Source organism: Cervus canadensis, chromosome 11, assembly GCF_019320065.1.
Source record: "Cervus canadensis isolate Bull #8, Minnesota chromosome 11, ASM1932006v1, whole genome shotgun sequence".
NCBI classification, from domain to species: Eukaryota; Metazoa; Chordata; class Mammalia; order Artiodactyla; family Cervidae; genus Cervus; species Cervus canadensis.
Window position 1 is genome coordinate 26,943,142 of NC_057396.1, and position 142,639 is coordinate 27,085,780.

Consider the following 142,639-nt stretch of genomic DNA (forward strand, 5'->3'; position numbering starts at 1 on the left):
CTCCAACACCACAGTTCAAAAGCATCAAGTCTTTGGTGCTCAGCTTTCTTTATAGTCCAACTATCACATCCATACATGACTACTGGAAAAACCATAGCTTTGACTAGACGGAATTTGTCGGCAAAATGATATCTCCGCTTTTTAACAGAGAGCCTTAGTTGTTTGAAGTCAGAGTGTTGGAAAAGGTCAGCATCATTCCCTGGATTCAGACCTATCTAGGGTCTCAGCAGATAGTTATCCTCCACCTTGGTGAGGACCTTAGATCCAGCTGAACTAAAAGATTGACATCAGATTCTTATATATATCCCATGAGGAAGAACTAGGACTCTTTTTATTAAACTATTGTTTACTATTACTTAACTTAGCAATTGTTTCTTGACTGGTTTTCCTTTATTTCTGCATTCTTTCCCTTCACTTAAGGTCATTGATCACTGAGACCTGTTCAAGAGCTGCCACTGAGGCCAGGCTTAGATGACAAAACAGCTTTGGCCAAAAATGGCTTCTCTTCTGTCAAGAAAGCCATGCCTAGTTCTCTTTCTCCAGGGACCATCTACTCTGTTTACCTTAGGACCCTCATTCCATTGCATTTTACAGATAGCTACTGGACATGCTGGGTAATCTTCCTGGAAGTGGGGATACAGCAGTGAACAAAACAGGCAAAGTCCTTGCCTTTAAGGAGCTTACATTCTAGTAGAAGTAGAAGACAATAAGCAAATAAGGAAATAAGTAAAATGCATAGTATTGGATGGCAGTCAGAGTGATAGAGGCAAATAAAGCAGGGAGGATGATACAGTGTGATATCAGAGTCGGGTGATATCAGAGATGGCCCCAAAGATGAAGTGACTTTGGATAACCCAAAGGAGCTAAGGGAGTGAGCTGTCTGGATGTCTGGGCAGAGAGTATTTGAAACAGAGTGAACAGTATTGCAAATGTCCTGAGATAGGCCACCTTTGAGGAAGAGAATGAAGATCAGTGCGGTTGGAGTGAAAGAGGGCAAGCTAGAGAGTGGAAGATGAAGTCAAAGAGATAAGGGAACACCCTTGTTGGATCCTAAGAGCATTTCAGTGACTTTAACTTTTACTGGAAAGAAGATTTCTAGTAGTCATGTATGGATGTGAGAGTTGAACTACAAAGAAAGCTGAGCACCAAAGAATTGATGCTTTTGAACTGTGGTGTGGGAAAAGACTCTTCAGAGTCCCTTGGACTGCAAGGAGATCCAACCAGTCCATCCTAAAGGAAATCAGTCCTGAATATTCATTGGGAGGACTGATGCTGAAGCTGAAACTCCAATACTTTGGCCACCTCATCGAAGAACTGACTCATTGGAAAAGAGCCTGATGCTGGGCAAGACTGAAGATAGAAGGAGAAGGGGACGACAGAGGATGAGATGGTTGGATGGCATCACCGACTTGATGGATATGAGTTTGAGTAAGCTCCAGGAGTTGGTGATGGACAGGAAGCCTGGTGTGCTGCAGTCCGTAGTGTCCCAAAGAGTTGGACACGAACTGAACTGAACTGAACTTTTACTCTGAGTTAGGAACCATTGAACAGAGGAGGGACATAGATCTGATTTTTGCTTTAACAGAGTCCCTAAAACCACTGTATGTCATGGCAGCCTGAGCCTAGGTTGGATAAGAATTTCCAGACACAGAGTATTTCAGAAGGGAGTGAGTTTAAGGTGCTTAAAGTGCAGCGGGCTGACCTTTTGACAGGTCAGGGAGAGTTGACAGTTTTTGTGGGTTAGTAGCCAATTTTTATAGCCTCAAGACAAAAAATTCCTGCTGGAAAGGTTGCATTAGGTGATTGGTTAGGGTGAGTATTTTTGCCTAATTTGGGGTCAGGAAGCTGCCTGTAAGGATTGGGGGGCTTTTGGCAACAGTTACAGCTGGGTTCAGTTAGTTCCATAGATGGCCTTGGTTCAAGGTCTCGCATCTGTGACCTTGGTATGGGACCCCACAGTGAATGGAGGACAGATCTGAAGAGAGCCAGAGTAGAAGCAGGAGATCAAGTAGGTCACTACTGTCATCCTATGAGAGGTGATGGTGACTCTGGTTAGTGTGGTAACAGGAGAGGAGATGAGAAGCAGTTGGATTCTGGATGTTTTGAATACAGAGCCAGTAGGGTTTCCTGATGGATTGGGTGGCATGAGAAAAAGGGAGGAATTTTTGGCCTGACCATTAACTGAGTATGTATAGGCTGTGGCAGTTTTACTGAGTCCTAGCTCTCTGTGCTCCATGCACAACAGGCCAGTAAATTGGGAGACAAGGTGCTGAGGCGAGGAATAGTGACTTTATTTGGAAAGTTGGCAGAGAAGAAGGCAGAGTAGTGTCTCAAAAAAAAGATCTTGTCAGGGTCTGGGTGTCTTTTATAGAACAGAGAGGGGGAGGAGGTGAGGAAGTAAGGTATTTAAAAAGGCCGTGTGTGTATGCTCAGTCATGTCCAACTCTTTTGTGACCCCATGGACTGTTGCCCACCAAGCTTCTCTGTCCATGGGATTTCCCAGACAAGAATACTGGAGTGGATGCCATTTCCTCCTCCAAGAAGTGAAGTGAAGTGAAGTTGCTCAGTTGTGTCCGCCTCTTTGCGACCCCATGGACTGTAGCCTGCCAGGCTGGGATCTTCCCAATCCAGGGATCAAACCCAAGTCCCCTGCATTGGCAGGCAGATCCTTTACCACTGAGCCACCTAGAAAGCCCAAAAAGGTCATAAATCTTGCAAATATCTCCTGGAATGGCCAGTCTTGGGTAATAGAGGGAAGGAAATGTGTTAATTTCTTCTTTCTAATAGCCATTCACAGGTGGACAAGATCTGGATGTCTCCCTAAACAAAGGCACTTTGGTTTAATCTTCAGGCAGAAGGGAGGGTTCCCTATGGCAGACCATTATGTACAGACATTATCCTGTTAGTGGACAAAAGCAACAGGAAGCAAAGATTAAAGTAAAAGAAAGATCCAACATGTAGTCAGATTTTGTTCTAGGTGGCTCAGTAGTAAAGAATCTACCTGCCAATACAGGAGACACGGGTTTTAATTCCTGGATTGGGAAGATCCTGGAGTATAGCAACCCACTCCAGTAGTCTTGCACGGAAAATTCCATGGACAGAGGAGCCTGGCAGGCTACACAGTCCATGGGGTCGCAGAGAGTCGACAAGACTGAGCAGCTGAGTGTGCACGTGCGTGCGTGCACACACACATCACAGAAGGAGCAGATTTGGGAGTGAGGGGAAGATCAGGAACTTGATTTAACACGTATTAAGTTTGAGATGTCTATTAGGCGTGTCAAGACACCAAGAAAGAGGTTGGATTTACATGTTTGGCAAGATCTGGGTTGGAGATATACAATTGAGAGTCATCAGCATACGGATGTTATTTCAAGCTATGAGATTAAAAGAAATCACCAAGGGAGCAAATATAAACAGGAAAGAAAAGATGTGCAAGGACTGAATCCTGGAGCTCTCTGTCGACTTAAAAAAGATACACAATGTGAGAATTATGATTTATTGGGGGCAAAGTAGTTTTATTTGGGGGCAAAATGAGAACTGCAGCCCGAGATGCTGCACCTCAGATAGCTCTGAGAAACTGCTCCAATGAGGTGAGGTGGTGGGGAGGTCAGTGTATGTGGTTTTGGTGAAGGGGGAATTCATACAATCAAGCACTTTCTTTGCAGAAGTTTTCTGCCAACGATGAGGAGCTGATGTCACCATGACGGGATTTAGTGCTCTTCTAGATAGGAGGAGATGCAAGGACTGGGCTCATAAAATCAGTTCCTGAAAATATCTAGCTATTTAAGGACCTGTTCTGCCAGTTTTCCTGGAACACAAAGTATCCAGTTCCTGTTTTCCACCCTGAACTTCCTTCAGGGCGTGTGGAAGATCAACAGCTGCAACAGCACAGGAGTCAATCCCTGCAGAGGCAGATGGCAAATGCCTATGGCAAGTGCCAGTTTGTCATTGACATCTCCGACATTAAATGGTTTTAGAGAATCATTGTTGTTTAGTCGCTAGGTTGTGTCCGACTCTTTCACGACCCCGTGGACTGTAGCCTGCCAGGCTCTTCTGTCCATGGGATTTCCCAGGCAAGAATATTGGAGTGGGTTGCCATTTCCATCTCCAGGGGATCTTCCCAACCCAGGGACTGAACCTGTGTCTCCTTCTTTGGCAGGTGGATTCTTTACCACTGAGCCACCATGACAAACTGATTAGAAACATCTAGGTCCAAGATGGCAGAAGATTCCAGTGGACCTTGAGCCTCATTCAGTTTAGTTCAGTTCAGTCGCTCAGTCATGTCCGACTCTATGACTCCATGGACTGCAGCATGCCAGGCTTCCCTGTCCATCACCAACTCCCGGAGCTTATTCAAACTCATGTCCATCGAGGTGGTGATGCCATCCAATCATCTCATCCTCTGTCATCCCCTTCTCCTCCTGCCCTCAATCTTTCCCAGCATCAGGCTCTTCTTCATTGAGTCAGTTCTTCACATCAGGTGGCCAAAGTGTTGGAGTTTCAGTTTCAGCATCAGTCCTTCCAATGATATTCAGGACTGATTTCCTTTAGGATTGATTGTTTGGATATCGTTGCAGTCCAGGGGACTCAAGAGTCTTCTCCAACAGCGTAATTCAAAAGCATCAATTCTTTGGCACTCAGCTTTCTTTATAGTCCCAACTCTCACATCCATACATGAACTACTGGAAAAACCATAGTTTTGACTAGACAGACCTTTGTTGGCAAATTAATGTCTCTGCTTTTTAATATGCTGTCTAGGTTGGTCATAGCTTCCAAGGAGCAAGCATCTTTTAATTTCATGGCTGCAGTCACCATCTGAATTGATTTTGGAGCCCAAGAAAATAAAGTCTTTCACTATTTTCATTGTTTCCCTATCTGGTTTGCCTTGAAGTGATGGCAAATGAGCTTCCTTATATGCTCAGTGTAATACATTAGCATCTAAATGACACACCCTCCAGCACCTTGACCCTTCAGAGCTAACCCTAAAGGTCAAAGTGAGTGGTGGCCTAAATTCCTGGAAATTCCCACCTCCTCCCCCAAATAGGTAGAATACTCCTCCCACTCATTAGCATATGAAATTACCCACCCAGGTAAAAACTGACAACCCCATACGCTGGGGCCGCTCTCACCTTCTGAGATGGCCTACACTTAGTCTGTGGAGCGTGTTCTAAGTCCACTTTTTACCTATCACTTTGTCTCTCACTGAATTCTTTTTGCGATGAGACATCAATAACCTGAGTTTTGTTAAGTCCTGAGACCAGGTGTGTGATCTCGGTTAGAAGACGATGGGTTTAAGCCCCAGTCTGAGTTGCATATTTTCAGTTCCAACTGTGTGGGGTCTAAGTGTTTGTGGTCAGCATGTAGTTAACTTCTTGCACATGGTGAGGGTTTCAGCATCTGCTGAATAGCTTAAAGGATATGGCTCAGAATATTATCCATAGCCCTTAAGGAGGAACTTAAAGTGCGTGACTTGGTTTATTTATTTACTTATTTTTGAAAAATGTACTTGGCTGTGCCAGGTCTTAGTTTTGGCATGCGGGAGCCTTTGTTGCCGTGTGTGGGATCTAGTTCCCTAACCAGGGACCGAGCCAGGGCCCCCTGCATTGGGAGCACAGAGTCTTGACCACTGGGCCACCAGGGAAGTCCCCCTTGACTTGGTTTAATAGATAAACTCTTATTGTCTTGCTTGACTGTTTTCCTTTCATTGTGCATTTTCTCACTACTCTGATTAACTTTGTTCTTTGGGAAGGCCTAGGAGGCTAAAGATTTTCTACAAATAAGAGAGGCAGAGGATATAGGTGGCTGTGTGCTGGGAGGGCCCCATGGGGTCCTGTTGAGTTACAAAGACAATTTTTTAAGTGGGAAAAATAGTTGTACGTTTATATATTGATGGGAAAAAGCCAGTAGAGTCAGATGATGCGGGACAGAGATTAGAGGAGCAACTTTGTTGATGAGGTATGAGCGGATGGGATCTTTTACGGAATGAGAGCTTGGCTTTGGTCAGGACGCTAACGTGCATCCAGAATGAGAAACGAGAAGCACAGCATGGGCACCAAGGCAGAGAGATGGATGGATGTGGTGGAACCTGGTGGAGATTCTCTCGGATGGCCTCTTTTCCTCAGTGAATTAGGCAGCAAGGTCAGCTGGATGGAAGAAGGGATAGAAATTTAGAGAAGTTGGGGGGCGTTGATGCACTAGTCATCTCGGGACACTTAACCTTGAGTGTGTATCAGAATCACCTAGAGAGTCTGTTCAAGCCCCATCCAGAGTTTCTGGTTCTGGAGGGCTGGGTGGGCCTGAGAATCTGAGTTTCTAGGAAGTTTCTGGGTGGTGCTGAGGCTGCTGGTCTAGGGATGACCCTTTGAGAACTAGCTAGTATGGCCCAGTGGGTGGGAGAGCGAGTGTATGAACTGTGGACAGACAGTAGGGTTGTTAGGCAGCTTCAAGGACTGGTTTGAGGTTGGAAATCAGGGATTGAAAGTGTTTCCATTCAGTATTCTTCCTCATCACATTCACAGTCACTGTCCCTGGGTGGAGTCCTGTCTTTTTCTTTTTTTAACTTTTTATTTTGTATTGGGGTATAGCCAGTTAACGATGTTGTGGTAGTTTCAGGAGGACAGCAGAGGGTCTCAGCCATACATACACGTGTATCCATTTTACCCCTAAAGTCCCCTCCCATCCAGGTTGCCCCATGACATCGAGCAGAGTTCCATGTGATGTACAGTAGGTCCTTGTTGGTTATCCATTTTATTTATTTTTAAAACTTTTTATTTCGTATTGAGGTATAGCCAATTAATAGTGTTGTGATAGTTTCTGGTGAACAGTGAAGGGACTCAAGCCATACATATAATGTATCCATTCTCCCCCAAACTCCCCTCCCATCCAGTCTGCCCCATAACATTGAGGAGAGGTCCCTGTGCTATATAGTAGGTGCTGTTGGTTATCCATTTTAAATATAGCAGTGTGTACCTGTCCATCCCAAATCTCCCAACTTCCCCTTCCCTTCATTCTGCCCCCGCCATCCAGCAAGTTCATGTCTGTGAGTCTCTTTCTGTTTTGCAAGTAAGTTCATTTCACATATAAGGGATGTTGTACGATATCTGCCGAATTTCCGTTTGACGTATGAGTCTCCCAATTCTTCCCCTTAAAAAACCCATAAATCTCTAAATCTCTTAGCTCTCTTCTCTTCACAGTTCTCTTGGAAGAGTTGTGCACACTGTCTCCCCACCTCCCCATCTATTCTTCAGACAGCTGGGAACCACCTGCACCCACTTGGCATCCTTTTCTGCTTGCTCGCTCCAATGGGCCTTTTCAGTCTTACTCGATTACTAGACCTCTTGCAAAGTTGAGACTGCCTACAGATTGTGTGATAATGCTTTTCTCCTTTACTCCCTGCTACCTCCTTCTCATTCCCCCTTTCCTCTGGTGTTGCTTCATTCTCAGTTTTCAGAGAGCTTATAGCACCGTGGTTGTTATACTTGCAGACTGTGTACTGTAGATTTCCTGAGGTAACTTCTGATTCCTCTGGTTACTAGCGTGAGCCCTGCAATTTTTACATCTGTATCTTCATACTATAACAAAAAATGGGGGACTTCCCTGGTGGCATAGTGGATAAGAATCTGCCTGACAACACAGGGGACAAGGGGTTTGATCCCTGGTCTGGGAAGATCCCATATGCCCCGGAGCAACTAAGCCCGTGGACCATAACTACTGAAGCCCATGTGCCCTCAAGCCAACAAGTCAGGACTGCTGAACACATGTGCTGCAGATGTTGAAGCCCCTGCCCCTGGAGCCTGGACTCTGCAACAAGAGAAGCCACCGCACCACAACTAGGGAGTAGCCCCCGCTCACCACAGCTAGAGAAAGCCTGTGTGTAGCAACAAAGACCCAGTGCAGCCAAAAATAAATAGGTAGATAAGTATAGCAGTGTGTGCGTATCAAAAAAGATATTTAAAAAAATGGGGATAGTAGTATCTGCTTCCTCATGGAGTTGATTTGAGGACTATATGGGTTCATATAGGAAATTCTCGGGCAGTCCAGTGGTCAGGACTCCATGCTTTCACTGCCGAGGGTGCGGGTTCAATCCCTCATCGGGGAACTAAGATCCCGTAAGCCATATGGCATGGTGAAAAAAGAAAAGTTCATATAAACAAAAAGCTTTCAGTGGCACTTGGCATGTAGTGAGTGTCTGAGCTCATCTGATCTCCCGCTCATTCATCAGCTATTACTTGTATGGGCTGATGATGCCCAAATGTGTACTCACTCCTGAGTACCGGTCATAGTCATCCAACTGCCTCCTGACATACCCTTGGACATCACATCAGTACCTCAATCTGAGCGTGTCTGAACCTTTAAACTTGCCATTTTCCATTCCATTTGCTCCCCTTCCTTTAATCCCCACATCTATGAATGGTGGCATCATCTATCTAGTTTACTACCAAAAATTTGCTAGTTTTCAACTTCTCTCCTCCCATAGTTCTCAAACAGAGGTATTCTCTTAGTCTATCAACTCAGATAAACAGGAAACTAATGTTTTTTTTTTGTGTAATATGGCTACATTTCTATGTGGCTGCTGTTTAGTTGCTAGGTTGTGTCTGACTCTGCGACTCCATGGACTGTAGCCTGCCAGGCTGCTCTGTCCATGTGCTTTCCCAGGCAAGAATATACTGGAGTGGGTTGCCATTTCCTTCTCCAGGGGATCTTCCTGACCCAGGGATTGAACCTGAGTCTCCTCCGTGGCGGGCGAATTCTTTCCTACTGACCTACCTGGGAAACCATTCTATGGAGCCAGCCCCTATTTAACTGGAGTGGTGGACAGCTGAGTTTCAGTCCGTTGATGGAGTTGCCCTTCCTTTCTTCAAGGATTGCCTGAACTCTGAGGGGTGTCCCATACATATTTACTAAAGCCCTGGAGGAAGTGGCCCTTGTTATTGGGTTGGCCAAAAAGTTCATTTGGGTTTTTCTGTAAGATGTTATGGAAGAACCCAAATGAACCTTTTGGCCAACCCAATGTTAAATGGCCACCCAAGTGTCCACTGGGATGTATGCTGCCTGGTTCCTGCTTGTGTGACCTTGTTAGGTCTGATGTGTCTCTGCTGCCTCTTGGTCACTCTTGGACACGTGAGAATTATTCTGCCTATTCCAGGCCCCAGAATAGCAGGAGAAAGCATGACGCTCTCCAAGGTTCCAGCTCTCTCCAAAATAGGCTGCTCTCTGCAGTCACTTCCTCTCCCTGTCCTCTATCTTAGGATCTACCCCTGGTTGGGTGGTAGGGCCCCCTTGTGGTCAGATCTCAAAACCTTCTCTGGGTTTTTTTCTGTTTCTGGGCTTCACCTCTGGCTTGTGTATGCAGGTGGTGCTGGTGGTCATGCCAACGGGAGGCCTGGCTTTACCCAAGACATCTTCTCTACACCTTCTCTCCAGGCTGTGAGTTCTTTCTGTCTCGTGAAGAGTCTAGGCTAATGGAGCATAAAGGCCAGAGCTGGCTTCCCATTTTCCCCCCTTTTTTTTAAAAAAATAATTTTATTATGTATTTATTTTTGACTGTGCTGGGTCTTCGTTGTTGTGTGGGCTTTTTTCTAGTTGCAGAGCCCAGTCTTCCCTTTGTGGTGGCTTCTCTCGTTGCGAAGCATGGGCTCTAGGGCACGTGGGCTTCAGTAGTTGTGTTTCCTGGGCTCTAGGGCACAGGCTCAGTAGTTGTAGCGCGTAGACTTAGCTGCTCCGTGGCTTGTGGGATCTTCCGGATTCTCCACCACTTAGCTACGAGGGAAGCCCTGTCCCCTGGTTTTTGCTGTCACGTCCTTTTACTGAGGCATGTGCACAAAACTTTGGCTGGTTAAAGTAAGGCTATAGGGGTAAAGGGAAGCCGACAAAAATAAAATTTAAAAATATCATCGTACTGTATCCACTGCATCTTGTGGGGACCATGTCTTTTTTATTCTCTTTCTTTTGTTCCCCTCAGGTTCCCCTCTTACTGCCTCCGTTGCTTCTTAGTTCCAAGTTTTTTTTTTTTTAAAGATTTTTTTGGTGTTGACCATTTTAAAGTTTTTATTGAATTTGCTACAGTATTGTTTCTGTTTTCTGTTTTAGTTTTCTGGCTATGAGGCATGTGGGATTTTGGCTCCCCCCAACCCTACATTGGAAGGCAAAGTCTTAACCACTAGATTGCCAGGGCAGTTCCCAGAGTTTCATTCTCATATTTCTCCTGGTTTGGCAAAATTTTCTTCCCAATCCTGAGGGTCAGGTTTCAGGAAAACAACATGAGGTTTTTATGGTTGAAGACCTTTAATAAAAAAAATAAGTTTAGAAAGACTGAGTGACATATCCAATGTCTGATAAATATTTTATCTTGACTAAAACCAACGCTAACATTTAGCACTCGCACTAAAGGAAGTGTCAGTAACATTTTACAGATCTGAAGTTAGCAGTAATATGTATATTATAATTTCTATTTGTCATCCCTGGGTGGTTTCACTTCTTTGGGGTTTCCCTGCAGTTTCAAGAGTCTAGTTGGTTTCAATGCAGGTGACATGTTAGGGTTTCTCTTCATGCTCGGTGCCTTCTGCAGGCATGTCTCCTGAGCTTTAGGATTTCCAGATGCTATGGCCCCACTGTCTCATTCCCTCGTGGTCTCCAAGCCGACTTTGCGGAATCCTTTACAAAGGGTGCCGGCCTGAGATCACATCCTATGATTTTTGACACCTTGGTAAGGAGAAGCAGGAAAAACCATTCTTTAAAAGTTGCCAGCACAGGGGCTTTCCTGGCAGTTCAGTGGCTAAGACTCCGTGCTCCTAGTGCAGGGGGCCTGGGTTTGTTCCCTGGTCAGGGAACTAGATTCCATATGCTCCAACTAAAGACCCGGCGAAGTCAAATAGAAATAATAAATATATTTTTGAAAAAGTTGCAAGCACATTTTCAGTTTATAGAGAGGGAGAGACTTCCCACTGGAGCTGACTGATTCTTTGCTTTGGGAAAATCACCACAAAGAGGTTTTAATTTCCTACTCGTGGAGCAAGTATCCATCACTGAACTGAGAGGGTTGTTAGATCTGGCGGGTGGGAATGGTTTTCTGGCCTTCTAGCTTTTTTAGAAGGTGCTGGGGAGAAAGTATGCCTTGGCTATGAGTTTTGAGTGCCCTGGCTGGGTCTCCGCCCAGCGTATGTGTACAGGATCTGAAGTGTGAGACAGGGACCCGGGGAGCGGGGGCAGGAGGTGCTAGAAGGTGAGAGGGAGCTGGTGGGTGGTGGACGTCCTTCAGGCCTACTCAGGGCCCAGACGCCGGCTAACACAGACATTTTCAAATGAACTGAGTTGGCGTGTGTCATGAGTCTGAGTGTGGGTGGCCTCTTAGGGTTAGAGGCGTACCCCAGCCCATGCCTCTGAAGGAAGTGGACTTTCTGCTGTTAGTTGTGCTGAGACAGGAAGTAAAGAATGGGGGGTGATGGGTCTTAGACTCTTGGGGAGGAGAAGCTTTCCTCTTTCTGGGCTTCCTGACACTGTGTTCTGGGCTCTGAGGGGTTGGTGTGCTCAGAGCGTTCCTGGAGCTGACCCTCACCTGAGGGAGCAAGGCTGAGGGGTGTCCCTATTTAAGGCCCTCCTTCTCTTCACAAGTTTGGCTGAGGTGAATAGCTCTGCTTCATAAGGGCAGAGGTTCAGACCACCATGGTTCCTGCCCTTGACCTGGCCCAGCTCCGTCCAATAGAGCTTTCTGTGAGGAGGGAGCATCACCAGCCACATGTGCTGTTGCGCGCTTGAAGTGTGACTGTTGCGGCTGAGGAACTGAAAATTTAATTTACCTAAGTGTTACTTGTTTATGTCTAAATGCACACATGTGGCTAGTGGCTACCATACTGGACAGCTAGGGTCTAGATGGCAGAAAGCCATGAAGCGTTAAAGCCCAAAGCCTGAACCCAGAGCTGTGATGCTGGCTGTCGTTATCAGAGGATACGGAGGTGCCAAGAGGCTGTGTCACCCTGTGTGGGGGGTGGAGTTGTCCCAGAAGGCCCCACAGCAGGAGGCGCCAGTGTCCTAAATGTGCCAAGGCTGCAGCTGACACCCCAAGAGCCCAGGACAGTGGGACCAAGTGTCAGGTCATAATTAAACTGACTGCCCACCATCCCATAGTGAGTGCCTCAGGCCCTGTCCTCCCTGTCCGGCTCAGTTACCAGTGGTCCAGAGAACTCAGCATTTCTCTTCTGTGGCATCTCCTTACTCAACCAGTTCCCGTCTCCACCTCCCCAAAACCCTCTCACCCCCGGACACTTCTCTGGGGTGGACAAGCTCTGCTTTGTTCTCAGCCTCTTCTCCGGAGAGTCTGAGTGCCGGCCTTCAGTGAAACCCATTGTCCCTTGAGGACATTGTTTCCCTTGAGGCCTCCTTCAGTGGAATCTGCCTTTTTTTAAACTGGAAGATAATTGCTTTACCCTGTTGTGTTGGCGTCTGCCACACAGCAATGCGAATCAGCCATAATTATATATATGTGTGTGTGTGTATGTATGTGTGTATATATGTATGTATGTATCTCCCTTCCCTCCTGAGCTTCCCTCCCCTCTTCCAATGGAGTCTGCTTTTACTCCATCCCTCACACATCTCAGGGTCAGGAGGTGGGGTTTGGGTGTCCTAGGGCTGCCGGGACAAATGACCATCTCTTAAAGCAACAGAAATGTTTTTTTTAGACTTACACTTTTGGCCAGAAGTCCAAAATCAAGGTGCTTCCAGGGCCATGCTCCCTCTGAAGCCTCTGGGGGAGGGTCCTTCCTGGCCTCTTCCAGCTTCTGGTGGTCCCCGGTGATCCTTGGCTGGGGGCAGCACCACTCCAGTCTTTCCTCCATCTTCACATGGCTGTCTTCTCTCTGTGTCTCCTGTTTCTCTGTTCAAATTTCCCTTTCTCATAAGGGCACCAATCTTTGGATTAGGGTCCACTCTAATCCTATGGGCTTCCCTGGTGGCCCAGAAAGTAAAGAATCTCTCTGCAATGCAGGATCCCTGGGTTGGGAAGACCCCCTGGGGAAAGGAATGGCAACCCACTCCAGTATTCTTGCCTGGGAAATTCCATGAACAGAGGAACCTGGTGGGCTACAGTCCATGGTATGACTGTAGGATCCTATGACTTCATTTTAGCTTGATTACATCTGCAAAGACCCAGTTTCCAAATAAGGCTTCATTCATGGGTCATGGGGATTAGGACTTGAATGTATCTTTTTGGGGGAGGCTACACTTCAACCCCAAAATCACTGCAGATGGTGATTACAGCAATGAAATTAAAAGACGGTTACTCCTTGGAAGGAAAGTTATGACCAACCTAGATAGCATATTAAAAAGCAGAGACATTACTTTGCCAACAAAGGTCCATCTAGTCAAGGCTATGGTTTTTCCAGTGGTCATGTATGGATCTAATAGTTGGACTGTGAAGAAAGCTGAGCACCGAAGAATTGATGCTTTTGAACTGTGGTGTTGGAGAAGACTCTTGAGAGTCCCTTGGACTGCAAGGAGATTCAACCAGTCCATCCTAAAGGAGATCAGTCCTGGGTGTTCATTGGAAGGACTGATGCTGAAGCTGAAACTCCAATACTTTGGCCACCTCATGCGAAGAACTGACTCATTGGAAAAGACCCTGATGGTGGGAGGGATTGGGGGCAGGAGGAGAAGGGGACGACAGAGGATGGCATCACCGACTCGATGGACATGAGTTTGAGTCAACTCTGGGAGTTTGTGATGGACAGGGAGGCCTGGCGTGCTGCGATTCATGGGGTTGCAAAGAGTCGGACACGACTGAGCTGAACTGAACTGAACACTGCAACCCACAACAGGTGGGGGCCGTGTCCTTGCTGCCTTCCTCCCTGTGGAGGAATCCACTGGCCTCTGGGTGCCCTGTTGCCAGCCTTCCTCACTGCTGCCACCTGCTGGCCCCAGGTCACCGCTGCCTCCTGGCTCAGTGGCTTCCTGCCTATCATTCTCCATGATTTCAACAACCACGTGGATGCTCCTTCCAGCCCGCTGGCCTGTCAGCTTTTGGCCCCCTGTACCTCCTCTTTCTATGTGTAATCTGCCCACTCTCTGACCTTTTTACTTCCTGACACAGTTAAGACTCTAAAATGCATTTTACAAATTAAGTGCTCACATAAACACAGCAGAAAGTTCCCTTGTTTACTTAAAAAAAAAAAAATTCTGTTAAAATACATAAAACAGTTTGGTAGCGTTAAGTACACTCCCATTGTTGTGAAACTGCCATCATCCATCTCCAGAATGCTTTTCATCTTGCAGAACTGAAACTCTGTACCCATTAAATAATGACTCCCATCCCTCCTTCCCCCTCACCTCAACCTCTGGCAACCACCATTTTACTTTCTGTCTCTCTGAATTTGATTTTTGGCTTTTTTTTTTTTTTTTTTTGTGGTAAAAATATATATATATAAAATTTACTATCTTAACCATTTTTAAGCATATAGTTAAGTTGTGTTAAATAGCAACTTCTTTTTAAGGGTACATTTTGGTTCAGTTGTGAGTGAAGAAATTCCAAGTAACAATTGCTCTAACACAGTATTCCATGGCTTCTCCGATCGCTCTACCATCATTAGGAATCCAAGCGTAGCATACAACTTCTATCTTGCAGTCCAAGATGGCTGCTCCAGTTCTAGCCATCAACTCCACATTTCAGCCAGCATGAAGATGAAAAGGGTTGAAAAGTACACGTTCTCCCTTTAAGAGCACTTCTCTGCTTGCAGTGCAGGAGACACGAGTTCGATTCCTGGGTCGAGACGATCCCCTGGAGAAGAATATTGCAGCTCACTCCCGTATTCTTGCCTGGAAAATTCCATGGACAGAGGAGTTTGGCAGGCTACAGTCCATGGGGTCACAGAGTCAGACATGACTGAGTGACTGAACACACATACATAGAAATTATACTCATTATTTTGTGTTAATGTTCCATTGGACAGAACTTAGCCATATGTGCACATCTTGCTACAAGGGAGCTGAGAAATGTAGTCTTTATTCTGATCAAATGTAGTCTTTATTCTAGTTCAAATTTGTGGGTTCTATTGCTGAGAAAGAAGAGGAGAATGCATGTTCGGACACCACTAAGCAATCTGCCACAGCTTTGCTGCCTCCTAGCAACAATCACTGCGTTGAAATCAATTCCTGATTTCTTACTGGGCTGTAGATTCCTTCAGCCAGGGGCTGTGTCTTTGACCTCTTCGCACAGCTAGGTACTTAACATTTGTTGTACAAATAAATGTTCCAGTGCTACCATCTGATTTGATTTTTTTATTTTATTTTTGGCTGCGCTGCAAAGCTTGCAGGATCTTAGTTCCCTGCAGTGGGGGGTGTGGAATCCACTGGACCACCAGGGAGTTTCCTCCATCTTATTTTGGAAATCAGAGAAGTGAGGCATTGAAGGGTGAAGTGACTAGGATCTTCTAGCTCAGGTTTCCACTGAATACCAGAGGCTATTTGATTGACCTCCTCTGACCATGCGCACTGCCGGGCACTCCCACCTCCGCTGCTGGGCCAGGCCGGCCATCAGTGGCCCTTCAGGGTGGAGCCACACTTGGCCTCTGCAGAACTCTCCTGTTGGTTCTACTCTGCCCTCCCCAGCATGTGCCCATTTCTATACTTTCCCTGTCCCCAGGTCTTCCCTCTGCCGGGCAAAGATGCCTCCCAAGAGTCTTTTTTTTTTTTAGTTTTTGGTTGTGCTGGGTTTTTGCTGCTGTGTGCAGTGGGCTTTCTCTAGTTGCGGTGAGCGAGGGCTGCTCTGTAGTTGCTGTGGGTGAACGTCTCATCTCGGTGGCGTCTCTCGTTGCAGAACACGGGCTCGAGGCCGCAGTAGTTGCAGCTCCAGGGTTCTAGAGCACAGGCTCAGTAGTTGTGGCGCACAGGCTTAGTTGCCCCTCATCATGTGGAATCTTCCCAGACCGGGGATTGAATCCCAGTCCCCTGCATTGGCAGGCAGATTCTCTTACCACTGAGCGACCAGGGAAATCCTTCTGGGAGTCTTCACAGGACATGATCCTCCCGAGGGGTGGGCATATTTGGGCCCTGAGAGCTCTGGGCAGGAGGCAGTCCCACCTTTGTCCTAAATCCTTGCTGGATTAGCAGGAGGGAGGACCTTTGTCACACTTTGCCAGAACTCAGGACTCCAGCCCCACAGATTCCTTAATGATAGATGAGAAAGTGGTTGACTCCTAACCTGGGACTTGCTTCCTTCACATGTAGAGAAACCTGCTCATCACAACATGGGAGTTGCAGACATAGGACAGGAACATCGTGCTGGTGGCGGTGGGGCAGGGGGGGTAGGGTGGCTGGAGGATGCATGTCATGGGTCCCCTGGATGCTGGGTACATTTATTGGTTGGCCAGAGAGAGTCCCTGCGTCTCCCCATGGTGATCCCCTTGCCCTTCGTGAGGGAGCACCTGGGTGTTGGGAAGACCCTCACACCAGATGTTCAGATGTTCCTCTGTCTCAGTGACGGAGGTGTGGAGAGGAGCTTCTTTCTGTTTCCATTGAGCAAGCATTCTGTGCCCTAAGGGAGGGACCTAGACGGCCGAGGGGGACGTGGGGGAGGGGTGAGGAGGAGTGGGAAGGGGCTTGGTGGGGTGAGTCCTGGGCATCTGTGCAGGAACCAGGGACGGCTGGGGCTTAGCCCTCCCCCCCCCCAAATTTTAAACTTTTAATTTTGAATTGGGGTATAGCCGATTAACAATGTCGTGGTAGTTTCTGGTGAACAGTGAAGGGACTCGGCATCCATATGCCTGTACCTATTCTCCCCCAAAGCCCCCTCCCATCCAGGCCGCCACATAACACTGAGCAGAGTTCCATACAACAGGTGCTTGTTTGTTATCCATTTAAAATACAGCAGTGTGTACACGACCTTCCCAAAGTCCCTAACTACCCCTCTTTGTTATTAGCCAAGTCACCGTGGACGTGTCGCAGCGCCTTCAGGCTCTCCTGCCTTGACCCGAGAGGAGCTGACTGCCATCATAGCCTGCCTCTGAGAGCCCGCTGCAGCCCCGGCCCACAGTCTTTCGGGTCGGCTTGTGCTGTGAGGCCTGACAGCTCTGACTTTTAAGTCGTTGAGCCCCTTCTCAGGCCCAGGCCTGTTCCTCTCTTCTCCATCTCTGCCTTCTGGAGCCCCTGGCCCTCAGATGGTCTCTGTATCTTCTGAAGCTAACCCCACTCACTGTGGGCCTTGGGCTCTCCTTCTCCCGCTCCGCCCCACGGTGGTGGAGGGACCCTTGTGGGGTGGGGCACTAAATTCTTGAGGGGGACAGTGCCAGGGTGACAAAGACCCCGCAGGGGGCTCACGCAGGTGCCGGGGTCTCATGGCTTCTCACAGTCGAGGCTTGGCTTCCCAGTTCCTTCCAACCTGAACTCTTACTACCCCGAGTGTAGCATTTGAATTCCCTTCCCCTTCTAAAGGCTCTTTTGGCTCAGTGGTAAAGAATCTGCCTGCAATGCAGGAGACCTGGGTTCGATCCCTGGGTCGAGAAGATCCCCTGGAGAAGGAAATGGCAACCCACTCCAATATTCTTGCCGGGTGAATCCCATGGATGGAGGAGGCTGGCGGGCTACAGTCCATGGGGTTGCAAGAGTTGGTCATGACTTAGGGACAAAACCACCACCAAGCAAAGCAAAAGGGACCTGTGCCCAGGCCGGGCGCCCTGTACTGAATGTCTGACAGACCATGTGGGGTTGGGTAGGCCTCCATTTCTTGTTGGCCACAGTTTCTTTTCCTTGGGGGCTTCTCTTGCTCTCTTCTAACCTGGCCACTAGGGGCTTGGGAGTCGGTGGCGTGAATTTAGATCCTAGGCCTTTAAGCAAAAGCTCAGAAAAATCATCCTACCCAGCACTAAATATCAGATGAGTCAGATTCTGGGTAGTCACCACTCTCCTCCTCCAGATGCCCTGGCAGAGCCTGGAAGGATGTCTGGGAGCTGTGTCACTCTGCCAGCCACTGGGACCCCTGATGCCAGGGAGTGCTGTTGCCGTTTTACTCAGTGATTTTAGGGCCTGTGTTGTCTCCCCACCCCAGTGCTCTCTATGGCCATGCTGGACTTATGCTTGTCCTCACACCCTGGTGGATGAGGGCAGCTCCATGTAGCAGATGTAACCTGATGGGGCATTTCTGAGAACAAGCCCATCTGAGAAAGGCAGACTCCGCACCCTGGTGCTTGTTAGCCTATTCTGGACCAGTGCCACATGGCTTGGCCCACAGGTGTTGTGGGCAGGTGAGTCCGCATAGAGGGAAGAAGCCTTTCTTTGGGCAAACGTGTGGTGGTAGAATGGTTGAGAAGCCAGGCGTGCAGTGGTCCACCCCTGGAGGCAGCGGGGAGAGGAAGGGCTGCTGAAGGTGGTGCAGGGGGGGACAAGAGGCAGGGGACTGGACCTCTTGGCTAAGGGAGGGGGGCGGGCAGGCCTGGAGAGAGGAGCAAAGCAGAGACCCACAGGTGGGAAGATTCCAGAGGCTTGGATTTATTATACAGTATTCTTTTTCCTCAACGAGATGCCATAAGCTGTGCTGGCACTACACACGGTCACGAGACATGGCAGAGCCGCTGGGTGGGGAGCTGGGTGCTGGGAAAAGCCATCGCTCGAGATAGGTCCCACTCAAGGGTCTCACCCCGTGGCCTGCCTCAGGCCCCCCCGGGAGGTCCCTGAGAAGGCAGGCCTAAGGGGCAGGGGGCTGTCAGAAGGCTCAGGCACTGCTGGGGGAAAGGGGAAGAGCCTCCCGGAGAAACCCTGGGGCCAAACTCCGTGGGTCTCCTTCAGGGCCTCCAGCAGGCCTGAGTTCTGGAAGCTCATAGGACCTTGGGGTAAGCCCAGGAAGGGGCTTGTCCTCCTCTGCCACCTTCCTAGCTGCTGGTCGGGCCAGTGAGAGACACTGGACTCCCAGCTGTAGCTTCCTCTGTGGTGGGGGAGGGTGATGCACCCTCCACCTGCCTCCAACCCATCAGCACTGCTTCCCACACAATCGGCATCGTCACTGGACCAAACCCCGGGCCCAGGGCCCCTCGGCAGGGTAAGAAGATGGCATTCTTCTGTGGCAGGAAGTGCTCGTGGCGACGCTCGGTGCTCCCCTCATGCGATGGGCCACGCTAGGCGGTGCCCCCACATCTGGGGCCTTCAGGCGCCATCCCGCCTGCTCGGGCCAGACACACCCTCCCCCTCCTCATGCAGGGCTCTCCCAGGCCTCAGGTCCCCGCGGGCAAGGACGACGGCCTCCAGGGACTGATACCCCTACATCCTTCCACCCCTCCCATCCCCTCACTCTCCATCAGGTCTCCAACCCTGGCTTCCCCGTTCACAAACGCCCCAAGAAAAGGAAGGTTAAGCCCTAAATATAAACCAGACGGAAGCAGCTCTGGAACAAACAGTACAAGTAGCCAGTGGCGGGCAGAGGGGGTGTGAGGTGGCACTGGCGGAGGGGAGGGAATGGCATGCAACACTGGAATCCCTTAGGAGGGGAGGGGTCCCCATCGCTCCCCAAGGTGTGTGTGGGGTTGTGGGGAAGGGGGCTAGCCGACCCAGAGAAGAAGCATCTCTGGACTGGGCCTTGTGGCTTCCTGTGTGCTCCGTGGGCCCGAGCCGTCAGAGGGAGATGAAGTCCATGGCCTGCAGGAGAGGCAGGGAGAGCAGCAGCAGCAGCAGCCACGAGGTGTTCTGGATCAGCAGGCTTATGCCCCCACACCTGACCAGTTTATCTGTGGTGAGAGAATGGGGCAGACAGGCAGGGTGGGAATGGAGAGGGGCCGGACCCAGAGCAAGGGTGCTTTCCCCTGGGGAGGCTGGCGCCATAGTGTCTTGGCTGCAACCAGGGCCAGCCTGGTTGAACCAACCATCTTTCCCATTTGCAGGTTCCTGAGCTCTTGAAGGGCTTCCCTGGTGGCTCAGACAGTAAAGAATCTGCCTGCAACGCAGGAGACCCAGGTTGGATCCCTGGGTTGGGAAGAGCCCCTGGAGAAGGGAATGGCAACCCAGTCCAGTATTCTTGCCTGGAGAATTTCACGGACAGAGCCCAGTGGGCTACAGTCCATGAGGTCACAAAGAGTTGGACATGACTGAGTGACTAACACTTTCATCTTTTTTTTTTTTTTCCCTGAGCCCTTGAACACATATCATCACAAGAAAACTGCGGGTGAGGTAGCTAGAGCCATCCCGTTTTCCAGGTGGGGAGAAGGAGTTTTGGGGAGGCCCAGTGATTTGCCCACGCTCATAGGGGAAGCATCCACCACACTACTCCACCTGTCTGACTGTCCCCTTAGCCCTTCCCCCATTCAGGCTGGGGGTAGTGATTCCCCTGGGCACAGGCGGCAATAGGGGACAGGGGAGAGAGGTTACGGTGCTACTCTCCTCTGCGGCCCAGCCAAGAGGCCTGCCTGGTGTCCCAGCCGGCCCGTTCCTCCCCAGCTTGCCTCTGCCTGCCTACCTGATCTTGCTGGGGGCTTGCCTCACCTCTGATCACAGAGACATCCTTGTTGGAGACGGTGGGATTCGGGCCAGAGAGGCGGAGTTCACACGTGTAGACCCCCTCATCCTTGGTGGTGAAGTTGGACAGGTAGAGGACCTTGAGGTTGTACTTGCTGAGGAATTTGGTTCGGGAGCTGTATTCTGGCCTGGTGACCCCATTGGAGCCAGAGAGCACCCACTTCTTTGTATCACGGGTCAGGCTGAACTCATACTGAATGGGCGTGGTGGTGGTATTCTCATGATGGCAGTCTAGACGAAGGCTCTGATTCACCAGGCAGGCTGTCAGGCTGGTCACCTTCTGCCCACGGGCCACCTGTAAGACTGGAACCAGCACTGCCCCCCTCTAAGCTTGGGAAGGACCTATAGAGCAGGGGGCCTCCCACCCACATTCACAGCAGAGGAAGGCCTGACCATGGAGGGCACCAGGGTCTGCTGCCAAGCACCTCTCCCTGCCCAAGGGGTCCCTGAGGGCCAGGGTACCGTCCCTTCTGCAGATTCCAGCCCATCTCCCTCTGTTCTAGTCCTGGGGTCCCGCCAGTGTGTTCCAGGGGCAGGAGATCTTGGGGGAGTTGACACTACATCGTGATCTGCATTTGCAGATTCCAACTCAGTATGGGGCAGGCTTAGTGAACTGTTTCTAGAAATGGTCCCAGGTGGTCAGAAAACCAACTAGATTGCTCAGCTGTCTTAGATTGCCCTCTCTCCCTTAGTCACCTACACCTTCTGAGTTCTTGAGGAAGAAGCTAGCTTTTCTGAAAAGAAAGCAGCCAGGGAGCTTGGAATCCCAGCCCTATCCCTTGCCCGATACCTGTCAGCAGGAGGGCGATGCCGATGGTAGGGTTCATGGTGCCGAGAGCTCAGTCCTGGATCTGGGGTGGAACAAGATGGGAATCAGCCAGGAGGTAGGGCAGGTGTGCCCAGACTTACTGCCAGGGCTGGGGGCCCTCGGGAGACATCCCATAATGGCCATCCAAGCCCCTCTCTACAGCCCTCTCCCCTCCGCACCTCAGTGAATGGGACACTGCCGCGCAGCTCTTCCCTGTCAGGGAAAGCGAGGGGGTAGGAGAACACACCCTTCTGTGGTGTGTGTGTATATGAGCATTTACTAGCTGGGTGGCTTTGAATAAGTGACTTTAACTTGATCATTTCCAAGGCAGGGATCTCCTACTTTTTTTATCGTAAAATTTGCAGAAACACAATTTATCTTAACCATACATATTAAAAAAAAAAAAATTGGCTGCATCAGGCAGCGTGGAGTCTTAACCGCTGGACCACCAGGAAGTCACTGTTAATTGTTTTTAAGTGTACAGTTCAGAAATGTTAAGTTCATCCACACTGTAGTGCAGCCAATCTCCAGAACCCTTTTGTTGAGGAAATTAAAATGGAGGAAGTCTTGTTCAGGCTTCAGAAGCAGGAGAGCAGGCCTCTGACCTGCCTGGACACGGCCCGGATTCTGTGCGTTCCTGCAAGCACAGCTAGTCAGGCGACACTTTAGTTAAGAAAAAAGAGCGGGTCTTGGAATTCCTGAACCCCTGAGGGTCTGGCCAATCCCCCAGGGTCTAGTGAAATCCTATGACTCATAAGGTGAAACAAACAGCATTGTAAGAAGGTTAAATAAGTAAAACCAGAAGAGCATTTCTGCATGCAAACAAATGGTGCTATCACTGTAAGGCCCGGGATTATAAGCAGGAACCCCCAAAACTGCAATTTGAAGTCTCACCAGATAAGTGGACACTCAGCCTGGGACACTTTCCCAACTGGGACTCCAGACTGCTGTTACTTGGGACTTCCCAGTGCTGTTTAAGTCTGGATGTTGGTTGGCCCAATTTGGTGATGTATGTGCTGTTACTTTACTGTTTCTATTTCTCTTTTCTTTTAATGACTATATATTAAAATTAAGTTAAATAAGCCTCTATTAAATATTGAAATTGTTTATGTATTTATTTGTGATTTCTTTTGTTAAGGATCCTTCGATCTGAAATGAAAGTTCAGCAAAACACCTTTTCATCTTGCAAAAACCAGAACTCTCTACCCATGAAACAAAACCTTATTCAGGGCCTTCCTATTTCTTATTCTGAAGAAACTCCCCAGTGCCCAAACAGTTCCTGGCATATAACAGATGCCTGAAAGATACTGAATGAACCTGGCTTTAGATACCCACCGGGTTGTGATGTGGCTTAAGGAAAATGACAAACATCTAGCACTGTTCAAGAGTTAAGTGATCCACAAGCGTTCATCTCTGACCAGCTGTGTGGCTGGAGATGATGGTTGGGTGGTCAGTCATGTGTGTGTGTGGGGGGGGCCCACTTGGCACACAGCTAAACGTGTCTCCGGTTGTGTGTGCGGAAGGTGACAGTGGTCTCCTATTGCATGTGGTCTCTGCATCAGAACCAAGACATTTTCTATTGTTCAGCTCTCTGGGCAGGGTTCCTGGACCTGCAATTTTCCAGTCCGGCTTCTGGTAGCCTCTCTGCCCCCATCTTTTTTTGCAGCCTGGGCTCAATCAGTATCCTGGCGAGGCAACAGAGCGGGTAGACTAGCCTGTCTGCAGCAGCACTCGCCAGGGAGAGGCCACAGGAGGGCCGTGCCCGGGTGCTAGCGCTCCCGTGCGCAGTGCGCGCCGCTAGCCGCGTCCAGGTCCCCGGCGCTCTGCCCAGTGCGGGGAGGGAGGGGCGAGGCTGGGGTCCCCGGGCGCCTGCGCTGCAGTCAGTTCCCTTTCAGACCTCCGCCGAAAGGGACCCGGAGGTGCTGTTGGGGAAGAAAGGGGGAGGGGGGCAACATCTGGTTTTGATTAGCAGACACCGAGTTACAGAGGCGGGTGGCGAGCTTGGGATCTAGAGAAAAAGGGGGAAGGCGGCTAGAACTAGAAAGGAAGAAATGGGGCTGGAGCTGGAAGGGATGCAGAGCGGAAGGGTGGGGTGGACGCTATAGGGGAGGCACCGTCCGTTAGCGTTTCCCTGGCCTTGTGTCCCCGCAGCTCAGAACCCGGAGAAGCTTCGCGCTCCCTCCCGCTCTAGCTCGCATTCGACTAACCCCACCCTTATTCCGTTTCCCTATTCCAAGTCTCTTCTTTCCCAATTGAGGTCCCCCTTCCCCCTCGCTTATCCTTTTCCGGTTCTCGCCTCCCCTGTCTGCCGGCCTTTCTCCCGGTCCCCCGCCGCCCCACCCGGCCCCCCGGCACTGCGGTTTCCCGTTCCTTGGATGCCCCGCACCCAGCCCGCCGCGGGGTCGCAGGGCAGAGATTGCCTTCAGTTTTCGGTCCTCCGTTCCCCTAGTCTCACCCCGCCTCACCACCCCCCGCCTTTACGATCTGGGTTTGGGTACATCTGGGTGGAGAGCAGAACCCAAGCCTGTCCTTGCCGCCCTCTTCCCGGTTCTCCTCCAGCACTTCAGTCCCAGGTAAACGTCTCCCAGCGGGCGAAAGGTGAGCCGCGGCTCCCGCCCCTGCCTTGCAGGCAGGCCCCTCTCCAAGCACTGCGCAGCTCCTTCCCAGGGCGCCCTCGGTCCGTTTTCCGAAGCCTCGGGTCGGAAGGGCTGGCTTGGGCGCCAGTGACCTAGCCATCCCTGCGCCCCGGGTCCCGCCCTGGCTCCAGCTCCCACCTGGCCTCCGGTCCTCCGCCGCTGCAGCCGCCCGCAGACGCGCCGCCGCCTCCAGTTGCTGCACCGTGCCCCGCGCCCGCAGTTTTCACCAGGGGTGGGAGAGGGGGAGCGGGGAGGGCCCGGGGGCTCGGCCAATCAGAGGCTGAGCGGCCTCGAAAAAGGGTGGTGGAGGGGGGAGGAGGCGGTCCGAGATAGACGTGAAAGAGGGGACTTCTGCAGCAAAAGGGGGCCGCCATCCTGTGGCCGTCTGGCCTGGTCTGGGAGGGCAGGGTTCTGGACTGTGGAGATCGGGCTGGGGTCGCTCAGGGAACGCTAGCCGCCTCCGAGAGCCCCGCCACGACCACTCCCCTTTTAAGGCTTTAACCCTTTCTTTTGACCTAGGTTTCCGAAGCCTGCGCGAAAACCGAGGGGGTAAGGAATGGTCGATGGAAGCCAGCTGCTGGGCCCCCTTAGGCAGCGCCCACGCCTCCTCTTTTCCGTTTCAGCTAGAACCTATCTCCGCGGGAGCAGCCAGTGAGAGGTGTTTGGTGTTGGAATATTCCAGGTTTTCTCCAAAGGAAGATAGTGGGGTGTTTTTCCACATGGCAGTAGCCCTCAAGGGCAGCACTTGGTTTTTCCTGGTCCCCAGCCCTGCCCCAACTCCTCACCCAGCCTAGAACACCCATCTCTTAAGAGGCTTTCTGCTCTGGGGCACTGTGTCCCTCAACTCCGGGGCTGGCACTTCCTGGTGCAGGCATCTAGAAGGTTCTTCTCAATTTCATGTTCCCCTCTTACCCCTCACACCCACCCAAGTCCCTGAGTGCTGTGTCCCTGGCCTTCAGACAAGAGGAGGGGTGCTGTCCTTTATAAAACACTCTGCTTGGCCCGTTCCATCCATGGCCACAATCTGCTGGGATCATCTCATCCCATTTCATGGCTAAGAGGTGGAGAGATGGCCAGTCGCCCTCTTGGGCTATGGAGCCCCAAGTCTTGGGAGCCCCAAGTCTTTGGTGCTGAGCTATATTCCACTGCTGCATCTCAGCCCAGGGGAAGGGGAAATTCTGGAACTGTGGGAAGGGAGAGGAGACAGAACCACTAGAAAGAATAGCAGATACCATGCTTTTAATCCTCTGGGGCATCTGTCCTTGCTCCATTTATTTGAAGTCACCAGAAGCCCTTGGACTTTTTTTTTTAAATAGCCAGTGCCGATGACTTGTGTCTCCAATTTTTTTTTTTTTTTTGGAACAAAGGTTTATTTGATTAATTTGCATCCTCGTGGCCTCTTTGTGAATTCTGGTTGGGACATCCTGTGGGCTGACCCTGCCCCCCTCCCCGCCCTCCCCTGCCTAGCCATTCTCCTGTTTCTTCACAGAGATCGGTGTTGGCACCTTCTCGGCCGTTTCCATTACTGTAATGGTACTGTTGGAAGCCATCCCTGGGCTAGCAAGTGGGAGATTCACCTCCTTCTCCCTCCCTTGGAGGTTAGGTGGCCTCCCAGCACTTAGAGTGATGCAACTTTCTAACTGGAACAAGCCTCACAGATGGTCCAGTCCTCAGAGCCTTGGCTCTGGTAAACAGCAGGAGCTCCTGGAGCACTTTATGAGAAAGGTAGGTGCTCCTGCCCACCCAGGATTTCCCTAGCCTAGTAGTAGGGCTGCCCGAGTCTACATTTCCCGGACTTCCAGGACGGGGAACTACAGATCATCCCTTTTCATAGATGAGATGACCTGGCTTCTCATTGTCTGGAGAGTAATTTTTTAAAAAAGTATTTATGGATTTAATTTTGGCTGTTCTGAGTCTTTGGTGCTGCGCACAGACTTTCTCTGGTTGTGGTGTGTGGGCTTCTCCTTGCGGTGACCTCCCTTGTTGTGGAGCACCGGCTCTAGAGACCGAGAGCTTCAGTAGTTCCGGCACGTGGGCTCAGTAGTTGCACCTGTGGGCTTCAGAGCGCAGGCTCCGGAGTTGAGGCGCACAGGCTTAGTTGCTCCGTGGCGTGTGGAACCTGGAATCTTCCCGGACCAGGGGTTGAGCCAGTGTCCTCTGCATCGCAAGGCACATTCTTAACCGTTGGACCACCAGGAGAGCCCTGGAGGGTAATTTTTAAGTCCCTGGATGTCCTACCCCTGGTGGCCGACCTCCACCACCACCTCAGTCTTTCCCATTCTTCTTCCTGCTGCATTCTGGACACTAGCCTCCTCCTTGGCACTCCACTCTGTCTTCTTTCCTGCTCACCAGCTTTCTGGTTCTCAATCCAGGGATCTTTCCTATCAAAACACAGTTGCTTTAGTTGCTTTTGCTTCAGCCTAACCCTGCCTCCTACCCCCATGCGGTTGGAGATGGTTCTTTTTTCCTTTGGGCAAGACATGAGGATACTCACAGGCCCCTTAACAACAGAATATATCTGGGTTCTGTCTGGATAAGACCCTGGGTGCTCTGTTTCCCACTCTATGGCCCAGCCGCTGAGTGTTGCTGGGTGGAAGGCCTAGCTGTGCTATTTTGTTAAGATTTCAAGGACCTGGCCTATTTTCTGGGTCCCCAAGCACTTTACTTCAGGAAGGGGAGGGGAGTGTGGCAACGTGTGTCTGCTAATCCAAGGTGTCTGACTGGATGGAGTTAATGGCTCGAATGATCCATTTAGGGGCTGGGATGGAACACAGGGTCCTGATGGGGAGGAGATTTTAAAACTCCCATTTTCTGTTGGCACAGGATAGGAGTGCTGAAAGTAGGAAGGAGGGGTTTATTCACCCAAGGCAAGATTTCCCGACTTACTGTGGCTGCCCTGCGGGTCCCTTAGGTCTTTCCTCTCCCATCACCTCCAGGTGCCCCATCTGGAGATACATGGAGTAATGCTCCTCTCAAAATGCACCTTCCTTTAGGCTAACAAAGGGTCTACCAGCCATTCACTCTACTTCCTGATTTCATCCGATTGTCTTTATAAAATCACAAAGGTGGCAGAAGCCATCTCGTCATTTTGTAGCTGAAAAATGAGGCCCCCAAAGGATAATGATCTGTCAAAGGTCAGACAAATATTTTGAAACACAGCCAAGACAAGCTAGACTGCAAATCTTCTGACTCCTTGTACAGTACAGACCCACTCCTTCCAGGGTGGGTCTTCAGACTTCTGCTGGACTGACTTCACTGGTCCTGGATGAAGTGGAAAAAACAAGGAGGTTGTGGAGTACTCTGAACATGCCTGTCAAGTTGCTACATTGTTTTGATCACCTCCCCTTCACACTGTTGATAAGGGAGAATTCCCAGATTCCCATCCTAGGATTTCAGAGATGGTCAAACACAAGAAACCTGTTGATTTAACAAAATAGTCACAACCTAAAAGTTAAGAGTTCTGTTTTATTTGGTGGGAATTTTTAGGACTTCAAGCATGGGAGACAGCATCACAAGTGACCCTGAGAGAACTCCTCTGAGGAGGCGAGGGGAGGGGCCAGATTATAGAGAAGTTTGACAGGCAGTCTGAACATCAAAAGATTATTGTTAATTAAAGAAAATCAGAATTCTCAAAGAATTTAGCACTTTTCTGTGTATGGGAAGGCGCAAGAGTCTGGGCTTGCTCTCTAAATTATTGCTTTCAGGTGCATCTCAGCTATCTGGGGCCAGTATCCTGTGTTTTCACATCCTGAGCGTCCTTTCCTCAGGGCTCACCATAGGGAGTGGCTGTAGTCTGATGCTAGGTGGCAGGTGTTATTTTCCTTCCTGAGTGCCCTTAGGGCTCACTAGCTCACCTTGGAGGGCTGTGATTGCTGATGACTGAGGCTAAAGAAGTGGTAGTGGTAAAGAAGCCACCTGCCAATGCAGGAGCTGCAGGAGCTGTAGGAGACGGAGGCTCAGTCCCTGGTTGGGAAGATCCCCTGGAGGAGGAAATGGCAACCCACTCCAGTATTCTTGCCTGGATAATCCCATGGACTGAGAAGCCTGGTGGGCTATATAGTTCATGGGGTGGTAAAGAGTCAGATATGACTGGGCATGCATGAACTTGATATCCTTGTTTACTGATATGGCAAGAAATAGTCCACGTCTGACCCCTGACACTGTACAGATGTGACTGACAGCAGTTTATTAGTCACCTGTACTCACAGCCCAGAGAAAGACACCACATGCCACTCAGGAGCTGCATTCGAATAGTGAACAAACAGGAGCTCTGGAAGGCTTTGTAAAGGGTGGAATGCTCATTTCCCACAGGAAGATATGAAGAATAATTTGAATAATTCTGTGGACTGGCAGGGAAGTGAAGGCTGATTCTCAGGGATAAGAAGGAAAAAAGATGGTTAATTGACTAGAGGAACTTATCAACAGAAGCTAATAACTGGGAAATAGAATTTGTGGTTAGACCACTTGAGCCCCCCACAATTTGATTAGATGTCAAGACAACACATACTGTTGAGTCCTAATTTTGGTCTAATTGAGGCTATACACTGGCCCTTCCGTGGGATGTTCTGTACTCTCATTCTAAGCTTATACCTTTCTACTTTTTTGAACTAATGGTGGTAGATGGTGTGTTTTAAATGTCCCTTCTAGGCACAAAAATAAAAGTGGTAATTTTCTGTTGTTCCTCAAACTTCTTTGGAAATATGACTAGTCTCTGTGAAATTCAAAAGTCTTGGAACTGCTTGACACTCTCCTGCCTCTCCTAATCTCTAGTTGAGGCCAACTCCCCAAGTGAGGTCGCACCCTGAAAAACTGCATGTTTGGTTGGAAAGCATGACAAAAAAGAGAAGTTTCTCTTAGAATGCAGGGCAGAGGTCCAAACACCAATGAAGATCACATCTCAACATTTAAGAACCTTTATTCATGAATGTTTGTTCAAATAATTAATAGCAATGTGTATCTTTTTGCCGGTTTTTCTAAATGTCCTTTGGACATCTAATAACAATGTATAAGATACAAAATTTTAAATATATTTGTATAGGATATAAAATAATATAATATAAATATAAATCTATTATATTTAAATTATTAATGACATCATTCAAGATGCTCCTATTCTTATTTTTTCTGCACTTGATGAAATATTCTCAGAGAAATGTTAATATGTCTCACTATGATTATATATTTTTTCTTTTCCCTTATATTTCTTCTGATTTTTACTTTATATATCTTTGTTTCTTTGTTGTTAGGTATCCAATAGTTTATGATATCTATCTTCTTTGTGAATTGTATCCTTTATCATTAAAAATACTCAAATTTATTTCATTTAAAAATATGTTCAAACAAAAAACTTATTCAAATGTTAATAGCAATATTCATAATCGCCAAAAAGTGGAAACAACAGAAAAGTCCATGAACTGATGAATGAATAAACAATAATAAAATTAATCAAATAATTAAAAGACATTATTGCTCTAGGCACGATGTTTAAAGCACAGGGCTAGACCCTGGGAATACAAAGATCAATAGAAAAAAAAAAACAAAAAACAAAGATCAATAGAGCACAGTCTCTGCCTTGGAAGGGTTGTCCAAGTGGGGATATGGAATTGGTAAATAGATAATTAGAAAGCAGTAGGGGGAAAGCATGGTAGATTCTTATATTACTGACCTTCAATGAATCATCCATCCTGATATCCATGCCTTCTTGTGATCCCTGTCTGCATTGACTCTGGACTTGGCCATGTGTCTTGCTTTGGCCAATGGGCTGTCAGCAAATGTGATGCAAGCAGAAGCTTGATAAGTGTTTGTATGTTGGGATTTGCCTTCTTGGAATTCAGTTGCCACAAGAGAAAGTTTGAGCAAACACATGGAGAACCGAGGTGCCTCAGTTTATATCAACAACCATTTGGGATAAGCTAGCCCCAAGTTGACCTGCCACATGCTCACAAACACATGTGTAATCCTAACTGATGCCACCTAGAACATCGTTAGTAGTAGAGGACAGACTGTGGTACATTACTCCGTTGATGGCTCCCCAGGGAGTCATACCTCGTCCATATTGATTCTGAGCTCAGCCACATGACAGGTTTTTTGCCAATGGGATTTGAACAGATGTGATTCAGGCAGAGACTTCATGAGGGCTTGCCTCTTGGAGTTTAGCTGCCATGTAAAGAAGCCTAGGGTAGTCACATGGGGAGACCTGAACTCAAATGCTCCAGCTAACAGCCCCACTGAATTGCTAGGCACTGAGTGAGTTGTTCTAGGATATCCAACTCCTAGTCCACCTGTAAACTGACTGCAAATGCGTGGGTGAGCCCTGCAAGTCTGGATGGAGCACAGATGAGCTGTCCCTGCTGACCCCTGACCAAACTGCTGATACCAGAATTGTTATTGCCTTTAGTTACTACTCTGAGTGGTTTGTTACACAGTCACATATAACAAATACACCAGGTGAAGAGAAGAAAGGGCATTGAAGATCGAGGAGAAGGGATAACAAAGGCATAGATGTAAAGCAAAGCGGATGTGGGAAGACACAGATAATGTGGGGTTGCCTGTGGCAGGCAACTGGAGGAAAGGTCAAAATCAACATGGATTGCTCTAAAAATGGTTAAACTAAAAAAAAAAGTCACAACCTGAAAGTTGAGAGTTGTGTTTATGCGGTGGGAAGTTTTAGAACTCCAAGCCCAAGAGGCAGCATCATGTAGCCCTGAGAAACTGCTCCAAGGAAGCGAGGAAGGAGTCAGGTTTTACGGAAGTTTACAACAAAGAGGGCAGATAGTCTGAACATCAAAGATTACTGTTAATTAAGGAAAACCAGATATCTCCAGGAATTAGTGCTCTTCTCTCCAGTAGTCATGTGTGGATGTGAGAATTGGACCATAAAGAAGGCTGAGCACCGAAGAACTGATGCTTTCGACTTGTGGTGCTGGAGAAGACTCTCTTGAGAGTCCCTTGGACAGCAAAGAGATCAAACCAGTCAATCCTAAAGGAATCAACCCTGAATATTCATTGGAAGGACTGATACTGAAGCTCTAATATTTTAGCCACCTGATGTGAAGAGCTGACTTGTTGGAAAAGACCCTGATGCTGGGAAAGATTGAGGGGAAGAGGAGAAGAGAGTGACAGAGGGTGAGACGGTCGGATGGCATCACTGACTCAATGGACATGAATTTGAGCAGACTCTGGGAGATAGTGAAGGACAGGGAAGCCTGGCATGCTGCAGTCCATGGAGTCACAAAGTCAGACATGACTTAGCAACTGAACAACAAGGAAAAATCAGTTATCTCTAGGAATTTAGTGCTCTTCTATGTATGGGAAGATGCAAGCGTCTGAGCTCACTGAACCCATTTGTTTCATATGCATCTCAGTTATCTGGGGCTGGCATCCTGCATTTTCATACCCACCCCAATCCTCCCTCCTCCCATTTGTAGGGAATGGTGGCAGCTATATTGCAGGCATTGTTCACTGGGGGGCCCTCTGGGTTCAGAAATTCACATTTGGAGGGCCGGAATCTCAATTGGCTCTGACGTTGTTTATAGATATGGCAGGAGATATTCCATTTCATTAAAAGGTGGTATGGGTGTTTGGAGAAGTAGAGGGGATCTTACTGCTGGTGCAGGTGACAAGGGAAATGGTGTGTAAAAAGGAAGGAATTTCACTGTCTGGGTTGCTTTGGCCAGGTTCAAGTCTTGCATGAAAACATAAAAAGGCAGTGAAGTGGCTATGCTTGTGTGTATCCAACAGCAAGCCTGGGGAAAACCAGCCACTACTGTGGTGCCAGGACTCTTTGGAGACCTGAAATGGCACCAGATGGCTTTAGTGTGATAGACACTTCCTTGAGGGCCCATCTGTGTCTTATTTACTGCTGTATCTCAAGGGCCCCCAGGCCCTAGCACAAAATAGATCTCAGTAAATATTTTTGAGTGACTATGAAAAGAAATAAGAGGGACTTTAAGAACCAGCCCGCCAGCGCAGGGTACATGAGTTCGATCCCTGATCTGGGAAGATCCCACATGCCACGGGGCAACTAAGCCCACTAGTCACAGCTACTGAAGCCCGCGTGCCTAGCACCCCTGCTGTGAAACGAGAAACCACCACGATGAGAAGCCCGCTCACTGCAACCAGAGAATAGCCCTGGCTCTTCGTAACTACAGAAAAGCCTGCATGCAGCAGCAAAGACCCAGCACAGCCAAAAAATAAAATAAATACAGTTAAAAGAAAAAGAAATAAGAGCAATCAGGTATTGCTAGTGCTGTTAATCGGGCAAAAAAGGAGGAAAGTCCCAGGAGGGTTTGGGAGAAAGTAGTGGTTGTTTCTCTGGAAAGAAGAAGGGCGTTTCTGACAGAAATAAAGACATGGAGGCCTTAACAGTGTCTGGGAAATGGCACACTCTGAAGTTCCGAGCAGTCCGAGCGTGGAGTGGGCGGAGCGATGGTGCCTGAGATGTGGCGGGGGAGAGAGAAGAAGCCAGATGACAGGAGACTGGATTTATAAGGCTAAAGGTTTTAGCCTTTATCCTGCTAGCAGTGGGGAGCCATGGCTCTGAGGCCAGGGAGAAGTTTGATGAGACTTGCATTCTGGAGAGAGGAGGGAAACTGAAGTGATGGTGTGGGATTGGAAGGATGCACAAGAATGGATGCAGCTCAGATGGGAGCTTAGGAGTTGGGTTGAGGGGGACGAGGGCCTGAAATGGGACAGGAGCTGTGGGGAGGGAGGGGCAAGGTGGGACAGATGAAGGAGACGCACATGGGAGAATTCATAGTACCTTAGCACTTCATAGATGTGTTTGAGGTCTGACAAGAACTACCAGTGATGTGGTTGCTCTGAAACAAGAGATGAAGCAAGTTTGGGGCAAAAGGTCCTTTAAAAAATTATTTGTTTTTACTTGGAGGATAATTGCTTTACAGTGTTGTGTTGGTTTATGCCATACATCAACATGAATCAGCCATAAGGTATACATATGTCCCCTCCTTCTTAAACCTCTTTCCCATCTCCCACCCCTCTAGGTTTTCACTGAGTACCAGGTTGGGCTGCCTGCATCAAACAGCACATTCCCACTGGCCATTTATTTTACATATGGTAATGTATATGTTTCAATGTTACTCCGTCAATTCATCCTTCCTTCTCCTTCCCCGGTTGTGTCCATAAGTCTGTTCTCTGTCTGCATCTCTGTTGCTGCCCTGCAAATAGTGTCATCAGTACCATTTTTTTAAAAAAATTTTAGCTTCCATATATATCTGTTAATATGTGATACTTGTTTTTCTCCTTTGAGGCAAAATATCTTGAGCTCAGTGTCAGCCCTGTTGGGTCTGAGATCCTGTGGATAAGCAGTGGAGAGGTCCAGGCTAGGGCTGAGGAGCATGGTCTGAGTAGAGGGCAGATATTTGGTAGGTGTTGGCAAATAGAGGGTGATGAGCACCCAGGGGGCATTGCAGGCCTAGAAGAATACAGAACTTAGGACAGGACCTGAAGGAGCACTGGTGTTTAAGCCACAAAGCAATGTGAGAAGGAGTGTCAGAAGGATGGGAGAGAGCCAGGAGAGAGCCAGACCCCAGAAATGGGGAAGTGGTCAGTGGTGCAAGTAAAGACTAAAAGATATTCAAGAGATTTAACAGCAAGAAGGTTACCTGGTGAGGACAGCTCTAAAAGCTGGTGGGAGCTGACATCTGAGGTCATTGTTTAAAAATACAGGTTTTATTGTTAGGTGTGGAAGGCCAGCCTTGAGGGGATGACTACCACTGAAAAGGCAGTTGGTTATAGTCAAAGATTGCGAGAGGCAGGGGTGGTGGAGAGCCCACTGGGAAATAGCACTAGTCAGGAGGCAGAGGAAGAGAGGAAATTGTGGGCAAGAGTTTTTCTTGTGGTTTGTTTGGGAAGGAACAGATGAGGCAAGATTAACAGGTTTAGGATTAACTAGTTTGAATCATCTCAGTGGACACTCTGGGGCACCAAGGGTGTTTCCAGTTGGCTGGTACCTGGCTATGAGATGATGAAGCCAGGTGGCTAGTGATCTGGAGTGTGAGCGCCTGATATAGGAGATGGTTGAGGGTGTGGGCACCCTCAAATCTGATTGGTTAATTGAATTAGCTTGGTTAATTAGATTGGTTGATTGAAGTGGTTGTTTTATATTTGGAAGGTGCACTGCTGCATGAATGGTTTACTATCTCCAGGAATTAGCGGACCGTGGGAGGGGCAGTCACTCCAGATATCTAAGCATCAGAATACAGAAAGTAAAATACATGGTTAATATAGTCATGGGTTGGGCAGTGAGTCAGAAAGACTGAGGATGTAAACCTTGTATGTGAGGGGCTACCGGGGGCGCCCTCTTCTCTCAATGGTGGTTGGGAGTGGTGAGGTGGGTTGCTGGTTTCCAAAGCAGAGGGCTGGAATCTCCCAGGGAAGGTCAGGACCTGCCGACTGGTGGGATCTTGCTTATGCCCATCTCCTGGGCAGCAGCGCCTGGCAGAGATGTTTGAGAGCGTGGGATGTGGGGTTACCTGGACTTTCAGGTGCAACCTCAGGGGTTTTGTCTTGGCTGAGCTCAGTTTGCTCAGAGTTGGGGAGGCCCAGCATGGGCGTCTGAGAGGTGAGAAAAGCCCCCACTGAGTCCTGACTCAGCCTCTCCAGTACAGGGAAATCGAATTAGCAAGTTTTTGGCAGGTACTGCTGTGCCTAGGGATAAACAAGACTCATCCTTGTGGAATGTGAGCAGAGTTAGCATTTTTTTTTTTTTATTGGCTTTTGGGGAAAACAAAACAAAAAAAATACAGTCATAGGTCCCATAGCTCTCTGAGGTCGCCTCCATCTTAACTTTCCACAGCCAGGACACATCTTGGGCAAAGCTGCCTCATAAGCAAACGATTGTCTCCTGCTTTGCTAGCTCACTCCTTCTGAAGAAGCTGACAATTATCCAACATCCCATTGCCAGCTGGCTTCAGCCAATAGAATTGCGGCATGCAAATAGAGCATCTGCAGCTACTCTGGGTCAGGCTATACTGCAAAGTAGGAGGAATTTCCTCTAAGAGGCGGAAATTCAGCTCTTAGATGGGGGGAAAATGAAAAAAAAAATCAGAAATATTTTTTTATGTTGGCGGCATTTCTGCTGCTCCTTGGCATGAAGGAAAGAAGGAGAATGTTGACGGGTATTCTTTCTTCCAAAGTGCACTGCATATAGGAAGGTATGTATTAATGTTTCAGCTTCTCTGATGACAGTATGAGGTGCAGTCCTGGAGTCCATGTAATGGTGAGAATGTGTGTGTGTGGGGGTGGTGGAGGGAGGCAGTGGTGGTGGCTGGAACTCAGTTCACCTAGGCATGCCCTCAGCCTCTCTCTTCAGCTTGCCCAGGAAGATCTCTGTCCATCCGCCCTTCCAGGAGCTATTGGAGGAATAGATAGACCTGAGCGGAGTAACTCTGAGTACAAAATCCTTCTTAGCCCAGATGTTGGGAGTTACTTTCTCTTGTTTTCACCCCCATATCCAGCCTTTCATCCGACTTTGAATTATACCTGTAAAATGCTTCTTGGAGCCAGCTCTTCCTTCCCATCCTCACTGACACAGCTCTAGCCTTGGGACTCATCTTCTCTCACTTGGATTATTCCAGTAGCCAGTTAATGGGTCTCTTGCTTCCAGTGATTGCATATTGTTCCATACTGCTACCCGAGTGATTTTTTTCCCCCAAACCACGTTTTAAAAAATTTACATACTTAAAATGTTTGTAATGCATGTTGTTGTTGTTTAGTTGCTAAGTTGTGTCTGACTCTTTTGTGACTCCATGAACTGTTGTCCCCCAGGCTCCTCTGTCCATGAGATTTCCCAGGCAAGAATACTGACGTGGGTTGCCATTTTCTTCTCCAGGGGATCTTCCTGACCCAGAGATCGAACCACCTCTCCTGCATTGCAGGTGGATTCTTTATCACTGAGACACCAGGGAAGCCCCATTGTAATGCATATATATTGTTGTAAATTCAATTATATGGAAGAATGTTGAGTAGAAAGTAAATCTTTATCAACTTCTGTCCCCTAGTCATTGCTACCAGTTGTTAGCAATTGTGTGATGTATGTGTGCTAAGTCGCTTTAGTTGTGTCTGACTCTTTGTGACCCGATGGACTGCAGCCTGCCAGGCTCCTCTGTCCCTGGGATTCTCCAGGAAAGAATACTGCAATGGGCTGCCATGCTCACCTCCAGCAGATCCTCCTGATCCAGGAATCAAACCTAGGTCTCTTGCAGCTCCTGCATTGCAGGTGGATTCTTTACCGCTGAGCCCGTGGGCAGGCCCCAGCACTTATGTATCTTTCCAGAAATAATCCATGAATATAACATAGCAAATCTGTTTTTTGAAGAAGTATGGAGAACACACAAATGTGGCCTATTATATAGACTTGGCTATGCATCTTACTTTTTCACTGAATATCTCTTGAAGTGCATTCTATATTAGGACATATAAAGTTGACTTATTCTCTTATCAATGATTTTGCAGTTCATTTGTGGTCATATTACAGTCTATTTAACCAGCTCCGTGTGTGTGTGCTTAGTCGTGTCCAGCTCTTTGTGACCTCGTGGACTGTAGCCCACCAGGCTCTCCTGTCCATGGGATTTCCCAGGCAAGAGTACTGGAGTGGGTTGCCATTTCCTCCTCCAGGGGGTCTTCCCGACCCAGGGAAGATGCATCTCTTGCATTTTCAGGTGAATTCTTTACCACTGGTGCCACCTGAGAAGCCAACCAGTCCCATATCAGTGACTATTTAGGTGATTTACAAACAATGCTTCCATGAATGACTTATACAAATGTCATTTTACATGTGTTTGACCAATCAAATTTCTTAGGATTTGAGTGCCTTTAAATATTATTACTAAAGGTCTAATTCAAATTATATTGTTAAATGTTTTCCTTCTTGCAAAAATGAAGAACATGTTTATAACTTCAGTCAAGACTGTTTCCTGAGCTCCGACCCACTGATCAGCTATTACTTTGTGTAGCCACTTGGAGATCTCAAATCTGATATAGGATTACTTCATTTCCCATGCTGCTACACTGGGCCATCCGGGAAGTCCCAGTGCCACTCTGTTTTGATTACTGTTGCTTTGTATATGACTTGAAATTGGGAAATGTGAGTCTCCTAGCCTGACTTTTATTACATGGATTAATTTTCTTTTCAATGTATATAGGTGGAATCATATGAAATGTACTCTTGTGTTTGTCTTCTTCTACTTAATATTATCTTTGGGAGCTACCTTTTAAACTTAACTTAAAAATAGAAAACTTTAGGGCTTCCCTGGTGTCTCAGTGGTAAAGAATCCACCTGCCATTGCAAGGGACACGGGTTCAATCCCTGGTCCGGGAGGATCCCACGTGCCGTGGAAAGACTAAGCCCATGCACCACAACTACTGTGAGCCCTTGTGCTGCAACTCCAGAAGCCTGTGTGCCCTCGAGCCCATGCTCTGCCACAGGAGAAGCCACCGCAATGAGAAGCCCGTGCGTTACAGCTGGAGTGTAGCCCCCCACTCGCTGCAACTAGAGAAAGCCAGCACAGCAACAAAGACCCAGCACAGCCAAAAACGAACAAATAAGATGATCAAACAAAGAAAACTTTAAACAGATGACATACTTAAATGATTTTAAAAACTCAAGTCGGATGAAAAGGTTATAGTGAAAAACCATGCTGTCGCCAAATCCAATTCTCCACCTCCCTCCTTCAGAGATAACCAATGTTACCAGTTTCTTGAGCATTTATGAAGAGAACATTTAGGCATAAACAGGTCTCTAATTGTGTACCTTTCTCTCCCACCCCCACAGAGATCATAGTGAATGCTACATACAGCAGAGAACACTCAGATTTATTTTCTAATTATTTCATGAACTGGCCTACTTTTTCGCCATCCCTACTGCTATTATTCAATTCATTTTTTTAAGAGTACAGGGGCTATTACTTTGTTGCTGTGATTTAATCTGGTGTTTCTTCATAATTAGATCAGTTTATGCACTTCAGGCAGTAACACCACAAAACTGGTGTTTCAGCCCTCTCAGTCCATCACTTCAGGGTGCACCTTATGTCAGGTTGTGCCATTAATGGTGAAGTGAATTTTTTTCACTTGGTTAGGATAGAGGCTGCCAGCTTTCTCCACTGCAAAAATATCGATTTTTCTTTTCAATTTTTATTTATTTTACTGAAGTGTAGTTGATGTACAATGTTGTGTTAATTTTTGCTATATAGCAAAGGGATTCAGTTACACATACACATACCTTCTTTTTCATATTCTTTTCCATTATGGTTTATCATAGGATATTGAATATATGTACTGTACAGTAATTTGTTGTTTATCCATAACTATATATTACAGTTTGCTTCTGCTGATTCCAAACCCAAACTCCTAATCCATCCCCCCACCCTTGGCAAGCTCTGTTCTCTATGTCTGTGAATCTGTTTCTGTTTTGTAGGTAAGTTCATTTGTGTCATATTTTATATTCCACATATAAGTGATATCATATGACATTCGTCTTTCTCCTTCCGACTTACTTCACTTAGTATGATGATCTCTAGGTCCATCCATGTTGCTGAAAATGGCATTATTTTATTCTTTTTTATGGCTGCATATTATTCTGTTGTATCTATGGACCACATCTTCTTTATCCATTCATCTGTTGATGGACATTTAGGTTGTTTCCAAGTCTTGACTATTGTGAATAGTGCTGCTGTGAACACAGGGTTGTATGTATCTTTTTGAATTATAGTTTTGTCTGGATATATGCCCGGGAGTAAGACTCCTGGATTATAGTAACTTGAGTTTTGGTTTTTTGAGGACCCTCCATACTGTTCTCCATAGTGGCAGCACCAATTTACATTCCCACCAACAGTGTAGGAGGGTTCCCTTTTCTCCACACCCTCTTCAGCATTTATTATTTGTAGACTTTTTAAAGATGGCTGTTCTGACCAGGGGGCTTTCCTGGTGGCTCAGTGGTAAAGAACCCACCTTCCAATGCGGGAGACATGGGCTCAATCCCTGGATTGGAAAGATACCCTGCAGAAAGAAATGGCAACCCACTCCAGTAGTCTTGCCTGAAAAATCCCATGGGCAGAGGAGCCTGGAGGTAAGGATAGAACCTCAGAGGTCTGGCTCCTGCATGACTTTCTTCTATTTCATCCAATGCTTCCTTCTAGCCAGGCCCGGACTTCCTTACCTAGCAGTTGGCATGCCCTCAGGTGGGGGTTTAAACCACGGCAACACACATGTCCCACTCAGGCTGGGGACAAATGCTGTCGTTCCTTTTGGGCCATGTTGTCTCCTTCTTTTGTCCTCCAGTAGTTCTCGGCCCTGGGGAATCTTGGGCAGGTCTATCATCTCTCTGGCCTCAGTGTGGTCCTCTGTGAAATGGGCTGATGGCTGACCCTCTTGCCTCTGCCCTAGCATCCTGTGTAGCTCAGGTCTGTATCCAAAGGCTGTGCTCAGGGTCCTCCCATCCACTAGGTCCTCAGAGAGGAAACCAGCTACCTGGGATATTGTCAGTCACAGCTGCAGTTGAACAAGTCATGACCAGGAGGAGGACGGCACTCCTGATGCCGGGCTCCTGAGAGAGCCAGGGGTGCTGCCTGTCTCCTGGGCCTTTGCCATCTCTCCTACCACTCTGCTCCAAACCACATCTTCCTCCTCTCCCTGAAGCCAGCCCAGCGCCCGCCTTCAGGAAGCTTCCTCCAGGTGATTCCTCTCTGAGCAACTGTGTTTCTTGTTTTTGTGTCTTGATCCAGGGCCCATTTCATTCAGTTAGAAAAACACCAAAAATTTATAAAAAGGACAAAAACAAAAAGAAAAAAGTAAACAAAAAGGAAAAAAGAAAGAAAAACGTCAGCAGGGTCCCTGTCTAGGCTGCAGAATGTCGTAGGGATTTTTAAGGCAAGAGCACAAACACACCAAGGAAATCAATGTTCTTGTGAGGGGATGAATGCCCGCTGGAGTTCAGGAGAGGGGAACACATCCAGGTCACATCCAGGTAGGAAGGCTGAGGGGGATAAAGATGGAAGAGGCGCTCGTGTGCGTATGTGCTTTTGTTCCCATTCCAAATGCCCCATGGAATGGGGTATGCTCTTGTGTATGGATTCTTCGTCAGGCCCTGGTACATACAATGCACTGATTTTATTTAATTAATTAGAGATAACAAGAAATAAAATCCATGGGATTTTCCAGGCCAGAATACTGGAGTGGGTTGCCAGGCCCTCTTCCAGGGGATCTTCCCAACCCAGGGATTGAACCCACATCTCTTATGTCTCCTGAATTGCAGGTGAATTCTTTACTATCTGAGCCACCAGGGAAACTCACACACAAGAGATAATGCATTTCTTTATTTTCTCTAAAACAACTTCAGTTAGACTCCGAGTCTGGTTTTTGCCTGGTTGGTGGGAACTGAAACTTTGTCATCTTGGTGTCTTGAGACCCAGGGCAGGACAAAGACTCCAGCTCACATATGGAGTCCAGGCACCAGGAGGCAGGCCTCTCGGCAGCCGCGCTTGCCCTCCACACTGCTGAGGCTCCCTTGAGCCTGCTCTGCTGCTGGCCTCCCCCCGGAGCTCAGGTTTGAGGTACAGGAACCCCGTACCTGGTCATCGGCTGGGGAGCTAGTGGGGAGCAGGACATGTTCCTCACTGCTGGCAGTTCCTCCTCTATACCTCTCTGGCTAAGGGAAATCTCTTTTTAGTCCAGGAGACTCTCTTTCTATGCTTCCCAGTATCTCTCTTCTCCATCAAGGACACCTAGCATATCCGCTTGGGAAAACAGAAGCCAGGAATACAGGAAGAGTACTGTATTCATTGGCATTATGGACTGAATTATGTCCCCGCAAAATTCCTATGTTAAAGTCCTCAGGCCTGGTATCTCACAATGTAACAGGTAAGGACCTCAAAGAGATAATTATGTTAAAAATAAAGTCTTCCCGATGAGTTGTAACCCAATAAGACTGGTGTCCTCATGACAGGAGATTTGAACACAGACACGCACAGGAGGGAGACCATGTGAAAATTCCAGGAGAAGGCGGCCATCTACAAGTCAAAGGAGAGAGACCTTAGAGGAAACCAACCATGCTGACACCTTGACCGCAGACTCCCAGCCTCCAGAACTGTGAGAAAGTAAATTTCTGTTGTCTGAGCCACTTGGTCTCTGGCATTTTGTTATGGCAACCCTAAGAAATTAATATTGTTAAGAATTTGTGTTTGGTTTCTCTAACATATGGGCTTTCCAGGTGGCACTAGTGGTAAAGAATCTACCTGCCAATGCAGGAGATATGAGAGATGAAGTTTCCATCCCTGGGTTGGGAAGATCCCCTGGAGGAGGAAATGTCCACCCACTCCAGTATTCTTACCTGGAGAATCCCCATGGACAGAGGAGCCTGGCGGGCTACAGTCCATGGGGTCACAAAGAGCTGGACACAACTGAAGCGACTGAGCACACTTGCTCGTTGTAACAGTTCAGTCAGTTCAGTCGCTCAGTCGTGTCTGACTTTTGCCACCCCATAGACTGCAGCACATCAGGCCTCCCTGTCCATCACCAACTCCCGGAGTTTACTCACTCATGCCCATTGAGTTGGTAATGCCATCCAACCATCTCATCCTCTGTCGTCTCCTTTTCCTCCCGCCTTCAATCTTTCCTAGCATCAGGGTCTTTTCAAATGGGTCAGCTTTTCGCACCAGGTGGTCAAAGTACTGAAATTTCAACTTCGACATCAGTCCTTCCAATGAATATTTAGGACTGATTTCCCTTAGGATGGACTGGTTGGATCTCCTTGCAGTCCAAGGGATTCTCAAGAGTGGAACCCAAAATACAGTAGCTTAAATATGGTGCAAGTTAATTTTTATCTCATGAATGAACGTGAACATGGGCATCAGGGCTGATGTGGGGCTGGGGATCCACCTTTTGATTTTCTGCTCTGTCACTCCCAGGAATGTTTCTCTTATCTTTACGGTCCCTGAGCGCTCCCAATCATGTCCCTGGGCCCACATAGAGGAAGAAGGGAGAGGAGGGAAATACCCCTTCCTTTGAAGTGCACTTCACTTCTGCTCATACATAATGGACCAAATTTGGTCACATGGCCACATCTAACAATGAGGGAGGCTGGCAAATGTCATGATTCTGGATGTCTATGAGCACAGCCAGAAAGTGGGGGTTGAGATACTACCAGAGTAAGAATAAAATGACATCTAGCAGTCTTTGCCCTCCCAGAAGCAAGGAAGAACAGGAATTACTGATTGGCTGGAGGAAAGGGAGAAGGGAAATGGCAAGGAAGAAATCGTAAATATCTTAAAAATTATCTGCTAAACAAAGAACAGGAAAACCTGTGCAGATCCTGTCCTCTAGCTGCTCCCAAATGCTCGCCATTTCTAGAGAACAATATTTAAAAATGAGCAATTGTAACAAACATGACCATAGACAATGGAGTGAAAATGACTACAATTACAACCTACACTGCAATTGCTATCTGAAAGAAGCTACATCCATTAGAAAGGTTTTTTGATGAGCCACTTGGAGGTGGGATGGGAGAACCTGAGAGCCAGGATCAGCTGGATCCTGAGAAAGGACAGCAATACCAAAACGAATCTGTGTGAAAAATCTACAGGAATTGGGCATCACAGAGGGCAGAAGTGAGGGCCAAGTAAGAGGCAGAGAGGTGAAGGGGACTTCCCTGGTGGTCCAGTGGCTAAGACTCTGTGCTTCTAATTCAAAGGCCAGGGTTGGATCTTTGATCAGGGAACCAGTCAGTCAGTCAGTTCAGTGGCTCAGTCGTGTCTGACTCTTTGCGACCCCATGGACCGCAGCACGCCAGGCCTCCCTGTCATTTACCAACTCCCTGAGCTTACTCAGACTCATGCCCATCGAGTCGGTGATGCCATCCAACCATCTCATCCTCTGCCGTCCCCTTCTCCTCCTGCCCTCAATCTTTCCCAGCATCGGGGTCTTTTCAAATGAGTCAACTCTGCATTAGGTGACCAAAGTATTAGAGTTTCAGCTTCAGCATCAGTCCTTCCAATGAATATTCAGGACTGATTTCCCTTAGGATGGACTGGTTGGATCTCCTGGCAGTCTGAGGGACTTTCAAGAGTCTTCTCCAATACCACAATTCAAAAGCAACAATTCTTCAGCGCTCAGACTTTCTTTATAGTCCAACTCTCACATCCATACATGACCACTGGAGAAACCATAGCTTTGACTAGACGGATATTTGCTGGCAAAGTAATGTCTCTGCTTTTTAATATGCTGTCTAGATTGGTCATAACTTTTCTTCCAATGCGCAAGCATCTTTTAATTTCATGGCTGCAGTCACCATCTACAGTGATTTTGGAGCCCAAAAAATAATGTCTGTCACTCTTTTCATTGTTTCTGCATCTATTTGCCATGAAGTGATGGGACCAGATGCCATGATCTTAGTTTTCTGAATGTTGAGTTTCAAGCAAACATTTTCACTCTCCTCTTTTACTTTCATCAAGAGGCTCTTTACTTCTTCGCTTTCTGCCATGAGGGTGGTGTCATCTGCATATCTGAGGTTATTGATATTTCTCCTGGCAATCTTGATCCCAGCTTGTGTTTCATCCAGTCCAGCATTTCTCATGATGTACTCTGCATATAAGTTAAATAAGCAGAGTGACAATATACAGCCTTGATGTACTCCTTTCCCAATTTGGAACCAGTTGTTGTTCAGTTCTAACTGCTGCTTCTTGATTTGCATACAGATTTCTCAGGAGGCAGGTCAGTGGTCTGGTTTTCCATCTGTTGAAGAATTTTCCACAGTTTGTTGTGATCCACACAGTCAAAGGCTTTGGCATAATCAATAAAGTAGAAATACATGTTTTTCTGGAACTCCCTTGCTTTTTTGATGATCCAACAGATGTTGGCAATTGGATCTCTGGTTCCTCTGTCTTTTCTGAAACCAGCTTGAACATCTGGAAGTTCATGGTTCACATACTGTTGAAGCCTGGCTTGGAGAATTTTGAGCATTACTTTGCTAGCGTGTGAGATGAGTGCAATTGTGTGGTAGTTTGACCATTCTTTGGCATTGCCTTTCTTTGGGATTGGAATGAAAACCAACCTTTTCCAGTCGTGTGGCCACTGCTGAGTTTTCCAAATTTGCTGGCATGTTGAGTGCAGCACTTTCACAGCATCATCTTTTAGGATTTGAAATAGCTCAACTGGAATTCCATCACCTCCACTAGCTTTGTTCGTAGTGATGCTTCCTAAGGCCCAGTTGACTTCACATTCCAGGATGTCTGGCTCTAGGTGAGTGTGAGTGATCACACCATCATGATTATCTGGGTCATGAAGATCTTTTTTGTACAGTTCTTCTGTGTATTCTTGCCACCTCTTCTTAATATCTTCTGCTTTTGTTAGGTCCCTACCATTTCTGTCCTTTATTGAGCCCATCTTTGCATGAAATGTTCTCTTGGTATCTCTAATTTTCTTGAAGAGATCGCTAGTCTTTTCTATTCTATTGTTTTCCTCTATTTCTTTGCATTGATCACTGAAGAAGGCTTTCTTATTTCTCCTTGCTATTCTTTGGAATTCTGCATTCAATGGGTATATCTTTCCTTTTCTCCTTTGCCTTTCATTTCTCTTCTTTTCACAGCTATTTGTAAGGACTCCTCAGATAACCATTTGGCCTTTTTGCATTTCTTTTTCTTGGGGATGGTCTTTTCCACTGCCTCCTGTACAATGTCGTGAATCTCTGTCCATAGTTCTTCAGGCACTCTGTCTATCAGATCTAATCCCTTGAATCTATTTGTCACTTCCACTGTATAATCGTCAGGGATTTGATTTAGGTCATACCTGAATAGTCTAGTGGTTTTCCCTACTTTCTTCAATTTAAGTTTGAATTTGGCAATAAGAAGTTCACAAGCTGGGCCACAGTCAGCTCCCAGTCTTGTTTTTGCTGACTGTATATAGCTTCTCCATCTTTGGCTGCAAAGAATATAATCAATCTGATTTCTGTATTGACCATCTGGTGATGTCCATGTGTAGAGTCTTCTCTTGTGTTTTTGGAAGAGGGTGTTTGCTATGACCAGTGTGTTCTCTTGGCAAAACTCCATTAGCCTTTGCCCTGCTTCATTCTGTACTCCAAGGCCAAATTTGCCTGTTATTCCAGGTATTTCTTGACTTCCTTCTTTTGCATTGCAGTCCCCTATAATGAAAAAGACATCTCTTTTGGGTGTTAGTTCTAGAAGGTCTTGTAGATCTTCACAGAGCCATTCAGCTTCAGCTTCTTCAGCATTACTGGTCAGGGCATAGACTTGGATTACTGTGATATTGAATGGTTTGCCTTGGAAATGAATAGAGATCATTTTGTCGTTTTTGAGATCACATCCAAGTACTACATTTTGAACTCTTTTGTTGACTATTATGGCTACTCCATTTCTTCTAAGGGATTCTTGCCCACAGTAGTAAATATAATGAGTAAATTCACCCATTCCAGTCCATTTTAGTTCCAAATTAATAAGATAAATATTAAAAAAAAATAAGTGGGGAGGTGGAAAGTGACTTGATAGAATCCTTAGAACAGGATGCCTAGTATTTCATTTTAAATCACTTGAGTTCTGTAACGTAACTCTATCCTGCAAACCTTTAGTCAAATCTACTAAATATATAAAGGCCTGTGTATGTGAATGTCACATCTGGGTCATTTAGTGCAGAGCAGGGGCAGCTTTATAAGAGGACAGTGCACCTGTTTATTGAACAAATTAGGCAAAATAGGGCTGAAGCAGTGGTGACTAGAGATTGCATTAGCAGTATACCCCCTTCAGAATTCTAGAGGGACAAGGATTCAATTCCATTGAATCTCAAATATCAAAGCACATCAGCAGTGATTGCATTAAACCATTATGACAGAAACTGGTTAAATATTGTTTCCCAGGCTCATGTCCCTCTGTCCAGGGGAGTCAGAGAAAGTATTGCGAACCCATGGACTGGGGCCTGCCAGGCTCCTCAGTCCATGGAATTCTCCAGGCAAGAATGCTGGAGCGGGTAGCCTATCCCTTTTCCAGGGGATCTTCCCAACCCAGGGATCGAACCAGGGTCTCCTACACTATAGGTGGATTCTTTACCGGCTGTGCCACCAGGGAAGCCCCAGTTAAATATGCTTCCTTGGCTCATGTCCCTCTGCCCAGGGGAGTCACAGAAAGTGCTACAGAGGAGAGGACACAGGATTGCCTTAAAGGAGATGAGGACTAGCTTTCATAGTGGATGGAAGAGGTTTTTTTTTTAATAACACACTGGAAGGGTATAAGCAGGGTTAACGCAATTGAATCTGGGCTTTAAGAATGAGATGGGGTTTGGATCCACGGATGTGAGTGTTACAGCCTCTTTCCCCCTGCTACTCACTAAAGACATGTGTCTGTTTTGGAGGATTTTCTCCTGTATCTGCCTGCCATGGAGATGGCTGTCTTTGCCAACTTGGTTCCTGGGTTTTTGTGAAGTAAAACACTGGTGACAGAGGTAGAAAGAGACAGCAAGAAGCCAAGATGGGGCTGTGCATTGGGAAGGGCTGAAAATCACTTGTGGGAGATGGTGGGTGTGCAAGGAGGCCCTCTAAATAGCACCCCACTTCTTGCCTAAGTCCTGAAACAGTGAAGATGAAGACAGGGTGACAAGGTGTCAGGAAGATGGAGTTGAGCTATCACGATATGAAGTAGCTGTTGTTGGTGAATGTGACTTCTAAAAACATTGAATAAATTGGACATATAACATCTTATAAGTATAAAGTGTACAACTGCGGGCAGGCATTGCCTCAGAGAAAAGAGGAGTTAGGCCTCACCCTGGTCATCCCTGCTTCTCCGTTAAACTGTTCTGTCTCTAACACTTACTGAGAGATGCAGCGGAAAAACCCATGTTGTCAGGATCTTAAGAGGCAGACATATGGGGGATTGTATATCTAATCAAGAGAAGAGGTAAAAAGGGTTCTGTAGGCTGAAAATAACAGGCTCATTAGTTGACACCTTGAGAATTATGGCTCAAGAACTTTATCTGGGTGGCATTTTTGCAGAACTACGCATACAAGGGCATGAAATAAACTAACTGCAGTTGAGCAACTGGCTGTCATTCTGTCTCCACACCATTGCCGAGAGCCTCCTGAAGATTTTCCATCTTTCCTGTCTATGGAGCTGAAACACCGGTGCTGGTTATTATGGTTCATTTTAGCAGTAATAAGGATGTTTGCAGTACTAACAATCCTTTAAATGTATTGAATTATTTCAGCTTTCAAAGAGCCTCCCTCCTTGTCTTTTCACTTAATTCTACAATGACCCTGGGACTAGTCAGCCCAGGTAGGACTATACCTATTGTATTTTAGAGGAAACAGGCTCAGAGAGGGAGTCCGTGCGCACACCACCCCTTCTCTGTTTCCCAACTCTTTCTGACTGTGCTCTTTTGACATTTGAGAGGGGCCAGTAAATAATTCCTCTTTCCATGCCTGAATTCACAGCCAGTTGAGAGACAGAGGCACAGGGTGGAGATAGAAATATCAGCTTAATTGCTGGAGTGGACCAGAATCATGACTACAGGCGGCTCAGAGAACACCATCAAGTGTTCACTGACATTGGAAGGAGAGATGGAGATGCTGATCCTGGATTTCTTTTCTGAGCCAAACTCTCAATTGAGTTAGAGACTGTTTTGTTCCAGAGAGCAGAGTACTAGAGGCAAACCCTCTCTGGAAGAAAACTTTCTCACGTTAGGCTCAAAGGACCCTAACAGATTATTATTATGAGCTCTTGAATAAAGATGACCAAATCCATTAGAAGCCAAGTTACCATGCCTGAGAGTCACAGAAACAATGGACAGCAATGAGCAGTAGATTTCAAGGACAGCAGATAATGGAGTGTCTAATACTCAATACAGACTAATTATATAGGAAATGTTTAAAGAATTAAATGCATAAAAATGCAATGCTTCAAAGAATATAATTACAAAGAGAAGCACACAATAAGAAATTATCAGGGACAAGCAGATTTGAAATAAAAAAAAACAAATCCAGTCATTTTATTTAATACAACATTGTAAATGTCCTAAATGCCACTGAATTGTTCCTTTTAAAATGATTAATTTTATGTTCTATGAATGTAAACTCAAAAGGGACCACCTCAAAGTAAAAAATGTAGTTGTTGAAACGAGAACTCAATGGATAGGTTTAAAAAACACAGTTCAACAGAGTTGAAGAAAAAAGTAGTGAATAGAAAGATGTTTGAAGAAGGTATCCAGACGTCTGAAAGAGGAAAAGGAGATGGAGAATCTGAGAAGTTAAGAGAGACAAGCTAGTATGAGGTGGTCTAATAAACATCTAATTAAAGTCAGAAGGAGAGAAGAGAAAGAAATAAGGACAGGCAATATCCAAAGAGATTCAAGTCATGTCTATCATTCATAGTACAATAAGGAACATGAACAAATCTTTCATTATAGTGGAAGATTCAATTAAACCTTTTGATCCTTTCAGTAGACACAGAATTTTATTTTTTTTGGTAAAATTAAACACCTTTTGCTAAGAATCTAGTAAATAGACCAGAATTCCTAAACCAGGAAAAAGGACTTGACAAAAAACCTCCAATAAGCTCCATTAAAGTGAGTAAATGTTACACACAGTTATTACAATGGCAAAACCCAGAATAAAACCCCAAGTACTGACAAGAACGCCGAGCAAGTGAAACTCTCATGTATTGCTGATGGGAATGCAAAAATGGTACAGCTACTTTTGAAAAGAAATTTGGCAATTTAATAAAGTTCAATATATACTTACTATATGACTTAGTAATTCACTCCTAGGTATTTAGCTATATGAAATAAAAAACTTACATTTGGTACTTCCCTGGTGGTCCAGTGGCTAAGACTCTGTGTTCCCAAAGCTGGGGACCTGGATCCCATCCCTGCTTAGGGAGCTAGATCCCACATGCTGCAATTAAGAGTTTGCATGCTGAAAGTCTCACATGCTAGTAAAGTAATGCTTAAAATTCTCCAAGCCAGGTTTCAGCAATACGTGAACCGTGAATTTCCAGATGTTCAGGCTGGTTTTAGAAAAGGCAGAGGAACCAGAGATCAAATTGCCAACATCTGATGGATCATCGAAAAAGCAGGAGAGTTCCAGAAAAACATCTATTTCTGCTTTATCAACTATGCCAAAGCCTTTGACTGTGTGGGTCACAATAAACCATAGGAAATTCTGAAAGAGATGGGCATACCAGACCACCTGACCTGCCTTTTGAGAAATCTGTATGCAGGTCAGGAAGCAACAATTAGAACTGGACAGGGAACAACATTCTGGTTCCAAATAGGAAAAGGAATACGTCAAGGCTGTATATTGTCACCCTGCTTATCTAACTTATATGCAGAGTACATCATGAGAAACGCTGGGCTGGAGGAAGCACAAGCTGGAATCAAGATTGCCAGGAGAAATATCAGTAACCTCAGATATGCAGATGACACCACCCTTATGGCAGAATGTGAAGAACTAAAGAGCCTCTTGATGAAAGTGAAAGCGGAGAGTGAAAAAGTTGGCATAAAACTCAGCATTCAGAAAACTAAGATCATGGCAGCTAGTCCTATCACTTCATGGCAGATAGATGGGGAAACAGTGGAAACAGTGTCAGACTTTATTTTTCTGGGCTCCAAAATCAGTGTAGATGGTGATTGCAGCCATGAAATTAAAAAAAGATGCTTACTCCTTGGAAGGAAAGTTATGACCAACCTAGACAGCATATTAAAAAGCAGACATTACTTTGCCAACAAAGGCCTGTCTAGTCAAGGCTATGGTTTTTCCAGTGGTCATGTATGGATGTGAGAGTTGGACTATAAAGAAGGCTGAGCACCGAAGCATTGATGCTTTTGAACTGTGGTGTTGGAGAAGACTCTTGAGAGTCCCTTGGACTGCAAGGAGATTCAACCAGTCCATCCTAAAGGAGATCAGTCCTGGGTGTTCATTGGAAGGACTGATGTTGAAGCTGAAACTCCAGTGCTTTGGCTACCTGTTGTGAAGAGCTGACTCATTGGAAAAGACCCTGATGCTGGGAAAGATTGAGGGCAGGAGGAGAAGGGGACGATGGAGGATGAGATGGCTGGATGGCGTCATCGACTCGATGGACGTGGGTTTGGGTGAACTCCGAGAGTTGGTGATGGACAGGGAGGCCTGGCGTGTTGCGGTTCATGGGGTTGTGAAGAGTTGGACATGACTGAGCGACTGAACTGAACTGAACTGATGCTGAAAGTAAAACATCCCACGTGCTGCAACTAAAACCCCGAGCAGCCAAATAAATATTTTTTAAAAAAGAAAAAAAAACCTTATGTTTACCTAATGTAGACTATGGGCTTTGGGCGATTATGGTGTCAGTGTAGGTTCACCACTTGTAACAAAGGCACCATGCTGATGGGTGGTGTTGATAATGGAGGAGGCTGTGTATGTGTGTGGGCAGAAGGTATATGGGAAATCTCTGCATTTTCTGTTCAGTTTTGCTGTGAACCTAAAACTGCTCTTTAAAAAAGTTCTTAAAAAATATACTCATGTGAAAACCTGTATGTGAATATTGATAGTGGCTTTATTTGTAATTGCCAAAAACTGGGAACAATCCAAATGTTCCTCAATTGAGAAAACAATGTTGACAATGAATGTCATTGTGTGACAACTGTGGGCACATCCGTACAATGGAATACTCCTTGGTAATAAAAATTAAAGAATTGCTAATGTAGGCAACACCGTGGGTTAATCTGAAATGCTTTATGCTAAATGAAACCGCTCTCCTTAGATAGCCATGATTCCATTTATATGACCTTTTGGAAAAAGCAAAACTCTGGACAGAGAACAGATGCTGATTGCCAGGGGTTTTCCAGGGAGGAAGTTTTTGGAGTGATAAAAATGCTCTGTCTTGGGACTTCCCTGGTGGTCCAGCGGCTAAGACTTGGATCTCCCAATGCAGGGGACTGGGGATCAATCCCTGGTCAGGGAACTGACCCCACATGCTGCAACTAAGACCTGATGCAACCAAATAAATAAAAATAAATAATAAAAGATGGTCTTTCTTGATTGTGGTATGACTGCATGTGTTTTCAGAATTTATAGACTGTTGTACCTAAAAAGAGTCAATGTAAATTATACCTCAATAAATCTGACTTTAAAAATTGGAATATTTCTTCACCAAACACAAGGCAGGGGCTTCCGCGGCGGCTCAGTGGTAAAGAATCCACCTATCAGTGCAGGAGACACAGGTTTGATCCCTGGTTTGGGAAGATCCCACATGCCGTGAAACAACTAAGGCCATGTGCCACGACTATGGAGCCTGTGCTCCAGAGGCCGAGAGCCACACTACGGAGCACGTGTGATGTAACCGCTGAAACGTCCCAGAGCCCATGCTCTACAGAGAAGCCACTGCAATGAGAAGCCTGTGCACCACAGCTAGGGAGTAGCCCCAGCTCTCCACAACTAGAGAAAAGCCTTTGCAGTCAAAAAAATAAAAATAAAAAAGACAAGGCAATATACCCATGTTCATAGCAGCTGATTATTCACACCAGACAAAGAGTGGAAATAGAGTCCATCAACAGATGAATAGATAAATAAAATGTGGTCTCTCCATACAATGGAGTATTATCCAGTTTTAAAGGGGAAGGGAATTCTAACACATGCTACAACACGGATGAATCTTGAAGACATTATGCTAAGCGAAATGAGCCAGTCACAAAAGGACAAATATCATACGATTCTAATTTGTATGAGATGAGCTTTCCTGGTGGCTCAGTGGTAAAGAATCTGCCTGCAATGCAGGAGACGTGGCAGGAGCTACGGGTTTGATCCCTGGGTCCGGAAGATCCCCGGAGAAGGAAATGGCAACCTCCTCCAGTATTCTTGCCTGAAGAATCCCATGGAAAGAGGAACCTGGCAGGCTACAGTCCACGGGGTCACAAAGAGTCGGACATGACTGAGCATGCAGGCACAAGAAATGTCGTGTCCGAGATTTTGGGACCCCATGGACTGTGCACACCAGGCCTCCCTGTCCTTCACTATCTCCCTGAGTTTGCTCAGACTCATGGCCATTGAGTCAGTAGTGCCATCCAACCACCTTGTCTTCTGTCATCCCCTTCTCCTCCTTCCCTCAATCTTTCCCAGCATCAGGGTCTTTTCCAATGAGTTGGCTCTTTGTATTAGATGGCCAAAGTATTGGAGCTTAAGCTTTAGCATCAGTCCTTCCAACGAATATTCAGGGTTGGTTTCCTTTAAGATCAACTGGTTTGATCTGCTTGCAGTCCAAGGGACTCTAAACAGTCTTCTCCAGCACCACAATTTGAAAGCATCAATTTTTCAGTGCTCAGCCTTCTTTATGGTCCAACTCTCACATCCGTACATGACTATCTTCTCAGATATATCTGTTGCAAATATCTTCTCCCTTTCAATAAACTGCCTTTTTGTTTGGATGATAATTTCCTTCATTGTGCAAAATCTTTTTGGTTTGATTAGTTGCATTTATTTTTGCTTTGATTTCCCTTGCCTGAGGTGACATATCCAAAATATATTACTAAGATTGGTGTCAAGGTGTGTACTACCTTAGTTTTCTTCTAGGAGTTTTATGGTTTCAGGCCTTACATTTAAGTCAATCCATTTTGAGAATGGTGTAAGAAAGTAATGCAGTTTGATTATTTTGCGTGTAGCTGTTCAGTTTTCTCAACACTGGAGGCTGTCTTTTCCTCATTGTATTAATACATTCTTACCTCCTTTGTCATAAATTAATTGGCCATATAAGTGTGGGCTTATTTCTGGGCTTTCTATTTTGTTCCATTGATCTGTGTGTCTGTTTTTGTAACACGTATTTCGGCATATCTTTGTAACACATGTAATTTTAAATAAGGGCGTGTGATACTTCCACCTTCATGCTTTCTCAAAGTGGTTTTGGGGTCTTTTGTGTTTCCATACAAATTTTATGATTATTTGTTCTAGTTCTGTAAAAAATATCATTGGTTTTTGATAGGGATTCCACTGAATCTGTAGATTGTCTTTCTCTGTCTGATTTATTTCACTTAGCATAATACCCTCCAGGTCCATCCATGTTGTTGCGTATGGCAAGATTTCATTCTTTTCTGTGGCTGAGTCTTTGTTTTAAAGTCAGTTTTTTCTGATGTAAGTATTGCTGCCCCAGATTTCTTTTTGTTTTCATTTACATGGAACAACTTTTCCCGTCTCTACTTTCGGTCTGTGTGTGCTGTTAGGTTTGAAGTGAGTCTCTTCCGGCAGCATGTATTTGGGTCTTGCCTTCTGCTTTTGCTCTCTTTTTGTTTCATTCCTTTGTTTTTTGTGTGTATGTATCGATGATAGATTTATGGTTTGTGGTTTCCATGAGGATATAGCTATTTTAAATTGATGATCTCTTAAATTTGAACACATTATAACAAGCCTGCATTTTATCCCCCCCCACATTCAATATTTTAACATTATATTTCACATCTTTTTGCTTTGTGTATCTTTTTACTACTTATGAATATAGATCATTTTACTTCTTTTTTCTATTTTCCTACTAGCTTTATAAATGGTTGATCTACTACCTTTACTGTATATTTGCCTTTACCAATGAGATATTTCCTTTCGTAACTTTCATATCTCCAGTTGTGATCTTTTCTTTTCCACTTTGAAAAGCCTCTTTTATATTTCGTGTGAAGCCTGTTTAGTTGTGCTGAACTGTTTGAGCTTTTGCTTGTCTGTAAAGCTTCTTTATCTCTCCTTGAGATCTGAATTATAGCCTTGCTGGGGAGAGTATTCTTGGTGTTTTCCTTTCATCACTTTAAATTTATCATGCCGCTTCCTTCTGGCCTGCACAGTTTCTGCTGAAAAGTCAACGGATAGTCTTACAGGAGTTCCCCTCTTCGTAACTAGTTGCTTTTCCCTTTGCGGCTTTTAAGATTCTTTCTTTAACTTTTGCCATTTTAATTATGATGTGTAATGGTGTTCATCTGTTTGGGTTCTCTTATTTGGAACTCTCTGTACTTCCTGGACCTGGATATCCATTTCTGTTCCAGGTTAGGAACATTTTCAGCTGTTATTTTTTTTTAAGTAAAAAAGAAAGTTTCAAGAAAGTGTCAAGAAAGTTTCAAGTAAGTTTTCTCTCTCTCTTCTTCTTCTGGGACCCCTATAATGCAAATGTTAGTACTCTTGATGTTGTCCCAGAGGTCTCTTAAACTATCCTTAAAAAAAAAAAAACAACTCTTTGGACTAACCTGGCAATTCAGGGGTTAAGACTCCATGTTTCCCCTGCAGGGGGTGCGTGTTCAATCCCAGGTTGGGGAACTAGGATCTTGCATGCCACTTGGTGCAGCCAAAGAAAAAAAAAAGCCCTATCTTTTCTGTTCAACTTGGGTGATTGGAAGACACTTCTCTGTCTTTCAGTTCACTGATCTGTTCCTCTGTATCATCTAACTTGCTGTTGATTCCTTCTGGGGTATTTTTTTCTTTTAGTTATTGTATCCTTTGCTCTGTTTGGCTCTTCCTTATATTTTCTAACTCTTTTAGAAGCTTCTACCTTCTCACTGTCTTTGGCCAGTCTTTGCCCAAGTTCTCTGAGAATCTTTGTGATCATTACCTTGAACTCTTTATTGAGTAGATCACTTATCTCCACCTTGCTTAGTTCTTCTTTTGGGGTTTTATCTTACTCTTTTATTTGGAACTTATTTCTCTGTCACTTTATTTTGCCTGATTCTCTGTTTTTATTTCTGTGTATTAGGTGAGTTGGTTATGCTTCCTGATCTGGAAGTGGCCTTATGTAGGAGGTGTCCTATGGGGGCTGGCAGCACACTGCCCCTCTGGTCAGCTGTATGCTCTAGGAGTGGTCTGTACATGGGTTACATGGGCCTTTCTGTCATTTGGGAGGTGACTGCTGTGGGTTCACTGCTGGGTAGGGCTGGCCCTGGCCCAGTTGGCTGCCAGGCTCTGCCTTCTGTGGAGGCTGCTTGCTGGCAGGCAGGTCTGGTCCTGGTGTGGCTGGCAGGGGAGCCTAGGGCTTTCCAGAGCTGGTGCAGGCTCGCTGGTGGGTGGGACTGGGTCACTGCAGATCTGGCTTCTTGGCCTGGGGCAGGGGTTCCTGAGACTGGTGCTAACCAGTTAGTGGGAAGGTAAGCCCCTGGTGTTAATAGGCTAGAGGGAGGAGTCCAACAGGGAGCTTGCCAGCACCAGTGTCCTCACGCTAGAATGAGCTTCCCAAATGATGCTGCCAGCATCTGTGTCCCCAGGGTGAGCTCCAGTTACCTCCTGCCTCTCTGGAAGGCTCCCTGAGATCAGCTAGTGGGTATGACCCAGACCTCTGCACTGGTCTCAGAGCATGTGAGGGTTTGTGTGCTTCCTCTCTGATGGCTCAGTGGTAAAGAATCCACCTGCAGTGCAGGCGACGTGAGAGACACAGGTTTGATCCCTGGGTTGGGAAGATTTCCTGGAGGAGGAAATGGCAACCCACTCCAGTATTCTTGCCTGGGAAATCCCATGGATAGAGGAGTCTGGCAGGCTACAGTCTATGGGGTCGCAAAAGACTCAGACACGACTGAATGACTGAGCATGCACGCATGCACCTTTAAGAACAGAGTCTCTTTCCCACAGTCCTCCAGCTTTGCTGTGTACAAGCCCTTCTGGCCTTCAAAGCCAGATATTCTAGGGTTTCATCTACTTAGTGCAGGACTGCCAGGTCTGGGGAGCCCAAAATGGATCTCAGATCCCTTGCTCCTTGGGGAGAAGCTCTGCAATTATGATTGTCCTCCTGTCTGTGGGTTAGATACATGTCAATTTTTTAAAAAAATTAATTAATTATTACAAAATTTTTGTTGTTGTTGTGCTGGGTCTTTGTTACTGTGCGCAGGCTTTCTCTAGTTGTGGTGAGCAGGGGTTTCTCTTGTTGTGGAGCACAGGTTCTAGGCGTGCAGGCTTTAGTAGCTGAGGCTCGTGGGGTCTAGAGTGTGGGCTCAGTAGCTATGGCACACGGGCTTAGTTGTTCTAAGGCATGTGGAATCTTACCAGGCCAGGGATCGAACCCATGTCCCCTGCATTGGCAGGTGGGTTCTTATCCACTGTGCTACCAGGAAAGTCCCCTGCTGAGTCTTATCTGCTTTTCCAGGAGGAGATATCCCCCTGTTACTGGGCTATGATTGCTAATATGTCTTAGTCATCTTTACAACCTCAGTTCCTAGTACAGAGCAGAGAGACCTCTGCATGTTGGCTGAGAGCATGCTCAGTCACGTGGCACTTGCATACATTGCTTGCAATCCAGAGAGTTGAGACTAGCACACCCTCTGTTCCTTACAGAAGAATATTTGGGAAAGTGCCCTGCCCCCCAGGAGTTCTCTTTATGCTGCAAAGGACAGGAAACCTGTCCCAACTTGGCGTAGGCAAGAGAGAGAATGAGTTGTTAACTGAATAGTCCAGGGGTTATGTTGACTTCAAGTGAGGCTATACCCAGGGTTCTACTCAATAGGGACCTGGTTTCTCTTTCTCTAACTCTGCCTCTTCTTTGTTGGCTCCATTCTCAGATAAAGATTCTCATAATGACCCCCAAATGGTGGTTAGCAACTTCCAGGGAATTTCTTTTCTAGAGGACCAGTGACTGCCTGCTCCAGAGTCTTTGACTTTGAATGCAGAAGAACCAGACCTGAGGGACTTTCGTGGCTTGGTTTAAGCCAACCAGCCTCTTCCCTCGTCTCTCACCTCTGGGAACAGAATGACCATCAACTCCAGGGAAAAGCCCACAGATGGACAATGGGGAAAAGGAACATTGAGAGATGATTACCAAAGCAGGGGAGAAAGGTGCTGGGCAACCAAAAAGTAGAAAATCCCTTACATGTGGACTTGACAGTAGAAAATAGGACTGTTGGAACTGCAAGTACAGTTACCCCATCTCAGTGGGACCAGGGTACAGAGATTGGCAGGCAAGTTCTGGTCCAGGGAGAGCAGCCCAGGATAATGCTTTGAGTGGGGTTGGAGGGTAGAGCTAATATGGCACTATAGCACAGTGGGACCAAATTCAAGGTAGTTGGGAAAATGAAAGTTTAATTAATTCACATATTCATGCTTTCAATGATATTTAAATGACCCACCAAGCTACATACTAACAAACAAACCAGTAGTACTGGGGTTCCTGTCCTGGCTCTGCTGATAACTTGTTGTGTGAACTTAGGTCATTTCCACTCTGGGCCTTAGCTTCCTCATCAGTAGAGTAAGGGTACTGGATTTGTGCAAATGGTTCACATACACTGGGGACCAAATAGACAGAAACTGTTAAATGAGTGAGGCAGGCAGAATGTACAGCAGAGCAGGGTGGGGACTGCGGCAAAGTGGACAGTGTACTTGTGACTGACGTTCACCACCACCCATCCACACACCATCCACACATTGTGTAACCATTAATCTACAAATTTATTGAATGTTAATTTATGTTTCATACTCTGCTAGGTACCAGGGGCCGTTTATTCAGTTTATGGCCCTGGTTAAACCCTGGGGAGAAACATAATTTTTTTCTTGATGGCCTTGTTGTGTGGCATGCGAGATCTTAGTTCCTTCACCAGGGATCAAACCTGCATTGGGAGTGTGGAGACTTAGCCACTGGGCTTCCAGGTAAGTCCCAAAGATAATTTTTTTCTAGGTACATTATCAGAGCTCTTTTTTTCTTTTTTTAAAAAAATTAATTTATTTTTAGCTGCCCTTGGTCTTTATTACTGTGTGTGGGCTTCTCATTGCGGTGGCTTCTATTGTTGCATGAGCCCTAGGGCACGTGGGCTTCAGTAGTTGCAACATGCGGGCTCAGTAGTTGTGGCATACAGGATTCGCTGCCCCGCAGCATATGAAATCTTCCTGGACCAGGGATCAAGCCTGTGTCCCCTGCATTGGCAGGCAGAGTCTTAACCCTGGACCACCAGAAAGTCCCATCAGAGCTCTTTTGTTAACGCCCTGGATGCATCTCTCAATCAGGAGCTAAGCACTCACAGAAGCATACGGGGCATCAACTCCTTATCCAAAGACTCAGTGACTTAAGGACCCTCCTGCTTGCATCTCCTCAATACACTATAAAGGCAAATTCTCTACACTGCTTTGCCCTTCCAGAAAGGTTCACAGATGGGTGTGGGGCCCACAGAGAATATGCTCTACTGGCAAATAGGGTGTTTAGAAGGCTGATTTCAGAGCTGCAGGCACCCAGTTGATATAGCAACTCCTCCTTCCATTTATCCTATTAAATAATTCACTGACTAAGGAGATCCTGAAAGTACATGGTCACAGACTGCTTTTTCTCTGTTTCTCGATTTGTGGTTTTCTTTCCCCTGACAGTCTCTGGAGACTGAGCCAGGGTCTCCACGTTACAAGTACATCTTGTATATTTAATCTGGAGCCCTTAATAAGCTGGGGGGTGGGGTAGAGGCATAAAGAGAAGAATGGAATTAAAACCACATCCTGGGGTAATGAGAACTAAGCCTTGCTTACTTCTTTTCCCACTCCCAGAACTGCTCCTTTGCCCTCCTTTTTTGGAAAGAGACACATCTCTGTTTGCCTAGTGGGGGTCTAGGGAAAATCCAGCTCACAAACACAGTGACCTTGTTGATAGACACCGTCCTGCCGTGGGAGAGCTGCCTGGAGGGAACGGGTTCACTCACCATCACGTTAGGGGGTCTGCAGGCTTGCTCTTCAGGCAGAGTGGAGTTGGGCTAAAGGAAAGATGGGATGATTTTCCTACTAATGGAGAACATGGAGGGGGCAGGGCGTCTACCTGTACCTCCAGAAGTGTGGAGTGCAAGAAGGCTCTGCATGAAGTGACCCCTGGGGAGATCTCCTGGTGGGGGAAAGCCAGGGAGCAGATCTGAATGCCAGTAGATTTTCTGTATAGGGTGTGGCTGACTCAGAACAAATTCAAGTCCCAGTTCTCCAGGGTTAGCCATGTAGAGCGAAACTTCCACTTCCAGATCAAGAATGGCTTCTGAAGTCTCAATGTCCCCCTGGGATTCTGTTCCCTTTGGCTCTGTCACTAAACAGCCAAAGGCCACTCCCCGTTGGCTCTAGGTGGCTGATCCAGATCATTGCCTCAATTTCCCCAAACACAGCTGAGTCAAGATTGGGGCATTTAACGAAACAAAACACAGAAAGTAACATGAAACCAATCCCTGTGCCAGCTTGAGGACCCCGTCCTGCCAGAGCTCTATCCTGGCCCTTCATACCTGACGGGGGTCACCTATTTCCACCTTCTCTGTCCTCAGACATCACCTTACCTTGGGGGACGCAAGGGATAACTTCGTCAGACAAGAGCAAATAAACTCCTATAAGACATAAACACAGATAGTAGCAGGAAGCTCGATTTGTGTCCTCCTGCAGTTCTTTTCCTTTGGAGTGTTCTCTCTGGCAGCAGCCTAAGGTCATGAGGTCCTCCATGAGGACAAGGTCTCCACTGTTGCATTCTGTTAGGTTCTTTTATTATTATTGTTCTTCTAATTTATTTCTCAAATTGTTCAGAAACCAGACTATCCCTTCTTCCTCTCACCACCGGAGACACCTATTTATTGAAGCTTCCATCAAAGACACACCATTGGAATCAAGATACAAATGTGATGGAGAAAACCCCGAAACCATCATCCAAACAGAGTTTAATGCATTAAATGATTATTTTCTTGGCTGGTCCTTGATTGAAGCTTCCTTCCTGGGTTTGTCTTCTCCATAAATCACGGTAAGGATGGTGTGAGACTGAGGAAGCCTGGCCCATCCCCAGTGCTCCTGGTGAAGATAAAGCAGGGCTCCCAGCAGTTCAGCTGTGGAGCCAGCTCCCCCAGGGAGTAAGAGAGGTCATGGTCTTTCTCTTTGGGCTTCCTGAAATCCTGTGATCACAGGAGACGGCTGGCATCGACCATGATTACTTCATCTCACATACCCACCACCCACCTCTCCCATCCACCTCCCAGCTGGCACTCTTGCCTACTTCTCTCCAAGCTTTTGCATCTTCAGTAAAACCTTTTAACTCCGCAGCCTCCTGCAGCTGCAGTCTTCCACAGAAATAATTTCACTGCTACCTTTCAAAGCTTACATCATCTCTCCTTTGGACTAATGCAGTCATAATAAGAGGAAATGGCTTATAAAGCATTTGGTATGTGCTAGGCACGGTCTGTGACAACCTAGAGGGGTAGGATGGGGTGGAGGGTGGGAGGGAGCCCAACTTGAGAAAATGAATAAGACCTTCACAGAAGCAGAGACTCCCAAACCTCTCTTGACCCAATTCCCCTTCCAGCTACCTTCCCATCTCTCTCTCTTACCTTTTCCAAAAAGAGTTCACAAAAGAATGATCTCTTCTCTACTCCCTGGGGGGGAAAAAAGAAAAGGAGGGCTTAGATAGTCACTGTCCTGAAAGAAGTTCTGTATAAAATAATTTTTAAAATGTAGTGCTGTGCCGTGCTCAGTCGTGTCTAACTCTCTGCGACCCCGTGGACTGTAGCCCACCAGGCTCCTCTGTCCATGGGATTCTCCAGGCAAGAATACTGGAGTGGGTTGCCATGCCCTCCTTCAGGGGATCTTCCCTACCCAGGGGCTGAACCCACATCTCTTTTGTCTCCTGCATTTCAGGCAATTCTTTACTGCTAAGTCACCGGGAAACCCTAAAATGTAGTACCTATGCTTATAAAATTGCACTGCTCTCAGCTGGGTAGCCCAATCCAGAGCTTTAATAGGTGTCCTGTATGAAATAATTAAGAAAGACATGTTAAATGACTTTCAAAGTAAATGAATACAAAGTAAATGCCATTTTTAGTTTGCAGACGTCATTTTTGTTTTGCAAGTGGAAATAGAGCAAACATTGAATTTTAAAAGTGGATGGGCTCCTCTGGTGGTCCAGGGAAGTGGTTAAGAATCTGCCTGCCAATGCAGGGGACTCGGGTTTGATCCCTAGTTTGGGAAGATCCTACCTGCCGCGGAATAACTAAGCCCAGGCACCACAACTACTGTAGCCCGCACACCTAGAGCCTGTATTCCTCAACAAGAGAAGCCACAAAAATAAGCTTGAACACCACGACAAAAAGTAGCCCCCACTTGCCACAACTAGAGAAAGCCCAAGAGCAGCAGCCAAGACCCAGTGCAGCCAAAAATAGATAAATAAATAATTGAGGGAAAAAAGAAAAAAACAACTTCATGATCTGGCCTGATTCAAGTAGACATGGGGTGCTCAACCCAGTGCTCTGTGACAACCTAGAGGGGTGGGCTGGGGTGGGAGATGGGAGGGAGGTTTAAGAGGGAGGGGACACATGTGTACCTGTAGCTGATTCATTCTGATGTATGGTAGAAACCAACACAATATTGTAAAGCAATTTTCTTCTAGTAAAAAGTTTTTTCAAAAATGGATGATTTTCCTCTCTCAAAAAGTAAAATAGTACAACTTACCGTATGCATAACTGAACTGGCACTGAAGTGAGAAGGTCCTGAATGGTCACAGACTGTGTTTCCTGGACGTGTTGTTCCCAAGGACGTAAGCTTGAGTATTCCCTTGTTTGCCAGGAGTGGTTGTTAGCGGGTAGCCGGGAGGCAAGAGGAAACCCCCAACTGCGCTATGTCTGAATGAACATTATGGCAGGATTTTCCTGTGATTAAAGCTTTATGAGAAATGCTCCGAGGATCTGAGACAGAATTATCAGAGGGGCCCAGGTGAGGAGGACCTTTAGCGTAGCCTCTCCCAGGAGGTGATGTTTGTGCAGAAGCGTGAGGATGTATGGCAGGAGATCGAGGTCAGAAGGAGTTCCAGGTAGGAAGGAGGGGTAGGGGGGCTGCAGGGCTGAGGCTGGAGGAATCCTGGAGCAGGATGGAGGCAGCCGGCCTGAGACGGCGGCTGGGGCAGCCCAGCTCCCGGGCCAGGCGCACTCTCCTCCAGCGAAACCCAAACCCAGCATCTGCAACTGGCTGCTTCTCTTCGGGTTCATTGTCTGTCTGCTGCCTTCTCCTGACCGGCATCTTCTGACCTCTTCTAACTCCCCCTCAACCCTAGGAAGTGGGTTCTGCTCTCATCCCCGTTTTACTGTGAGAAGACCGAGGCACAGGTTAGGGTGGCTGCCTGAGGTCACACAGAGGGTCGAATCCACACGTTCTAGCTCAGAGATGTGCTCTCAACCAACGCCACCATAAACTGTCCCTCACTGGGGCGCTGGCTCACAGCTCCCGATCCCACCTCCAGCCTTACCTGGGCTGGCCTTGTGGGAGGGTCTCTACCTCCCCCACTGCTGAGGCATCTCCATGTGCCCAGGCTTGGCTGGGGTGGTGCTGGGAGGACCAGGATGGGGAGGCTTAGTGAGTGCAGCCTTCCACCACCCTGGTCCTGCACCCCAGGGGAGCCCAAGGCATGGGGTGCACAGGCAGGGGCCTATCTGAGACTTCTTACACCCGTCCTGGGTTCTGATCACCACCATCATCACCACCACGGAGCACCGACTCTGCTGGGCCCTGGGCTAATGCTTTCATTTCCAGACAACCCTGTGAGCAGGATACAATTTCCAGGTATGGCTTTTCTGATCTTAGGGTGACAAAGGGTATTTGTTGCTTGGGTGCCCACAGGTTGGGGTTTGGGGTATGCAGAGATATCAAGCCAGCTCTAGCAATGGCCTTTTTGCTTTCTCTACTTCTCTCTGCATCCATTCCCCTCTCCTCCAGCCAGACTGCTGGGCCCACTTAGATTTCCGTTTCCCCTAAGTCATGTGGAATGAAGCCTGCCCTGGCAGCTTCAGCCTTCACACTGTGTGGTCTTTTACTCTCAGCCCTCATGAGCAGTAGGCTTCCCTGATGTCTCAGACGGTAACAAATCTGCCTGCAGTGGGGAACCCAGGTTCTATCCCTGGGTCAGGGATGATCCCCTGGAGAAGGGAATGGCTACCTGCTCTGGTAGTCTTGCCTGGAGAATCCCATGGACAGAGAATCCCATGGACAGAGCTATACAGTCCATGGGGTCACAAAGAGTTGTACACAACTGCATGCCTAACACACACACACTCTCATGAGCAACTGCCATTTCCTGCCATATCTGCTGATTCAAAGCTCAGTGGAAAAGGGAGACCCCATCTAGGACACATGGTCACTTGAAGTGACTGTGGGACTGCCTTTGAACTTGGTGGGAGTTGGGGGCTGGACCGGCAGTGATAGTTATCCCTACTACAACATCACAATTTCCATTTTATAGAAAGGGAAACAAGGATCCAGAGAGGTTAAGTAACCTGCCTAAGGTCACACAGCAAGTTGGGGCCAGAAGTGCAATTAGGAAGAATTCAGAGCCACCAGACTCCATAGCCTCTTCCACCAGGCGTGGAGTCCCTGGGCCTAAATTCTAACTTGAGACGCTGCTTCTCATTTTTATTCACCTGTGTTCTCTTCCCCCAGGCTTCTTCATGCGCTGTGCTCCTTCTCTTGTTTCTGGAAGGGCAACTCCTCAACACCCTGCCTTCCAACCAGCTGGGCAGAAGAGGAGGACCTTGGGTCTTCCTTCAAGACTGGGAAACACCCAGGGGCACCTTACGTGAGGAGTGTGGTGGTCCTGGAGGGGAGAAGATGCTTCCTGGAAGAGACTTTCCTATCCTGGCCAGGTTGCTGCTCCTCCTCAGCCCCCAGGTCCCTCAGGGACTGTGCTGGTCTTTGATGGGCTGTTCCTGGCACTTCAGGTGGTTCTCCCTGACTTCCCACCATGCCTCCCTCCCACAGCTCTCATCCTGACCGTCTCCAGCCAGGTGGACCCTCAGTTTGCAGCACCAGGAGGCTGAACCAGAAAAAGTAAAGAAGTGGCCAGAAGTAGAGGGTTTAGTGGTATCAGTTAAGGGATTAAAGTTGTCTTTTACTCAACAGTCTTATATTGAGCACTTAACTTGTGGCAGGATCTTTGCTAAGACACATGTGATAAACCAGAGTGATGGTGCCAACCCTCTAGGGCTATTGCTTAATGCAATCAGTTCTACAGAAGTAAAATAATCATAATAGCTACTAGGTACTTATTTGAAATTTGTTTCCCAGGCACTGTGCTAAGTTGCTTTATGGGGAATTTCTTATTTGATTTTCATAATAATATTATGAAATAGGTGCTATTAAAACCTTCCTGAGGGTGTAAGTACAGCATGGTGACTCTAGGTAATAACACCTCTTTGTATATTTCAAAATTGCTAAGAGAGTGCAAGTTAAGATTTCCCATTCAAAGAAAAAACAACTTAGAACTTTGTGTGGTAATGGATGTTAACTAGACCTGTGGTGGTGACCACTTCACAATATATACAAATATGGAATCTTTACATTGTACACCTGAAACTAATATAAAGTTAGGGGTCAATTATAGCTCAAAAATTACAAAAGAGGATAAACAAATTTGGGGGATCTAATGTAGAGCATTACATTAGATGGTCTTCCTAGTGGTCACATATAGATGTGACAGCTGGACCATAAAGAAGGCAGATGGCCAAAGAGTTGATGCCTTCGAACTGTGGTGTTGGAGAAGACTCCTGAGAGTCCCTTGGACAGCAAGGAGATCAAACCAGTCAGTCTTAAGGGAAATCAACCCAACTGCTCATTGGAAGGACTGATGCTGAAGCTGAAGCACTAGTATTTTGGTTACCTGCCATGAACAGCCGACTCAATGAAAAAGTCCCTGATGCTGGGAAAGATTGAGGGCAGAGGAGAAGAGGGCATCAGAGGATGAGATGGCTGGATGGCATCACTGATACAATGGACGTGAACTTGGGCAAAGTTCGGGAGAATTTTGGAGAGATGGTGAGAGACAGGGAGGCCTGGCATGCTGCAGTCCATGGGGTCACTGAATCAGAACCGACAGGGCAACTAAACAACGGCAACAATGTCCAGCATGGGGATTATAGCTAATACTGTATTATATACTTAAATGTGCTGAGAAAGTAGATCTGAAATGTTCAGACCACAAAAAAGAAATGGTAATTATGTGACAGGAAAGCATGTTAGCTAAGCCACTCTAGTCAATCTGGTGATATATAAGTGTATAATCCACATGTTGTACACCTTAAACTTAAGCAATGTTCTATGTCAATTATATCTCAAGAAAGCTGAAAAAAGGGGACTTCCTTGGTGGTCTAAGGGTTAAGACTTTGCTGTCCATTGCAGGGGGTGCGGGTTCAAGCCCTGGTCTGGGAGTTAAGATCTCACATGCTTTGCAGCCAAAAAGCCAAGACATAAAATATTGTAACAAATTCAATAAAGACTAAATATGGTCCACATCAGAAAAATCTTAATTGGAAAAAAAAAAACGAATAAAAACCAAAACAAATCCCCCATTGCCATCTTACAGATGGGGAAACCGATACTTAGAGAAGTCAAGTAAGTTACTCAGGGCCCTCAACTAGTCAGTGAAGATTCCAGGATTCGAAGGCCACCTCTGGACTCTGACTCCGGAGGTCACACCGTCAAACCACAACTGCACCACATCTTTACAACTTCAGCTAAGGCAGGGAAGTGGCGGGGAAGGGGAGTGGGAGTGGGGAAGTGGCACTCGTAACTGGGCATTCCAGGAAGTCTTCCCAGATGGAAGGACATCAAAGCTGATGTTACTTGCAGAGGAGGTGATTAAGCAGGTGAGATGTGTGGGAGGGATGTGAGGGGGTGGGGAGGGGAGGGTATTCTGAGCAAGGGGAATCGCTTGTGCAAAGACTGGGAACACCTATGCTGTCTCCCACCTGGTTGGTGCCAGGTGAGAAGATGGAAGGCCTACCCTCTAGAACCGTGAGTATCTCAAGGACAAGGGCTGTTGTTTACTTTCCTGTGTACTCCGAGCACGCCGCCTGGTGTCAGGCACACGGCTGTTGTTCTGTCGCTAAGTCATGTCTGACTCTGCGATCCCATGGACTGCAGCATGCCAGGCTTCCCTGCCCTTCACTATCCCCCAGAGTTTGCTCAAACTCATGTCCACTGAGTCAGTGATGCTGCAAACAGTAGAGCTCACAAGTAATTCTGGACCAGGGGACTTTAAGGGGAGATGCTCAGTGACAGGGAAGAGGAATCAAGCTGGGAAACTTTGCCACACCCGTTCCTGGCAGCACCTTCCCTTGGGCCTTGGCAGATGCAGCTGGATGACAACCAGAGCCTCCCCACAGGCTCTAGATTGGACACAGTATCCAAATATTCAGCCAGTGGCTCCTAACATCTCTGAGGCTGCACATGCCTTTGCATGACTTGAGACAGCATTCCTGCAGAAAGGGGCACCTGCTACCCAGTTGGTTCATCCTGGAGGGCCCCTCCCCTGACATCCACCTGGGAGGCCCCGTGTGGAGTTAGACCCCCACCTCCCATCCATGCCTGGCCCTTCGATCTCCCGAATGTGTTAAGTGACCCAGCCCCTCCCCGGAAGAACTGACTGGTCTCTACCTCTGTCTCTCTCTTACCCACAGCTGGGTCTGCAACAGCCTGCTCCCAGACCAGACAGCCCAGCCCACTCCACTTCCTAACTCAGGCTCCTACACCCTGAACATGAATGGCTGTTGTGATGCCAGAGGTCTCCAGTCCCCTGGGCCCCTCCCATCAGCCAGCTTTGCTCTATCCCGGCCCCTCCCTGTCTCTTCTGACTGGGGCAGCGGCCTGGGGAAACCCAGAGCATCCAGGATCTCCAGTGAGAATGGGAACGGCCCCCATTCCTGCCCAGGCTCAACCAGCCCCGCCCTGCTCCTTCCCTCCCCCTTCACCCCTTTCTGTAGTAAGACTATGTGACCTTGCAGCCATCCCATCCAGCCTGCTATCAACTCCTGCCACAAGATTTTTTTTTTTTTTTTTTTTAATGTCATTAGAACTTCTGTCTCCTCAATCCTCCCTTGGCTTCATTTTCCTTTCTAGTCTGCTTGGATGACATTATTTCTATCATCCTCTTGCTCACTGGGCGGGAGGAGAAGGGGACGACAGGATGACATGGTTGGATGGCATCACTGACTCAATCAACATGAGTGTGAGCAAACTCCAGGAGATAGTGAAGGAAAGGGAATCCTGGCATGCTGCAGTCCATGGGGTTGCAGAGAATCACACATGATTGAGTGGCTGAACAATAACTTGCTCACTGCAAATTCTCTTGCCACTTTGCCCTTTTTGGCTGCTCCTGCTGAGCCAAACCCCAGCCCTGGATGGCTGTGGGGCAGAATCGCTCCAACAAAGGGTCCAGTGTTTCCCTGTGCGTGCGTTTCCTCCCCCTTCTCCTGCTTGTGCTCAAAATCCCCTTCCATCCCTCACTCTCAGGGCTGTTTTCCATTTCCCCAAAGATGAAGGGAAGAGAGACCATGGCGACCGAAGGAGGACCATGGGGTGGGAGGGGTGGAAGGAGGAGGACAGAGACCGCAGTGCTCAGTGGTGCTCAGCGTGCTCCAGCGTGAACCCTCCCACCCTCACAAGGCCTTGGCTGACCTGCAGACACCCTCTGCTGGCCCACTGAGGCAGGGGGCTTGGCTGCCCTACACGGCTGGACTCAGGAGAACAGACCACGAAGATCAGGAGTCAGCATTGGACACATAGAAGGTTAGGTCCCTGAAGACATCCAGGAGGAGATGAGGAAAAGGCCAGCGGATAGATTGATCTGAAATCTGGGAGAATGATCTTGGCACACAATTTAACTTGAGAATAAAGTCTAGGTCATGGGATTAAATGTGACCACTCAGGAAACATGTATGAAGGAGAAGAGAGGCCTGAAACAGAGCTTTGAGAAATACCATGCCTACAGGATAGTGGTGCTAGTGGTAAAGAATCTGTCTGCTAGTGAAGGAGATGCACGAGTTGAGGGTTTGATCCCTGGGTTGGGAAGATCCCCTGGAGGAGGAAACGGCAACCACTCCAGTATTGCTGCCTGGAAAACTCCATGGACAGAGGAGCCTGGCAGGCTACAGTCCGTGGGGTTGCAAAGAGTCACACATGACTGAACACACACACACACACAGACACACACACGCACACAGACACACACACGCAGACACACACACACAGAGACACACACACACACACACACACAGACACACAGACACACACACACACATCCCAGTCATTGGAAGAAGAGCTTTTCTGAGTTTTCCTGTCTGTAAAGTGGATATGATGATACAAGTTGCTGTAAAGATACAATAAACACTTAATATATCACTGCAAGGGGATCCAACCAGTCCATCCTAAAGGAGATCAGTCCTGGATGTTCATTGGAAGGACTGATGTTGAAGCTGAAACTACAATACTTTGGCCACCTGATGCAAAGAGCTGACTCAATGGAAAAGACCCTGATGCTGGGAAAGATTGAGGGCAGGAGGAGAAGGGGACGACGGAGGATGAGATGGTTGGATGGCATCACTGACTCGATGGACATGGGTTTGGGTGGACTCCAGGAGTTGGTGATGGACAGGGAGGCCTGGTGTGCTGCGGTTCATGGGGTCGCAAAGAGTCGGACACGATTGAGTGACTGAACTGAACTGAACTGAATATATCACTTAATATGTAACACTTAATATATCAAGTGTTTGACACAGTGTTGGTGCTCCCTGATGGATCTTGAATGTGTAGCATGTTTCCACAGTGGTCTTCCTCCTGGGTCATGTTGGTTTACTGACGTCCCTTCAGAGGCCTGGACTTCATCACTGCTGACTGCTGTCCTCCACTGGACATTATGTTCTATTAATGTGGCCCAAGGTTGCAGTTGTGTTTTCAGTACTGCAGTCTGCTGGAAAGCGTGGGCTCAGCCAAGACCTCTGTGTTTTTGTGAGGGATGCTCTGAATCCAAGAGCCTTCAAGAGAAGATGTAAAGGAAGGGACCGGGTTCTGTGGCAGGATCCAAGGGCAGTCCTCAGACCTAGCGGCTGTCATGTCCTTTACAGAAAGGGCGGAGTAGTTGTCCAGCGTCTCCTGGCTCTGCCCTTCTATGCTCTGGGGCTGCAAGGCAGGAGACAGGAAAGGTAGAATGAGGCTGGTGATGCGGAATGTGCAGGGAAGGGGCAGGTCTGAGGAGATGCTGGGATGAGGCGGGGTCTCCAGGCCAGGTGTGGATGCTCTGGGTTCCCTCATCCGTGTCTCTTACCCCTTCAGTGAGCCTGGACCCATGTCTGCTGCTTCTGATGGAAGCAGTCTGCCTTTGTCTTTGGGGAGGCCAGACGCCTGGCTGAAGGGCAGTGACTGGAGCAACACCGCCCCCTCATGGTCTATTCTGCAAGTGCAGGCAGCGGACCCATCCCGGAGTTGGGAGCTGCCTTCCGACACCCCACCCAGCCTCTTCTGAGGTCCATAGGCTGCCTCCAGATCAGCTGATCAGCTGACTTTGTAGTCCTTGGCTGTCTTTGGCAGCTTGTCTGTGTACCTAAGAGTGTCCCCTTGTTTCTGGCTTATGTGAGCCGCCGCTGCCTGCTGTATCTCTCTCCTGCTACTGTCTCTCTTCCCGTCACTCTCTGTGCCCCGGTCTGCGTTTCTGCATCCTTTCCTGTCTCTAACTTGCTCCCTGCCCGCCCTGCACTGTCTGTGTGTCCTGGAGCTGGGGTCACGGCTGCCCTCCCCCCAGAGCCAGACTGATTCTTGAGAAGACTGGGCTTTTTAGCTTTTTCCATGATGAGTCAGGAACTCCTGGAGGGATGAGGGCTGAGGCCCCACCCAGCAGTGGCCTCAGAGAGGGATGCCGGAGGTCAGAGGAGTCTCGGACTGGGCTGAAGACTGTGACTAGAGATTTTCCAAAATATGCTCGTGGGACCAGTGGGGAGGCTGGGCGCATTCCTGTGGATGTCTAAGAAGCAGAACAAACAAGCCGCTGGCTGCCAGTGTGGAGCAGGGCTGCTAAGGCAGCTAAAGCTGCCAGTTGTGTGCGGAGCCTTCCTGCTCTCCTCAATCCTCACCACACTGTCTATGGCCTCAGGGCCTTTGCACAAACTCTCTCCTTGGAGCAGTCTTTCCCTTGAGGCATTAGAAAGCACTTCCTTTAGGAAGTCCTCCTGGATTCACAGTGTCTGAGATGAGGCCCTCCTCTGTGCCAAGGTACCACCCTTTACTTGGTTGAGTGTAACCTGGATGGAGTTCTGCCTCCCTCACTTGTGTGTCTGTTCTGGGAAGGGGGGGGTAGGAGCTTTCATGTGCCTGGGCAGGGAAGCAGCAAGTGGCAGTGATAGGGCTGGGGGGGGACAGGGATGACCCACACGGTACCACCCTCCTCCCCACAGCCCCTACTTGTTCTGCCTGTTTCTATTCTGACCTTTCTTCCCACAGGTTTCTCCTTATGTTGGTGCCGGAGGCCCCAGAAGTTCCAGGAAACTCTGTCTGGCTTCTGGCCCAGGAGCAGGCTCCAGGCAGGCGGCGGGGAAGGGCTGCTCACCGTCAGGCGTCTGTTGAGTCCTCTGAGTTGGCACTATGGGGATGGGGGCCACCTGTGGGCAGCCCAGGACTAGGGTGGATGGGTGGAGGAGGGGGCACCAGGGGCACTTGTAGACCGAGTGGCCATGTCTCGGCGTGGTTGTGGGGCATGAGCGGGCGGGAGGGAGAGCTGACCTGGGGTTCTCAGCTTGGTTATGGGTCCGCCTGTAGCCTGGAGTTGTCCCTGGGCCCACAGACCTCCCTGGTACCTTGCAAGAGTGTCAGAAACCAGGTCTCCCCTGGAGAGCTCAAAAAGCTATCCCAGGGAAGGGAAAAGGAAACACTCAGAGAGTTACCTCTCGTGCATGGAGGAAGCAGAGCCACCCTCCTTCCCCAGTTTATTACATTAAAGAAAAAAGGTTTATGTATTTATTTTTGGCTGCGCTGGGTCTCCTTTGCTGCTTGGGCTTTCTCTAGTTGTGGAACAGGCTCTGGAGCCCAGGCTCAGTAGTTGCGATGCACGGCCTTAGTTGCTCCGCAGCATGTGGCATCTCCCCGGACCAGGGATCGAACCTATGTCCCCTGCTTTGGCAGGCAGGTTCTTAACCACTGGACCACCAGGGAAGTCCCCTATTTGTTTCTGATGGGCGACCTGGACCTCTTGTGAGGGCTAAGGCCTGCCGTTGTCTGGCTCTGTGACCCTGAGTGATGGGGCTGGGAGGCTCTGTTAAGAAGTGCGGAGCAGTTACGAATGATGAGGGGCAGTGGGGGTGGTTGGGGGATGTACTGGCTGGGGGCTCAGGTGCTGACAGTGAATCCACTGGTGGGATCTAGCCCAGGACCATTGGATCACAGATCTGAGGACACTCAGTTCGAGGGTTGGTTCCAGGCTGAGGCAGGAAGCCCAGGGCTGGGTAGACAGGGCCGGTGGCTGCGTCTGAGACCCAGCTCAGGATCCTGGCTCACCCAGGAGTGACCGAAGGAGGAGGGGCGTGGGGTGGGACCCGGGGGTTGACTTCAGTCCCAGCCGGTGATCCAGGTCCTGCCTCTGGCCTCTCTGGGGCTCAGGCTATGAGGCAGCCAGTTCCTGCTGGGCCCTGTGAGTGGATGTGCCAAAGTGCCTGCACACAGCAGTGCCGGGCCCCCTCCCTCCTCCCTCCATGGGCTCTCTGTCCCCCAGGTTGTCATAGTCCTGGCGCTTGCCGGCTGGATGCACAAGGACTGTAGGAGGGCGGCCCTGGGCTTCCACAGCCCCAGGAGACTGGAGAGTGACTCCAGACCGGCTCACCTGGCCAGAGGTGCTGCATGAAGACAACACGTGCTGCTCACATGCCGCTCACATGCCGTGTGCTCTCCTCCACCTACGGAGGGCCGCCTGGGTGCCAGGACTTTCACTCGGGGACAGCAGCGCCTCACCTTCCATGAAGCTGGGCAGGGCATCCCCTGTGGAGCCCATGGAGCAGGGTGTGGGTTGCCGTTCTCTGGAGCCGTGTTGACTGGGCAACATCGGGTGAGGTGTCTGTGCCTGTGGGTGGGTGAGACCACATTCCCAGCTTCTGAAGGCCCAGGAGGGCAGGCGTCCAGGAAGCTCTCCTCCTTCCCACCCTGGCCCCCACGTCCCATCACTGACAGTCACCCCGCTGGGATGAGCACTGGCTTTACCTTAATTCCGGTCCTGAAGTGGTGGTCGGACGCCATTGAGTCCATCCCTTCACTTTACAGATGAGGAAACTAATGGTAAAAATATCTGCCTGCAATGCAGGAGACCCGGGTTCGATCCCTGGCTTGGGAAGATCCCCTGGAGGAGGGCATGGCAAGTCACTCCAGTATTCTTGCCTGGGAAATCCCATGGACAGAGGAGCCTGGTGGACTTTAGTCTATGGGTTCACAAAGAGTCGGATACAACTGAGCAACTAACATACACACACACAGCCCAGAAGGAGAAGCACAGCCCACGGGGCCACGGTGGAGTGGGGGATGGGAGCACAGAGCAATTAATTCAGGAAACACGATGCGCCCTTCCTGTGTGCCAGATGTGTACAGGGCGGGGTTCTGGGAAGAGGAAACCCTAGCCTCACCCTGGAAGGTACACCGCTCAGAACATCATGGGACCTGCAGCTGGGGAGGGAAGCCAGAGGAGGAGACTGGCCTGGGCCATGAGCTCCTGCCAGGGAGCCTCTCTCTCTGGTCAGTGGGCCGTAGCACCTGGGGCAAGGGACTTGGTCTTTCGTGATTCTTCTGGTTTATGTTTAAAAATCTGCTATGGAGTGAAAATAGTAATACCAGTGTATGGAACCCGTGGGGTTGCTGGGAGTTCATTTATGAAGTGTTTAGAACAGAGCCTGTATACACAGTTGAGTGCTATGTAAGTGTCTGGTATTATCATTGTGGCAGCTTCTCCCATGGCCTTTTGTACCTAACCCCGGGGAAGCAGCTGGAGGGGAACAGTTCTGTGAGGTGGGGAAGCAAGCGGAGGCTGGGAGCTGGAGGTGGGGGTGGCCGGGCAGAGGGAAGGCTGGCCCAGACCCACTGTGCTCTGGCCAGGCCCGGTGTCTGCCTCCAGGGGCGAGTGGGGCATAGTTGACTAGACTGGGGGGACGCTGGTCTCACTCTCTGGCCCAGAGCGGGAATGGAGTCAGGGATAGTGGGGAGGGCACAGCCGTTCTTTCCTTTCTATTTTGACTTATTTTTGATATTTTAATTTATTTGTTTGGCTGTTTTGGGTCTTAGTTTCAGCACGTGGGATCTTCAGTCTTTGTTGCGGCCTGAGGGATCCGTAGTTGTGGCCCGTGGGATCTAGTTCCCTGACCAGGAATTGAACCTGGGGCCCCCTGCATTGGGAGCATGGAGTCTTGGCCATTGGACCACCAGGGTAGTCCCAGATCTTTCCCTTTTAAATTACAAAAGCATCTATGCCCCCTCTAAAACCCTTTGATCCCTGAAACCTTCCTTAACACTTTTCCCAAAACCTACCCCTCAAGATTACTCACCATTAACAATGTAAATTGCATCCTTTCTAGATCTTTTATATCTTTTAATAACCTATGTATACACTTATAAATACCGCTTTTGTTTTTTAAAAAAGGAAGAAAATTACATAATATTACACTCATTGTTCTGTAACTGTTTCCCACCTAATGATGCTGCCTCTTTGCATCCTTCCCTGTCAAACACACAGGCTCCTCCAGCGTCTACTGCTGCAGAGCTTTCATAGCACAGATGGACCAGAATTTATTTGACCATTTTCCCAGTAATGGACATTCGGGCTGTTTCCAATCTTTTACTATTACTAACAAAGCTGCTGCAGACATCCTGTACATATATCTTGTGTCCACGTGCGAGTGTCTCTGAGGCTAGATTTCCAAAGAGGGATGAGAGACGCGAGCGTGAGAGACGCGGATTGAAAATCATGAAGCCTGAAGGGTGGGCATCTTTAGGGTTTGATGGTGCAGACCTCCATGTGTGTACCTGTGTGTTGAGGGACCTGGAGAGCCGTGTTATGTGGGGAGCACGGGGCCCCTGACTCAGGTCCCCACACTCTCAAGGCTGCCAGGGCTCTCCCGTCTCCCCAGCACTCCTCTGCCTCCCTCACCTGGACCTCAGCACTGCCCTGCAATGTCCTGAATCCATCCATTTTCCCTCTCTCTTCATTTAACACATTTGCTCTTCCTGGAACCCGCCTCCTCACTCTCAGCTGATGACCTCACCTCCTGTCTCACCGAGACACTAGAAGCCACCACGGGAGAATGTCCACAGTCACCGACCGCCACACCCATCCGCCCACCGCCACACCCATCCACCCACCCGCAAGAGTGCCTGAGTCCTCTGCCTCTTTACTGTGGCCACGGCAGCCCGTCTACTCTGCACAGCAAGATCTGTTTTTTAAAAAGCTATTATTGAAAAAAAAAATCACAAAACATAACCTTCACCCTTTTAAAGTGTGAATTCAATGCTTATATATATTTTTTAGCATACCCACAGAGTGGATATGCAACCATCTGCTGCTGCTGCTGCTGCTAAGTCACTTCAGTCGTGTCCAACTCTGTGTGATCCCATAGATGGCAGCCCACCAGGCTCCCCCATCCCTGGGATTCTCCAGGCAAGAACACTGGAGTGGGTTGCCATGTCCTTCTCCAATGTGTGAAAGTGAAAAGTGAAAGTGAAGTCACTCAGTCGTGTTTGACTCTTAGCGACCCCATGGACCGCAGCCTACCAGGCTCCTCCATCCATGGGATTTTCCAGGCAAGAGTACTGAAGTGGGGTGCCATTGCCTTCTCTGTATGCAACCATCACCACTACCTAATTCCAGAATGTTTTCATCACCCCCAAATAAATCCCATGCCCATTAGTAGTCACTGCCCACTCTACCCTGCCCCACTCCAGCCCCCTGGCAACCACTAATCTATTTTATGGAGAAGTCTAGTGTCCATAAATTCACCTGTTATAGAGCCAGACTGATTATAGAGCCAGAAATAGACTGTTATAGAGCCAGAAATCATACAATCTATGGCTTTGACATCTGGCTTTTTTCACTGAGCATAAGGTTGTCAAGGTTCATCTGTGTTAGGCATGTATCGGTACTTCATTCCTTTTTATGACTGAATAATATTCCACCAATGGATATACCATATTTTGTTTATTCACTCACTAGCTGATGGACATTTGGGTTTCCACTTTTTGGCTATTATGAACAATGCTGCTGTGAGCATTGGTGTATTCATTTTTGTGTGGCCATATGTCTTTATTTCTCTTGGTACACCTAGGGGGGATTGTTGGGTCATACGGTAGCTCTGTGTTTAACTTACATTTTTTAAAAAAATTGAGATATAATTGATATATACCATTATGTTAGTTTCAGGTGTATGACATAGTGATTCAATACTTGTACATATTGGGAAATATCACCACAACAAGTCTAGTTAACATCCACCACCAAGCACTGTTATGAAATTTCTTTTCTTATGATGAGAACTTTTATGATCAACTCTCTAAGCAGCTTCCGAATATACAATACAGTTTTATTAACTAGGATCACCCACGTGTAACTTTTTCAGGAATTGCCAAACTGTTTTCAAAGCAGCTGCACCACATTATATTCCCACCAACCATGTACAAGAATTTTAATTTCTCCACATTATCAAATTGGATCTGTTCTGCTGCTCACTGCTTACAAAATCAATACTCACAGATGAGAAAAAAATGCCTTTAATCAGAATGCCAGTGATCTAGGAAGATGGTGGACTGAACAACCCCCCAAAACCGCCTCCAAGGATTCTGCTTGGCTGTGAAAGCTTTTAAAGGGAGATAGGGAAGTAATCTAGATAATCATCGATTTGGGGGTCAGAGTTGTCACCATTCCCCACTGTGTGCAGGCTTGTCAGCTCCTCGGGATCTTTCTCTAGATGTTATCGTGTTCACACAATTTTGTCCCACAGTTTGTTCGGGAGATCACTGAAGGGGAAGCTAGGAAACAGATCTTGTCATCTGTTAATTACTTATTCTTCATTTCTTCTTTGATCTACAGAAAGAACCAATAAGTTAGACAAGGCATAGAGTGACTAAGAGATCTGAAAGGTCTTCTTGGGTTGCAAATGAGTAGAGCATACGGGTGCTTGGTTTAAAAGTTAGTTATAGGGGCTTCCCAGTGGTCCAGTGGTTAAGACTCAGCACTTCCAGTGCAGAGGGCATGGGTTTGATCCCTCATTGGGGAACTAGGATTCCACATGCTGTGTAGTGCAGCCAAAAATTTTTTTAAAGTTAGTTACAATATAATTTTGCTAAAATGACAAGACAAAGGGCTTCCTGCTGAGGGAAGTTTCCCACAAAGAGCTGCTTACACACATACTCACCAATACTCATTACTGTCTTTTGGGTCTTAGCCACCCTAGCTGGTGTGAAGTGGTACCTCACTGGGATGAACAACCAGATATCATCCCTTCTCACCTGTTGGAAAGCAGTGCTCCCATAATTCTTCTCTGTGTCTCCTGCAACAGGCTTCGCTCTCTGTCCCCAGTTACCCCTGCTAGCGTCCAAGCGGTTCTTATTCTTTCCCACCTTAAAAAACTCCCAGACGTCTCTTGACCCAACCCTCCTCCAGCTACCTTCCCATCTCTCTTCTCCTTTTACAACAAAAGGCTACAAGAGAATGTTCTCCACTTGTCCCCAGTTTCTCTCCTATCACTCTTTCTTGCATTTACTCCTTTGTCTCCATCCGTTTTCAGAACCATTCTTCTCAAGGTCATGCCCTCTGCCTTTCTGAATCCAGTAGACCCTTCTCAGCCCTTTCAGGGATTAGCCCACTCCTTCCTCTCTCTTAGTCTTGGTTCCAGGATTCTAGAATTCCGGTTCCCTCTCGTTGTTGCCTTCTCCTCTTCATTTCCCTGCATCTTCTTGACCTCATTAGCCCAGGGCTTCGGGGCTCAAACCCCGGCCCCTCATTTTTCTTTCTGTTCTCTTGGATCTCATCCAGTCTTGTGACTTTAATGTCATGCAAGAGCTGATGACTCTGTTGTAGCTCCAGGCAGGAACTCTTCCATGAGCTCAAGACACTTATCCAACTGCCCTCTGGATGTCTAATGGGCAATTCTGACTGGGCAAACTCCAAACAAAGCTCCCAGTTCCTTGCATCAAGCTGGCCAATCCCACATCTCAGTAAGGACAATACCACTCTTTCTGCAGTTTAGGCCAGAACGTTGGGGTCAAGGATGGTGCTTCTCTCTCTCCCACCAGCAAATCCTGCCACTCCTCACACTGCTTCAGCTACCCCTGGGCCTCTTGCTATTGGAGGTTGCAGTAGCTTCCTCATCAGTGTCTCTGTTTCCACCCTTGACTCCACACAGGGCCCAGAGAGGTCCTTTTGATATCGAAACTGGGTCGTGCCATTCCTAAGCTCAACACTTGCAATGAAGCCTGCTTCGTGAGGTCAGCACCCTTTCAATGGCCGCCAAGCTCCTACAGGATCCGGTCTCACCTCCTACCATTCTCCGCATACTCTACTTAATCCTCACTGGTCTTTTCTGTTCCCCAGACCCTACAAGCTCAGTGTGGCCTCTGCACTTGTCTGGAATGTTCATGCCCAGAAATCTACATGGCTCTTTCCTCATCTCCTTCCAGACTTTACTCAAAATGTTACTGCCTCAGAGGGGTCATGTCTGACCACTCTGTCTAAAATCGTAATCTCCAGGGCACTCCCTACCTGCTTCTTAATTTGTTTTTCTCCTGGTGCTCACCCTTCTAGCATGCTGTATATTTTCACTGACTCAGTGAATGTGAGTTTGAGCAGACTCCAGGAGATAGTGATGGAGAGGGAAGCCTGGCATGCTGCAGTCCATGGGGTCGCAGAGAGTCGGACACGAGTGAGCGACTGAAGAACAATAAATATTTATGTGTTGGCCTTGTTTACTGTTTCCCCCACTAGAATGTAAGCACTGTAAGGACAGGGAATTTAGTCTGTTCTATTCACTACTATTCACTCAGCCCCTGAAACAATGCCTGTCACATGGTAGGTGCTGAATAAATATCTGTGAATGAATGACAAAATGCCAGTGATCTGGAAGTTATTCCTGAAGCACAGGAACAACCCCTACAAGCCAGGCCAGATACTGCCAGCAGGTGGCACTGTGACCACAGAAATGGCAAGCTCCTGGCTTCCCAGCCACTTTTTTTCCCTCCAGAAAGAGATTCACTCCTTTAGATGCCCCTGTTTCCTTGGTAAAATGTGTGTGACAATGAATGTGACTTCCAGGTCAGTCTTCTGCCGGTTTTTCGCCTCCTGTCAAGATTCCTGTGAACCTGTGATTATTTCCGGTGTGGTGAGGATCACCAGCCCTGGCCCGACCTCAGCTCCAGGCCCAGGTGGTGGTGAGGGGTCAGGATCTGGCAGCCAGGCTCTGGCAGCTGGGTGGATGTGGTTAGACCCTGGGGAATCTTTCACGGGGTCCTGGGAGAGGGGTGGGGTTTCTCCACCTGGCTCCTCTCTGCTTTCGGCCATGGGACCTGTCCAGCAGTTCCAGAGCCTTAACACTTGGGCTCCATCCAGCTCCCACCCTCTTCGGCAGCTGCGGGGGCGGGAGGAGGGAAAGGGTGGGGGGCCCGCGGTGAAGCTAAGTCCCCTCTGCTCTGCGTTCCTGCTGCATCTCACCATCAGCATGTGGAGGCACCAGCAAGGACCCTAGGCTCAGATCAGGGCCCATTCCTGGCTCTGCCACTTACCAGTGGGATGACCTTGCCAAGAACTGAGCCTCAGTTTCACCATCTGTCCAATGGGACAGATGTACCCTGCCTCGTGGTGGGGGAGGCTTGTTGCTTGGAAAACATCTGCCTGGTTCTGGGCTGATGTAGACAGGTGCCCTCAGTAAGGACTAGTTCCTGTCTTAAAGGGAGGAGTGTGAGGTCCAGGCACGGAGATCAGACCAGGATGAGGGCAGGTGGCTGGACCGTTGTTGTTCATTCACTTACTCTGACATCGTGTGATGTGCCTGTGAGCCTGTGTAGAGCTTTGAGGCACTATGGGGATCAGAAGGATACAGGACTAAGCCTAGGTGAAAAAAATTTAAATAACAAATATGAGAAGGGCACAGGAAGTGTCAGCGGGCAGCTCACGATGAATTGCCCAGGGAACAGTTCCAGGGACAGTCCTGCTGTCTGCAGACACAGAAGAGACCAGGGTGATGACCCCAGCAAGAGGCACCCCCTGGTTCCACTGAGGCTGGTGCGGGGGGAGGAGGAGCCACCGTCAGGTTGGGGAGCTCCTCCTGGGGGTGTCGTTAGGACACTTCAGATCCCGGAGGGAACGTTCTCCTGCAGGACCCTGGGGTGAGGACTGTAACGAAGGACATTTCCACCCTTCCCACAAAGTCCTGGTGTAACCTTTAGATGAACTTATCCAGAGCCACAAACAGGAAGACAACTAAAGCGGAGGTCGTGAGCGCCATCTCCTGGTCAAACCACCGCTGCCACCTCAGAGAAGGTGTAAGCCCCTCTCTCCAAGAACACATTTTCCATGTTATGTTGAAGGCAAGAAGCCATGGGGCTCTTGGGTTTAGCATTTCTGAGGGTGGTTACAGCTATAGCACCGTCCAACCCTTCCCCGGGCCTTAGACCTCATGGTCCTCCATCCCTGCCCAACTCTCTCGGAGCAATGCCAGCCTGGGCCCAACTTTCTCTGCCAAACCTTAGACCTCCTGCCTCTGACTTTTTCCCTCCCTCCCCCCCTCTTTTATCCAGGTTCTCACAGTTTCCCTGAGGGAGAAATTGAGGCAGCAGGAAAGGACCAAGGAGTCCCAGGTTCTCCCCCACGACCAACCTCAGAGACCCCACACCTGCCCTGGAAACTGCCTTCTCTCGTGGTCCCCCGCGGGAGTGCGGCAGAGAGGCCAGGTCAGTCCTGGATGGTCCAGCTGCCTCTGTCCCTCTCCCTGCCCATCTGGGCCTGGCGCTGATGCTCTGCTCGTGTCCTTGCTGTAACCAGCTGCCTGCCTGGCACAGAGGACTTCTGCTGCCCACCCCCCCTGGGCCTGTGGGGCTGTTTACTCCGCCGCCCCCTCCCCCATGGCACAAGGCAGAGCGCTCACTTAGATTAATTAATCTGCTGCCCGGCCCGCTCCTCCGACCCATCTTTTATTCATGGACAAGCGGCGTTCTCTGCTTTACCAGGACACGAGCATCAATATTTCATCCTTGCTTCGCCTGCCAGCATCCCTCTCCCTCCTCCCTGCTTCTCACCCCCTCTCGGACCCGGAGAGCTGGGCCACACTGGCCTGGCCCAGGGCGTCATCACAGATGTCCACGCTGCCTTCATCTTGCCCGCTGTGCCATCGTGGACTCCAGAGTCTGCGCAAAAAGCCCTTCTAAGTAAGTGAGCCGGAGAGGCGGCGCCGGCGGAGGGGCCAGGCCTGGAGGGAGCGTCTGGCTCAGGGCCCCATGGGGTCGAGGGAGGAGTGTCCTGGGGGTGTGTGTGGGGGTGGAGGCGCTGCAGTTGGCATGACAGTCTTGTCCCTGTGTGGCTGGGTGGTTGTCAGGACGGGGGGATGAGGGCCGTGCCTGGCACAGATCCTGGCACATGGCAAGTGCTTCTCTTTCTACCTTCATCTTTTCTTTCTTCCTTTTCCTCCTAGACCAGGTGTCATTGTATTTTTCCCACCGCCAGGCCTAGGCAGGTGGATGAAGGAAGCAGCATGGGTGTCCAGGAGCACACATCCCTCTGGCCAGCACCCAGCCCGTCTCACCTCATCCACTTGAGGTCACAGAGGAATGCGCTGCGCTCTGCCCTGGCAGAGTGTGGAGGTCCTGGCAGAGTGTGGAGCCGGGATGGAAGCAGTTACTCTCAGGAGGACTTTGGGCAGGCTGTGGTCCTTTCCCAGGCCGGTGGCCAGCTCTTCATTTCTGTGTTGGGACTGGGGTTGAGAGCGCCTGCTGAGGTGAGCCCCTGGGGGAATTGCTCTGTCTGGCACCAAACTCCCCCTCCCTCCGTGAGGGCCAGGTGGGGCGTCCCACTCCCCTCCTTTCCTCACTCCCCATACCTGATCCTTCAGGAGAGCCTGCCCCCTAAGCCCCCAGTCCTGCTGGAATCCAGCCTCTTTGACTGTCAGCTGCCACCCTGCCCATGCCCCTCTGCCTGGTCTCCGCTCCCTCCCGTGTCCCCTGTGTTCTGTGCTCAGCACAGCAGCTGTGAGCCTGGCTCCGCTGTGCCAGCCGCCTGACCACACTCTGTGCCTTTTCTTTCCCAGGGGTCCTCCGGCCTCACTCTGTCACCTTCAGGTCTCTGCCGAAGTGGCACTCAGCCCCACCCCTTAACAATGGACTTTGAATTTCTCCCCCAGTGTCTAACATGCTGGTTACAGTTATCCACATTTACTGTATACCTTTGTCTCCTGCTCACACAGTGAAAACTCCCTGAGGGCAGGAAACACTAATATTTCATTCACAGATTCATCCCAGAGCAGTGCTCACGAGGAAGGAGCTGTGGAGTCTCAATGAATGAATGTGTGAATGAATGAATGATTTAAGTGATGGGATGAATGAACAAGTGGGTAAATGAATGAATGAGTGAGGGAATGAATGAATTCCCCCCAAGAGTATTCCATGGCCCATTTAGGACGGCCCACAGATGATAATTTTTTTCCTAGACCTATGCACTGGGAAAACGTTAGCCTGCGTTGAGAAACTGATATTCATTCATTCATTTATTCAGTGTATTTATGGAGAACCTACTGTGTGCCAGGCCTATGCGAGGTGTTGTGTGAACGGTAATGGACAAATTGGGTGGACATGTTTGTTTTTTAGTGCTGAGTATTTATCTTCTGGGTCTCTGAGGGGATTGTCACTGTTTTCCTTTCTGCTTTGGCTGCCCCCAAGCCCAGAGCTAAGTTTGTGAATATTCTGAGTACTAAAACTGCCCCTTTGATCTCTCTTGGTTATTCTACTTTTCTTCTCCCTGAATCTTGTTTCTGAATCTTTTCAGATTCAGAAAAGGGACATTCGTCACAGGTCTGTGTGCTGTCTGGTGGACTGGCTCAGGACACCAGGCAGGGGCTGGCTGGGGGCCAGTGCCTCCTTTTGATCCCTCTTCTGCACCTCTCTGGCTCTCTGTCTCTGGCATCTTCACCTCTAGCTCTGTGACTCTGCCGCCTGCTTCCTTCAGTCCCTTCTGGACCTGCCTTCTCACTGGCATGGCTGAAGATGGGGCCCCACTACTCTCTCGCTTTGATGAAATAATTCATTTATATGTTAAATCTTATTATACACATTCTTGTAAACTACTTCAGAATCTTTTGGCAGCAAGATGTACATAGATTATTGCTTAGGGATGGGTGCACATATGTGTGTGTGTGGGGTGGGGTGGGGTGGAGTGGGGCTGGCTCTCCCTGGAGAGAGGGGGCCAAGAGGAGACAGAGGATTCCCCACAGGGAGGAAGCTGAAGTGACAAACCTCTTGTGCTGGAGGAGGGTCCTGCCTGCCAGTCCTCCTGACAGGCCCTCTTTAAGAGTCAATCTGATATGCTTAGCCACAGTCCAGCGGTCACTTGGCCCCGATGTATTTTGTCACCAGCCTACCGTCTGCTGATAGACTCTCCCCTCCCCAGCTCCGCTGGCCAGTCTTGGGCTTCACAGCCTCATTCCGGGATCAAATCATGGACCATTTTGTCCTTGGCCCCCTCTTACCATCACCGGGGCTGGAGTGACCTCTGCACCTGAAGTCTGGGGACAGGAAAAGGGATAGATGGGTTTCAGCAATTGGCACAGAGGGCCAGAGGCGGGGGACATTCAGGGGAAGATTAGGAGGCTTTGGCAAGGGGGATGGGGTGCTGGCCAATGGGTCACAGATGTGCCTGTGTCTCTCAATCTTGAACCACATCTTCCTTCCATCATCACTGCAGCTTTGAACAACTAACTAGACTCTTGGGCATTGGGCAGGGGTGTGACCAAGAGAGAAGGGGACTTTGGCCTGAAAACCAGAGGCAAAGGCACCCTCACTGTGGGCTCTTGTTTGGAGGGTCTCACCCTGACCCTTAGCCTCCTCCCCCTAACATACCCTGTGGTCTCAGAAGAGGAGCCTTAGTAGGGGTAGCAACTTCCTTGGTGCCATTGCTGAGGCTGTAAGAGGTCGCTGCTAATAGTCATGTACCTTTGAACAAGTTAAGTAACTTCTCTGTGCCTCAGTGTTAGCATCTGCACATGGGGGAAGGAATTTTAGGGTATGCATCTAAGAAAGAGATATAGGGGTGGGAAGAACCTACTAGACTATCTCAAATGATAATAATAGTGGCTACCACTTACTGAGTACTTACTGTATGCATCTTTCTTAGATGCATAGCCTAAAATTCCTTCTCTGCTTACTTTGAATGATAGTTCTTCCAAAGCTCCGATGAAGAAACACAAAATGGCACCAGACAACACCATGTGAAGGTTAAGAACAGACACTTGAGATCTAATGCCTCACCTTGTCTGCTGTGTGGCCTTGGGCAGCTCCCGAGCCTCTCTGAGGCTTGATTCTTTTTGTTTTGATGAGATAACAGATCCAGGTGTGGGCTTTTTTTTTTTTCCTTCCAATATTTATTTTTATTTATTTGGCTGCACTGGATCTTAGTTGCTACATGCAGATTCTTTAGTTGTGGCTTGTGAACTCTTGGAGAAGGAAATGGCAACCCACTCCAGTATTCTTGCCTGGAGAATCCCATGGAGGGAGGAGCCTGGTAGGCCATAGTCCACGGGGTCGCAAAGAGTCGGACACGACTAAGCTACTTCACTTCACTTGACTTCTGTGAACTCTTAGTTGCAGATGTGGGATCTATTAATAGTTCCTGACCAGGAATTGAACCTGGGCCCCCGCATTGGGAGTGTGGAGTCTTAGCCTCTGGACGACCAGGGTAATCCCTCTAGGGTTCTTTTGAACACAAAACATGACCAAGTGTTTAAGACACTCAGCGTGGTGTGTGGCGTGGCCTGTGTGGTCAAGAAACAGGAGGCTGTCGCTTTACAAGGTGCTGGGCACACATCACTGCATCGATGCCGCCCTCAATTCTGAGCCGACGGCGCAGGGTTCACCATGCCCCTTCTGCAGGAGAGGACTGAGGTCATGAGAGGGGAAGTGACTTTCCGAGCTGGGCTGGACCTTGGCCTCCTGGTTTGGAGACTGGCCTTCAGAGTGGCCATCACTCTTGAAGTGATGTGAGGAATCAGATGCTTTTCTCCTGACCTGAGGCCTGGAGGGAGGGAAGGGGGCCAGCAGGGGTGGTGGTAGGTCGGAGTGTGAGGTTATGGATGGGGCTGAGGAGTGGGCTTCAGGAGTCACAGCGAACCTCCCCCTTCACAGCTTTGCCCCCACCCAGCCCACTTTCTGCTGCTGTGTGAACGCCCCCATGCACCCCCCCTCCTGCAGCTCCCAGGGCTTGGCCCTGGGCTCAGGGGCAGTGATAGGCTCAGATAGAATAGAGCCCATCCGCAGGACTGGAAGTGGTGTGCCTGCCCCCTGCCCCCTGGGACATGGCCTTCTCTGGTGCCTCCCAGGCTCCGGAGGGTTAGAGACTGGCCCCGACCCAGGGACAAGCTTTAGACATAATTTCATTTTTTATTGAGATTGTAAGTGGTGGGGGGAAAGACAAGTTAAAAAATAGCCCATCTGGGCTGAGCAGGGGAGAAAGCAATTTCCTTCTGAAATCTCCTTTTCTCTGATTCTCAAAATATGCAATTTAGAAATGTCTCAGTGCCTCTGGCTGGGGTGTGGGCCAGGCCACCTAAGAGTCAGCAGGGTGGGGCCCAGAGAGGTGGCTGGGGAGCGGTGGGGAGGGACCAAGGCCTTTTGAATTCCAGGCCAAGCCTCAGGGCCAGGCTGGGGGGTGGGGGTGGGGTGGGGTGGGTGGGGATCGTGGGGCAGCGGGAGCGCTGAGGATGGAGGGTGACAGGGACTGGCCGGGGTCGGAGGTCCTGGTGGGCAGAAGGGTGGAGGAAGAAACAGCAGAGACTCCCAGGCTGCTGGGGTTGGGGGTCATCCAGCACCTAAAGGAAGTCTGTGTTTGTGTCTCAGGAGATCTCATGGGGCAGAAGCACAGACCCATTCATTCTGAAGGACAGGGAGTTCTAATCCCTTTGCTGGAAGGGCCCATGGATGCTGTGTAGTCAGGTGGTCCCTCGGAGGCCTTGTCAGGGACTGCAGGGGCATGCGTGGTAAAGGCCCAGCCTGAGCTTGTCCTCTCGGGCCATTCTCCACGTTCCCCGGATGCCCCCTGCCAGCCTCCGCTTCTGTGTGCATATGTGGTCCAGTAGGCACGGCACAGCCGTGAAGATTCCAGCTTGGGGGGCAGGATGGGCCCTTGCGGGTGGGCAGAAATAGAGGCTGAGGCTCACTGTGGGGGCTGCCTCTGGTCTTGTCCTATCCTATGACATGGTGCTAATCCCATGTCCTAAAGCACCAATCCTCCAACTAACCCATCAGCCACCAGAGTCTGCCAACCTGCCAATCAAGCCGTCACCTCACTAACCAATCCAGGAACCACCAACCAACACATTACCTACCACACATGGTGCCGTCGTACCACCCCAGCAACCCTCTAAGCAGCTACCAACCAACCCACTAACCAGAAAGCCCACCAACCCGTCTGCCAACTAACCTGCTCTTCCACCAGTCTACCACCCCACTAAGTAGCCTATCAACCAACTCACCAGTCAACCCATTACCTTACCGTCCAGTCTGAAGGCAGAAGCTACACAGTAATGTGAACAGGGAAGGTTTGATATAGAGAATTATTAACTGGAACAGGGGTTGACTTACTAAGGATTACCTACTGTCTGTTTTAATAGGAGACTGATTTGCTTACTCTAAGGACACAAAAGAATAGCAGATGTGGGGAGTGGCCACTGCCTCTAGGGCTGAGGCAGAGGTTAAAGGAAGGAACAAACCCGGAAGAGCCTCCCCCACTTACACGCAACCAGGGCTGATGATGTCACCACCGGGCCCCTGGATGGCAGAAGACTTGGCGCGGTGCCATGCTGGCAGGACGCCCTGGGAAGCTGCCTTTGGGGTTGCTCAGGGAAGGTATGCTGTCGATGCCTCACTGCAGGGGCCTGGAAGGGAAGCCCCTTCTTCCTGCAGTGTCTTAGCCCTTGCTACTAACAAAGCTTAACAGAGGACATCTCTGGTGGTCCAGGGGTTGAGAATCCACCTGCCAATGCAGGGTACATGGGATCAATCCCCGATCTGGGAAGACCCCACATGCTGTGGAGCAACCAAGCCCATGAACCACAACTACGGAGCCCGCGCTCTAGAGTCTGCTCCACAAGAGAAGCTGCTGCAGTGAGGAGGCCGTGCACCACGACTGGAGACTGGACCCTGCTCGCCACAACTAGGAATGAAGACCCAGTGCTGTCAAAAATAAGTAAATAAAAAATTTAAATATTAAAAAAAAAAATGTAATGGAGAGCCAGTTGGTAAAGGAGAAACATTCACAGAGTCCAGCCATGATCACCATATAGGTGTTGAAGAGTCATCTGAAGCTAGGAGGCAGTTAGGTAATAACTGACATGCCCATTCTCCCACCTTCCCCTAACGCAGCAAATCAGTTCCTTGGCCAATCAGCCATCAACGAACAAGACTGCTTTTCCAGTAACCCATCCCACACCCCACTAATTGGCAATCCTCTAACCTATGTACCAACCTACTGAACTACCTACCAGCCAGCCCCAGCAACCTAGTTTTCTCTCTTTTTTTCCATTGGTGTGTATCTGTTAATTTCATACTCCTAATTTATCTCTCCCTGCCTTTCTCCTTTGGTAACTGTAAGACTGTTCATGGGGTTCTCCAGGCAAGACTACTGAAGCGGTTTGCCATTCCCTTTTCCAGTGGACCACGTTTTGTCATAACTCTCCACCATGACCCATCCATCTTGGGTGGCCCTACATGGCGAAGCTCATAGTTTCATTGAGTTAGACAAGGCTGTGGTCCATGTGATCAGTTTGATTAGTTTTCTATGATTGTGGTTTTCATTCACGAATAAGGATAAGAGGCTTACAGAAGCTTTCCAGTAGTCATGTATGGATGTGAGAGTTGTACTATAAAGAAAGCTGAGTGCCGAAGAATTGATGCTTTTGAACTGTGGTGTTGGAGAAAACTCTTGACCCTTGGCCTGCAAGGAAATCAAAGCAGTCAATCCTAAAGGAAATCAGTCCTGAATATTCATCGGAAGGACTGAGGCTGAAGCTGAAACTCCAATACTTTGGCCACCTGATGCACAGAACTGACTCATTGGAAAAGACCCTGATGCTGGGAAAGATTGAGGGCTGGAGGAGGAGGAGAAGGGGACGACAGAGGATGGTTGGATGGCATCACCGACTCGATGGACATGAGTTTGAGGAAGCTCTGGAAGTTGGTAATGGACAGAGAAGCTTGGTGTGCTGCAGTCCATGGGGTGCAGAGTCGGACACGACTGAGCAACTGAACTGAACTGAACTGAACCATAAGACTGGTATTTATGTCTTTGAGTCTGTTTTATTGATGTTACTCTGTTCCAGGCACTGTGCTCAGATCTGTGTAGACAATTTCCACCCTAAAGGAGAAGTACTTTGGAGTAATTTATCTAGATTGGGGAAACATATGACCAACTAAGGGTCAACAGGGACCCATCACATAGGTGACATCATTAAATGAACAAACTCTGAAGTTAGTGGTGAGAGAAATGGTGTGGGACAGCTTTGTGGAGGAGGGGAAGTGATTTCTGTTTTGAAGACTGAGCAGAATGGAGGTTTAGATTGGAAAGGGGATTCAGAGGAGGGCAGGTAGGGACAAGCATCTCCCATATCTCTGGATGAAGGCCTTAGGCACATGAAGACTTCAGCATGAAGGGTTCTGTATGCTCAGGGGGCCCTTCACCCACAGCTGCGCTGAATCTGCCTGTGACGGGGAAGTGCCATCATGACCCTGGGCGGGGTGCTGATCATACCATCAGCTTATTCCTCAGGCAGTGGACAAGCTTTCTATCTAACAGGGCTCTTCCATTTTCATCACGGACAAAAATGAAAAGGAAAAAAGGTTCAGGCAGAATTCAGGAAGAACTTCTAGTTCAGACCAGCAGGAGTCTCAGTAATCACTTCTCTGTAGAACTTAAAGAAGAGAGATTCCTGTCTAGCTGGGCTGGCTGAGATATTAACCTGCTCAGAGGCAGGGGAATAACGGAGATGACCCTTCCTAACCTCGTTGTTAAAGAGTTCCCTGTGCCCCAGGTCCACCTGTTCCCAGGCTCCCAACAGCCCAAGTGCCATTAAGTCTCTCGGAATAAAAATCTGACTTCAGAATCAATTGATGGAGAAAGGTTCTCCAAACATTCGCCAGCGAAGGTAATTAAATTCCGATAGGAGAAGATGGAGCGGTGTGACGGGGCGGTGGGGGCAGCATGCTGGCGCCGGGCTGCTGAGCAGTGAAATCGCAGGCGTGCGCAGCCCAAAGCTGGCAGCAGCACAAAGGAAATTGGAGCAGTCAAATATTTCCCTCCTCGTTGAGTTCCATTTACATGTTTATAATAGAGGTTCTTAAGGCCCTAATGAGAAGGCTGCTCATTGCAGGGAAGAGGATGATTAAGGCTCTGCCAGACGCGATCAGGGACAGGAACAAAGGCCTGTTAATTACTACAGAAGGACAGGAGGGGAGCCAGCCTCGGCTCGCGGCTCCCCAGGGACTCCCCAGGCTGGTACCTTCCTGTTCTCCAGGCACACCTTTGCCCCTAGTGCTTCCCCCGTATCCCCCCTCCTCCCACCTATGACCTCCAAGGGGTGGGGTGGATGGATCCCCAAGGCTCATAGGGGCTTGAAGATGCAGATGTTCCCATTTCCCCTCCTTAGGGGGTAATTTCAGGCTCTACCCTTAGCCCTGAAGATGCCCTGCGGTGAGGGGAGGGCGGAGTGGGGAGTGGAGGGAAGGGAAGAGAAGAAACAACAACGCAGAACTGGTTGGCCATCCCACAGACCCACGGCCCTCCAGGAGGCAGCTTGCAGGAACTTCCGGGCCCTCGAGGGGGATAAGGCCCCTCTTCCCAGCCTTTAGGACCCTGGGGACACATGGCTATGTGGCGATCCAGGCCACAGTGACGTGGTGATGTCATCTGATATGAAGGCTGAGAGAGCCTCCCAAGTTGATTTCAGGTCCACTTTAATAAGCAGAGTTCATGATGTGGTGGAGAAAAGTATACACTTGGGCCCACAGACTTAGGGCAAGACAGACCTAGGCTCAAATCCCAGGTCTGCTGTTTGCCAGTGAGCTTCAGTCTCTTCAGATGCTCCCTGGTGGCTCAGGTGGTAAAGAATCCGCCTGCAATGCAGGAGACCTGGGTTCAATCCCTGGGTCAGGAAGATCCCCTGGAGAAGGAGATGACAACCCACTCCAGTATGCTTGCCTGGAGAATTCCATGGACAGAGGAGCCTGGTGGGCTACAGTCCATGGGGTCGCAAAGAGCTGGACATGAGAGCTGGACAAAGAGCTAACACTTTCACTTTTCACTTTCCGTCTCTTGATGGGTGGAAAGGGGATGGTCACACCTACAAACCTACACTGGGTTTGTTTGATGACTGGGTGAGGTAATGCAGGTATAGTCTGGCATACAGTAGGTGCTCAGAGCGTGCTGGTGACCTTCCACCTGTGCTGTGGGCTGAGTTGGCAGCCTGAGGGCAGACCTTGGAAGCCTTCTTTCAGACCTCCCAGGGCCTGGGGCTGAGCCTGTTCAGCACCGGTGTCCTTCAGCAGGTTCCTGCTCTATCTATTCGGTTTGTGCTGGGGGTCTGGGGACAATCAGGGAAGAGCAGCTCTCAGTCCCCCAGGGAAGGGTGGGTGAATGTCCACCCAGTACTGTGTGTTTTCACCTGAGTACCATCCTGAGGGCCTCATCTGTGCCCCCCGCCGAGATCCTCACCTGTGCTCATTCCTACTCCTCAGGGCTCAAGAGATGAGGGAAAGATGAGAGGAGAGAGATGAGAGGAACAGGCCTGGGTGTCTCCCTGATTTCCCCCTGGGGAAGGAGGATCAGAGGAACAAGAGTTACGTCATACAAAGTAGAGTGAATCTGGCAGTCAAGAGTGGAATTTGAAAAACTTTGATTTTTAGGAAAATGATCATCTTGTAAAGGCCTCAACTAGAAATTTCTCAGTTAGAATCTGGATTGTAGGCCTAGGGGATATAGATGAGAAGAGAATGATTCTGAAGGCAAGGCAAAGACCTTAAGATGAGAGGCCCAAACTCCCTGGAGGATATGGTGCTATCTTGGCCTTCTCAGGGGTCACTCATGGGCCAACAGCTCAGAGGCTGTGAGGTCACGGAAGGGATGGTGGGGGAAGGCAGCTAGGCTGTCTCAGGCATCTTTGTGTCCCAAGGTGCTTTCCTTGGAGCTGTCTATGGTGCTGGCCTCACATCTCATCTAGCACACATGGCCTGGCTGGCCTCACCTCTCCAGCTGGTTGCTTGCCAGGTCTGTCATCTCCAGACCCCCTGGCCATAGCACTGACCCCTACTGCAAGTCCCAGAACTTTCAGGCATACCTAACTTTAAGATGAATTTTAGCTCATGTCTTACTGTTTACAATAACCTAACCCGATAACAATAACCTGATCGTAATGTACGGTTTAGAGTTCACCTTAACTAGGACTCTAACTGGAATGCAGACTGGAATCCAATACAAATCTGAAGTTCAGTTCCACTCTCATCCCTTCCTTGAGATGAATCTTAAACACTATCCTCACTTCTAACCTCAGCCTTAGTATCGGTCTGCACTTGACCTCTCACCCTCCTCTCACCTGAGCCCTAGAGTCTTGGGGTTGAGTGAAGACTGGCTCCTCCCTCCCTACTTTGCTACTCTCTCTCCTTGTCAACATGGCTGAGCACCTGCGTTGGGGTAGAGAGTTGTGGCTTCCTATCCCTGTTCTCAGGGAACTTGGCCTTCAGTGCCCTCACTGGCAGAAAAGCCCAGGGGCTGATTAACTCATGCCAACCTCAGCACTGATGATGTTCTCCCAGAAGGAAAGTCTATGGAGAAGATATTGTTAAGGCAACCCATTTGCCATTTTCCAAAGGCAAACGACAGAGGTAGACCATGGAATGCTTTGGATTCTGCCCACCACCACCTGCTGTGTTTCTCTGCCTCTGGTCCATCAGGCCTCTAGTGTGAGTGGGGAGGGGATCATGGATACCTTTCATGGAGGAAAAGCAAAGAAGTGGTTTGTACGTAAATAGAGAGGGATGCTGAGCGGCACAGTAGAATCAGACATGAGATCACCATCTATTAAGTCCCTCCTATGCTCATCCCACTGAAACTTCGCAGTACTCTCTGAATGGGGACGTGGGGTCCCATTTTGAAGCTGAGAAAGTTGAGGTTCTGAGAGGTGAAATGACTTGTCTAGGTGGAGAAGCTGGAAGTTGTATACAAGTCTTCAGGCTACAAGGCCTTGAAGCTGGGGAAGGGATTGTAGAGGAGGAGGGGGGAGGGCTTCAGGAGTGAGGGGAAGGGGTTTTCCAGCCACAGGGATGCAGTGTTGGGAGGGGCGAGTTGTGGGTTGAGGTGGGAGTTGAAGAAGAGAGGCTGATCAAAGCTGAGATGGGTGGATGGGCGGGGAAGGCCCCTGGAGGCTGGTCTGGACTTTGCCTTGACTCAAGGCTGGGCACTGGGGGAAGCTCAGAGGGCGAAGAGAACCCCATAGCTGATTCTTCCTGTGAGGTCTTCCTGTGTGCCACGTGGAGAAGCCAAGGAGTGAGATGGAAAAGGGGAGTAGGGGAGAAGCCAGGAGAAGGCGTGTGATGTTCCTGGGGTCCACGGCCTACTGACCCTCCCCTCCTCAGCAGCCTCCCCCTTCCATCCTGGGGTCTTCTGCTCATAGCCTGAGGGACCTTCTGTGATGCTTATGAGGACTCTCCCCTCCAAGAAGCTGGGCTGCTTCCTTTTTTCTGCTAAATTCCATCCAGCTCTGTTTCTTGGCTTTCTGATCACTCGCAGTTGAGGTGAATATATAACGCGTCTTCCAGACTGAGGCATTGTTGAGACTGAAGGGAGCACTGGTATCATGACTGTGTGGGGGCTGCAGGTGTGATAATGGGGTGTATGCCACGGTCTCACCCCTCCAGCCCAGCCCCTGGGTGCCCCAACACTACCCCCAACTCCTAAGATCCTGCCAAGGTGTGGGCCTGCATCTTCCCAGGCGTGGAGGGCTCTTTACCGTGAGAGGAAAGGTCTGGCATGGGGGTCAGAAGCTGAGCCCTGCACCCAGCTCTCCACTCGTGGTGTTCAGATGTGGGGTGGGGCACCCCTCCTCCTGGGCTTGTCTCCCGGTGTGCTGAGCTAGGTCTCTCAGTCGTGTCCAGCTCTTTGTGACCCCATGGACTGCAGCCCGCCAGGCTCCTCTGTCCACGGGGATTCTCCAGGCAAGAACACTGGAGTGGGTTGCCATGCCCTCCTCCGGGGGATCTTCCTGACCCAGGGATTGAGCCCAGGTCTCCTGGATTGTGGGTGGATTCTTTATTCTCTGAGCCACCAGGGAAGCCCAGATATTCACTCCTGCTCAGCTTCTCTTCCAAGGAGATGGGGACGGTGACAGCACCCAGAAAATGGATGCACTGTTCACACGAGGCTTGCTGGAGTTATTGTTCCTTTTCTTGCCCAGATTTTGGCCCCAATTATTATTTTTTATTTTTAATTATGGTAAAATACGCATAACATAAAATTGCCATCTTAAGCATTTTTAAGCATATGTTTCAGTAGTGTTCATTGTAATCGTATTATTGTGCAACACCTCTCCAGAATTTTTCATTTTGTGAGTCTGAAGCTCTGGACTCATGAAGCAACAATTCCCCATTCCCCACTCCCTCCAGTCCCTGGCAACAAGCATTCTATCTTGTGTTCCCATGGATTTCACTACTCTAGGAAACTTGTATAAGTGGAATGAAGAGTATATGTCTTTTTGTAACTGGTTTATTTCACTTAGCATAATGTCCTCAAAGTTTAGTATCATATGATAGTTCTGTCTGTAACTTTTAGAGGAACCCCCACACTGTTTTTTAAAAAATTTATTTATTTGTATATTTTTGGCTGTTGCTAGGTCTTGGTTGCTGTGCCTGGGCATTCTCTAGTTGCGGTGTGTGCGCTTCTCATTGCAGTGGCTTTTCTTGTTGCAGAGCACAAGCTCTAGGCCCACAGGCTCAGTAGTTGTGGCACATGAGTTTAGTTACTCCTTGCATGTGGGATCTTCCCTAACTGGGGATTGAACCCATATCCCCTGCATTGTCAGGCAGATTCTTAACCACCGGACCACCAGGTAAGTCTATCATACTGTTTTCTTTAGTGGCTGCACCATTTTATATTCCCACCAGCAGAATATAAGGGTTTCAATTTCACCATGTCCTTATCAACGTTTGCTTTTTTTGATAGTTGGCCTGCTAATGGGCATGAGGTGTGATATTTCATTGTGGTTTTGATTTTCATTTAGTTTCAATTTATTTATTTAGGCCCCTATTTAGTTTAATTTCCTTCCACCATGAAGATTTCATTTCCTGCGGCATTCAGCTGCCCTGCTCTGCTCCTTCCAGGATTCTCAGGCTGGTCTTGCAGTGGGTACCTGATTATCACCCCTCCCACCGATCACAGACTGCCAGCCCTGCGTGGGGGAGGTGGTATCTTTCCTCTCTGTCAGCTTTAGCACAGCCTTGGGTGCCCAGGGAGGTTCCATCATGTTGCCTGGGTGTTGATTGAACCCGTCTTTAGTTCAATGTTTTTCAAACTTAAATCAGAACCAATGAATCAGAGTTGTCTGGTGGACTTGACAAACCTTAAATTGCTAAGCCCCATCCCCAATATGGGCTTCCCAGGTGGCACTAGTGATAAAGAATCTGCCTACCAATGCAGGAGATGCAAAAGACTCTGGTTTGATTCCTGGGTGGGGAAGATCTCCTGGAGTAGGAAATGGCAACCCATTCCAGTATTCCTGCCTGAGAAGTCCCATGGACAGAGGAGCCTGGTGGGCGACAGTCCATAGGGTTGCAAAGAGTCAGACAGGACAGAGCGACTGAGCAGAAACAACACATTCCCAATTTCTGATTCAATGGATCTTGGGTTGTTGTTCAGTGTCCAGCTCTTTGTGACCCATGGACTACAGCACGCCCGGCCTCTCTGTCCCTCACTATCTCCTGAAGTTTGCCCAAGTTCACGTCCATTGCATTGATGATGCCATCCAGCCATGTCATCCTCTGATGCCCTCTTCTCCTTCTGCCTTCAATCTTTCTCAGCATGAGGGACTTTTCCAATGAGTCAGCTATTCCAATCAGGTGACCAAAATACTGGAGCTTCGGCTTCAGCATCAGTCCTTCCAACTGATGCAATTCAGGGTTGATTTCCCTTAAGATTGACTAGATGGATCTCCTTGCTGTCCAAGGGACTCTCAGGAGTCTCCTCCAGCACCACAGTTTGAGGCCTCAATTCTTTGGTAGGGCCTGAGAATCTGCCTCAGGCGATGCTGATGCTGCTGGTCCAGGGACCACACTTTTGAGAACCACTGATGTTCTCAGCAAAAGCCTTGCCTGTCTTCCAGGGAGCCTTCAGTCTAAGGGGGAACGGGCTGAGAGGAGATGTTCTCAGGGGGATTGTGTGTGTGTGGTGGGGAGGAGCAGCACCTTAGCCACCCAGGAGGTGAGCTCCTCTTGCCTAGAGGCAGCAGCAGCCTCCACTGTTTTTGGAGAATGTTCATTCGTGTTGGATGTCCTCAGCCAGAGCTGCGCCATCCAAGTTTAATCTGCGCAGAGCAATTAGAGGGAGGGAGCTGAGCAGGGAGTGGGGGCTGGGGGAAGGCAGCTGCATATTTCATGCTGTTCCAGGCTTTGAAGGTCCCGGGAAGGCAGGCTCATGGCAGCCAGTGACAGCTTCATCGCGATGAGGGATGGGAGATACACCCTGCCGGGGGTGGGGTGCAGAGCCTGGGGCTCATCACAGGGGTGGAGGGACTGTGGAGCAGGCAGGGGAGGTAAGGGATTAGATGGAAGCAGGGGAGGAGACTCTGTCACCAAGGCCCTCCTGTAGCCCAACCCCTTCTCCTCCAGGATGTAGGGGTGGTCCTGGGTTTCCAGGAAGATTTTCAGCAGCAGCCTCTAAGGGCTTGCCTCTGTCCCCAGAGACATTTCTGGACCATTCTTCTACCTCCAAAGAGATATCTCAACAGTCGCAGAAGCTTCTGGCAGAGTGAAACCCCAGGGTGCCTGAAATTGCCCCCAGCTGGTGGTATCAGGAGTCTGAATAGAAGAGAATGGGGCTTCCCTGGTGCCTCAAATGGTAAAGAATCTGCCTGCAATGCCGGAGACCTGGGTTTGATCCCTAGGTTGGGAATATCCTCTGGAGAAGGGAATGGCTACCCACTCCAGTATTTTTACCTGGAGAATTCCATGGACAGAGGAGCCTGGTGGGTTAGGACACAACTGAGCAGCTATACTTTCACTTTATTTTTCACAGGGCTCATTACTGTTTGGTCTCAGATCTGCATCCTGTTTGTCCCTTCCTCCTCCATCCCTTGTCCCCAACGTCCCACCAGTAGAGGTCAATTTTTGAAAAGTTTGTAATTGAGGGCTTTGTAAGAATCTCTGAACATTCTACAAATGCCCCCTTCTTTCTCTTAGTTAGGGCCACACTGCCCCGCACCCTTAGCACAGACCTGATGTAGGAATTTAGATCTGCAATTCAGGGTGATACAAACTCAAAGGGCTGTTGGCACCCCAGAGTTGGCTGCATGGAAAAACATGCCCTCTCTGGGCTCAGCAGGACACCATGTGAGCCTCATAGAGTCTGTGACTGTGGTTTCTTTACTCACAGATATCCAGATGGTCATCAGAGATGGGATGGTATGGATACCTGGACAGGAGCCAGGAAGCCTCTGCTGCGTTTCTGGACTGTCCCAGCCCTGCCCCACTTCTAGGGCTCCATTTGTCCTTCCAAAGGACTTTTAGAGCCATGGGGTAGGACCTGTCCCTGGGAGGTGGGAAGGGGTGAGGTCAACGTGGTACGTCTTTCAGTCAGATGGACCAGGGTTCAAATTCTGCCTTTGCTTCCTAATTTCTTGAGAGGTGAACTTGGGCAAGTCATGTGACTTTCCAGAGTCTCAATTTGCTCATCTTGAAAGTGGGGATGTAATTTCAATTTTGCAGGGATGTTGTGAGGATATGATACGTGGAAAAACAGCACAGTGCCTGGCACCTGCGAGCTCCTGATAATGGGCACATGCAAGACCTTGGAAGGGGTGCGCTGAAGCTGTTCAGGGCCTTACCTGGCCCTGGATAAGGTCCCTCCAGCCCAGACCAGGTAGAACCAGGGACCTGGCCTCCAACCCCCTCCCTCAGAGTGAGTTGGAGTGAGCATTCAATCCTGATTAGCTCCACCAGGCTCCCTCGTAACCTTTTCATTAGGAAATTATGTTTAATAGAAATTGTTCTGACATCTCTCAGCAGCGTTTCCCTGCAATTCATTACCACCTCGGGGGAGGGGGGCAGGTGGCTGAGCGGCTCTTGGGCCCGGATCCACGGGGAGGCCCCCCACCCCCTCCCCTTGTCCAGTTGTTGCCTGTGTGGACGCGGGATAGAGTCTTGGCCATCCCACCGAGAGGCAGGCCAGCTGGTGGAGCAGAGACGGGAACGCTGCTCTCGGCACCCTCCCCGGGGTCCCATTTGGGACTACCCAGCTGCTGCCAGTGATGCTTGTGTGTCGACAGCGTCCACTCTTTTCTGTTGCCACACTGCCCCCAGAAGGGAGAGAACGCACTGGTCTCCGGCTGCAGTGGAGCAGGAAGCATGGGCGGTGTGTTCTGGCCTCTGCTGCCTCTCTGTCTGCAGACTCTCTCCCCTCTCCCCTGCTCCCTTCCTCCTGAAGCCTCCCCGGATGAGTCACCTCTGGGTGGGCTCTGCTGTCACTTTCCTCCTTCAGCACCTGGTCCGGGGAGGAGGCATCTACACCCCTTTCTCACTTCACTTGGGGAGTCTGGTCTGCATGCCCTGGACTGGCTGGAAATGGGGAATCAGAGACTCGATCAATCCTTGGTCTCATCCATCAGGGCCTCCCAGGCCTTCTAGAGTCCTCCTGTTTCCGTCCTAGCTCCGACAGTTCTGCTTCTCACACTCAACCCTGGGGCGTGGGGTCCAGGTGGGAGGGCTGAGGGAAGTTCTTCTGAAGAACCTCCTCTTTCGGTCCCAGGCCCCAAGATGCCTTGCCCCGCCTTGCTACCTTGGATTTCCCGCTCTGCGAAATGAACCAGGTCGCTCATCCTATTCTTCCCTGAAGAAAAGAGAGAGCAAGGAAGCTTGGTGCTGAAATGGTCCTTGCTTCTCAGGGCTTGGAGATCCGAAGAGCCAGCTTGGATGCCCACATATACTTTTCTGACCCAACGGCTGGTGAGACCCCCTTATTTCCCCATGAAGAATCTGAAATTAACCACAGCCTAATCTCTCTCTGCCATATCACTCAATGGTGTAATTGTGCAGAAAAAAATGTATTAAAATGCAAAACACTCAGTTGTACTTCTTTATGTTAAATCCCTTCTTTGCTCTATCTCCCTTTTAATTTTACAAGGTTTTTTTTTTTTTTCTCTTTCCCCCTTCTATAAAAGGGAAAGCTGGGCATACAGGGAATCATTTCAACTTCCCAATAAATCTCCAAAATGAATACTTAAATTCGAGGAAAAAATACATTCTTACACCTTTAATTTCCCTGCTATGAAGTGTAATGAAAAAGCCTGATTATTTTTAATTCTTCCCTTTAATAATTCAGCGGCAGAGTGATTTAAGACTAGGATTCATAATTACCTTTCTGCTTTCTTGGCAAATGAAGTTTTAATAGAAATGAGAGCCCTGGCGACTGAAATGGATTTCAACAGGTGGCTGAGGGGTCAGGCCTGACCAACTGGTGTAGGAGCATCTCTAGGGCCCCTCGAGGGTGTGGGGTCTGGACAGGACATGTGGGCCTAGGTGGATGGAGGGAGAAGTGAACTGCTTGTGTCCACTGGGGACCGTCTCTTATAACAGTAATGAATGGGCAGCATGCATGTGAATAATGGACCTATTTATCCTGGAAGGGAGAAATGGGTGAAAAGTGGCCATCAAGAAAGTCTTCCTAATCAGCCATCATAAGCGAATAACCAAGAGGTTAATGCCAGTAGCTACCATTATTGGAGCAAATACATGTGACAGGCACAGTGCTAAGTGCTTTAGGACATCCTCTGTTTTACTCCTTATGGTAATTTTTTCTACACATGTGGAAACGGAGGCTCAGAGGGGAACTGACAAGCCAAAGTCGAGGTACATGGCAGAGCTTGGGTCGAGCCTCATTTCTGTCTGACTCTAAAGCCACCGCTCCCCTCTACTGGCTAATTGCCCAAGCACTGCCCAGAGTCCATCACCCAGACATGGAACCTGCCCCAAGGAGTTTGTAGACCGAACAAGACCCGGTGGTGGGCTGTGGTTCTGGAGACAGGAAAGGCTACTTGGATAGGGAGGAGTCAGAAACCCTGCGAGCTTCTGCCAGTCCCACTGCCTCTGGGCTTGGAGACTCCAGGAAAATCGTTCAGCTTCTTTGAGCCTCTGTTTTCTCATCTATTAAATGGGGATAATAAAACCTGACTTGTCTAGTTCAGGGGACTGTAGTGAGAGGCAAATGAGAAAATACATGTGAAAAAGCCTTGTAAATCCTCAATTGCTTTGCCAGGATAAAATATGATTACCATTATTTGACAACAGAATACTTAAAACATTCATTTCTATTCTCCTCTCAAAGCCATTTTCCTGCTGCTTGCATGTCCAGCCTTCCTACCAAAATTCAGCTCAGACTTTACCTCCTCTTCTAGGAAGCCTTCTGGATTGATGACTCTCAGGGCCCATTATTCTATGACTCTCCACCCACCTTTTCCTCTACTTTTTGCATTTGGTTATTTGAGTCCTTAAGTTCCTTGAGAGCACGTACGTGTGTGTGTGTGTGTACTCTTGACTGTCAAGCTCCACTTCAAGGTTTTTTTGGTCCCTTTCTTTTATAACTTCAAAACTCTGCCTCTGCATTCAGGCTGTAACACATCAATACAGTTGATTCACTGCCTGAATAGAGACATAGATGGTGAAAGCCCACAGACAATCCCAAACCATGAAATCCTGGTACTGAGTGCTGAGGCACGCAGTGAGACACCAGTGCAGACACACACGCACACACTCACTCGTCTACCATCACGCCTGCACCTGACTCATCTGAGCTTGCCCACGTTGTGATGATGATCCACTGGGGACAGCTGTACTCAGTCCTCGTTTTACTTTATCAAGTGCTTTCTTAAAGAATAAGATTCTCCCAATAGTCTTGTGCAAAGAGGCAGGGCAGGAATCATTGCCTTCTTTTTGGAGCAGGAGAAGTTAGGTGGCTTGGCCAAGATCCCTCTGCAGACCTAGGAGAGCCTTAAAAGGCCTTCATGCGCTCTCTGAGTAGGGCTGTCCGGCTGCAGAGAGAGAGCTCCGGTCTGTGTGCAAGGGGAGGAGCCTGGCTTTGGTCCTGGAGCACCGACTGAGGGAGGAGGTGGCTGCCCGGGGTGGGGACTCAGGACCCCCAGAGCCGTGAGCCTTGGAGACAAAGCCCTTCTTGGGCCTGGCTGGAATCTCAGCTCTGAGCCAGGCTCCCGCATACATCTCTTTGAACATCTCTGTGTCTTGTCTTTCCAAGGACCGAGGAGTCAATCTCCCCACCCTGGAGTCCTCCACTCTCCACACTCTGGCATGAGCTAGCTTGCCCCAAGGGGCCTTGGGAGGCAGGAAGTGGGCTGGAGTCAGAGGGGTGGGTCTGAGGGCCTCTGCCCAGACCTGCACCTCTCCGCCCCTTCGTTAATGCTCCCTGGAATGAGAAGGCAGCAGAGGGGCCCTCAGAGACACTTGAGCCCTGATTGGGAATAAGTGTCTGATAATGATTCCCATCAAATGTCAAGCGGCCTGCTCAGCTCCTCCGGGGCTGATTGCTTCCCCTGGGTGGTGGGTGGGGGGATGTCTGGTCCCAGAAGCTTCTCCACCATGGAGACCCCACCTCAGGGCTTTGTCTTTGGGGAGAGCTCCTTCTGGGTTGTGGACAGTCTTCACTCCCATCACAGCCCTCCCTGCACAGACTGTTTCTGGAGACTGCCAAAGGTGGGTATTGTGGGTGCCAAGGTGGGTGGGAAGTGTAGGGCTGGAGCTAGACCTGATCTCACTGGTCCCGGATGGGCCAGGCCCAGCAGTTGGACAGACTAGATAGAAGCTCAACCAGGCTCTTCGTAGAAAACGGTCCTATTCCTTCAAGGCCCTACAGGAACACAGACCTCAACTTCTCTAGGACTACAACTTGGGATCTTTTCTTCAAGCCCAAAATATCTGTTAGTTGGTGCTTTGTAAAAAACCACTCCAAAACTCAGTGACTTAATTATGTTTGTGATTTCTCGTGAGTCTACGGGTTATCTGGGTGGTTATTCTGATCTTGGCTGGAATCACTTATGTATCTGTCGTTGGCTGTGGGCAGAGGAGGCACCTCTGTTGATCTAGGATGGTTTCTCATGTTTGGGGGTCAGCTGGCCACAGGCAGGTGTAGCGAGGCCTCAGATGGGACAAGCAGGCTCTTTTTAACTTGTCTCTCATCCTCCAACAGGTTTGCCCAGAGTTGCTCACATGGTGCCAGCTGGGTTCTAAGAGAGAGTGGAAGTTCACATGGTATTTTGATGTCTCACCTTGGAGATGGGACGCCATCACTTCTGTTGAATTTCTACTGGTCAAAGAGTTAAAAGGCAGCCCAGATTGAGTAACAAGGAAAACAGACTCTACTTCTTGTTGGGAGAAGCTGCAAATCCACATTGCACAGATTCCAGTAGCGGAGGATCTGGGGATACTTTGTAATTAATCTACTATATCCAGCCTCAGAAACCTCTTGTCTCCCCTCCTCCAAGCTCTGAGTGGGAGAACTTGGCTTTGATTACCAGGACAGGGTGGGCAGGGCCTTGACCACATGACCTTCTAGGATTCTTCTAGTTCTGACATTTTGGGGTGAGCTCCTGCTCTTCTATTAGTGGGTCCATTGCATCACCTTCCAGCTTTGTGACCGAGGGTTTCTCTCTACATCTCTTTCTGCCTCAGGTTCCCCATGGGTGAAACTTGGATTTCCCCATGGGTGAAGTAGTTGGATTATATTTGACCATTAGATGATTGATTATTGGGAAAGTACTCTATGCTAGGCATTATGCCAGGTATTGAGCTAGAAGACCGGTAGAGGTCTTCCAATGGCATAGGAGTACATGCGGGCGGAGGGCAGAGAGCCTGAGGGAGTGGGGGAGACTGGTTATGGGTTCACATCCTTCTTTATCACTTTGGGGAAGTTTACTCCCCATTCAGAGCTAGTGTCCCCTTGGGCAAAACTGGTCTGTGAAAGTATTTGGTAAGATACTACCCGAGAACAGCTTTGTTCACTGCTAAGTGTGGGGCACACGTCAGTTGCTACTCACCCGCCCTCTCCTGGACATTGACTTTTCTGTGCAAGACTGCAAGGATTTTACTTACTTCTGGTAAATTCTGGCATTGGCTTCTCACTTTTAAATAAGTGTTCTTTGGGACTTCCCTGGTGGTCCAGTGGTTAAGAATCTGCCTTACTATGCAGGGGACATGGATTGGCTCCCTGGTCGGGGAAACTAAGTTCCCACATGCAGTGGGGCAAGTAAATTTGAGTGTTGCAACGAGAGCACTCATGTGCTGCAAGGAACTATCCTGCATGATGTAAGAAGGTCCTGCATGCTGCAACTAAGACCCAACACAAGAACAACAACAACAAAATGTGCTCCTCAGGCTGAAGAAACATGGAAGGATCTGCTGTGCTGGACATGAAGTGGGGAAGGCTGTAGAAACAGGGTCATTATATGTCTCAGATAGATGATCTGAGACATCTAGGTAGTCTCTCTTCAAGTGTATGTGCAGGCTCAGGTTCAACTAACATCCCTGGTCACCCACCATCTCTTAGATTTTACTGCATCTGGCCTCATCCTCATTGTGACTTTTGGAGGCCGTGTTCTTTTTCTACTGTACAAACAAGGACGCCGTAACCTGTGTCCCCAAGAGCAGAATGACATCTGTCCATCCACACAGCTAGTAATTGTATATTTAGAATATGTCTTACATTCATTGGCTATAAAGAGAACCACGGCTAACAGACATGAGGTGGATTTGAACTTAGCTCTTCTTCCAGCACCATTGTTTTTCCTACCTCGTCACACTGGAGATGGCTGAGTTTCATGCCCACCAGGAAGAGAACAAGCTGCAATGACTTTAAAAGGCAGGGGGTAGGATTCAGGTTAGATGGATCAGGAACTTCCTAGCTACAGGGAGTCATAATAATAATAATGTTAGTAATAATAACAATAGCTAAGATTATTGAGGATATACTATGTGCTCTTTGCAAAAAGCATCTCAATCTTCAGAAGTACCTGTAAGGTTGGTACAATTTAGGTAGCCTACCCAATGTCACTCGGAGAGTGAGAAGTGGAACTAGGGTTTGGACCCAGGTGGCCAGGCTCTATCTGATCTGTGGCATTGCTAGCTAAGGTAACAGGTCAGGCTCTTTCTGCCTTGGGCCTCCCAGGCCCCCAGCTGATGAGAGGCTGTATGCTGCCTGGGGAAGGGGGAAGTGCTTGTCTCGTCCACACCTGGGAAAGTGCAGTTGGGGCTGGTGTGAGTCTGCTCCAGGTGGAGTGATGCATGGAGGAAAGTTCTCGCTTTCTTTTTCAGGGGGTGGTTTATCACTCAGAGACCAAGGCCATTAGCTCTCTTGATGGGTGCTGCTCTCTGCTTGGTTATTTATCACACCAAAGCATGAAATTGATTCCAGAAAGCCTGTCCATTTCCTCTGGCTCTTCCTGCAGAGGGGATAGAGAGAGAGAGAGAGAGAGTGTGTGTGTGTGTGTGTGTGTGTGTGTGTATGAGAGCATGTGTATGTGTGTGTGTGTGTGTGTGGGCAAGTTTGCAGGGCTTGCCAGGATAAAGGACACCCTTGGATTGGCAATGTAACCCATCTGGGTATATCTCTCCAGGGTCTTTTGGGAGGTCACCTCCATGCCAAGGACGGAGATCTTCCAAGGCTGTCCAGGGCAGGGCAGGAAGTACGGGCAAGGCTGAGATGGAACCAGCATGCTGGAAAGAGTAAATGCAAGGATGCCAGGAGGGATTAGGGAACTGGGTAGGGGTCAGAGGGCCGCCCTTTGGTATTTTAAAGGACTTCCCAGTGGGCACTGAAGTGCCTGGATGTGTACCTGATCGCTGATTGTGGAGAAGAGGAGGTCAAGATACGGGCCATTCTCTGCGTGTGTGGCTCAATCCAGAGCCTGCTATTGGTGGGCTTTTTGATGTCACTAATGAAGACAGTGGCAATGATCACATCACAACAAATACTTAGTGAGCACCTATTCTAGCCCTGGTTCTAAACTAGACCTAGGGACATAGTGGTGCAAAAGGTGTGGTCCCAGGTCCCAAGGAGCTCCAAGTTTAACGTGTGTTAGCGAGGGTGAACTGGAGACACGCAGAGGGGCTCGTGCCTCTGTTAAGGTTGCTGTCAGAGGCAGCAGCACAGTGCCTGGGCTCAGGGGGATTCTGGGAAGGGCCACCTGGGTGGGATCTTCACAATGAAGAACTCTCACCAAGGATGGGGCATGCTAGGGTTCATGGTCTTAGGCAATAGACACGACTCTGACTGATTGAAGAATATTAGAAGAATACAGGGTGTCTTGTCTAGTCACAGCGGGGGGCTAGAGCCAGACTGGAGGCTCAGAGTCCAGGCCTGATGCCCTGCTGCACACAGAACCAGACTGACGGGGAAACCGCACTTGCCTGCCACCAGGCACCACGGAACCTTTGCTGTCACTCCCCACTGATTGCACTTCTTGGACCAGGAGCTTAATCTTGTTGTCACTTCTACTCAAAGCTGGACACCTCCACTTCCACCCTTGCCAGCACTGTGGACTATGGGCATTGCCTCCTTACTCTAGTACCTCCCTTCTAGAGGGAATGAATGAATCTGATTGGGGGGATCTAAGTCACATGTCTGTGCTGGGGCTGCAGAGGAGGCTGGGTAACCAACGTTCTGGTTTCTGAGAAGGTGTGACTCATGAGTCTAGAAACTCCCAAATTTGGCAAAACTTCACAGGAAGCCAAACTAACTGGCAACAAAAATGATAACATCCACTGTAGGGATGGTAAGTTTGCAAGAACAGGAAGCAGACTGTTTTGCCAGTGAATCTTCTATCCCTAGCTTGTGCCTGGCATAAGGTAGGCAGTCCAGACATACTTGTAGAATGAGTGAGTAAATTGCAGTGAGGGGGTGATGCTGACTGTGGGGCTTGCACAAGCCATTCCTTCATTTAGGGATAACTTGAGAAAGAGTTAAGGCATCTAGATGGCAATCTGTGCTTGATCTGGTCCAGTCTTGCCAACTGGTCTGCAATCTGGGTCATTGATTGACTTTCTGCTCTTTGGAGGAGGGGCAACAGTCTGGTTCTTAGGATTAGGCAGAAAAGAATTGATCCAGTTAAAGTATGGGGGGGTTGAAACAAACGTGGTTATTGATTAAAACATGTATTGATTTCAATTATTCAAGTGTTACTTCAATGGGTACTGTCTACTAGCACCAATGCCCACTTCCTCCTCCCTCATAGGAGCCCATGTTTGTGTAGAGAGAAGGTCGCCCCATTCCCAGCTCCTGGTCACTCTGACTGGTCTAAAATAATCTCCATCTCCTCACAGACATTAGGTTAGGATGGACCAATGAGATGCAAGGGGAGTTTTCTGACAGGTGGGTGGGAGGAAGCCTTCTTCACACTTCTGGGAGAGTCTCTGAGAGTTGCCCTCTTCTGGTTTTCTCTGAGCATCATCATGGGTGGGTCTAAGGCTCTTAACTGCCCCCAGCCACCGTGTCATCTAGTCTGAGGATGATGGATACACAAAAAGGAATTACAGGAAAACAGGACAAGGCTTCCAGATGACACCAGATCTACCCCTGCAGTTTGCGCTGCCTCCAGGTTTCCAGGGCTAATAAATTTCCAGTCTCAGCTACTTTGATGTTCTGTCCTTTGCCCCTGAAAACCCTCTAATAGCTACATGATCACTTGCTTGCATGTAAGGTGATCCAATCCCAGGAGACGGCAACACTGGCAGCTGAGTGGTACTAAGTAGTGGGGGAGGGGGAACTAAAGAACAGTCCCTCTCCTCACCCCCAGAGGCCTTCCCACTGGCACACGGGACAGTGCCCGAGATGTACCAAGAAAGGGTTTCCTTTCGAGGCAGCCCTGTGTCTAGGAAACCCTGTTTAGGACAGAAATACTCTAAGGAAAGGTGGCCCACAGTCAGCATCTCAGAGCATGAAAGGCTTTTTCAGGGAGGTGTGAAGCTCACATCATTTGTGAGTCAGAGGAAAAGAGACCTTGGGTAGAAGTGGGGAGGGGCACAGAGTCCCTGTCCTGCTATCACTGCCCAGCAAACAAAGTTGGATTGCTCTCTGCCCACATCCATGCCCCGGCCGGGTCACAGCAACCCCGGGTGGAGTGGGGTGACACAGCCTTTGGTGAGCACCTGGTCCGTCCTATGACCCCCGCTGGGACAGCAGCTGTCAGGACCATGTGTCTCCCAGTCTCCACTCCCAGGGGCCTGGGGGCGGCTCCCACATTATTTGAACAGTGGTGGAGGCCCTGGGCTGTAGAGTGATCCAAACCACTCCGTGTTTCCCTGGGAGGGGTTTGGGTGGAACATAAATAAGACAATTTATTCAGAGAAACCATCTCCCCTATTTACATTTAAATTGAATAATTTAAAACACCTTTACCCATTTCCATAAATTATCCCCTGTTGGACAGGCAGTTCAGCTGCGTGGAGGGGGTGCCGTCCTGGGGAAAAGCCTAATTACATTCACTGCTACAGGGCTGGGGTGGGAGGGGGAGCGTGGGAGGTGGGGAGGGGCCGCAGGCCCGGGGTGGGGGTGGGGGTGCTCCAGAGGAGGCAGACATTTGTCTTAGAATTGGCAGGAAGAAAGAGGGAGCTACTAAGAAGCTGTGGTCCCTTTAAGAGCTTTACAACTGAGAGGTAGAGGGCAAAAAATAAAATCCTGCTCTTATCACAGGGGCAAGGCATTGGAACCAATCCCTGGCCTCCTAGCCAAGAGCATCACCCAAGTTTGACCGGGTCAACGGTCCTATGTTTACATCTTCCAGAGACCTGATCTCTTGGTGCCAGGGAAGCAGGGGAAGAGAAAGAAAGAATGGGGTTTCTGTGATTCGTTACTTCTGGGTATTTCCCAGGCACCTGCTCTTTCCAGGCTCTGTGCTGAGGACACGGGGATGACCAGGCCAGCCCTGCCCTCCAGGGCTCCTGGAGTGGGTGAGAAGAACTCCTTTCACACGGGCTGTGTGTGCTCAGAGCAGATGAGAAGGTGTGGTGAGACCCACTGGAGGGGGAGGGGTGAGGAGCTGTCCCAGGCAGTCCCTGGGCTCACAGGAGAGGTGGCTCTTGATGACCCTCAAAGGCTGGGTTGACTCAGGGAGGTGCTGAGGCTGAGAGGAGGCATCACCAAGGAGGGACCAGAGTGAGAAAAGGCTCAGAGGTGACAAGGTCTCTCCAGCTCTCTCCTCTCCCCCAGGGAGGGGGTACTCTGGACAGAGGGCAGCCCCAGAGCACTCAACCTGCTCCACGATTGGAGGCACAATGACCAGTGAAGTGTATGGAGCAGGGAACAGAGAGGGGTGGGCTTGGGGGAGGCTGGGGACAAGCACTTTGATGCTTATGACATCCCTAGGAGGCGGGCACGATTAGCTTTATTTAAGAGGTGAGGAAACGGGAGCTCTAAGCTCCAAGCTGGGGAAATCAGGATTTGAACTTTGTTCTGTCTGCCTTGAAAGCCCGAGTTTGCAGCCTATAGGTGGACCTTCAGGGCTCACAGGGATGCGGACCAGTAGTCTCCAGGGAGCAGTCCTGTGCCCGGGGTTGTGTAAGCAGATGGGGCATAAACCTCTTTGGGAAAACAGATGAAAGTGACTGTGGTCGTGCTTAAAAGCTGTGCAGTGACCTAGCATGTTAATGGAATCTTATCGATGTGTTCCTTTGCCATCTTCATGGACTCTCCTGGGGAGGAAGACAGATGCAGCAGTGAAAAAGACCCTCGGGTCAGGGCACACCTGGCCCCTTCTCCTGCCTTTTCAGAGCCAAGGCTCTTAAAATACGCTCCTCTGTTCCCAGTGGTGGTCTCTGAGTGATTTCTTAGCCTCCCCACAAGCCCCCACTGTCCCCTTGGGTTACGTTTCCTTGCATTTGGTCCTCTTCTACTGGAACCAGACAGATCTAGGTTCAGATCCCGAATTGATCATTTGCTCACTGTGTGACCTTGGGAAAATGACTTGCCCTCTCTGAACCTGATTTTAGGACCGTAAACCTGATGTCAGAAGGTTGTTGTGAGCATCAGATGAGACTGGATAGTAAGCTGCACGGCATAGAGCGGCTGCTCAATAAATGTCACCTTTTTTTTCTGACAGTTAAAATATTGAAAATATTGAAAAATAGTGAAAAATAGTGAAAATATTGAAAAATATCAAGATATTGAAAATATTAAAAATATTGAAAATATAGAAAAATATTGAAAATATTGAAAAATATCAAAATATTGAAAATATGAAAAATACTGAAAAAATTGAAAATATTGAAATAGTGAAAATATTGAAAATATTTAAAAATATTGATAATATTGAAAATATTGAAAAATTGCTAAATATTGAAAATAGTGAAAGGTATTGAAAATATTGGAAATATTTAAAAATATGGAAAATATGGAAAATATTAAAAATATTGAAATATTGAAGATATTGAAAAATATTGAAAATATTGAAAATATTAAAAATATTGAAATATTGAAGATATTGAAAAATATTGAAAATATTGAAAATATTAAAAATATTGAAATATTGAAAATATTGAAAAATTTGAAAATATTGAAAATATTAAAATATTGAAAATAGTGAAAGATATTGAAAATATTGAAAATATTTTAAAATATTGAAATGGAAAAATATTGAAAATATTGAAATATTGAAAATATTGAAAAATATCAAAATATTGAAAATATTGAAAACATTTAAAAATATTGAAATATTGAAAATATTGAAAAATTTGAAAAATATTGAAAATATTGAAAATATTAAAAATATTGAAAAATACTGAAAAATTGAAAATATTGAAATATTGAAATATTGAAAAATATTGAAAGTATTGAAAATATTGAAAATATTAAAATATTGAAAATAGTGAAAGATATTGAAAATATTGGAAATATTTTAAAATATTGAAAATATGGAAAAATATTGAAAATATTGAAAAATATTGAAAAATTGAAAAATATTGAAATATTGAAAAATTGAAAATATTGAAAAATTGAAAATATTAAAAATATTAAAAAATTGGAAAATATTGGAAAATATTGAAAATATTAAAAATACTGAAAATATTTCAATATTTAAAATATGGAAAAATATGGAAAAATATTGAAAATATTGAAAGTATTGAATATAGTGAAACATATTGAAAATAGTGAAAAATATTGAAAATTTTGAAAAAATTAAAAATATTGAAATATTGAAAATATTGAAAAATTTGAAAAATATTGATAATATTGAAAATATCTGCCACAGTTAATGAGATTCTTCCAGCTACTGCTCATGTTTCTCAAAAGTCCAGGGAACTTTGCCTGAGAGACCTTCCACAGTTCACTCCCTGAAATGACTGTCATCCTCTCAGAACCCCCCAGGGAATTAAGGGGCTCGTTTGCTGGTGCTGTTGTGTGGTTGGAGATAGAGTTGGGTTCCATCAATTTCTTGCTGTGACTTTGGGCAATTGATTTAAGCCATTTGTGTCTCATGGTCCTCTCCTGTTAAAGAGGCAAGATAATATCTACCTTACAATGATGTTGTGAGAAGTAAAGGAAAAATAACCTGTGGCAAGCACCTTGCATGATGCGGAGCAGCCAGCAGTCACCCAGCAATGCACTGTAGTCTTTTCACGGGTGTGCGTGTGTGGTGTGGACTGCTCCTTACCAGGTTGGCTCCTTCTTGGCAGGGACTGCCTCCTCTGTCCTCTCTGTCCTCGCTCCCTGAGCCCCAAGCAGAGTCAGTCCCCATCCTAGAGCGCTCTGCTATTGGAGAAGTGCCCCCTTCATTCCCCTCATAGGTTCTTAGGCCATTCATCTCACAGACTTGGTAACTGTTGGTGCATGGGTTGCAGGTGCGGCCAGATTATCAGTGGAGTTACCTGGGGATGAATTTCATCCCTCTGTTGGGATTTCCCATTTGAGTTTAGGGTGTCAAAGATCTATTAAGATAAAATACGGATCTCCTAGTTTATTCCACGATGAGCTTTTTAAAAAAGATTTATTTTATTTATTATTTAATTTTTGCCTCTGGTGGGTCTTTGTTGCTGTGCGTGTGCTTTCTCTAGTTGCGGCAAGCGGGAGCTGCTCTTCATTTGTGGTGCCTGGGCTTCTCATTGTGGTGGCTTCACTTGTGAAGCACCAGCTGTATGTATACGGGCTTCAGTAGTTGTGGTGCATGGGCTTAGTTGCCCCATGGCATATGGGATCCTCTCAGACCAGAGACTGAACCGGTGTCCCTTGCATTGCAAGATGGATTCTTAACCACTGGACCACCCAAAGAACTTTTGAGACTCTAAATGATTGAGTACAGCCATCCCTGAGTTGTATCCTGGTTAGCATTTGGTCACTGGAGACAACTCAAAATCTTAGCCACAAGTGCCCCTGAGGTACTGCCTTGTACATGCTAGTTCAGCCCCAAGGATGGTCAGTGAGCTGGGTTATAGAGCCCTGAGAGAGGGAGGCCAGCAGGGGCAGAGGCTGGTGTCAAGAGGGAGCATTTCCAGGAAAGTCCTGGATTATGGCTTAGATGCAACTGGCTGTTCGATTTTTTGTTTGTAATTCTCTGGGCCTCAGATGTTCACAAAACAAGGAATTAGACTAGATGAACTCCAAGGTCATCCACAAGTTTTAAAATTTGATTTTCTAGGTCTAACCTGAGTCCCTCTTGCTATATTTGAAGTCAACAGAGATTATACACTTGGAAATAAGTGAGCAGTGGTGGGTAAGCCCTAGAGGGCTGCGTTTTTCAACCTCTTATGGTGGGAGAGCTTTGGTGGGATTGTATTCTAATTAAATATTTAATGGGATGTGTCTGCTTTAAAATCACTGCCAGCACCTTGGGGATGGCTCTCTTTTGTGTTCTTATTTGCAGCTTGCCTGTAAATCGCAGGGCTGAGCGCAGCTGGAAATCTCTCCCCTGAGACTGTGTGGGGTCTTGGGGTCTAAACGGATTGGCCAAAGTGCAGAGGAACATCTCAGAACTCTGAGGTTGACCTTCCTATCCCACTTCCCAGAGCCTATGATGGTCTCCTAAGCAGGGTCCAGGAAACGGGATCAGCCCCCCTGTTTGGAGCTGCTCTTTATTCCGTCTGCTCTCTGAGAGCGGGGGAGAGTGTGTGCTTTTTCTCTACATTAATAAAACCAGAAATGAGTCTTCATTAAGGGCTCCATTAAGAAGCCACTGTTATTCTTGGCACTCATTAGTGTTCTGCTCACCACTCAGTTGCCACACCAGTATTTTCCCCGGGCTTTGCAGAGTCCCCTCCCAATACTGAGAGCTGCTCATAAGACAGTCCTCAACATGCAGAATCTCAGAGATGGAAGAGTTAGAGCCTCACTAGTTCATCTCATCCATTCCCTTGTCTCTGAACAATTGCTTGTCCTGCTCCTAAGCCTCTCTCAGCAGCCTATGGATCTAGTCCACTAGATCCTTAGTTAGACAAGGTCTCCATCTCGTCTAACTGCCCTCTTTGGCTGCAATGTAAGTTGATTTGTCCATTTGAATCCTTCACTAGGATAATAAAGAAATCTTTCCAAGAACTCTTTGTTGTCTTTCATTTACTGAGTTTAGGTCCTAGATTCAATCTGAGGAGTGTTGAAACCCTGCTCCCTTCCTGTATCCCTGTGGTAGGACCTATCCTTAGACAAAATTATCACGTAGGTAAGTTTCTCTCTCAACTTCCTGCCCATCTCCCCCCATTCACACCTCTCTCCTCTCTCTCCTCAATGCCCATCTCCACCCTTGTTCTCTCCAGGCTTCAGGACAACTCTCAGGCACTTATCCAGGGCCTGTGGCTGCTTGACACCTTCCTTCCAAAGAATCAACTAACATAATAAATGCATATTACATGCCATGCCAAGTACTGTGCTAGATCCTCTATCTCACTTGGCCAGAATTACAACCCCTTTGAGGGGGCATTACTGGTACCATTTTGTAAAAGAAAAAATACAGAGCTTCAAGCGGGTTCAGGTCTTTGGTCACACAGGGTATCAAAGATAAAGCCAGAATTGAGCTCAGGCCTTCTTACTCCTAGTCATCAAACCATCCTTGTCTTCTCACCCCTTCAGGGCTCAAGGTAGTAATTAGCTAACATAAGGAAGGATCAGAGGGACTTTCCTTGTGGTCCAGTGGGTAAGACTCTGTGCTTCCACTGCAGGGGGCATAGGTTCAATCCCTGTTTGGGGAACTAAAACTCCACATGCCAAGCCACATGGCTGGAGAGAAAAAAAGGACTCAGATCCATTGCTAGTGGCTGCTGTGACAAGAAAAATTAGATTCAGTTTGTTTTTCTCCCAAAGTCAGAACTTTTACATGGGGATTGTTCCCTTCAATGTAATCCACTTGCAAAGTTTGATATGTATTCCAATCATGTCCTACTGTCAACGCACCTTCACAACTCTCATTGGGAAGTCTGTGGCATATAGGTTTGAATGTTGGTGAGTGTTTATCTTGGGGTGAACTAGATCTTTGGAAATACCCCAAAGTCATTTGGATTTAAGTCTGGAGAATAAGGTGAAGCACTAAAATAGGTGATGGTGCTTTGGGTCAAAAACCTCTGAAAACATTTCTCAGTGAACTGTAGTAGAAATACTGTTTCACAGGCCCCAGCTTTTGGATGGTACAGAGCTTTCTCAAATGTTTCAGAGTCTTGACATGTGAAATAAAACTTGATTGGCACTTTGATGGGAGAGGTGTGGGGGGAGGGAGGGCACTGATGTTTGAAACCAAATGATCCATGATCTTTTCACATCAGGCAGAGATTTTGGAGGTACTTTTTAGCCAGGGGAGCTGGAGTTTCCTGGGTTGATATTAATACATGGGCTCTCTGGTCCCAGGTCAGCTGGTCCCAAGGCACTGGTGGTTCACTGAATATCATCTTGCTGCAAAAAGTGTTGCCAGTCCAACTTTATCTGGAAGTTACAATCATGGGAAAGCTCTCTTTTCTGTCCAGCATGAGTGTGGACAAAACTTTTACAAAACTTTTTTTTTCTGAAAAAATTTCATTTTTGACTGTGCTGGGTCTTCATTGCTGCTCATGGACTTTCTCTAGTTGGGCAAGCGGGGGCTACTCTATAGTCACAGTGCATGGGCTTAGTTGCTCCACAACATGTAGGATCTTCCTGGACCAAGAATCGAACTAGAATCCCCTGGCAGGCAGATTCTTAACCCCTTGACCACCAGGGAAGTCCCAATTTGTTTTCTTGTGGGACTCTGGTTTGTTTGTTTGTTTTTTGCTTTAGCTGAACTCTTTAGCCATCATTTATTCCCACTGTTAATCTTCTCTTTTAGTAAACTGAATCTTCTACCATTTTCAATATTTTCAGTGGACATGGGGAGGGAATGGAGTGGGTTAGGCAGTTGTTTCTGGCAATGCCCTACATATCCTCCTTTCTTTAAGCCTGATGAATCTGTCTAACATCCCACTGCCTTTGACCTTATCTCACTTCCACACACTTCTTTGAGCCTCTCAATTGTTCCCTTTGCAAGATTTTCATGGTTTTGGCTCTGTATGGTCTTGATTTTCAGGCTTCAAGAATCCCCACTCACTCTATGAGGAACCAACTCAGTACACTCCTCCTGTCTCCATCAGGATGGTACTGCAGTGGAGACAGGACATGTGTGCTGGTTGACGTGGGGGAGTTGCTGCTGTGGGTTGATACATGTCAATCTCTCCTCCTCTGCTTTCAAGGATATTGTCATATAAAGTAGGTACAGTTTAATAGGGACCCCTGGAGTTAGATGGCCTTTCCTCTTTTATTTTAGACAAGCTCAATGAAAACTATGGGAAATTACTCCACCTCTATGAGTTTCAGACTCTTGAGAGTTCCTTGGCTACAAGGAAATCAAACCAGTCAGTCTTAAAGGAAATCAACCCTGAATATTCATTGGAAGGACTGATGCTGATGATGAAGCTCCAATACTCTGGCCACCTGATGTGAAGAGCTGACTCATTGGAGAAGACCCTGATAATGGGAAAGATTGAAGGCAGGAGGAGAAGGGACGGCAGAGGATGAGATGGTTGGATGGTGTCACAAACTCTGTGGGCATGAGTTTAAGCAAATTCTGGGAGATGGTGAAGGACAGAGAAGCCTGGCGGGATGCAGTTCATGGCGTTGCAAAGAGTCGGACATGACTTAGCAACTGAATGACAATATGAGCTTCAGTTTGGTCATCTGTAGAGTAGGAATAAACAATACATTCTGGAAGGTGGTGAGGACCAAGTGAGAGGATTCATACTAAGATCTTGTCTCATGAAAATACGGGCTCAAAAATGAAAGCCATTTTTATGATTACCAAAATGGTCATGGTCATTATTACTTCTGCAGGGGGCTCTGAGCTGGACCTGTTTTTGGCCAGGTGAACTAAATGATCACAGAGGGAGGGGAGAAGAGGACTGTGGGATCTGTCCATGGTCCTGATTCATTTGGCCAAGAAGCCATTTTGATAGATCTGAGTTCCCCAACCAGGGACTGAACCCTTGCCCTCAGCAGTGAAAGCATGGCATCCTTCTTCTCTGTCTCCTCAATGCCCATCCTCATCTTTGTCCTTTCCAGGTTTCAGGACAACTCACAGGCTCTTATCCAGGACTTGCTGCTTGACCAGGGAATTCCTAGTGATCACCTTTTGTTGTGTCAGGTACTTCCCTAGGCACCAGATTGTTCAGACAAAGGGAATGCCTTATCTAGATTTTTCACACAGTTTCATGTGTGCATCAGTGAGAGTGTGTGTGACATGGCCCTGTCTCATGTGCATGTACTTAATGTAGATTTTTAAAAACACTTGAATGTGGAATGTGAGTGCATCTGTGTGTGCATGCATGTGTGTGTGTGTGTGTGTGTGTGTGTGTCTTGGGGGAAGGAAGAGCGGCTTGGAGCTGAAGCACAGGAGAGGTATTGCTGTCATGCTGCTCACCTGGGCAAATAGCCAGAAAGAAGGCCCTAGCATGGCCACAAGGGGATGATGGTTTCCTAGAGCTTCCTGGAGAGATTGAAAGGCACAATGCCCCCCGCCCCACCCCACCCCCGCCTCCTGGCCACCAGAGCAGAGTAAATCTGAGACCAGAGCTGGGCTGCTCTCCTGCTGGGCACTCTAAACTAATTTTCTGGTGCATTATACACTTTGCCTTTTGAACAATCAATGGCCTTAAATGCTGTTTGGTTCCTGCAGCCAAATCCAAGAGAAATAAGACATAATCCATTTGGTTGATGTGGCCAGAGCAGGGAGGAAAGGAGAGAGAAAGAGGAAGGTTTGAGCTGCCTTGGGGATCTCTGCTTGGCTCAGGGAGGGCGGGGGAACTGGAAGGATCTGCCAGCTTTCGAGGGAATGGGCCTTTAAGAGATATTGATGGCTGGCTAATCACAGCCCCGTTTGTCTCAATATGTCCTTCCATAGAGCTGTCACTCCTGCATGAGCTGAGCTCTGTCGGGGAAAGGCTGGGATATGGCTCAGGGTTCAAGGTACAGACTGAGGCCCTGGCCCTGGGTGGGGATGTCCCCTAATCCTAGATGAAAGGTCTGGTGTGGGTCTCAGTCTGGAGTTTGATTTTGGGCATAATTCCCTAGAAGCCCCGAGATAGACCAAGTGAAGTCAACTTGGTCTTCCCCTTCAGGCCATTCCCCGCAGGAAGAGGGAAATCGAATCACCCACTTTCAGAGCATCTGCTCCCACAGGTGAAACTGCTAGAAGGATAAACAGTGAGCACCTCAGGCGTCCCTGCTACTCTGACAGCCTGGCTGGGAGGACTGCCTCCCAGGGACCCCTCACATCTCACACTTCTCACCTACCCTCTGTCCTGTTCTCCACTCAAAGGAATGAATTGCCCAGCCCAGGGCTCAGTTTCCCCATCTCTATCTAGAAATGTCAGCGTCTAGAGACAGATAAGTGGAAGACAGACCTCTGCTGGACCCAGGGGCTTGGGTCATCCCCTTTTCCCAGAAGGAAGGAAGAATGATATTCACAGTGTGAAATTGATCAGGCAGCCTCCTGATGAGATATGGGGGAGGAAGGAACACGTCTTCCCAAAGGACTGTTTGGGGTGTTTCCCTGGGGAAGGCATGCAGGGGGAGGGGGAAGGGCGGGAGGTGGGAGGTGGCAGCTCTCCCAACCTCCCTGCACCTGGCTCTGGGGAAGGCGGCCACCACAAGTGCCTGTCTGCATCTCCAAGCACTGCCACATGCCTAGGTTGCTGCTGATGCCACACCTGAGACACAGCTGACCCCTCAGGGTGGGGGAGGGCAGCAGGGCCAGTAAGGGGCCCACCCAGGTGTTGGCAGAGGTGCCACAGGCAGGGAACAGGGAGCCTGGGGTGAGCAAAGCCCCCATACACGGGGGGAGCCTCAAAATGGGCTGTTCGGGGCTCACTCAGAGGGTGATGGAGGGGAGCAGAAAAGCTGGGCTCTGAGTCTGCTTGGGCCACTGGAGATCCCCCAACTCTTCACGGCCAGAACCCGGGGCTCCCCGCTGAGGCCTGGCCATATCCGGCCCTGCTTAGCTAGAGAACCGCTCCTACTTCTTCAGTCCAGGACAGCTCATTTCAGCTGCTGTAGCAGCGACGAACCAGCGGCGGCAGAGGCTCTCTGTCAGGGCGGGGCCCCTGAGCGTTTCCTCTGGGTAATTATGCTGAGAACGTGTTTTACGGAGATGCAGGGCTTGTCTGACAAGGCTCACGCTTGTTCCCGCTGCCGAGGCAGCTGGGAGCTGAGCGGAGAGGCCAGGGGCTGAAGGTGATTTTGCCGCTTGGGGAATCTGTCTTGGAGAATGCGATGCTAGATCCCAAGGGACACACATCCAGATGGGCCTCCTGTCCCTCCCCTGGCCAGGGAAGGAAAGAGGGGGCTAGGTCAGAGAACCCCTCAAAATAGAGGGAGCTGGGGGAATGTCACACACTATGATAACAGTTATTATAACAGTTTATTGCTAATTATTCCAATAGTAGACATATCTAACATTTATATACTGTTCTGTATATATCTATTTTTCACTGCACCACATGGCATGTGGAACCTCCCTGACCAGGGATCAAGCCCGTGTCTCCTGCAGTGGAAGCTCAGAGTCTTAACCACTGGACCACCAGGGAAGTCCACAGTGTTCTGTATTTTTCACATTTGATTCCCACCATGATCCTTTGATATAGGGATAGACCTGTATGCCCATTTGGTTAATGAAAAAGGGAGACCCAGGAACATTAGGTGGCTCGGTCCAGATCACAGGGCAGAGCAGGTCCAGAGCCTGGCTTCCTGACTCACTCTTGGGGGTACCTTCTCTATCCCAAGTTGGGCAATCCCTCTGTTACACTGAGCCCCCAGCCTTGTGTCGCTCCAGAGGACCTGTGTGTGTGTGAAGCCCCTGAGAGAATAGAGAGGACGGAGAAGGGGACTGGGCCCCTGCTTTGGGACGCTCCGGCAGTAGGACAGGCATTCACGGGAGATGCAGTGAGGTTGACCTAAAGGAACAGGTGATGAGAGAGTGAGGCAGCCCAGTGAGTGCATCCACAGGAGGCTGCAACACTGACTGCAGGCGGGTCCGCTTCAAAAGACACTGCAGCCCTTTCTGTGGACCACACCCATGAAGATGGAGCCAGTGAACACCCTGTGGATTCAGCACTGAAAAATCTGAGAGCCCAGGAGAGGTGATAGGATATTTCAGTGGGGCTGGGGTCAACCCAGGAAGGCTTCCTGATGGAGGCAGTTCTGAGCAAAGCCTGGCAAGAAGGAGAGGACAGGCATCATTAGAGGGGAAGATGGAGGACCTGGGACAAAGAGGTGAAAGCATGTTTGAGATGGTGAGCAAGTTATCTTGGAAGACTGGGGTGAGGGGACTTAGGGTGGGTGAGGGGGCCTGGGGTGATGGAGATGGCAGGCCAGATGTGAACTGGATACGCCAGAAACTAAGGGGCCCCTGAGGATGGTTAGAAGGGAAGAAATATGATCGAAACAACATGAAATGCTTTGCCAGGCTTTGTGTAGAATGAGGAGTGGATGGAGAGATTGAGGACAGGGTGGGAGGATAAACAGGCGGGAATTGGGAGTGGTCTGCTATGGCTTGAAGTCCCAGGGGCTGGCTGTGGAACCTAAGATTTTCAGGACGACTGTGGGGCTCTAAGGACCCTCAGCATTTCTGACCCAGCCCTGCTGCCAGGTTGGCAAGATGGATGTCTCCCACAGCCCATTGCCCCGCCCCACGACGCCTTCCTTCACCAAGCCAGTACCCAGCTTCTCTCTACAGGATGCCAGTTCAGTGCTGGATTCTGCCTCGGGCCCCAAGACAAATCTTGCTGCTCTGGGACGATGCCCTGCTGCTCCTTCTGCTCCGCTCCGGGGTGATGGATGGCTGCGGTAGGTGGGTGAGGAGCCTGCCTCCCCCAGCCCGCTTCAGATGATAAGAGTGGCTGGGAAGCAGGGTTCCAGAGTTACCAAAGAAGTGTGGCAGAGAGGACAGGCTAGGGAGGTGACCAGGAATGCTCCAAAGAGTGGTTCTAGAAGGAGTGGCTGATGCCATGGGCCAGGAGATGGTTGCACAGTAGCATACAGTTAGCCTGATACCAGATTCTTCTGAAGAGAAGGCAAGTAACATTTTGCAGCCTCATTTCTTGGTTTCTCAAGGCCACCCTGCACTAAGGCCCTGAAAGACTCATAGTGGCTGGAGAGTGAGGGCCTGCTATTGTCTTCAAGGGCGAGCTGAGGCTCAGGGAAGAAGGAGGTAGTTTGTCCTCTGCAGGCTGCACCCGGTGAGTCCCACTGCAAAGTGGGAGCCCCAGCCTCTCAACCTTTGCCCTTCCCTCGGGGCTCCCACAGTGTGAGTTTCAGAGGAAGTTTCTTCTCTGTCTCTCTCTCTGCCAGGCCTTCCTGGGGAATTTTAAAGGGGTAAATCCTCTTCTTAAGATCGGGGTTTAGGGGAACCCAGGATCTATAGGCACCTGTAAAGCCAATTTAAAAATCAGTCTAGCCAACCAGCCCCCAAAGGAACCAAGGGAGCTATAGAGTAACTCAAAAGCAGACACTAATGGAGGAGAAAAGAAATGTAGTTACATATTCATCAGCTTTTAAATATTCATGAGGATTGTAAAGCAGATTAATTTTCATGCCTCATTTCTCCCGTGGTTCCCGCTGTCCATATTTTACCGCAGCAACAGAAGAGAAAGGAGCTGTGGATCACTTGGCCACTGCCCTCGCCATCACTTAAGGAGCAGGGTGCGTGTGCCTGTGTGTGATGGGCGGGGGACGGGAGGGGCGATCACTGCGGAGGTGAAGGTGTTCATCTCCTGAGGGGCAGGTCTCTTTGGCCAAGTCAAGATGATGTGAGGAGAGCAGGAACACAGCAACGCAGCAGTGTAGGGAGGGCCAGGAAGTGGAAGGCCAGGAAGCGGCTGGGGGAGAGGGAGCTGTCTGGAGTGCTGGGGCTCTGGGGGCATTGAGATAATTGCCAGCATCCCCAGGGTGACGAGAGGAAAGGACCTTCACTGGACTCAGCAAGAGATTCGTCTCCACTTCCTTAAACTAACTGAGATGAATGATTGAGTGGGGTGAGAGAGCAGGGGAGAGGGCATGCAGATGGGGAGTGAGGAAGGTGCGGGCAAGCCTGAAGGACAAAGAGGAGAAGCGCGCCTGGGAGAGGAAGAAACGAGGGCAGGGAGAAGGAAGCCAGAGCGTGACTGAGGGCCCCATCTGTTCTAGGGGAGAGCGTTAGAGTAAAAGGACATCAGGCAAGAACAGTACGGATGGAGGTTAGATGTCTGGAAGGACTTTCAGATCCCAGGGCTCTTGGAGCTTCTTTCTGTAGGGAGTGGGAGGAATGCTCCCCTGAGTCACACACCAGCTGTGAGGCAGAGGGAAGGCAGCCTGGGACCAGAGATGCGTTGTTGATTGCTTGGGAAGCAAAGTCAACGAGAGCAAGGAGACTCAGTGTCAGATGCGGGGTATCAGGGCGAGCCATCCTAGAGCCGAGGGGAGCAAACATCATCGTGCAGAGTCATGAATGTGAGCCAGGGAGCCTACAAAATAGCGGGTGACAGGCCCTGGGGGACAGAGTGGCTATGCAGCTTCTTCTTGGAGGTCTTGGATCCTGGGCAGTGATGCGATCTGACAGCCCTTAGTGATTTGGGTCAATTTGGAATAAGAGGAGGGACGAGCTGGCCTCTGAAGGGCCCATCCTGGTTCCCCGGCTCCTGCCCCTTCTGTGGGGGCAGAGGGCTGTCCTTGGAGGAGGCTCCTCGAGGTGCTCTTGGGTGACCCTGGAGGTCACCAGGCAAGACTTCACAGTGGGTTTCTTTCCCAGCTTCTTTCCCTCCATTCTGTCTTGGATCTTTCCACTGAACTCCTGACTAGTGTCCAGCTGCCCACTGGATCCCTCCACGTGGGTGTGTAGAAGACATCCCGTACCTAACAGGTCCATCATCAAACTGATCTCTCCTGCCACCCCACCTACAGACTCAGCTGGCCTGCAACCTTCCCTGTATTGGTAAATGGCATCTCCCCGCTTCTACCTGCTCAGACCAAAACCCTTAGGGGTCATCCTTGATTGTTCTCTCTTTTACTCTTTTGACATAACATTCGGAATCTTCTGAATTCACTTCTCATCATGTCTGTGGCCACCACCCAGGTCCAAACTTTTCTTGTCTCAATTGTTATAGTAACAGCTTTCCTTCTGTGGCCCTTAGGGCTCATCACAGTCCAGTGCCTCCCCTTGGTTTCTGATCATGTCTCTTTCTCATTCAAACCCTGCTGGCTACACTGGTCTCCCTGCTGTTCCCTGAGCAAGCCAGGCTTGCTCCCACTTCAGGGCCCTTGTGCCTGTGGCTCATTCATTCCCTTCCTTCAGGGCTTGGCTCAGTTTTCTTTCACTGGAAGAAACTATTGAGAGTCCCTTGGACAGCAAGGAGATCAAGCCAGTCAATCCTAAAGGAAATCAACCTTGAATATTCATTGGAAGGACTGATGCTGAAGCTGAAGCTTCAGTACTTTGGCCACCTGATGTGAAGAGCTGACTCATAATAAAAAACCCTGATACTGGGAAGGATTGAGGGCAGGAAGAGAAGGAGGCGAAAGAGGATGAGATGGTTGGATGGCATCATCGACTTAATGGACATGAATTTGAGCAAACTCCGGGAGATGGTGAAGGAGAGAGAAGCCTGGTGTGCTGTAGTCCATGGGGTCACAAAGACTCTGAACAACAAGATTTTCACGGTGAGGTTTTCCCTGAGTCCCTTATTTAAAATGCTGCTCTGTTCCCCAGCTTCTCTCTCTCTCCCTGCTCTATTTGCACCCCCTACAGCACTGTTCACCTTCTAACATGCCGCGCAATTATTATGTTTATTACTGTTTATTGTCTGCCTCACCCACTGGAATATCAGCTTCATGAGGTCACAGATTCCGTCCATTTAGTTCAATGCTTTATTCCCAGCCCAGAAAGCAGGGCCTGGCATACTGAAATCTATCAGAGAATTCCCCGATAAATGTTTCTTGCATAGGAATCCTCCCCTTCAGCCCATAGATTAACTGCTATGGTAACTGCCCACCTGCTGAAAACGACTGGAAACTGGACAGAAGGTATGAAACAACCGCTTTCAGATAGTGGGCAACAGTTAGCAGAGGATGGTTGAGAGAAAGGTAACAGCCCGACCACAGCATCAGTTTCCTTGCTGCAGAAAGGCCCAGGAGGAGGAGGAGGAGGGGGAATGTCCTGAAAAGAGCCTGAAGGTTGGATTGATAAGACATGGGTTGAGGCTGAGGAGGCTAGGATTTGTGCGGGAAGAATTCTGGAGAGAAGGGTGCTGCTCATGAAGATTTCTGGAAATCTGTAGAAGGGGCCTCAAAACTTTGGCCATTGATTTGCACACAACTGGGGGTGAAACACCACAAAGTGAAGGAAAGAACCGCCAGTAAGAAGACTGACCAATTGCTAAAGTTCACACAGGGCTGGAATGGGTCAGATTCCCACCAGTGATAGTGGAGGGAGCTTGTAGGAAGTGTTACATTGGATAGAGTCCTCAAGAGGATGTCTACCTTAGCCTGAGACCAAAAGCTGTCCTGGATCTGTTCTCATAGCTCTTAAAGACAACACTTAAAAAGGTCACAGTGACTTCAAATAATTGTGAGGTGGATCCAAGTCCAGCACTCTTTAGAGGAATACAACAAAATCTAGACCCTAATGGAAAATTCACAATCTTGGTCATCAAATAGAAAACTAACAGCCATGCAAAGAAGCAGAAAAATAGGACCTATAACCAGAAGAAAAATCAGTTCACAGAAAGAGACCCCCAAATGGGAAAGTTGATGGAATTAGCAGACAAGGATGCTAAAGCAGTGGTTATAAATATGCTCCATATGCTCAGAAGTGTAGAGGAAAACATGAACACGATGAGGAGAAAAATGGAAGGTTTTTAGAAAGTGAACTTATAAAGATGAAAATAGATCATCTGAAATGACAAATACTGTTGGACAAATAGATGATTTTGTTTCTGCTGCTGCCACTACCAGAAGCACGTGGAGAGTGGTGGCGTTTTTTCCCTTAAAGCTTATTCCCCCTTAGCTAGCGCTTGCCCCTTCTATGAGAGCACTGTGTTTGGTTTCTCAGTTGCCCAGGACTCTGGAGAAGTGGGCCTCCTTTGTATTTGGTCCTCAAATGCAACCTGGCTCAGGTCGTAAGCAGCAGCTCTCCTGGGGCTTGTTTCAGCTAGTGTTTCCTGAACCCGTTACCCTCTGATGCGAACACTCCGCCTCCTGCCCTGCTCCTTAGTGAACCCCCCCTCTCCAGCACCCCGCCCCCATTATCCAGCAGGGCAGTGTGGAGCTCTTGAGATGGGACGACGACTCTGCACTATGGAGCCCCAAGTCTAGCCAGGGAGGTGCAATGCAAGGAGGAACGTGACAAGGCTCGCAGATAAGTGTGGATAAAGTATTTAGAGAGGGAGAAAACTTCATTTGGAGGGGAGGGAAGGCTTCACGGAAGAGGTGGCCTTTCTGCTGGGTTTTGAAGGATGGCCAAGATTTAGGCTGCTGGGAATGAAGGAACAAGCCTGCTGAGGCGAAGCCGGGAGTTGCCTTGAACTCCCTCACTCTTATGTTCCCTGTCTGAATTCACAAGCACTCCCCTTTAAGGGCTCTAGTCAGCTCTTGGATGGGGCTTTGCTGTTGGGAGTGAGCCCTGTGGGCTCCGGGTCCCCAGGATCTTCCCAGCAGACCAGCGACACCAGTGCGGGCAGCCTCAGGACTCGATCACCCTTCACCTCCTTGGGCTGTAACCAGAGGGAACAGGGCCCCGGGTGCGCGGTTTGTGGTCAGAGTATTTCCAGGACAGGTTCGAAGCCCAGCCTGGGGGAGCAGGTGTGAACCCAGACTTGATGACTCAGCCTCTCTGGCCCTCCGTCCCTTCCAGCTGCTCCCCAGTGTCCAGATCAGCCCTGATGCCGTGAGGTGCCCGGCCAGCGGCCAGCATGGCCTCTAGGTGCGCCTGCCTCTTTTGGGACCTCTGATCACCTCATTTCTCATCTTCCTCTCATCTCAACTTTGCTCTCCCCTCCCCGACCTTCTTCCCATCCTCTGTGTTGGGTGCAATATGACCAGCTCCTAAAAAGGGCCCAGTTTTTCACGGGCTGCTTCCCACATACCACCTGACCCCCAAGGTCGCTCCAGGGCATGGTGGGCGTGTGCAAACAAGCAGGGCTGGGGGGTGGTGCAGGCCGCCCCCCAGGCGTGTTCAGTATAGATTAGGGAGAGCTTGTTAGTGACGATGACGTCACCGCACAGAGCCCGAGGTGGGAGGACCAGGAGTGGGGGTTCCCCAAGGTGGCAGGTTTGAGCAAGGTGGGTGGGGAGCTTAGACACAGGCTTTGAGGTGCACGTGCCCCTCCTCACCTCCTACCTTCCTGCGTCTGCCACCTCCCCTGGAATGGCCTCCACTTGTCACCCAGGCCAGCTGTTCCTCCTCTTCCTCCCCCACACCAGGGAGGAGAGGTGTGTCCCCATGTGGCTGCCAGGGAGTCTGGGCGAGCTCTTCCCAACCTGAAGCCGCAAACCCCAGGCTGGGGCAGTGCTACCTGTGGCCCTGGGCGGTGAGGCCTGTCTGGGGAACTCTCAGAAGAGGGCACTGCAGCGGGGTAGAGGGGGGCTCTGAGTCCTAACTTTGATGCCAGATGAAGCTGAGCCTGAATTCCGTCTCCACTATCTGTGAGTTGCAGACAAGTTGCATAACCTGTGCTCCTCTGCTATTTCCCTATCTTATCTGTAGAATGGAGATAATTGCACTCCCGCCTTCCAGCAGGGGGCCTGCTGGGCACTGAGTAAATGCAGGTGTTAATTACCTTTCTGTTGCTGACGGACTTGCTGCGAGGATGGAGGCTGCGCTCCCACAGCCCCGTCCTGGCTCCCACTGCCCCGTCCTGGCTCCCACTGCCCCTGCTTTCAGAAAGCTCCCAGCCTCCTGACTATTGTTCTGGATCCTCGTCTGACAGCCCCCGGAGGGACCCATTGCATCCTTAATTGCAATTCTCTTGCTTGGCAAAGCCATCAGCGCCTAATGTCCCATGTCATTGCTGGTTCTCTGCCTGCGGACACCTCGCTCCTGGGGGCTGCTCAGCCACCCAGGATGACGCCATCTGGCCACGGATAACGCCACGGATAACTCCATGGAATGGCCATGGCGGCGGGGATGGGGGTGGGGCCAGGACCTCCCAGTGACGCCTTGGTGACAGTTTGCCTACAAATAATTTAATATAAGAGGATGACGACCTCTGTGACTCTGTCTCTGGTCCTTTCTACCACTTAGGACTTTCATCTCTTCCCCTTTTTAGAAACCACAGAGGTACCTCTGATCTCCTACACCAGAGCCTTATCCATCTCCTCACCCAAGGGCAGGCCCTTAGACCAGGAGAAACTGAGGTTCCCTCCACCCACAACCCCACCCCACCTTGGCTCTGATGCCCGTGTGGAGTTTTAAGAGAGTCCAGTCAGGGCTGGGGAGAATGAGATTGGAGGAAGATTCAGAACCCAGTGGAGACTGGTATCAAGGGAGGGTTTATCCTAGGTGCCCAAGTTCTCATTCCAGGGTCTCAGGGGCCCCAGGTCCCCTGGGCTAGCACCTATGATAAGCCCCTGCCTGCCTCAGCACCTGAGGAGCACCCAGGGGCACAGGGAGCAGCCTCCTCAGGAGTTTACGAAGCCTGGCCTGAGGGCAGCTTCGGCCGTCCCCCTGGGTGGGGCGACAGGGAAAGGGCCGCTCTGCAGGGTTGCCTAGGTCAGGACCACAGACTTACTCAAAGGAAGCCCGGGGCCTCCCCACGTTTGAGAAAGAGCTCAGAGACCAGGGTGTGGGTGGGGTGGGTGGGGAGGAGCCTCCCAGCTGCCATCCTTGCCCCCTCCTCCCTGCCCCCCCCCACCCTGTCCTCCGGGCCACATTCCTGCCACCACCCCTCCCAGGCTCCGGGGGATGTGTCTCTTTTACCCTGAGCCCAGGAAGAGACAAACCCCTTGGCTGTTTCCTCTCCGCATTGCTGGGATCCGCTGGCAATTTCACAAAGGGCTTCCATAAATACTAAGGGAGAACAAAAGGGAAGTAATTACAGAAAATACAAACAGCAAGAAAACAGTCAAGTTTCTAAAGTACAGGTTTTCCCCGCCTCAGATAACTACCCTGGAGCTCAATACACTGGCCTGCCTTCCCCCAGGCTGGGGCACACTCCAGCCCCTGCAGACGTGCCTCTTGGCTCTTGGGTGGTCAGGGCCCAGGCCAAGCCCCTCCCCACCACCGCCCCTCAGTTTCCCACTTGAGGATTTGCCTTGGCCATAGCTGTAGAGACTGACACTCTGAGTAACTCACCACCTGGCTTCAGGTGGAGGCTTCAACCCCCTCCAGGGCACCTGCTGAGACAGGTCAGGCCCTATCCACACCCCTGGGCCCATCTGTCGCACACCCACTACCCCAGCACATCTTTGCTGTGGAATTACTGTCCAACTCCCCGTGGCCCCTGAACTGACCTGCTCACACATAGTAGAGGGCACACACAGCCTTTGTTCAGTGCAGCCGGATGCCCTGGCCTGAGGTTGACTGGACTAAAACTGGCACCTCAGCCAAGCTGGGATGGTCAGAATTCTGACTTTGAGGTCTTGGAATTGGGGCCCCCAGGCCATCTCTTCATGCTGTTCTTTATTAATCCCATGTGGGCTTGGGAGCCCCAAATCATCATCTTGAATCTGGGGGTCTTCCTGGGTATGCAAGGAGAAGCCGAGGATGAGACGGGGATGCAGATGCCCAGGTGGGGAGCAGGAGGTGGGAGCTCCCGGGTCTGTCTGGCGTGCCTGTCCTCGATGTCCTTGACTGAGGCATGACTGCACTCCTGCGCTAAGGCTGTGTACGACACTCCAGTGTCCCTTTTGTAAAGTCCTCTTATTTAAATGCTACTTTGAGTTGGTTCTGTAACTTGCAATATCCGAGTCTCAGCCAATACCACCAGACCTATAATGGGGACACACAGGGTAGCAGGGGCTGCAGAGGACTCAAGCTGGGCCCCTTCAGAGACTCGCCTGAGAGTCCGGAGAAGTCCCCTTCTCAGGAAAGTGTGAGAGCATCGTAGAGCATCCATCTTTTCCAAGTTGGGGTGGGGGGCCTCGGGAGCCCCTGGATGGTGCTGGGCTGGCAAAGGGGAGATGTGTTAGTGTATTGTCTGCCCTTATGATCAACAGTGATGGGTCAGGGAGTGGCTCCCTCTTTCCTTCTAGCATTCCACTTCTGGCCAGCCCCCTCCCAACCCCTCCTACCCCATGGGGATGTAATGCATGGGCTAGGAGTCTGAGATCCCGCTCTGGAATGATGAGCTTTAGATAAGGGACTTCAACCCCCTGAGCCATGCTTCCCTCTCCCCAAGTGGTAACCATAACCCCTTTATACATTGCACAGTTCCTTCAGATGTTCCCCTCCCTTCTTCCATCTTCCTCCTCCCCGTTTGTCTTCTCCTGCTCAGAGGTGTCTCCCCAGCAAACCTTCCCCTTCTGACTCCATCCAGTCCAGAACATTTCGACCCCCTTCTAGAGTCCAGGCTGTCACGTGCTGGGCACTGGTGTGTAGGGCTTCTCCGAGTCTTACTTTGGGTTTGCCCCATCAGACTGAGACTCCCCAAGGGTGGAATCTTCCTGTCTCCCCTTCCACCCCTTCTAGACCTTCCACCTGCTTGGCACAGGGCAGAACAAGAGAGGGAGCCTGGAGGCAGCATGCACTGCAGCCCCCCTGCCCTGCCCCGCCCGCACTCCATCCCGGCAGCTTGTTCCCTGCCTGACCTGTCTGTCTGCTCTTTCCTTCCCTCTCCTAGCAGAAAGGATGTTCCAGAATCTACTTCCTAATCTAAGCCTGAGTTAGAGACTCCCCTAGCCTCTCCAGAAGGAGGATGCATTCTGGTTAGTTCCTCCCTACGTGCCCACCCTTTTGGCTCCTGCATCCTTCTCTATGCAGGGGAGTGGGGGGCGGGCGGCGTGCACCACCTGAGCCAGCCACCGTGACCCCCTTGCAGCTGGCTTCCCCCCTTCTTCTCCCACTCCCTGGCACAGACGGGGAGAGTGCTCTCCCTCCCATCGCTGCCATCCATAGTACCCCCTCCTCCCTCTCTCAGCTCTTCTGTTCCCATCTTGGCTTGTCTCCCCTAGGCAGCTGAGAGCAGGGCGCGTTCGATTTCTTTATTCAGTCTGAGGCGTAGCAATTTTCTGCTCTCCCGTAATTAGGGGAATTTTAAGCAAACTCCCCGACGGATGATTACAGCAGGTTCAATCCCAGCTCCTTTGATCAGGGAAGAATGAAGACGTTGCTGGAATACTCCTCGACCTGCAGACCAGACAGACGGCGAGGCAGAAAAGCCTGGCTCTCTGGCGCCCCTGGAGGGCTCTGGGCTTTCATCCTGGGGTCTTTGAGTGTCCTGGGCATTGGAGTGTCTGCACTGGGTTCGAATCCTGCTTCCTTAAGGATTGTACAAAACGTGGCTTCTCTGGCTTAGGTCCAACATCTCAAAGCCAGGGTGGGAGCCGGAGACTTAAGTGCAAAAGGAAATTAGAGTCACCTAGGTAGGTCTCCCAGGACTGCTGTGAATGGTTTTGCCCGGCTTGCGCTGTGTTCTAGAGGTGACGTCATTGCCTTTGCAGCCTGTGTGAATGGAGATTCTGAGTGTCCCACCTGCACGATACACTTGATAACGTGAACCTGCCTTCAGGAAACTTGAATTACTCTCTTTTTCTAAATGTCGGAGGGAATGGGGCCTCTTTAGAGTTGAAGGGGCCTCTTTTCTTTATTTCATCCATTTCATCAAGTCTTCTGTGCCTACCAGAGGCAGTAAAAAAATAACCGCAGAGTCTAGCCTTTGGAGCAGACTAACTAAAGAATGAATTCCAGTTTGGCTATTTCCTGTCTGTGTGACCTTGGGTTCATTAATGAACCTCTCTGAACTTTAATACCTATTGTAAAGGATTATTTTGAAGGTTAAATAAGGAAGGGGTTTGAACACTGCTTGGCTCATAATAGGTGCTCAGTAAATATTATTCCCTTTTTCCTTTCCCTGTTCAGTTCGCATATTTTAAAATCATCACCCTGCAGGGCAAACTGTATTCTCCTCTGTCTGCTCCCCCAGGCCTGTGTACCCCCAAAACTGTGCCAGAGAGTGGACCAGGTATATTAATAGACTATTAATGTCTCCAACATTCCCTACCAGTGGCCTGGCTTTTCCATAGGTTAATTAGGCCACATTTCAGGATAATTATGGTGGTATATTCCTACACTAATTAAGTGGCTTTAAACCATCTCCGCAACGCAGCTTCGTGAATCATAATTAAGCCTCGCCGCCAGTGCTTCTGCCAGCCACGGAGCCCCGCACGCGGCAGGCTCAGCCTGCGCTCAGTCACGGGAGAGGATGCGCTGGAAGCGTGGCTTTGAAAAGAACTTATTTTCCTGGGATCATGTCAGGATGATTCCCAGTGAATACTGGATGAGGCTTTGCACTATTCCTCTTCTTTTTTTCATAAAGAGAGAGACGAAGAGAAACACGGCGTTGATACGGGCTTATCGTCTTCTCCTGGCTGCTCTGTTGAGTAGATTTGAATAGATTCCCAGGGGAGACAGGCGGGGGTGTGAAGGGGAACGCCGACGAGCTCGGCGCCTGGTTGTGCGTGCCAGTCTGTTGGGAGTGAGCGTGCGGATGCGTGTCACAGCTGTTGTTCAGTAGAGATCTGTGTCAAACATCAGCCTACTCGGCTCACGGCTGCCTGCTGACTGCAGACAGCTACCCCCGGAGATGCCCGTTGGAGAAGGCTGGACAGATGGACCTCCTCCTTCCTGGCTTGTGTTTTTGACGTGCCCTGTAAGCTGAGCATCTCACACATCAACAGGGGCCATCATTTCAGCCACTGTCAGGACTGGCTTGTGTCATGGGGGGAGGACTGTTGCCATTGCCATAAGATCTAGCTTTGCGTCCACCACTTGCTGACTGTTACCTTCAGAAAGTCATCTGGCTTCCTGAAGCTCAACTGTCTTATCTGGAAAATGAAAAGAATACCAGCTGTCTCATAGGACTGCTGAGAAAATTGAGGAAGACAAGAGGAAAGTGCCAATGACCTGGTGTGAGAAGACAGCAAATGCTCAGCTGTCCCTCCAGCCCTGGAGCAGAGTGGCCTGGATGGAGCCACTGCCTTCCGGGGCTCTGAGCACTTATTTGTCACATGGCTCTTGGGTCTTCAGACTATCTGTTCACAGAGGCCATAGAGTCCCCGGGCCGCTGGATCCATGGCCTCAGACCCAGTGGCTCTGTGTGTTCACCACTGGGGCCACCAAGGCTCGAGTTTCCTTCTGCCCGAGGGTAAACGCCAAGTGTCTCATCAGCTCCTACCTTGGGAGCTTGGAGAAGCTTCCGTGGAACACAGAGGCAAGTGGAGGATGGATGCGAGATGCCTGGAAAGGTTCCTGGATCCGAGTTCTGGGAGCCTGCACTGTAGGCTCACTATCCTCCACAAGCTTGGCCTTTCTGGCTCTTCTCTGCCGGCCTCCCTGACCTCGCATGGTGCCACCTCTCCACTCTCCTTCCTACGGTCCTGCCTTACCCACCCCAGCTGCCTTCCCGGGACCAGCTGCTCAGGCAGCAAAAGGCAAAAGGGAGGCTTGTCTTTGCTCTCTCTTCCTCTCTGTGGAGTGATGGCCCCAGGCATTTTGAGTAAGACACAAATCAAATAAAGACAGGTGACAATACACTAGCATCTTCTCTGGAAGCCAGGGAGACACTCAGCTGTCCTCAGCAAGAAGACAGGGAACTAGGGGGATGGGGAGGATGCAGCATTTATTTAACCTGGTTGTCACACACGCAGCCCCCGGCTCCTCTGACAAGAGAACACCATATGAAGACGCAGATAAGCTGAGCTGGAAAATTGACAGTCACAAAGAGGCTCCGGCTCCCCGTTCACTGCTCTGTTAAGCAGAGGGAGGTGAGAGGCAAGTCAGGTTTTCCCCCAACACAACCTGCGTATAGAGGGGGTCAGCCTTGCTCCCCTGATGACAGAAAGGCCCTGCTGGCCTTGCAGGACACGAGAGCCCTGGGCAGGCACCCAATCAAATTGAGAAGGAGAAGGGGCGGTTTTCTTGTAGAGAGGCAGGTCAGATCCAAGGTGAACGTCCTACTATTTGCAACAAGAGGAGGAGGAGAGGGTGAGGCGGTGGGCAGGGGCCCAGCACAGCACAGTGGGAGTGGACTGGCGGCCACACAGTGCCCACACAGCTCTGCTGGCAGCAGGAACAAAACCCTCTGGGGACCTCTGCCGAGCAGGAGGACCTCTGTGGGAGGGGGAGGCAGGGTAGGAGGTGGGGATGAGCAGTAAGCAGTCTGGAAGGGGAGAGGTAGTGGGGAGGGGAGCGGGTTGAGGGGGGAGGATGGTACTTTCTGGGAATAGAGTCTGGAGCCCTGGGGCCCAGCCTAAGGAGACAACCCCCAGCACATGACCCTCACACTGATCTCATCAGGAAGACTTGCGCAGACATTTAAACACTTCATGCATGTTCATGTGTGAACACACATCTGTGGACACACACCCAGGTGAGCATGTACACATTAACACGAGGTAGCAGAGGACAGTCCTGGCTAGACCACCAATCCAAGGTCACAGTGTGGCCTTCGGTATATAACTGTTCTTCCGTTAACCTCAGTCTCCTCATCTACACAATGGGAATGAACCATCCCTTCCCTGCTGATCTTCAAGAGCTGTCTTGGTGATGAGACAGAAGAAAGGGAGGAAAAGAGAGGGAGTGAAATCAAACAGGATAAAGCAGGGTGACCAGGGGCCTGACTACTTTAGAGAGTGGGCAGGGATGGTCTCTTTGAGGATGTAATGTTTGAATTGAGACTTGAATGATGAGAAAAGGTCATCAGTGTAAACATCAGCAAGGACAGAGAAGGTGGAGGAGGAGAAGGACACTTTAGGTGTGGAGGGGAAGAGGACGCCCTGTGAGGGGAGCACATCTGGCCTCTTTAAGGTGCTGGGAGAGGTCCAGAGTGGCTGGAGCAGAATTTTAAGCAAAGAGGACAGCGATGAGTATGTTAAAGGAGTCATCAGCGACCAAGTGCGTCCAGGACCCAGGAGAGGGCCTGGCACAGAGCAGATAGAAATAAATGCTCCTGAATGAGTGAATGAATGAATGGTCCCAAGAAATGAGATCCTAGAAATGGACTTTCACCATCTTCCTGACTTCCTCAGCCTCAGGAGCAGAGGGACCAGCTGGGATGGAGACTTGGCTTTGAGGAACATTCTTTTCAACTAAACCCAACTCTGTGGAGCATAAGAGGATAAATAGAGGTCAAAGACCTTTTCTAGGGACAGGGTGAGATAATAGAAAATGTATATATATTGGTCCCTGCCCCTGGTTCCTGGCACAGTACTCCTAAAATCCTCATAATTCCTTAAGTGGTGAGGGTGCCAGGAACACCCTTTCCCCTAATATTTGATCTTTGATCCAGTTTATGATTCCAGGCTGCCGAATCTCTTAAAATTTCCTGGGTGATAGGAGTGTCCTTTGTTCTAATGAGGTGACTGGGTGGGCTCCTGGATGACTCTTGGATGGGAGTGGTCACCACAGTGACCAAGACATGATTAGAATCTTGGAAGTTTCAGTCCCATCCCCACTTCTCAAGAGAGGGGAGAGGAGCTAGAAATGGAGTTAATCGATCATGCTTATGTGGGGATGCGTCCATAAAAATCCCCATAGTGTGTGGCTTGAAGTGCTTCCAGATTGATGAACATATCCACATACCAGGAGGAAGATGCGCCCCAACTCTACTGGGACAGAAACTCTTGCATTCAGGACCATCCCAGACCTTGCAGATGTATCTCTCCATCTGGCTGTTCATCTGTACCCTTTATCATATCCTTAAATAAACTAATAAATATGAGTAAGCATTTCCCTGAGTTCTATGACCTAGTCGAGCAAATTAATTGAACTTTGGGAGGGGGTGTGGGAACCTCTGATTTGTAGACAAGCTGGACAGAAGCTGTGGTAGGGACCTATGACTTCTGATTGACAGTAGGGTGCAGTCTTGTGGGACTGAGCCCTTAACCTGTGGGATGGGGCATTATCTCCATGTATGTTGTGTAAGAATTGGGTTAAACTTAAGACATCTAGCTGGTGTTGCAGAATTGCTAGGTGTGGGGAAAACCCACATCTGATGTCAGAAGTGTTGTGAGTGACATAATAATGTGAGAGTAAAGGAGAAACATTAGAAGAAAAACTGAGTTCCCCCCCGCCCCCATTCAGATAGGGGGAAAGACTATGAGAAATTTGAGAAACAGGCTAGGAATACAATCACCAACAGGTGTCTGTCATGAGCCTCTGGAGAATATAAAGGAGCAAACAGAGGGAAGAAAATATTGAAAGAAACAGTGACTTAACTTTTTGCAGCGTTACAAGAATAAATTAGCCATCAGACAGAAAGGGTTAAGAGAGTGCTGAACAAGATGGAGAAGAAAAAAAATCTCATACACAGATGCATTAAGGAGAAATTTAAAAGCATCAGAAACAGAGAGAAAACTTCCAAAGAGAAAAAGCAGGTCATCTACAAATAAGGAGAATCAGAGTGACAATGGGATGACAATCAAATTATATCTATAAATTGTTGAATTTTATATACAGCAAAATATTTATTTAACTGTGAAGGCAAAATAAAGATATCCTTAGGCATAAAGATGTACACAGAATATATTTCAGCAATAAAAGAAGAAAGTGAATCTTCCTTATGTAAGAAAAAGAAGGTTGAAAAAGAATTTATTGCTTTATTGTTGCTTGAATAAATGATGAATATATATTAAATATGGAACTAAGATCCAGATAATGTCAACATGATGGCAGTCAGGAGAGACAAGAGGTGGGAAGAGACCAAAAGAGTAACCAAGATATCTTACAGGTCTGAAAAATAAAAACATACTACCAAATAACCTGTAGACTAAAGAGAAAATATTAAGGAAAATTATGAATTACTTAGAATTGAATACCAAGGAAAGCTCTGCATGTCAAAATTTATGTACTAAAAGTAGTGCCAAGAGGAAAATTTATAGCTTTAAACACATCCATCAGAAAACAAGGTTGAAAACAAATGAACTATGTATTCAGATCTGGAGGGAAAAAAAACAGTAGAGAAAATCCAAATAAACAAGAACGAAATGATAAAGATTAGAGGAGAAATCAATGAAATTAAGAACAATAGCAAGAGTAGTAAATGCAATGCATATGACTTAAAAAAAGCCCCCAAAATTTCTTTGAAAAGACTCATAAAGTAAACACTATTTTTTATTAAAGGATAATTGCTTTACAGAATTTTGTTGTTTACTGTCAAACCTCAACATCAATCAGCCATAGATATACATATATCCCCTCTCTTTTGAACTTCCCTCCCATCTCCTGCCCTATCCCACCTCTGTAGGTGGATACAGAGCCCCTGTTTGAGTTTCCTGAGCCTTGCAGCAAATTCCCATTGGCTATCTATTTTACATATGGTAATGTAAGTTTCCATGTTACTCTTTCCACACATCTCACCCTCTCCTCCCCTCTCCCCATGTCCATAAGTCTATTCTCTATGTCTGTTTCTCCATTGTTGCCCTGTAAATAAATTCATCAGTACCATTTTTCTAGATTCTGTATATATGCGTTAGAATATGATGTTTATCTTTCTCTTTGTGACTCACTTCACTCTGTATAATAGGTTCTAGGTTCATCCACCTCAGCAGAACTGATTCAAATGTGTTCCTTTTTATGGCTGAGTAATATTCCATTGTGTACATGTACCACAACTTCTTTATCCTTTCATCTGTTGATCATCTAGGTTGCTTCCATGTTCTAGCTACTGTAAATATTGCTGCAATGAACAATGGGTTACATGTGCCTTTTTCAACCCTGGTTTCCTCAGGGTATATGCTTAGGAGTGGGATTGCTGGATCATATGGTGCTTTTATTCCTAGTTTTTAAAGGAATCTCTATATCGTCTTCCATAGTGGCTGTATCAATTTACATTCTCACCAACAGTGCAAGAGTATTCTCTTTTCTCCACACCCTCTCCACCATTTATTGTTTGTAGACTTTTTGATGATGGTCATTCTGACCATTGTGAGGTGATATCTCATTGCAGTTTTGATTTGCATTTCTCTAATAATGAGCACTGTTGAACATCTTTTCATGTGTTTGTTAGCCATGTCTAACATGTTGTTATCCATGTCTTCTTTGGAGAAATGTCTGTTTGAGTCTTTTTTCCCACTTTTTTATTGGGTTGTTTTTCTGGCATTGAGTTGTATGAGCTGCTTGTATATTTTGGAAATTAATCCTTTGTCAGTTTTTTCATTTGCTATTATTTTCTCCCATTCTGAGGGTTGTCTTTTCACCTTGCTTATAGTTTCCGTTGCTGTGCAAAAGCTTTTAAGTTTAATCAGGCCCCACTTTTTTACTTTTGTTTTTATTTCCATTACTCTAGGAGGTGAGTCATAGAGGATCTTGCTTTGATTTATGTCATCGAGTGTTCTGTGTTTTCCTCTAAGGGTTTTATAGTTTTTGGTCTTACATTTAGCTCTTTAATCCATTTTGAGTTTATCTTTGTGTATGATGTTAGAAAGTGTTCTAATTTCATTCTTTAACATGTAGCTGTCCAGTTTTCCCAGCACCATTTATTGAAGAGACTGTCTCTGCCCCATTGTATATTCTTGCCTCCTTTGTCAAAAATAAGGTACCTATAGGTGCATGGGTTTATTTCTGGGCTTTCTATCTTGTTCCATTGGTCTATATTTCTGTTTTTGTGCCAGTACCATATTGTCTTGATGGCTGTAGCTTTGTAGTATAATCTGAAGTCAGGAAGCTTGATTCCTCCGGCTCCATTTTTCTTTCTCAAGACTCCTTTTGTTATTTGGGGTCTTCTGTGTTTCCATGTGAATTGTGAAATTTTTTGTTCTAGTTCTGCGAAAAATGTCATTGGTAGTTTGATAGGGATCACACTGAATCTGTAGATTGCATTTGGTAGTATAGTCATTTTCAAGATATTGATTCTTTCTACTCTGGAACATGGATTGTCTCTCCATCTGTTTATATCATCTTTGATTTCTTTCATCAGCATCTTATAGTTTTCTATGTATAGTTCTTTTGTCTCCCTAGGTAAGTTTATTCCTAGATATTTAATTCTTTTTGTTGTCATGGTGAATGGGATTGATTCCTTAATTTCTCTTTCTGATTTTTCATTGTTAGTATATAGAAATGCAAGTGGTTTCTGTGTATTGACTTTGTATCCTGCAACTTTGCTAACTTCACTGATTAGCTCTAGTAATTTTCTGATACTATCTTTGGGTTTTCTATGTATAGTATCATGTCATCTGCAAACAATGAGAGCTTTACTTCTTCTTTTCTGATCTGGATTCCTTTTATTTCTTTTTCTTCTCTGATTGCTGTAGCTAAGACTTCCAGAACTATGTGGAATAATAGTGGTGAAAGTGGACACCATTGTCTTGTTCCTGATCTGAGGGGGAATGCTTTCAGTTTTTCACCATTGAGAATAAAGTTTGCTGTAGGCTTATCATATATGGCCTTTACTATGTTGAGGTAGGTTCCTTCTATGCCCATTTTTTGAAGAGTTTTAATCATAAATGGGTGCTGAATTTTGTCAAAGGCTTTTTCTGCCTCTATTGAGATTATCATATGGTTTTTATCTTTCAATTTGTTAATATGGTGTATCACATTGATTGATTTTCATATATTGAAGAATCCTTGCATTCCTGGAGGAAACCCAACTTGATCATGGTGTATGAGCTTTTTGATGTGTTGCTGAATTCTGTTTGCTAAAATTTTGTTGAGGACTTTTGCATGTATGTTCATCAGTGATATTGGCCTGTAGTTTTCTTTTCTGTGTATTGTCTTTGTCTGATTTTGGTATCAGGATGATGGTGGCCTCATAGAAGGAGTTTGGAATTGTTCCTTCTTCTGCAATTTTTTTTTTGAAAGAGCTTTAGAAGGATAGGCATTAGTTCTTCTCTAAATGTTTGATAGAATTCTCCTGTGAAGGCTTCTGGTCCCGGGCTTTTGTTTTTTGGGAGATTTTTGATCATAGCTTCAATTTCAGTGCTTGTAATTGGGTTGTTCATAATTTCTACTTCTTTCTGGTTCAGTCTTGGAGGATTGAACTTTTCTAAGAATCTGTCCATTTCTTCCAGGTTATCCATTTTATTGCCATATAGTTGTTCATAATAGTTTCTTATAATCCTTTGTATTTCTGCATTGTCTGTTGTAATCTCTCCTTTTTCATTTCTGATTTTGTTGATTTGATTCTTGTCTCTCTTTTTTTCTTGATGAGTCTGGCTAAAGGCTTGTCAATTTTGTCTGTCTTCTCAAAGAACTGGCTTTTAGTTTTATTAATCTTCACTATTGTTTCTTTCATTTCTTTTTCATTTATTTCTGCTCGGATCTTTATGATTTCTTTCCTTCTACTAATATTTGGATTTTTTTTGTTCTTTTTCCAGTTGTTTTAGGTATAAAGTTGGATTATCTAGTCAATGTTTTTCTTGTTTCTTGAGGTAGGATTGTATTGCTATAAACTTCCCTCTGAGAGCTGCTTTTGCTGCATCCCATAGGTTTTGAGTTGTCATGTTTTCATTGTCATTTTTTCTAGAAATTTTTTTATTTCCCTTTTGATTTCTTCAGTAACCTGTTGGTTATTTAGAAATGTGTTGTTTAATCTCCATGTGTTTGTGTTTCTTACAGGTTTTTTTTTTTTTTTTTTTTGTAATTGATATCTAGTCTCATAGTGTTGTGGTTGGAGAAGCTTGATATGATTTCAGCTTTCTTAAATTTACTGAGGTTTGATTTGTTACCTAAGATGTGGTCTATCCTGGAGAATGTTCCATGTGCACTTGAGAAGAAGGTGTATTCTTCTGCATTTGGATGGAATGTCCTGAAGATGTCAAAGAGCTGCATCTCATCTAATGTATCATTTAAGACTTGTGTTTCCTTATTAATTTTCTGTTTTGATGATCTGTCCATTGGTGTGAGTGGGGTGTTGAAGTCTCCTACTATTTTTGTGTTACTGTTAATTTCTCCTTTTATGTCTGTTAGTGTTTGTCTTGTGTATTGAGGTGCTCCTATGTTGGGTGCATAGATATTTACAATTGTTATGTCTTCTTCTTGGATTGATCCCTTGATCATTATGCAGTGTCCTTCCTTATCTCTTGTAATATTCTTTATTTTAAGGTTTATTTTGTCTGATATGAGGATTGCTACTCCAGCTTTCTTTTGCTTGCCATTTGCATGGAATATATTTTTCCATCCTCTCACTTTCAGTCTATATGTGTCTTGAGGTCTGAAGTGGGTTTCTTGTAGACAGTATATATATATGGGTCTTGTTTTTGTATCCATTCAGCCAGTCTGTGTTATTTGGTTGCAGCACTTAATCCATTTACATTTAAAGTAATTATTGATATTTATGTTCCTATTGCCATTTTCTTAATTGTTTGGGGTTGATTTTGTGGATCTTTATTCTTCTCTTGTATTTCTTGACTATGTAAGTCCCTTTAACATTTGCAGTAAAGCTGGTTTGGTGGTACTGAATTCTCTTAACTTTTGCTTGTCTGAAAATCTTATTTCTCCATCAATTTTGAATGAGATCCTTGCTGGGTACTATAATCTTGCTTGTAAATTTTTCCCTTTGAATACTGTAAATATATCCTGCCATTCCCGTTTGGTCTGCAGAGTTTCTGCTGCAAGATCAGCTGTTAAGCGTATGGGGTGTCCCTTGTAGGTTACTTATTGCTTCTCCCTTTCTGCTTTTAATATTCTTTCTTTGTGTTTAGTCTGTGGTAGTTTGATTAGTATGTGTCTTGGCATGTTTTTCCTTGGCTTTATCCTGTATGGGACTCTTTGTGCCTCTTGGACTTGATTGACTATTGCCTTTTCCATGTTGGGGGAAATTTCAACTATAATCTCTTCAAAATTTTTCTCATACTCTTTCTTTTCCTCTTCTTCTGGGACTCCTATAATTTGAATGTTGGTGTGTTTGATATTGTCCCAGAGGTCTCTGATACTATCCTCAGTTCTTTTCTTTCTTTTTACTTTATTCTGCTCTTCAGAAGTTATTGCCACCATTTTATCTTCCAGCTCACTGATTTGTTCTTCTGGGTCAGATATTCTGCTGTTGATTCCTTCTAGAGTATTTTTAATTTTAGTAATTGCATTGTTTGTCTCTGTATGTTTATTCTTTAATTCTTCTAGGTCATTGTTAATTGATTCTTACATTTTCTCCATTTTATTTTCAAGGTTTTTGATCATCTTTACTATCATTATTCTGAATTCTTTTTCAGGCAGTTTGCCTGTTTCTTCTTCATTTATTTGAACTTCTGTGTTTCTAGTTTGTTCCTTCATTTGTGTAGCATTTCTCTGCCTTTTCTTTCTTTCTTTCTTTTTTTAAATTTACTGTGTTTGAGGTCTCCTTTTCCCAGGTTTCAAGGTTGAATTCTTTCTTCCTTTTGGTTTCTAAGGTTGGTCCAGTGGTTTGTGTAAGCTTCATATGGGGTGAGATTTGTGCTGAGTTTTTGTTTGTTTTTCCTCTAATGGGCAAGGCTGAGTGAGGTGGTAATCCTGTCCGCTGATGACTGGGTTTGTATTTTTGTTTTGTTTGTTGTTTAGATGAGGCATCCTGCACAGGGTGCTACTGGTGCTTGGGTAATGCTGGGTCTTGTTTTCAAGTGGTTTCCTTTGTGTGAGTTCTCACTATCTGATACTCCCTAGGGTCAGTTCTCTGGTAGTCTAGGGTCTTGGAGTCAGTACTCCCATTCCAAAGTATCTCCCATTCCAATGGGAAATGGGAAACCAAAGACGAACCCCAGACAAGTGGCAGTTACAAAATCAGGCAAATAATAATTAAAATCATGGTATATACACATATACATATACATCCATGAGCAAGATGAAAACAGTCCAACAAAAATAAAGTACAGTAGATTGACTTAGCGAACAAAGTAAATAAAAAATTATATTTACCAGTTAAGAACAAAACTAACTAAAGCACAAACTGGAAAACAAAACTAAAGCAAGGTGCCAAGTGGGGAATAAAGCAATGAAAACAAAACTAACAAATATGTTAAGAAAGAAAAGAAAGAAAGAATAAATATGCAAAGTTAAATAGAGGTAGATGAAAAAGATTTATATACATTAAAGATTGACTGCAAGGGGAAAAGAACAGTACGAAAGGGAAAGAAAGGAATAAATGTAGAAAAATATGATAGATTAAAAAAATTAAAAATTAAAATTATAACAAAGGAAAAAAAAAAAAGAGAGGAAAAAGGGAAAAAAAAAAAGGAAAATTCCACAGAACAGCAAAAACCCAATACAGAGGCAGAGGTTTATAGCAACAATAAAAAGTGTGAATGAATATACACATATACATATACACCCATAATAGGCAAAATCAAAATAGTCCAACAAAAATAAAGTACAGTAGATTGACCTCACCAACAAAGGAAACCACAAATTATATCTACCAGAACAAAAATAACTAAAGCACAAACTGGAAAACAAAACTAAATGAAGGTGCCAATTGGGGAATAAAGCAATGAAAATAAAATTAACAAATATGTTGAGAGGAAAGGAAAGAAAAGAAAGAAAGAATAGATATGCAAAGTTAAATAGAGGTAGATGAAGAAGATTTATATACATTAAAGATTAACTGCATGGGGAAAAGAACAGTAGGAAAAGCAAACAAAGGAATAAATGTAGAAAAAATAATAATAGGTTTTAAAAATTAATAATTGAAATTAAAAAAAGAGAAAAGAAAAAAAAGGAAAACTCCACAGAACTGCAAAAGCCCAACATAGAGGCAGAGGTTTATAACAACAAAAAAAAAAGTGACTGAGAAAAAAAAAAGCTCAAGAGCTTAATTACCTTTCATAGTGCCAATAAAATTGACAACTACAACGGGGAGGAGGAGGGGAATAAAAAAGAAAAAAATCCATAAGAATCTACAGAACAAGTCAAAACATAAGAATAATAAATGCTTTTCTTGAGTCACTGCTGTCAGAGTCCTTTCCCTCGCTGGGAGTCGCAGTCCACCTCACTCCCCTAGGATGCCCTCCAACACTGTGCTGATCTCTGGACCTGCTGTGGGGGCAGCTCAGATTCTAATCTGGTCCTACCCCTATGTGTTCTTGCCTCCAATGTCCACAGCTATCAGAATTAGCATGTTTTCTTTTGTGGGAGCTCTCAATGACCTTTTATATATTCCATAGACACAGAGTCTGCCTAGCTGATCGTGTGGATTTAATCTGTAGCTTATACAGCGGGTGGGAAGGTTTTGGGTCTTCTTCCTTAGCCACACTGCCCCTGGGTTTCAGTTGTGGTTTTATTTCCACCTCTGTATGTGGGCCATCCACTGGGGTTTGCTCCTGAGGCTGCCCTGGAGGACTTGGGTTTGCCTCTGTGAGGGCCAGGTGTGGAGGTGGTGCAGCTGCTTGGGTCGCAGGGGTTCTGGCCACACCAGGTGCTCAGGGGAGTTGGCGGTGAGGGCAGCAGGAAATATAGTGCTCTGGAAGGGTATGGCAAACAGTATTGGCCAATACGCTCCAGTATTCTTGCCTGGAGAACCTTCTTCCCTGACAGAGAAGCCTGGCAGGCCACAGTCTACAGGGTGGCAAAGAGTTGGACACTACCGAAGTGACTCTGTGCGCATGGATGCAAGACTTTTTTTGCCTGTGGCAGCTCTGCCCCAGGGAGAGTTGACTGTGGAGGTGGCGCAGCTGCTTGGCTTGTGGGGACCCTGGGGGCGCCAAGAGTGCAGGGACACAGACTGCCTCCACCGCAGGAGTGATGGCCTTATCAGACTATTTTTTTTCTAGCCTCTTGTAGCCGGTGATCAGAAGGCCTCTTCGGCCAGTCTTTCTCCATAGCTCCGCCCATGCAGGCACTTAGAGGGCCCCCTTGTCTGGGGTCCTTCTCTGTGGTTGCGTGCATCAGGCACATAGAGGGGCACCCTGGCTGGGGTCCTGCCCTGTAGTTCAGTGGGTCAGACAGTTTGATGGGCCAGCCTCTCTATTGTTCAGCTGCTGATGCTGGCATGTCGGGGGAGAGAGGCTATGGTGACGGCTCCACCCCCTACACGTGACTCAGCAGTATTGCCTTGCTCCCATGGCTGCCAGGCTTCCACAGGCATTTCCCACCACAATTTCCATCCTCACCTCCTCTCCATCCGTCTCTCTGCAGTCAACTGCAGCCCTCGCCCTGGGATCGCTCCACAATCCCTAAACTCCAGCTCCCAGCCACTGCGCCTTCCAGAGGACCCGCGTACCTCTGCAGAGTATGTATGGCTTCAGCAAGGACTGTCTGAGTCTCATTCCATTTAGGCTGCCACAGATCAGCTGTTTCCTTCTCAGCCTTAAATGTTTCTCTTCTGACTCAGACAATTGCCTGGATGTGAAGATCAGACCCTGGCTTCAGTTCCCCCACCTGTGGAGGGCAGGTTCAGTCCTACTAACTCTCCTGTTTTTCCCTAATTCCTTCATCCTGCCGAGTTTTGAATGGTTCTATATATTCTTTTCCTCTGGTCAGGGACTCCTCTCCGCTCTCAGTTGGTGTTCCACACGCACTTCAGTGTCTGAAGGTGTATTCCTGACGTATCCGTGGAGAGAGATGTACTCCATGTCCACCTACTCCTCCGCCATCTTGTTCTCCCTCAAGTAAACATTTTTAAAGAGACTAATCAAATAAACATCAAGAAATAAAAGTTTTTCAAATAACCACACTACAGAATTAAGCAGGAGATAGAATCAAGATTTTAAAATATAAACCATTAAAACAGCTATATACATACATACAATAATATGCATTTGAAATCCTTGATGAAATATACATATTTTTGGAAAATATATCATGTTGAAATTGACAAAGATAAATATAGTACTTGAAGACTAACAGCAAAATGACAAATTAAAATGGTAATTAGAAAAATCTCCTTGCTGCCCCAAAAGTCCCGGGGTATTTTATAAGTATTTCTAGGTAAATTCTACTAAAATTTCAAGCAATAAGTAATTAGTAGCCAACACAAATTGTTGCAAAAATAAAAAAGAGGGAAAACTGTCCAGATCATTTCATGAACTTGATATAACAGTATAGACTTGACACACACAAAAAAAGAACAACATAAGAGGAGGAAATTTAGGGAGTTCCCTAAGTGTTCTAGTGGTTAGGACTTTGCACTCTCACTGCCATGGCCCAGGTTCAACCCCTGGTTGGGGAACTGAGATCTTTGCAAGCCATATAGCACTGCCAAAATTAAAAATTTAAGAAGAAAAGAAAGCTTTAGGTCACTTTTCTTTAAGAATATATATGTGTATATAAAAGAAGCGTCAATAAAACAGTGAAATCTAATACTGTGTTAAAAATCAATGCATTTTATTCAGATAATAGAATATTAAATATTTTGTGGGCTTCCCTGGTAGCTCAGAAGGTAAAGAATCTGCCTGCAATGCAGGAGACCTGGGTTTGATCCCTGGGTCAGGAAGATCCCCTGGAGGAGGAAATGGCAACCCACTCCAATATTTTTGCCTGGAGAATTCCATGGACAGAGGAGCCTGGCAGGGGTTGTGAAGAGTTGGCACAACTATGAAACTAATACACAAATAATATTTAAAAAATCTATCTACTTCTATACACGGCAATCCACATTGTTGAGTGAAAAGCCAGACATAAAAGACTATCTACTATATGATTCCATTTCTGAGAATTTCAAGACAGGCAAAATGAATCTATGGACAGAGAGTTCAGAAGAGTTCACCTTAGGGGTGAGAGGCTGGCAATATAGACCAGTTCAGGGAATTCAAGTGTCAACAGTGTGGAAATATTCAATATCTTGCTCTGAATGGTATTTAAATGGATGTATAAGTATGTAAAAATTTATTAAGTGATACATCTAAGATTCCATGCTTTATTGAATATAAGTTATACTGTGAAGAATTAAAGTACTTTGAATGGGAAAAATTTATCCTAGTAATGTAAAAACATAGTTCTTTAGAAAGTCTCTCAATATAATTTATCATTTTAAAGCAGA

The 142,639-nt window shown here is 47.9% G+C and overlaps 2 protein-coding genes and 1 long non-coding RNA gene across 7 annotated transcripts; 2 read left to right on the plus strand and 1 right to left on the minus strand.

The window, feature by feature from the left end:
- Positions 1 to 18,447: 18,447 nt before the first annotated feature.
- Positions 18,448 to 24,196, minus strand: THY1 (Thy-1 cell surface antigen). Of its 2 annotated transcripts, none has more exons than XM_043481093.1 (4): positions 24,064 to 24,196; positions 21,272 to 21,332; positions 20,449 to 20,784; positions 18,448 to 19,697 (listed from the first exon to the last, which is right to left on the minus strand). In XM_043481093.1, the coding sequence occupies exons 2-4, from the start codon at positions 21,306 to 21,308 to the stop codon at positions 19,585 to 19,587; spliced, it is 486 nt and encodes a 161-aa protein (XP_043337028.1). In that variant the 5' UTR covers positions 21,309 to 21,332; positions 24,064 to 24,196; the 3' UTR covers positions 18,448 to 19,584. The 2 variants fall into 2 exon arrangements, with proteins under 2 accessions (XP_043337028.1, XP_043337027.1); XM_043481092.1 differs by having other exon boundaries at positions 20,449 to 20,796.
- On the plus strand, positions 21,348 to 70,288 carry LOC122449234. Its single transcript, XM_043480787.1, has 6 exons — positions 21,348 to 21,365; positions 23,739 to 23,862; positions 24,445 to 24,474; positions 25,415 to 25,650; positions 32,928 to 33,000; positions 70,085 to 70,288. Exons 1-6 carry the CDS (start codon positions 21,348 to 21,350, stop codon positions 70,261 to 70,263), a joined length of 660 nt encoding a protein of 219 aa, XP_043336722.1. The 3' UTR covers positions 70,264 to 70,288.
- Positions 34,693 to 64,942, plus strand: LOC122449492. Of its 4 annotated transcripts, none has more exons than XR_006271950.1 (3): positions 34,693 to 35,099; positions 40,886 to 41,036; positions 48,894 to 48,939. It is a non-coding gene; the product is annotated as an uncharacterized LOC122449492 (long non-coding RNA). The 4 variants fall into 4 exon arrangements; XR_006271951.1 differs by lacking the exon at positions 48,894 to 48,939 and adding an exon at positions 63,260 to 64,942 and having other exon boundaries at positions 34,694 to 35,099; positions 40,886 to 41,028; XR_006271952.1 differs by having other exon boundaries at positions 34,694 to 35,099; positions 40,886 to 41,028; positions 48,898 to 48,955.
- Positions 70,289 to 142,639: the final 72,351 nt, after the last annotated feature.

Excerpts from the sequence above, each read along its gene's own strand:
- THY1 (XM_043481092.1), bottom strand. The coding sequence starts at position 21,308 with ATGAACCCTACCATCGGCATCGCCCTCCTGCTGACAG. Across the intron at positions 20,797-21,271 it reads CATCGCCCTCCTGCTGACAG|TGCTGGTTCCAGTCTTACAG; the intron begins GTATCGGGCAAG and ends AGAGGGGGGCAG. Across the intron at positions 19,698-20,448 it reads GGATGTCTCTGTGATCAGAG|ATAAACTGGTCAGGTGTGGG; the intron begins GTGAGGCAAGCC and ends CTCTCACCACAG.
- LOC122449234 (XM_043480787.1), top strand. Across the intron at positions 24,475-25,414 it reads CCTGCGCGAAAACCGAGGGG|AGATCGGTGTTGGCACCTTC; the intron begins GTAAGGAATGGT and ends GTTTCTTCACAG. Across the intron at positions 25,651-32,927 it reads TGGAGCACTTTATGAGAAAG|GTTTTCACTGAGTACCAGGT; the intron begins GTAGGTGCTCCT and ends CCACCCCTCTAG.